The following is a 144,179-nucleotide window of genomic DNA, read 5'->3' on the forward strand; positions in this document are numbered from 1 at the left end:
ATAATGATTATTTTTTCCCAAAACATCAGAGTCATTGCAAAGATATTGAAAAATTGAAAAGGACGTGTACCAAAACTCACAAGATTCAATTTGGATATTTTCGTACAGAATTTATTATAATTTTATTTCCTGGCTTTCGTGGAAGCGAACTCATCGATCATATTTTCAAAATATATTTCTTTGCCAACCTCATTTTTGACAAGAGAATGCCATGTGTGACAAGTGCTCTTCCCAAGTGATGATTCACAATGATTTTTCTTTAGCTTCAGATTACTGAAAGTTCTTTTGCAGGATGCCACTGTCACTGGTCATGCTCAATAAAAATCGCCAGGCTGGGAGTTCCCGTTGTGGTGCAACGGAAATGAATCTGACTAGTATCCGTGGGGATATGGGTTCGATCTCTGGCCTCGCTCAGTGGGTTGGGGATCCGGCATTGCCACGAGCTGTGGTGTAGGTTGCAGATACGGCTCAGATCTGGTGTTGCTGTGGCTGTGGTGTAGGCGGGCAGCTGCAGCTCTTATTCAACCCCTAGCTGGGAACCTCCATATGCCGCAGGTGTGGCCCTAAAAAGCCAAAAAACAAACAAACAAACAAACAAAACAAAACAAAACAAAAAAACCCTCAAGGGCTGCATCTAATTTTGGATAAGACAATCCAAAGGAAAATTTGTGACTCAGTTTTACAATATCCAAACACAATTCTGAACGTGTTACAAGGTATTGATATTGCTTCTTCTTTAAATGAATTATTTTAGGTGAAATTTCTATAGAAATTATATCATCAGCATGTTTTTAAACCATGTCAGTGGCTTCTTTTGTAAATCAGATATATTCATAGAAAGTAACATTTCCCTAAGAAAAAATAAAATGAAATAAAAATTTAAATTTAAAAAAATTAGAAAATAAGATAATAAAAATTACAAAATAAAAATTAAAAATAAAAGAAAAAAATTTTTTAAATTGCCCTGTATATAATTCCAAACCTGAAGACACTTTTTTTTTGTTTTTTTGTTTTAAATTTTATTGGCCTATTGTTGACTTAACAATGTTGTGTTAGTTTCAGGGGTACTGCAAAGTGAATCAGTTATACATATACACATAACCATTCTTTTTCAGATTCTTTTCCTTTATAGGTTATATTACAGAATATTGAGTAGATTTCTCTGTGCTCTATAGTAGGCCCTTGTTAGTTATCTATTTTACATATAGTAGTGTGTATATGTTAATCCCAGACTCCTAATTTATCCCCCATCATTCCCCCTTTGGTAGCCATAAGTTTGGTTTTGAAATCTTTGAGTCTGTTTCTGTTTTATGAATAAGTTCTTTTGTATTATTTTTTATTAGATTCCACATACTAGTGATCCCATATGATATTTGTCTTTCTCTGTGTGACTTATTTCTCTTAGTAGGATAATTTCTAGGTCCATCCATGTTGCTGCAAATGGCATTATTTCATCCTTTTGTATGGCTGAGTAATATTCCATTGTATATCTGCACCACATCTTCTTTATCCATTCCTTTGTCAATGGACATTTAAGTTGCTTCCATGTCTTGGCTATTGAAATAGTGCTGCAATAAATATTGGGGTGCATGTATCTTTTCAAAGTATGATTTTCTCCATATATACGCCCAGGAGTGGGATTGCTGGATCATATGGTAGTTTTATATTTAGTTTTTTAAGGAATCTCCGTACTGTTCTCCATAGTTGCTGCACCAATTCACATTCCCACCAACAATGTAGGAGGGTTCCCTTTTCTCCACACCTTCTCCAGCATTTATTGTTTGTAGGCTTTCTGATGATGGCCATTCTGATTAGTGTGAGGTGACACCTCATTGTAGTTTTGATTTGCATTTCTCTAATAATTAAGGATGTTGAGCATCTTTTCATGTGCCTTTTGGCCATCTGCCTGTCTTCTTTGGAGAAATGTCTGTCTAGATCTGATGCCCATTTTTTTGATTGGGTTGTTTGTTTTTTGATATAAAGCTCCATGAAATGTTTTATATTTTGGAGATTAATCCCTTGTCTGTCGCTTCATTTGCAAATATTTTCTCCCATTCTGTGAGTTGTCTTTTCATTTTGTTTATGGTTTCCTTTGCTGTGCAAAAGATTTTAAGTTTAATTAGGCCTCGTTTGTTTATCTTTGTTTTTATTTTCATTACTCTAGGAAGTTGATGCAAAAATATATTGCTGCAATTTTTGTCAAAAAGTGTTCTGTTTTCCTCTAGGAGTTTTATACTATCTGGCCTTATGTTTAGGTCTTTGATCCATTTTGAATTTATTTTTGTGTATGGTGTTAGAGAATGCTCTAATTTCATTCTTTTACAATTAGCTGTCCAGTTTTCCCTGCACCACTTACTGAAGAGACTGTCTCTTCTCCACTGTATAATCTTGCCTCCTTAGTTGTAGATTAATTGATCATATGTGCGTGAGTTTATTTCTGGGGTATCGATCCTGTTCCACTGATCTATATTAAACCTGAAGACACATTAATTTGTCATATCTCCATTACTAAGAAAATTAGGACCTCTATAAGAGTATTAGTTTCTATTCAAATTGTTCTTTTCACAAAATAATTAATATTCCTATCTGGTGGTTTTATATTTCTAAGTTCTCTATTTTTCTTTTTCTATTTTTCTTTTTCCTACACTTTCAAATTCAGGAAATATATTTAGCTCTCTTGTTAAATCTTCACATTCATCGAACATACTTTCAAAGTTACATTATTTCACTTTTGTAAACAAAGTGAGCTTGGCTTGCTTTATACATAATCATGACTTTTTATTGTAGAATTGTATTAACCTTTTCTGCTTGGTACAAAATGTTATCACACAGATAAGTTGAGTAAAGTTTTGTGATACATTTATGACAAGATGCTTTCAATTTATTGTAGTGTATTATGTCACTTCATATTGTATCTTTTGATGTTTGATAAACAGGATTTCCCATTGTGGCTCAGCAGTAACAAACCCGACTAGAATTCATGAGGATGCGGGTTTGATCCCTGGCTTCACTCAGTGGGTTGGGGATCTGGCATTGCCTTGAGCTGTGGTGTAGGTTGCAGATGCGGCTCGGATCCCACATTGCTGTGGCTGTGGCGTGGGCCTGCAGCCTTGGTTCCAGTTCGACCCCTAGCCTGGGGACCTCCATATGCCACGGGTGCAGCCCTAAAAATTTTTTTTTGATAAACATCTTTCATTTGTTGCGAGGATGTGTTAAGTTTCATCCTGATATGCAGCACATCTGCATATATATTTTAGTTAGAATTTTGAAAAGATACAAAAACTTTGCTCTACTCATTGAATTCACATAAAAATGAACCCAGCAAGGCACAGATTGGGCATGATTATTCTTGCAGAAATTATGGCAAGTATACAGCCTTGTATTGGCCAGAGTTGCTCCATTGTAATATCACTGGATAGGAGTGTTTTTGTGCCAATATCATCTTCTTTTAACTTATTAATAACTTCATAATCTAGACTGTACCCAGGCTTCTTTTTCTTTCAATGAAGTCAATAAAACTTTCTTCTGGTGTTATAACATGATTGCTATTTGATGCAACTTAATAGAGAGTTCCTGTTGTGGTGCAGTGGAAACAAATCTGACTGGTAACCATGAGGACGCAGGTTGGATCCCTGGCCTCACTCAGTGGGTTAAGGATCTGGTGTTGCTGGGAGCTGTGGTATAGGTCACAGACGTGGCTCAGATCCTGCGTTGCTCTGGCTGTGGTGTAGGCCGACAGCTACAGCTCTGATTTGACCCCTAGCCTGGGAACTTCCTTATGCCATAGGTGCAGCCCTAAAAATAAATAAATAAATAAACTTAATAATCTGAAGCATTTGCTCATGATTGGTCACATCTAGTGTATAATCAGATAGTGAGCAAACACATTTTGTTTGGTTGGTGAACCAAAAGGATATTAGATTTAATATGATTTACTAGAAACATTTAAATACTTACTTGAATTTCATAGGACCAATGAGACATATAACCATGTGTATGAGTAGATTTATGATTAGTTATAACAACATTATAATGATATAAATTTGACTAAATTCATAAGTATTAAATCATTTGAGATAATTTGAGATAATTTCTTGTGATCTTATCTTGAGATAATTATCTTGAGGTAATTTCTTGTGATCTTTTAAGAGTTAACTTATTTTCTGCACAAATGTCTACTATCACTCCAATATATTCCACCACTCATTCTCTGCTGCTATCCCCTTATGCAAACCATCATCAATTAAACTAAGAGTTTTAATATATACATAAACATATCGTATACATATGTATACATATATGTATATACACATATAATATGTATATATGTTACATTCTTCCATTTTGGAAAAGCATCGTAATGAAACATTCAGTTCTTGTGGTTCCATATTGTTTCAGTCCTCCCAGCCTTTGAAAACTTTGTGTATTTATAAATATCTGAATCTGTCATGTTACTGCTAAAAAGTATGCAGGGAAAAACAGATAAAGACAAGCCTTCTTTGTAATAAATAATTCAGTCGAGATGAATTAACTCTCCTTTAGATAATTTTCTTATATACCTGTCTTATTTAAAATCTTCAGTTATCATGTGGAATGGATTCTCCAAAATCTGTATGCTGTTCATGGTCTGGTTAATACTCTAAGTAAATCATTTTTGTTTTATTGGAAATTGGCAACAGTGGAATATTTTTACAGATTATTTTATGTGGTACCATCTTACTCTTTTGTTTGTTTTGTTTTGTGTTTTTTAAGGCTGCACTTGTGGCATATGGAAGTTCCCAGGCTAGGGGTCAAGTAAGAGCTGCAGCTGCCAGCCTACACCACAGCCACAGCAGATCCAAGCCACGTTTGCGACCTGCACCACAGCTCATGGCAATGCCGGATCCTTAACCTACTGAGTGGGGCCAGGGATCGAAACCTCATGGATACTAGTTGGGTTCATAACCCGTTGGGCCACAATGTCATACTCTCTTGCACTCAGTAGTTTCTGAAATAGCCAACACTTCCCTTCATTGTTTCTCACAATTCCAAGATTCTTTAGTTTGCTCTGGTTTTGATGGTAACTGTGTTCTAATAATGTCAGTGATAAGAACTCATTTTCAGTAGCTGGAATTTTTTTTTAATTCATAACTGAATGACTTCTGCAATTTTGTTTGACAAGTTTCCACGTGCACGTTCTCTTATGCATAAGAGAAATGCAAATCCAGACCACATTAGATAGCACCTCACAACCATTAGGATGGCCACTGTTAAAAGAACAGAAAATAGCAAGCGTTGGCAAGGACAGGAGAAATTGGAACCCTTGTGCACTGCTGGTGGGAAAGTAAAATGGTGCAGCCGTTGTGGAAAACAGTGTGGAGTTGCCAGAAAAAAAAATAGAATTACCATGTGATCCAGAAATCACATTTCTCTATATACATCAAAAAGAATAAAAAGCAAGACATCGAAGAGATACCTGCACAACCATGTTCATCACAGCATTATTCACAACAGCCAAGACATGCAAACCAGCCACATCTGTCAACAGATGAATGGATAAAGAAAATGGTGTAGACATACAGTGGAATATTTTGGTCCAGATTTATTGAAATATAGTTGACATATAACATTGTACATGTTTAAAGTGTACAGTATGTTGATGTGACCCACATAGATTGCAAAATGATGACCATCATAGAATGAGCCAACACCTCCAGCATGTCACATAATAACTACTGCTTTTTTTGTGGTGAGAGCATTGAAGATATACTCTCTTAGCAACTTTCGAGTAAATAATACGGTTTTATTAACTATGGTCACCATGCTGTACATTAGATCCCCAGAACGGGCTTATCTTATAAGTGAAAATGTGTGCCCTTTGACCAACATCTCCCCATTTCTCCCGCCCCGGCGCCCAGTAACCAAGACTATACTTTCTGTTTCTGTGTGTTCAGCCTTTCGAGTTTCCACATATAAGTGATATCACTCAGTACGTCTTTCTGCATCTGATTTATTTCACTTACCATAATGCCCTCCAGTTTCATCCCTTTTTTGCACACTCGGATGGAGTGGTTTGGGTGGGGTGAAATGGAAGCGAGACCTTTGTGCACTGCCCCCAAAAGGCTGGGGAAGCTGGTCCCTCATCCCACTCTTCCTTTCCTGGTGCGGGGAACTCTTTCTAGCTGGGGAGGTCCCTCTCGGTGCTGAGCAATGTTAGCTTCAGGAATGGAATGATACAGGCACGATGAGCTGTCATTCCTTCTCCTCCTGTGTGGTTAGTCTCAGGTTTGGGTTCCATTGTGTTGCTGAAGTTTCTTAAGTGGACTCCTAGGGTCTATCAAGGTTTTTGTTCATGGATATCTGTCTAACGTCAATCTTTGTGGGGATACAGAGACTGGGATCTCCTATGTCACCAAATTGGCGACATGCCTCTCTAATACGGAATATTACGTACACCTCAAAATGAAAGAAATTGTATCATATGCTACAACATGAATGAACCTTGAGGATCTTAGGCAAAGTTGAATAAGCTTTTCACAATAGGACATTGTATAATTCCACTCATTTGAAGGATCTAAAGTAGCCCAAATCCTAGAAACAGAATGTAGAAAGGTGGTCATCAAGGGTAGGGGCTGGGGGTGGAGAGGTAAAGGGGATTAAATTTAGTGTGTCTAGAGTTTCAGAGTGGCAGAGCAAACGTTCTAGAGATTGGATGCACAATAATGTGAACATACATGATTGAACTGTACACTTAAAAATAGTTACATGGCAAATGTAATGTTACGTATTTGTTGCCTCATTAAAAACAATATGATGAGCTAAGGGACAGATTCATAGCAGCAGATTTACATATCCTGAGAGACATAGGAGCACCTGTCAGGGATAGCAAATGAATAGAGCCAGTGCTGGATCCAGGGTCACGTGACAAGCGGGGACCAACGGGAGACTGTGGGCCAGGGGGAGCCCGAGGCTGCAGAGTCTAGGAACCCGGGCTTCAAGACAGACCTGGCACTGAGTTGTTGCTCCAGGTCTGCCCTGACGTGCTCATGCCCTGAGCCACTTCCCTGACCTCCTAGTGTGTCCACAGCCTCTCCTGTCAACTGAGGGTGGTGACAGCATCGACCTCTTCGGCTTATTGCGAGGATTAAAAAACAGCTCATTCGATATTTATGAGAAACTTTCCACGTGCCAGGGGCTTATGTAGGTGTGAAATCACAGCGAACCAAACACTCTTCCCCTGGACCTTAGCTTCCAGTTGGGAGATCAAGACACCAGACCCGCAGAGCGCCTGTCAGGTGCCACAGGTGTGCTGAAGAAAAGCTGAAGTCAGGTGCAGGGGCGGAAAAGAAGTGGGTGGTGCTGAGAACTGGTCCTCGGGGCAGGCCAGCGGGGCAGGGGAGGAGGGACAGGGAGTGAAGGGGATGGCTACTCCTCCCTATATCAATATGAGGATGCTTTTTTGGCACAGCCCTCATAAATGGGACTAGGGCCCTTCTAAAGGGGGTTCTAGATAGTTCCCTCACCTATTCGGCCATGTGAGGACACAATGAGAAGACATCTATGAACCAGGGAGTAAGTCTTTACCACACACCAAATCTGCTAGTGTCTTGATCTACTTTCTAGCCTTCAGAACTATGAGAAATAAATACCTGTTGTTCATAAGTCACTCTGTGGCGTTTTGGTACAGTAGCCCGCATGCAGCAAGACAGCTCTCTTCTCGCTCTGTCCTCACGTGGTAGAGGGAGAGAGAGTAAGGCTCTGGTTTCTTCTTTGGAGGGCATTAATCCAGTTATGAAGCGCCCCCCCCCCCCCGCATGACCTCATCTAAATCTAATCCCCTCCCAAAGGCCCCGTTTCCATCACATTGGGGGTAAGGGCTTCAACATATGAATTGAGGCAGGGGGCACCAACATTTAGCTCCTCACACTTGCCTACCACACGGGCCAGGAGTGACAGCTGCAGCACTGCGGTCCACTGTGGGACAGCCCGGGAGGACATGGTGAAGGGCAGTCCTCCCAGAGGGAAGAACTCTGAGCAGTCGTCGGGTCGCTCCTCTGCCTGGAGGAGAGACGGCCACAGGTACACGTGTATATCCATGCCTAGGTCATGCCCGAGCCCTCGGCTGGAGGGTCAGGGACCCAGGATACGTGACTGCATATTTGGGACAAGGTGGTCCAGGAGAAAATATGTGTATATATCTGTCCAAATGGATATATGCGGTGAAGATACCTGTGTCTCATGAGCATTCTCAGCAGATACGCTTAGCAGAGCAGCGTTTGAATAATCTGATGGCTAGAGTAGTCATCATCTCCACATCAGTCAGCCTCTTTCCCCAAAAGCTGGGTCCTAACCCAGTGGGCTCAAGAGCCAAGGGGCCAAGTGGCAGGGATGGAGGTTCTGCTCAGCAACGTGGGCTTCCACTCACCCAGGCTGGTCTCACTATAACACACTGCTGAGGGCCCAAACCACAAAAAGCAGAGAGCAACGCTGAGCCCTTGATACGGCCCCAGTCTCCAGGTGGCAGGACCACTTCCCTTAAGGCAGGGGCAGGGCTTTGTCTGCACACAAGTAGGCATTCGAGATATGGATTATCCTTCCACCTAGAGTGCTTTTGAGAAAACAATATTGATTTAATGTCTCATTTACCATCATGGTATTCTAATCAGCATCACTTCTAAACAGGAGCCCATTTCACAGGAAACGAGCACAGCACCAGCACAGTGTCCATGGAAGTCAGTGTTCTTGTTATGTTCCCCTCATCCTGATGCGAAATGACCTGTGGAAAACTTACCTATGTTTCAGCGAGACGTTAATAACTTGAGGGGCTGGGACCAAGGCCTCTAAGAGATGGCAGTGCTTTATCTAAGCATTTATATGCCTAGATATATGGTTCTATTTCTCCCATCGAATGGATTCGTGGGTCCTGCAATCAAGGTGTATAGATTATTGCCCCCAGCGGTACAAAAGAAAACTTCTGTTTCTTGTCCCGACAAGAGCGCTAGCTCTTCTGACCTAGGGGTCTTAGTTCTAAAGAAAGAAGTGCTCTCACCATGGGATAAAACAGTGACTCCACTGAATGGGAAGTTGAAGCTTCCAGCTGACTACTTTGGACTTCCCATCCCTCTCAGTCAACAGGCAAAGAAAGGCTGCACTGTCCTGGCTGGGGGGATTTAACCTGACCACCAAAGGCAAGTTGATTTCCAACTGTGAAAGGGGCCATGGAGGACTGTCTGATATACCTAGAGAGCTTCTTGACACTCCCAAGTTCTGTGATGAAAGTCAGTGGATAGTGTATGTACATCAAATCATCACAATGCTCACTTTAAATATCTCACACTTTTATTTATCAATAAAGCTGAGAGGGGAAGTCAGTGGATAATTATAATAACCTAATTGAGGCAGACTATCTAATGGCCAAAGCATTCAAGAATGAATGTTGCAGAGTTCCCTTGTGGCACAGGGATCCTGCCTTGTCACTGCAATGGCACAGGTCACGGGTTACTACGATGGTGCTGTGGCATGGGTCACTACTGTGGTTCAGTCCCTGGCCTGGGAATTTCCACATGCTGTGGGTGTGGGGGAAAAAATGTTAAGTCATCTTCCCAGGCAAAGAACCATGAAGAGCTGAGTGCTGGCTGAGGACAAGGGTATTGAAGGAAAGTGGTTATAAACATCAGCAATGCGACCTGCTGCAGAAACCAGGGCCGTAATAGTATTTAGCCTGATGAGTTAGTGACACACCCCTCCTCCAAGGGAAAACAAATAAATAAGCAAGCAAACTATTCAAATAAAGTTCTGGAGTTCCCGTCATGGCCCAGCAGAAATGAATCTGACTAGGAACCATGAGGTTGCAGGTTTGATCCCTGGCCTCGCTCAGTGGGTTATGGATCCAGCGTTGCTGTGAGCTGCGGTGTAGGTTGCAGACGCAGCTCGGATCCTGAATTGCTGTGGTGTAGGCTGGCAGTGGTGGCTCCAATTCGCCCCTAGCCTGGGAACCTCCATATGCCGTGGGTACGGCCCTAAAAGTTAAAAAAAAAAAGTTCTTAGGGCCAAAGCCAGATTTTGCTGACAGAGAATCATAACATTAAAAAAGGTTCACTACTTTTTCTTAACCATTGGAAGGCAATTCCTCTGAGTGTCATAGTCTAGGAAACTTCAGCTGTTTCCAGCACCATCCTACAGCACAGCAAACTTGTCTTTGTTTCTCATTGATTGTTCTGATGGGATTATGTTTTGACTTGTAGTTAATTTTGTTGCGATGATGGGAATTTATTTTTATAGTACCTTCTCAAGGTCCTGGATATTCTCTTAAATCTGAAAATAAACAAACATTTCTTTAAGCAAAAGATGCCTAAAACGCCTGTGTTGTACAAGGCATTGTGAGGCATACGAAAAGGAGGTTACAATATACATGGGATTATAAAATGAAACCTCACGGAAAGCTATAGCATGCAAAATCAACACGCAAAAATCAGTTGCATTTCTATATGCTAACAATGAACAATCTGAAATGGAAATTAAGAAAACAATTCTATCTATAATAGCATCAAAAAGAATAAAATACTGAGAAATAAATCTAGCAAGGTGAAGGATTTGTACGCTGAAAACTACAAAATATCACTGAAAGAAATGAGAAGACACAAATAAATGGGAAGACATCTCATGATCCTAGACTGAAAGATTTAATATTGCTAAGATGTCCACACTACCCAAAGTGATGTACAGTGTAATCCCAATCAAAATCCCAATGGCATTTTTTACAGAAACAGAAAAATTAATCATAAGATTCATATCGACTCTCAAGGGATACCAAATAGACAAAAGATTTTGAAAAACAATAAAATTGGAAGACTTACATTCCTCTATTAAAGCTACAGTAATTAAAACAAGTGTGTTACTGGCATAAAGACACACAAATAGACCAATGGAATAGAATAAAGATCCTAGAAATAAACCCTCACATATATGGTCAAATGTTCTTCTCTGTGGGTGTCAAGACTGCTCAATGGAGAAAGGACCATCTTCAAAGAAATGGTGTTTGGAAAACTGTATGTTCACATAAATGAAGAATGAAGTTGCACCCTGATCTTACACCATAAACAAAAATTAACTCGGAGTGGATTAAAGACCTAAATGTAAGACCTAAAACTATAAAACACCTGGAAAAAAAACACAAGGGAAAAAAAGATGCATGACACTGGACTTTCACTGCATTCAAGAACTTGCAATAATTTCTTGAATATGACACTAAAAGCAAAGACAACAAAAGCAAAAACAGAGAAATTCAGAGAAGGGGAGGGAGTTCAGGAGTTCAGTTTAAACACATGAAATGGGTTAAGTTTTAAATGTCTCTTAGACATGCAAGTGGAGATTACATATGTGAGTTTCAATTTGAGTCTAGGGTTCAAGAGTAAGTTATAGTCCAGAGGTGTAAATTTAGAATTGTTGGAATTCACATCATATTTAAAGCCCCGAGACTATGTGGTATCATCTAGGGAGAGAGTATACTCAAGAGAAGAAGGCCCAGTTTCCAGATTTGGGGCCTTCTGATATTTAGTGGTGGAAATGAAAAGACACAACTAGAAAAGAATGAAAAGAAGTATGAGCGAACAGGGAAGAAATCCGGGAAATGTGGTTTCCGGAAACCCAAGAAGGTTTCCACGGAGGAGGGAGCGAGTAACTGTGGCAAACACTGCTGAGATAGTTAAAGGCAACACGTAGCGGACCCTGAGGACTTGACATGGCAGTCTCAGTGGAGTGGAGGATGCAGAAACCAGACTGCACTGGGTTAGAGCACGAGCAGGGTGAGGAGACAGGCAGAATGTGAGCAGACCGAGCTTCCTGTTGAGCCCATCACCTTCTGCCTCAGGAACCCGATCCATCTTTCTAACTCTTGCAACAACTCCGAATGGTTGCACCTTATTAGATTCTTTCACTTCCACTTGCAACCATGGTCATATCTCTCTGTTCCTCAAAGACATAATTACCACTTCCTTCCTATTTCATTAACAGCAAAGCCATACTCTACCTTCTCTTAGATGAGGAAGGACTGTTGGGGTCTCTAGGACTTTTCATTTTGTTCTCAAGGCCAGCAGCAAACTCATCAGCTTCATCAGTCATCATTCACTGAAAAAAAAGCGATCAACATATTCTATTAATGACAAAAATACAACCATGGCAAAATTGGAAAGTCTTCAAGGATGTATACAATCATGTATTTGCACCCTTAATATGATTTTAATAATGGGGCAAAAATTTGCCATCCCCCAAGAAACACTCATGCCAGAAATGTGACTTAATTTTAATCCAGTCTAAGTGGAATAAGGAAGTTACAATACAAAGTATTGTCCAAAGCCAAACATGGTACAGCCATGACTGATCAGAATGTTTGGGGAAAGAGTGGCTCTCATCAATGCAAAGGGACAAATGCACAATTACTCACTGAAGAAGTACAGGTCATTCTGCATCAACCCTTTTTAGGAAAAATCATTCTTTTTTATGTGTCCTTTTAATGCTTTAAACTCATCATTAACAAACGCTGACTACTACTTTACCCAACGCCACACATAGACGGTGAAGGGTAGGGTAGCTTGAGTCCCCCCACCCCCAAACACAAGGAGATTCAAATATGTCCACGAAGGTGCTGGGTAGAGAGAGGTACTTTTCAAATTGGGAGGATAAGGACCAGAATTATAGAAGGTTATCTTTAAGCTGTTCTCATCCAAGGGTAACCAAAGACTATGCCCCCCCATTATTTGAATAAAATCATGGTAAAGAATTTTTCCATATCATTTGCATTTCTTAGAAGAGTACAAAGAGAGTGAAAACAATTGAGCATTTACTACCTGCCAGGTACTGTTCTAAATGCTTTATATTAGCTCATTGAATCCTCTGCAGAGCCATGTGAGTTAGGTGTGATTATCACCCTCATTGTTATAAATGAGGAAACCAAAGTACAGAAAGATTAAGGAAAATTCTAATTAACTGAGGATTGGGGTAAGGTGGAATATAATTATGTCTAGTTTTTGTTAGACAAGGGTCATTGCCTATTCTGTGCTTAATACCAATGAGTGTTCTGTGGGCACATGCTACTCATGTATGTTTCCATGAGGACAGCTATGTCTCTCTCATCCCAGCTAGGACTGAGAGCTCCAAAGAAGAGCCACCCCCCAGGGCTTAGAAAGAACACTCAAGGAAAAGTACCACTCCTAGGACTGAGTTAGAGCACCTAAGGGACTGTCCCCACCAGGGCTGAGATACAGCTCCCAAGGAAAGCCCTCCTACTACACAACTGAGACAGGGCCCCCAGTGGAACTTCGGCCCCCAGGACTGACATCAACACCTAAGAAAGAGTGCCGCACCTTGGCTGAACTTGAGTACCTGATAAGAATTCCTCTCCAGGGCTTAGAGGGAACTTAAGAGGAACCCCTCCCCCCAAAAGAGTTGAAGTCCAGATCTTGTAGGAAAGGCCCAGCTGTGACTCAGTGTGTAGCAGAGAGCTTTTGAGGTGCCACGAATCTATCCTCTGGGATTAGAGACGTAGCAAAGGAATCCCTTTGTCTCTAGGGCTAAGATCAAACACCCCAGGACAAACCCCTCCTCTAACACTGCAGAGATAGAAGGCTCTAAGAAGAGCTTCTCCCTGCCTATATGGAGCTGAGACAGGGCATTCAACAAAAGCACCCCTCACCCATGGCAAAGACAGAACATCAAGGAAGAGCCCCTACTCCAGGGCTAATATAAAGCACCCAAAGTAGAGTTCCTCGTCATAGGACTGAGAAACAATCTAAGAAACAGCGCCAAACTCAAGCCTGAGAAGGTGCATTCAAGGAAAAGACCCCCCACTACATGGCTGATAAGCCAGCAAGCGAAGTCCCTTCCCCCAGCGTGGCTGAGATGGGGAGCACCCCAGGAGAGTCCTCCCTCAGTACTGAGACAATCTCCCAAGGAAGAGATCCTCCTCAATGGACTGAAGTAGAGCCTCCTAGGAAAGCCCCTTCATCAACAGCTGAGAGCGAGCGCCAAGGGAAATTCTCCCCCAGGGCTGAGACAGTCACCCAAGGAAGGGTCCCTACCCCACGGCTGATGTATAGTGACCAAGGAAGTCTTCCTGCTCCCAGGGTCGAGACAGATCACCCAAGGAACAGTACCACCCTCTGGACTGAGAACACCCAAGAAAGAGTCCCCTGGCAGGGTAGTGCTAAAGTACCGAGGAAAAGTATTCCCCCGCCCCACGGGTTGAAATCCTGACCTTCTTAGAGGAGACTAGAAGCGACTCAGAGAACAGTGGTAAAGTTGTTGTGGTACCACACCAGTGGAACTTTCTAGAAATCTGCCTCTGGGGTATCTGAGAATGTTGTACACAGAGATGTTTCACCAGAAGCAGTCTGATGTATATTACTGCCTGGAGAGGGTGTCAGGGGAAGCTGCTGGTCATAGGATGCTGCTGGCCTCTGCCCTGCACCAGCCGGCTCTGGAGAAGCTGTGTGCAGTGCAAAGGCTGGCACTGGAGAAGGGTGCCCAGCAGGAGCCCTCTGTGCCAGCGACCCAGAACCAGGAAGCAAAACTTTCCCCTTGCAGTGTATCTGGTGCCCTCTACAGACAAACTTCTGTAACAATGGTTATAAGAAAAATGAAAGGAACAGACATTTTCACAATTAGGCCAAACAGATACATTTGGAGCTGAGAGGCAAGACGTGGATAACCAGCACACTGTATTAACAAATAAAGGAGGAAAATCATACAGCCTAATCAATGTGGAAAACACAAGTGATATAATGCAGCGACTATTCATGAGGATGAAATTAAAAACATTTGTTAAGAAGTGAATCTACCAGAAATCTAGATTGTACATTCTCCCCAGTGGTGAAAAACTAGAAGTATTCCTTGTAAGATCAAGACCAAGCCAAGGATGTCCACTATCACCACTTCTATTCAAGAGTGCACTACAAGAATCCCTAGCTTGCACCCTAAGATAATAAAAGATAAGTAAGTTAATTGGCTAAACTAAAAACTCAAAGTAGTCTACAAAGAATTTAACAAAGAGAATAGATATAAAATTGACACACAAAAATTAATTTTACTTCTATATAACAGGAACAAGAAATTCGGGAAATGTAAGTTTTTAAACTATTACAAAAACTTGTAAATTTTATGAGATATATATATTAAAAATATAGGAATATATACATATAGTATATTATGAAATAAATATATAGAGAGATAATATGTATGTGGAATGAATATAACTAAATATGTCTAATACCAGTAGGCAATTATAAAATTTTATTGAAAGCTATCAGAGAAGACTTAGAGAGCTGTACCATAAACAGGAAGACTCAGTGTCCACTTCCTCTGCCCCTCAATTTAATGTATAAATCTAGCTAAATTACAGTCAAAATTCCAATGGTTTTTTTCATGGAATTTGACAAGCTGATTTCCAAAGTCTATATGGAAAAGTAAATGCCCAAGAATAGCCAAGACAAACATGAAGAACAAGTTAGGGGGATCTCAAGACTCATTTTTAACCTTTAGTAATTAAGACAGTGTGATACAGATGCAGAGGCACACGGATAGAACAATGAGATAGGATAACAGAGCCCGGAAATAGTTTCACGCATGTATGGGAATGTGATACGTTTCAAAGGTGTCATTGCACATTGTTGGGAAAAGAATACTTCTTTTTGCAGCATATGGTGCTGGCAATCTATGTGAAAAATAATGCAATTCGATATCTTCCTCACACCATATGCAAAAAATTTTTTCAGGTTGATTAAGTACTTAAATGTGAAAGAAAAAAATTAAGACTCTAGAAGAAATTAGAGAAGAATACCTTGAAGACTTTAAACATAGGAAACTATTTCTTAAAGAGGACACATACACAAAAAGCACTAAACATAACAGAAACAGTTGATGCAGTAGTATTGGTAATACTCTCCTTTTTAAATTTGACATAAGTTTACACAAGTCCCTTTTGTTAAGCTTCATCTTACACATATGAACCATACATTTTTGTATGGACCAAACACTACATTATACGATGTTATACTGCAAAAAGAAAGGCATATAAATTATGGCAGAGAAAGAATTCAGTAACCAAAGAAGAAATAAACCAACTTTTAGCAGAATTCTAGTCTTACCAGTGAAGCTGTGGTTTAAAGAAAGGGTTATAAAAGCAGGGTTAACATTAAAGAAAATCATAAAAGCCAAAAATCCTAGCAAGCTATTATCTTTAATGGACACTTGCTTCATCCCATGAACGCAAAGATGGGTCAACATTTGAAGATCTATTCTTATAAATTCACCATTTTAATAGGTAAAAGAAAACAAAAAACATGATTATCTCAATAAATACCAAAAACTCATTTGATAAAATTCAAGATCCATTCCTGAATTTTTAAAATAATGACAACAAGGAGTAAGATACAAGGTTAATATACAAAAGTCAATTGCTTTCTAAAATACCAACAATGACAAACTGGAATCTGAAAATTTAAAGAGTATCATTTACAGTAGCACCAAAAGAATGAAATACATAAAAATAAAAAAAAATATGTACAGGATCTCCATGTGGAAAACTACAAGATCTATGTAAATGTAGAGATATTATTCCGTGTCCACAAAATGGAAGGTTCAATATTAAGATGTAAATTCTTTCCAGTGTGATCTGTAGATTCAAAGCAATCCCAGTCAAAATCCTAGCAAATTATTTTGTAGATATCGACAAACTGATTTTAAAGCATTATAGAAAAAGATGAAAGGTCGTGAATAGCCAATCCAATACTGAAAAACAAGAACAAAGGAGGACTCACACTACCCAATTTCAAGACTTAACACAAATCTACAGTCATCAAGATAGTGTGATATTGGTAAAAGAGTAGATATGTAGATCAACAAAACAGACAGCCCAGAAATAGACCTACACGTATATAGTTGACTGATTTTTGACAAAGGAGCAAAGGCAATTCAATGGAGAAATCATAGTCTTTTCAACAAATGGTGTTGTAACAACTGGATGTCCATATGAAAAAACATGGAGACCTAGACACAGATCTTGTATCTTTCACAAAAAAACAACTCCAAACGGATCATAGACCTAAATGTAAAATTAAAAACAATAAAACTTGTATAAGAAAATGTAAGAGAAAATCTAGATCGCTTTAGAAATGAGTTTTCAAGTTTAAAACCAAAAGCATAATACATGAAAGAGAAAATTGCTAAGTTGGGCTTTACTAAAATTAAAAAACTTCTCTGTGATGGACACTATTATGACAGTGAAAAGACAAGCCACGGACTGGGAGAAAATATTTGTAAAACACACATCTGTAAAGGACTTGTATTCAAAATACACAAAGAATGGGAGTTCCCGTCGTGGCTCAGTGGTTAATGAATCTGACTAGGAACCATGAGGTTGCAGGTTAGATCCCTGGCCTTGCTCAGTGGGTTAAGGATCCGGCGTTGCTGTGAGCTGTGGTATAGGTCAAAGACGCTGCTCGGATCTGGCGTTGCTGTGGCTCTGGCGTAGGCCGGTGGCTACAGCTCCAATTTGACCCCTAGCCTGGGAACCTCCACATGCTGTGGGAGCAGCCCAAGAAATGGCAAAAAGGCAAAAAATAATAAAGAAAAAAAATACACATAGAACTTTCAAAACGCAACAATAAGGAGTTCCCATCATGGCTCAGAGGTAACAAACCTGACTAGTATCCAGGAAGACGAGGGTTTGATCCCTGACCTCGCTCAGTGGGTTAAGGATCCAGCGTTGCCACGAGCTGTGGTGTGGCTCGCAGACACGGCTCAGATCTGACATTGCTATGGCTGTGGCTGTAGGCCGGCAGTTACAGCTCTGATTTGACCTCTAGCCTGGGAACTTCCATGTGCTGTGGGTGCAGCCCTAAAAAAAAAAAAGAAAGGAAAAAAATTATGCAAAACATTTAAACAGATATTTCACCAAAAGAGAAATACAGATGTCAAATCAGCATATGAAAACATGCTCAACATTTGTCATTAGGGAACTATAAATTAAAATGAGATATCACTACATACCTATTACAATAGTTAAAATTCAAAACCTGAAAATTCCAGTTGCTGGAGGGGATGCAGAGGAAGAGGAACTCGTTCATTGTTGATGGAAACGCAAAATGGTACAGCCACTTTGGAAAATGGCTGGCAGTTTCTTATAAAGATGAACGTAATCTTGCCATATGATCCAACACTCATGCACCTTGGTATTGACCCAACTAATTGGAAAAATTATGTCCACACAAAAACCTGCATGCAAGTGTTGTTTCATGATCATCAAAAACTGGAGATGTCTTTCAATAGGTGATGGATGAACAAACTGTGAAATATCCATACAATGAACTATTGTCCAGAGATACCAAAAATGAGTTATCAAGCCACCGAGGGACATGGAGGAGACTTGAATGCATATTGCTAAGGTAAAGAAGCCAGTCTGAAAAGCCTACATACCGTATGATTCCAACTATATGACATTCTGGAAAAGGCAAAACCATGAAGGCAGTAAAAAGATCAGCGGTGAACAGGGGCTCGGGGGAAGGAGAGAGAGGGTTGAACGTGTGAAGCACAAGGGATTTTTAGGGCTGTGAATTTTTTCTATATGATAATGAAATTGTGGACATATAACATTATGATTTGTCAAAATGCACTGGACTTTAGAGCACAAAGAGTGAAAATGATGTATATTGAAAAAAAAACCAAAAAACCCTTTATGTCAGGGGAATCCCAGGATAGAATGCAGAATGTGACAGATGAGCTCTATTACGAACATTTGAAACACATACTGAAGAGAATGGGGAGGGCATGTGCTGACCTAAGTCACTTTGGAAATCAGGCTTCTCAGTGCTGGCGTGGGACTTTACAGATAAGCAAGAGGAGGAGGTTAAAATGATTTATGCGAGGATGGATCAAACATCAGTATGAACTTGTCTCTCACCTAATAGAAATACAGATGTTACATATAGAAATATTTATACATAATGCATATATGCACAGGTTAGTCTACACACATATACCTCCTTGCTTTGTCAGCCTTGAAGCTACAAAACTTCAGCAGCAGCTGAGCACAACTAGGGCCCAGAACTTGGTTTCTAAGACTGTTCCTCAGTAAAAGGAACCAGGTTTCTTGGAGAAAAGGCTGACATAGGACTGGGGAATGAAATATACAAGTAGTGCCAGAAAGAAGTGCTGGGGAAAAAAAATCCACAACAATGGGAATAACGTCAAAGGGATGTAGGAGCCAAATGAAAGAGCTACCAACATCCTAAACAATTTCAACAACAAAATTCAGTAGCATTGCATGATAACCCAGAGTATGAAATAAAGTTAATATCCATGAGCCCAAACTCATAAATAAAAGAGCAAATGAATTAATAAACTGGGGAGAAAGTTTCTTCTCCCCTGTAGAAGAATTCAAAATAATTGATTTAGATACTCCATCCTCAAGGAGGTGGAGCATCACACCTCGCCCCGAAAGTGAGGGCTGTGCATAGTGACTTCCTTCCAAAGAGGACAGCATGGAAGGGGTTAACTCTGCAGTGGAGAAACCTGACAAGCACTGCTTCCGGTGATCACTAACAACATCCAGAGTGATAATACATGTTAATAAATGTGTGTCCTTCGTGTGATCACCATGGCACACATAATCCCAGTCTAACAGTGATAAAAACACTGGACAAACCCCAGTAGAGGAACAGCATACAAAATACCTGACCAGTGTTCCCCAAAAATGTCAAGGTCACCAGAAATAAGGGAGGTCTAAAATTAACTGTCACAGCCAAGAGAAGCCTAAAGACATCACAGCTAAATGTAATTCGGTATCCTGGATGAAATCCTGGAACACAAAAAGGACATTAGGTAAAAACTAAGGAAATCTGATTATTAACTCTGGTTGATAATAATGTATCAATATTGGTTCAAGGATTATTAGTAAATGTATCACGCTAACATAAGATGTTAACCATAGGTGAAACAGAGGCAGGCTATGTGGGAATTTTCTGTACCATCTTCCCAATTTTTCTGTAAATCTAAATGAGTCCTAAAAAATAAAGTTTATTTAGAAAATACCATTTTAAAAAAGGAGGTAGAGGGACTATTAAAAGAGAAACAAAGTATCCAGCGTAATTTGTGAACCTTGGGCAGGGCAGCGATACAAGTCATTCTGGGGACACGTGGGTAGATTTGAACATGAACAGTATTGAATGGCTCATCATTTTCTTAAGTGTGAGAGTGGTATTGTGGTTAAATGGGAGAATGCTTCTCCGCTGACATATTTAGGAATGTCATGATGTCATGAAGCATGATGATGAGGTCTGTAACTCGCCACAAACAATTCAGGAGGGTTTTGAAAAAAGCACATTTGGAGAGAACAAAAGCAAAAGTAACAAAATGTTAGGAATGATGCATCTAAGTGAAAAGTATTTTGACACTCATCAAACTATTCTTTCACACTTTCTGTAAGTTTGAAATTTTTCAAAATAAAATTTTAAGAAAAGTATCAGTAGGATTTTGGAATTGGGTAAAATGATACTAAAGTTCATCTGGAAATATAAACATGCAAGAATAACTGGGAAAAAATCCTGAAATTAATAATAATGTGGTATGGACCAGCAATGCCAAATATGAAAATGTATACTAATTTTAAACAATTAAAAGATTGCAAAAGACTACAGAGTTCAGGGAGTTCCCTGGTGGCCTAGCAGTTAAGGATCCAGCATTGTCACTGCTGTGGCTCAAGGTTTGATCCCTGGCCTGTGAACCTCTGCATGCTGTGGGCGTGACAAAAAAAAAAAAAAAAGACTGCAGAGTTCAGAAACAAATCTAAATACATATGGAAACAATGTATGAGGAACAGTTTTTCAAATCAGTGTGGAAAAAAGCCAATAAATAGGGTTGGGATAACCAGATTGCTCTTTGGAAGAGAAAAATGTTGAAACCTTACCTCACTCCTTTCACCTAAAGAAATTCCAAATGAATCAAAGATTTAAAGGTTACAAAAAAAACTTAAAAGGACTGGAAAAATACATTAAATTTATTCTTAAATGTAAAGAAGGCCTTTCTAAAGGAAGGCACAAATCCCAGAAGCCATAAAGACTGATAAGTTTAACTACATGAATAAATAAAACTCAGGAAAATATTATTAAACATATGACAATGGACCAATTTTCTTAGCTTACAAAGAGCTCATACAAACCAATAGAAAACAAATCATCTACTAGAAAACAGAACATGACCACACAGTTCACAGAAAATGAAATATAAGTAACCAATAAACATGAAAATGTGTTCCATCTCCTTCATTAAAATGCATTATAGCTTCATTAAGATGCAAAATACCATTTATTCACTTTCAGATGATCCAATTTTTAAAAGGGCCTCATAAGTAATTATTCTTATACATTATATGCAGAAGTAACGTCAACAAAGATTTCTGGAGATCAGTTTGGCAATAACTACTGACTTGAAAATGAAAACTATCCTTTGACCCAGCAATTCTATTGCCAGGCGCGAACCCTGTTTAGTTTCATCTCATTATACGTACAAGTGTGCTCACTGCAGTATGGTTTAGCAAGAGTAAAATACTGCCAACAACCTGAAAGTTCATCAGTGCTCAAACATTTATAAACACATCCATATATTAAAATACCACAGTCGTTAAAAAGAATGAGGTATTTCTGTATATATTGATACAGAAAGGTCTTATAAGACACAGGTAGCAAAAAAAGCAACGTACAGAAGAGTCTATACAGTCTGACTCCATTAATGTAAAACCTTTTTAAGTATATATTTGCTGGCAGATATTTTTTCCTGAAAGAATATACAAGACACTTAAAGCTGGTTACCTTTGGAGAGAGGTATTAGGTGCAGGAGGAAAGGGAGCAAGTTTTAATTTCATGCCTTTCTGTACCATCTGATTTTTTTGCCATGTGCATATATTATCTTTCTTTTTTCCTTTTAAAAGAATACTTGATTAGTAGGTTATTCTGAGATATTCCTATGTAGCTTTGATTACTGGTCGTGCTATTTTTCAAAATACTACAGACAAGTACCAAGTTTTGCAAACCAGAACTTCCCCTTGGATTTTCATGAAACTTTAGATTTGCCCCCTGATGCTTTAATCATGATTTCTTGTTAAATATAAGGTGCCACTCTGTAAAGGCAGTTCGGCTATATAACAAACTTGTGATGGAATGATTAGACACTGCTACTCAAGGACCGATATTCTTATACTCCAAAGGGCATTTGATAATTCATAAATATAAATGAGATTACACATTCTACTTTGACTCTAAAAAAACCATAAAATTGCAATTAGACTTTACATGTACAATGAAAAGTAAAGTATCCATTATTAAAACAGCATTACATTGCAAAAAATACAGTCATTAAAATTAGATCTTACATTTTTCTGGGGACAGAGAAGCAGAAGATGAGATTAAAAGTAAAACAAACAAACAAACAAACAAAACAAAAAAAAAAACCACTACCAAAAACAGGGTGAGACAATCATTTATTTATTGGACAGGGCAAGGTCATTTAAAGAGAGGAAACATATCCAAAAGAATGTGTTTAGCTTGGTGTTACAGGCATCGATGCTCACAACAAACAACACTACTCAATACATCATGGAAACAGGCCACATACAACCAGGGAGATGCTGTCATGCCACTCAAAAATAAGCCACAATGCTTAGGAAACAGTCATTAGGGAGTTACAGAGCATTGCAGTCTCCCACTAGCCCACAGCATTGGGCTGGTTCCCTGGTTATCGAGTGAGTCTTCCTATATTCTAGAGCGCCTTCAATAGTACACGCTTCTGAATGTCACTGAAATCACAGTCAACTGCAGGCTTAACCAGCTCACATCACTACATTTTTGGACTACCTTAGTGCTGTCTCATCGTATGATGACTAAAGACCTGAACCTAATCCCTTTAGCACTGTTACGATGTACCCAGATCACCCAAATCCTGTGGTACATACTCGAAAAGGACAGCAGAAATTCACGGAGGAAACTGAAACATTTGGGAAGTTCACCTGACCGGAGGTATACAAGCTCCTTGAATAATTAGACACAACTGAAAACTGCTATGTCAATTAATTGCCCCATTATTTGGCATCGTTACTTAGCAAGACTCTCCCGACCATGCAGGCAAAGATTTCAATATCCATTCTAGAGACCAGACAAAATATTAAAAGCAGTAACGTATCATGAATGCTTGGTTCTGAGGAAGGACTATTCAGCATTAAGACTAAGAAACCTCTTAGGCATCTGCCCTTCGCTCCTTACATCTACTGACCTTTACCAGCCCCTGCCCTTCACAGCAATCCCAGTTCTCAAGATGAGAAGTTCTCCCTCCACATAGAACAGAGCCATCCTTGGGAAGTCAGTCACGAAAGACCAGACACTGTAGGAATCCATTCATAGTAAATGACCAGAACAGACAAATCTATTGAGACAAAAGGCCCTGGGGGGAAATGACAGGTGCCGGCTAAAGGGCCCAGGCTGATGGCAATGTTCTCAAGTTGACTGTGGTCATACGGTCACAGAGTCGCACAACTTGGTGCATATATTACAGAACCACTGAACCGTACCCCTTAAATGGGTGAATGGTAAGGTACGTGAGTTACATTTCAATTAAGTTACCATAAAAACATATTAGGAAAGGAAGACAGGCCCCAAAAGAGAAGAAAACAGGAGGCTCTTGCAAATGAAGTCATACCTGAGGAAACGGTAGACAAGCCTGATGCGAGGAGCTTGTTTCTCACACACATAATTTTGACTTAATTATGACCACTTAGCTCCTGACTTCACATGTTAAAACTTGTTTCTAAATTATTTTAGGTTTTCAACAGATTTCTAAGTTTGTTCTCCATAGAGGGCAGAGGCAGGGTTGCATAGACTGACTGGGTTGGCAAAACAAAACTAAGCAATGATAAAAACTCAATGCCATCAAGGATAAGGGCATCTTATGACTAAAGCATATTTCCTTTTCAAATCTGCATAGTTATTCCCTTTACACCTATACAGTTCAACAAAAGCACGGTGTTCATACCTGCACGATTCAGCAAAAGCAACATTCCCTACAAAGAAATGTTTAGCTTCCTGCAGATCAAAGAGCCAGCCAAATTTCCCTAAAACTAAGATCCCTGTTTCTAAAAAAATTCTATGCTGTACCCTCATCCTCACCTTCCGCACCATACAATGAAGATGGAAAACTCTTAAGCCTGCTGCAAATCAGAAGCTATGAAAATTTCTTAAATGACCTTAATTTTTTAATTAAAAATATTAGTTCCAAATATTTAGAACATATTTGGCCCAATTCCTTTGAAGTCTACCTTTAATGAGAAAGTTTCCTTTATTTTTACTAATTCACTAGTTTAGTATGCAATAAAGTAACAGAGGCTTTGAATAAGTTAAACTGGCTTAATGACAAGTATCAGTTTTCCTCAGTGATTACTATTCTTCTACACAGGCAGGATGATTAATTCATGAATGGTCTTTTTGGTCTATCTTCAGCTATTCTCACACTACATAATCAATTAGGGACTTTTTTTTACAGATAAATGAGAACACAAGTAGCTTTACAGCAAATCGAGTTTGTTAAATATATTTGTTATGACAAAGGATTTCTGACACGAAAGTTGCTCACTGCACACAGAACCCCAGAGAAGTGATGAAACAAGACAGCTGATGTTAGGAGGTATATGGGAGCGGGGTAGGGTGAGAAATCACGGATAAATTAAAAACTGGCGAGTATCTGCTGAAGCAGAGCCACTTTGTAGGGGGCATAAGGAAAGCTGATGAAGTCACCATTTTGGTCTCTTTAGAGAAGTCCGTTGGGTGTTAAGAAATGAAGACCATTTTACCATCATTCATGCTGCAAAATGCAGTAGTCACACTATTTCCAAAAGGATCCTCAAAACTGTAGTGCAAAAGAAAAGAAATCTAAGAAAATAAATAATTACAAAACCATCAACATTTTCCCAAGAAATGTGCTCAAAACAGTGACTTTTACAAAAAAAAAATGTGAATTTGTTTTCAATGAAAAAAAGAATCCTCTCTGAAAGATCAAAGACTCATTTCACAGATCACTTATACTGCATTAATGATTTGATTAACAGTGTACAAACAAGGGTCATAGACTTTTTTTAGTTAGGTCTGAAAGATCAATATAAATACTGATGGGGGGAGTGTTTTGTACCCCAAACTCCAATATTCCAGCTCTGTGTCCTGTCCTGTTGTTATAATTTGTAAAAATCTTAACGACGCAGTGATTCAAGTTTTCGTAACTTCAATGATGTGTTAGAGGACAATGCATCTTGGTTTGAAGCATTGGTTGTATCCGAAGGCCGGAACAGTACTCGACCGCGATGATTAAATACATAAAATGACGGGTGATTCCTTAATGTGTCAAATGTCCTTAAAAGAAAAAAAGCATCAATTTTAGACAAACCTTTATAAAAGCCTATTTGAAAATAAGCAGGCTTCTAATGAATTATGAATCCGCTATGGGTTATATCTTTAACTAAGTTTAAATCCATACAATCGACTATAATTGGTAATCATACTGTGTCTCACTTTTTTCCTGTACTAGAAACCTGGAAAAGCAACATAAAAACTTCAAAATTTTTAAATTCAGGCATTCCTTCCAAGATGCCTATGAAAACAAATAATCGCTCAACTTTCATCACCTCTGTAAATCTAACACGAGCCCATGCCAAACAGGCCTTAAAAAAACCGTACAGAGGTTGTATCTTTGATTAGTCTCATTTGGCCCTCACTATTCAAGCCATCTGATCATTTCGCAGCTCAGTCTTCCAAGAATCTTTCAAGTACAACGAAAAATTCCTTTTGGCCCTTCTTTACCCACTGTTGTCCAAACTCATATATTCTGCTACCACCTACTAAATGCATGTATTTTGCTACCACCTACTTAATGCCATTCTGTTTTACTTCTTTCTTTCCTGGCCCCTTGCCTGTGATTCTTGGTAGACTTTTTGTAAGAACAGTAGTGGGTGGTGATAGTGGAGGATCCTTTCTTCTTTCCAGTGAGATATATGTAGTCTAAAAAAAGTTCACACCTAAGCGTATGGCTTTTGCTGTTGGCTTGTTTTTAAATATTAATTTCCTGGAAACAAAGAGAACTCTTCCTTCGATAAATACTCAAATCTCAGTCAGCCCACCGAAAATCCAAGCATTCCCCCACACAAAATGGGAAGCCTGAGATGTGACTATTTAAAATGTAAACTAAAAAGTAAAAGGGGGTGAATTTCCTCTAACACATAAATGTTTGTTGTGAATCCTTCTAAGGAAACATTGTGTTAAAATTTCTAGGATCAAGGTGGATAAAGGCCAGAGATGGAATTGAACAAAGCTAAAGGATGATTTTTACGAAAGTAAGAAATATGGAAAAGAAAACCAAGCAAAGCTCATGAAAATAGCTTAGACATACAGGAGGAAAAAGGAAAGCAGAAGAGCAAATATACTTTAGTCCAGGAATAGAAAAGGGCCTGAGAGCTGATGCTTATGTCACAGACTAGGTTCAAGTGATAGAGGAAACAGAAAACCCCTTAATCTTCCAAAGACTAAGCTGGGACAAGAATATATAAAGAGAAAGGAAGGGGGTGGGGGGGAAGAAGGTGGGGGAGGGGAGAGGGAGAGAGGGGCAGAAAGAAGGAAGGAGGAGGAATTCCTGTGGGAGTATCGTCCACTATATCTATTTCCATCTATCTATCCATCCAACCTACCAACGAACAAGTAATTTTAAGCAACCATAATATAACATCTTATTCTAATGCCAATATCTGTCACTTCACTATTTTTCCTATTATATCAAACATTGTCTCAAATTTTTTTACCTCATTACTCAAAGTACATAATTAAAATGTAAAAACAAAACCAACTTTTATGTACCAGAAAAACAGATTTTAAGTTATGTAAATGAAGCACCCCCCCCATGAAATTCAATGCCTATGAAAAGCAAGAGACTTACTTATTTTTTAGTTCTGAAGTGGCATCCATGTCTTTAAACTCCCCTGCAATGTGAACTATACCATAACAGGTAACTGCAAAGGCCAGAAGTGTCTGAAGAACTATCTGTGAGTACAAAAATTGACATTACTAACAATACAAATATTATTATAAAAAGTGGCAATTTTCTCTCCATTTCTTTCTAGCCTCTAACAGGTGTTTCTCCCAGAGCCTATAAAGGAGACAACTGCCACTTTATCTTACTTTGTTTTTAATGGCTGCTCCCGCAGCATTCGGAAGTTCCTGGGCCAGGGATTGAGTCCGAGCCATAGCCGCGACCTACACCTCAGCTGCAGCAACCCTGGATCCTTTCACTGGGTTCACTGCATCAGGCCAGGGACTGAACCGCCCCCTCCACAGTGACTCGAGCTGCTGCAGTCAGACATTTAACCCACTGCACCATAGCGGGAACTCCCAATTCTCACTTTACATGATGTGGAATCAGACACAATAAAATCTTCTTTAAGTTCTATGGATCAGCTGCAAAAGTACTTCTGGTGTTTGCTCAAATAGCAAAAACAGGTACCATGTCATTCAGAAATCAGTAAGCAACCACTATCTGCTTCCAAGAGCAACTAAGAATGTTTTAATGTATCACAGAATATAAAAAGGACACCCCTTACCCACTATCCAGCTTAAGAAACAGACCATTACCAAGAGCTCTCAGGGCCCATGTGTCCCCCTCCAACTATATCCTTCACCCTCCCTCCCAATTAACTAGTGTCCCTGGTTGTGTAGTCATCAGTTCCTTGCTTTCATTGATAATTTTACCAGCTCTGTATGTACCTCTAAGACACATATTGCTTATTTTTTTCCCATTTTGAGCTTTTTTGTGTGTGATTCCTCCCTGTTGTACTATATAGTTGTAGTCCATTCATTTTCATTGTATTTCATCATATGAAAATCCCACAATTTATCCCTTCCACTGCTGACGACTGTGTGGGCTGTTTCCTGTCTGTGACTTTTACGGCAGGATGGCTATCTCTGTGGAAGTCTCATGGCACGTGGGCGTGCAATCACTAGTGTACAGTATACCCAAACTCGACGTCATTACCTAATCCCAAACCGTGCTCCAAAGAGGCTGCACAAGTCAAAACGTGCAACATTTGATATTAACCAACATGGGACTGCAAGCATAATTTCTTTTCTTTTTTGGCCACACCTGTGGCATACAGAAGTTCCAAGCCAGGGAGTGAATCTGAGCCGCAGCTGTTACCTACACCACAGCTGCAGCAATACCAGATCCTTAGCCCACTGTGTCACAGCAGGAACTCCTTTCTTGTGATTTTCTATATTTTTTCAAATTTTCCAATTTGTAAACAGAAGAAAGTTATTTTAAATAGATATAAATGAATGTGTATATGTGTGTATATGTGTGCATGCATATACCACAAAACAAAGGTGATAGGCGGGGTTAATAACCACATCATCTACCATTTCTTTAATTATGGACAAAGTCAAAATTAGCCACAAGCTATTTATTCTAACTTCCCAAATTAGAATCTAATGTCATATGTTATACTGGTTTACATACCCACCACCAGTGTACCAAGACCCATTTCACACAATGCAATTATAGGCATCATTAACAAGAATGTGCTGGAGTTCCCATGTGGCCCAGCAGGTTAAGGACTGGGCACTGTCACTGCAGTGGCTTGGGTCACTGCTGTGGCACAAGTTCAATCCCTGGCCCAGGAACTTCTGTGTGCCATAGGCATAGCCACAAAAACAAAACAAAAAACCAAAAAAACCCCAAGGATGTGGTAAATCTATAAGTTGTAGTGAAAATATGTCAAGATAAATTGTTAAGTAATAAAAAGCTATTTATAAAACCACTACATATAATAACCTTTTTTTAAAGAAAACCTCTGTGTGTTTTGATTAGGTAAAATTATATAAATAAAGATAACGTTATTTATTTATAGAAGAAAACTAAATTACTTATACACTCCAAACTGTTGGGAGTAGACATAGAATTGTGAGCAATGGAGTCAGTTTGTCTTTTTTTTTTAATTTATGGGGTCAGTTTTACTTTTGACACTGTTTGATTACTGTAAGTTACAAAGAACTTATGACTTTTATGCTTTAAAATCCAATAAATATTTTTTAAAAAACAGTGAGTAAAGCTCACATATCATTTTTGCTTAAAAAAAAAAAAAAAAAAAGCCCTTCTGGGGTTCCCTTTGTGGCTCAGCAAGCAGGTTAAAAACCTGACTAGTATCCATGAGAATGCAGCTTTGAACCCTGGCCTTGCTCAGTGGATTAAGGATCTGGCGTTGCCACAAGCTGCAGCATAGGTTGCAGATGCAGCTCAAATCTCATGCTGCCATGGCAGTGGTGCAGGCCGGCAGTTTCGGTTCTGATTCAACCCCTAGCTTAGGAACCTCCATATGCCACAGATGAAGTCCTAAAAAGAAAAAAAAAAAGCACTTTTTTGTTTTTCTTTAGTTTTACCATTTATGTATATGTCCCTAAACAATGTTTTGTTAGTTTTTCTTGGGTTTTTTGTTGTTGTTTTGTTTTTGGCTGCACCCACGGCATGTGGAAGTTCCATGGCCAGGACTCAAACCCATGCCACAGCAGTTACCTGAGCACAGCAGTGACAACACCAGGTCTTTTAACCTGCTAAGCCACCAGTGAATTCCAGTTTTGCTTGTTTTTAAAATTTACATAGAAAAGGAACTTTTCTTAAAAAATAAGGTCAAGTAATCAACTTAAGTCTGTCTCAGACTATGGACGGAGCAACTTTAAGAAGACTATTGGAGTTCCTGTCGTGGCTCAGCGGTTAACAAACCTGACTGGCATCCATGAGGATGCAGGTTCAATCCCTGGTCTCATTCAGTGGGTTGGGGATCTGGAGTTGCCGTGTGGTGTGGTGTAGGTCGCAGACATGGCTTGGATCCCACATTACTGTGGCTGTGGTATAGGCCGGCAGCTTCAGCTCTGATTGGACCCCTAGCCTGGGAACCTTCATATGCCGTGGGTGTGGCCCTAAAAAGACAAAAAAAAAAAAAAAAAAAAAAAGAAAAGAAAAGAAAGAAAGAAAGACTATTTTTGGAGCTCCCGTCATGGCTCAGTGGTTAGCGAACCTGACCAGCCTCCATGAGGACATGGGTTCGATCCCTGGCCTCACTCAGTGGGTTAAGGATCCGGCGTTGCTGTGAACTGTGGTGTAGGTCGCAGACATGGCTTGGATCCCACATTGCTGTGGCTCTGGTGTAGGCTGGTAGCTTCAGCTCCGAGTGGACCCCTGGCCTGGGAACCTCCATATGCTGCGGGTGCGGCCTTAAAAAGACAAAAAGACCAAAAAAAAAAAGGAAAGACTACTTTTTTTAAAGAACTATGCATGTATGTATGTATTTTTTTTGGCCACGCCCATGGCATGCACAAGTTCCTAGGCCAGGGATCTGACCCACACCACAGCAGTGACAACACCATATCCTTAACCACTAAGCCACCAGAGGACTCCTAGAAAGACTATTTAAACTAAGTTCTGGAGACCAAATAGAGACATGTTTTGTTTCCAAATCTTTGGGTTTTACAGTAAGGGACAAAAAGTAGATAACAGATGCTACTTCATGTCTGGAAAATTAAGAAAATAAAAAGCAGTAAAAAAAATATTATAAGCTATGTGGTTAATTTTTTTTTTTTTTGTCTGTGCCTGAGGCATGTGGAAATTCCCAGGCCAGGGATTGAACCCACGCCACAGCAGCAACCCAAGCTGCTGCAGTGACAACATCAAATCCTTAACCCACTGCACCACGAGAGAACTCCAGAAACTCCTAATTTTTAAAATATATATATATATATATATATTTTAAAATTGAAGTATAGTTGACGTCACAATATTGTATTCGTTTCAGGTATACAGCAAAGCGATTCGGTTATATATAATTTAATGGAATATAAATGACCAACTTACATCTATTGGCAGTGATTCATCTTCCTTTTCTGTTAATCGCATATAAGAACGATCTATAAACCAGAAGCATACCAGTATATTAAGGAAATTGTACCCCATTTTTCTTAAAATGCAAGCAAATCAATGTACCAAAGAAGCAGCTGATTTATATGCTACAAAAAGGAATGCTAATCCCAGATTCCTCAAAACCCTCTATCTTCTAAGGCGGTCAGTCTGATCTTAAACTACTTTATTCCCATCATGACCTGCTTTGTCACCTCATAAAACAGAAGAGTGAAAAGTGAGCCAATATGAGGAAGAAACACCTAAACATAATTTTTCATGATTCCTACAGGAAAATTAGAATTCTCTGAAATTCTTTCACTAACTGGTCAAAGAAATCACAATTATTTAAAAACTATGTCTTCAGAAAATCTCAACTCTGAAGTAGCACCACCATCACATAATACAAAGTAATACTGGTGTGGACATGTTTTTCCTGCGAGAATATGCGGGGGCAGTGTTGGAAGAGGAGAAATTCCTGGACACCAATTTTTGCTTCCATGATTTTTTTTTTTCCTTTTTAGGGCCGCACCTGCAGCCTGTTGAAGTTCCCAGGCTAGGGGTCAAATCAGAGCTATAGCTGCTGGCCTACACCACAGCTACAACAATGCAGGATCTGAGCCGCATCTGTGACCTATACCACAGCTCATGGTAATGCCAGATCCCCGAGCCACTGAGTGAGGCCAGGGATCGAAGCTGCAACCTCATGGAGACTAGTCGGATTCGTTTCCATTGTGCCACAACAGGAACTCTCTGCTTTCATGATTTAATTATAATTCTGCTACTGCTTTAGCCTTGGGAAGCAGCAAGGTATGAAGGAAATGGATCAGGATTTGGAAGCGAAAAAGCCTGGATCATAACTCCAGCTCTTCAGTTTATCTCATTCAGTGTAAGGCACCCGTGGATTGTAACATGTATCTCAACTTCAGAGTGTTAAAATGTAGGAGGGGGAGTGTGTCTGAGAATGAAACAAATACAGTATCTATCTTTGCACAACCTAAGTCTCTGCAACAGTAAAATGGGAATAATAGGAGGATAAGTGAGATACCCAATAGGCATTTTCACAACGAAGTTCATCAGGCAAAGGTGAGCATGCCACAGCAACACGGGGTGCTGCCTGCTGCCACAATTGGGCATGACAGCCTCAAAGGCAAATACTGGTCCCCTTCCAACATGAGCATTATAAAGATGTCCCACTGCAGTGACACATGCCACAGGGCATTCTCACCTCACATAAAAACGCGAAATCTCAATGCTAGAAGAAACCTGCACAAGCCCTACTTCATAACATGCTTAAAATTGCAAATTGACTCTCAAGAGAGAATGTGTTTAGAGACATTTCTGAAGTTTTATCTCACAGGATTTATCATAAATAAGGACAACTTCCTACTGTCCGTTCAATCCCAAGCTACTTCTCTTCTTTGCAGGAAGCCCAATCTGACTCTAACGTAACTCGACCTTGAGCAAGGCATTTCCTCAGGTGTAAAAGGGGTTGGACCTCAGTCATCTGTCTCCTTGCTCTAGTACTGCACGAATTTACAGCTGAAGTCTATTGTAGGAAATGGCGCAGTACTCCAGCATCCTCAATTCCTCTAGGGCAGCGCTTCTCAAATGAATGTGTGCACAGATCACCTGGGGAGCTTATTAAAACACAGAGTCAGACGCCAAAGATCTGGGGCGGGGTCTGAGTGTCTGCATTTCTGACAAGCTCCCAGGCGAGTCCCAAGATGCTGGTCTACTGACCACACTTGATCGGGGCTCTTGGATACCTTTATTAACCCCTTTGCCACCTGAAAAATGACTTCCCCTGCCTCAATATATCTTTACCTACTTTTAGCCTAGCATCTGTATGACTACTGTGATTGTTTCTTGATCCATTTGTTTCTCCACTTGACTCTGAACTCCCTCAGGGCATCATTGCACCTTCTAGCACCTAAGCACAGTGCAATTTCAACCAATTACTCAAGACTGAATTTTACCAAGCAGTGCAGCACACAGGCTCTAGAATCAAACTGCTTGTTTTGAAGCGCCACCATTTATCATCTCTGTAATTTTTGCACAAGCTTCCTAGCAGTGTGTGTCTCAATTTCTTCATCTTTCAAAGGCAATAATAACAATAATATCTGCCTCACTGGTAGGACTGAATTATATAATACCTGTAAAGTGCTTAGTTCAGCGCCTGGCACACCGTAGGCACTTAATAAATGTTGACTATTATTATCGTTATCATTAAAGGTTGGAGTTTTTGAGAAGCTATCACAGAACAGAGGAGCCTGGGGAACATGACAACTAAATGTAATACAATACCCTGGATTGATTCCTGGAACAGAAAGAAGACATTAATGGGAAAACTGGTGAAATTCAAAGAAAAGCTAGACTTTAGTTACTAGTAATGTGCCACTGGCAGTTTCTTAGTTGTGACATTACACCGCAGTAATGTAAGATGCTACCAGTGGGGGAACCTGGGGGGAGAGGTATACAGTAATTCTCTGTACTATCTTTGCAGCCTTTCTGTAAATCTAAAATTTCACAACAAAAATTTAATAAAGCTGAATTTCTGTCAGACAAATGTCATAATACACATATGTAAAAAGTAATTTTAATAATTGGATCCTTTTAATTATATATAATAAATAGGACAAAAGGTTTTGTCTTGAAAACAATTGGCGCTTTGAAGGAAGTCACATTTCGTTTTCTACTTTAGTCCTGAAGATGGAAAGTAATCTAGCAAAGAAAGGAATAAAGGTCAACTCTGAATTTGTTCCCTTCATTCAAGTTCTTAAATACCTACAGTGGAGAACACTGTGCTAGGCATGAAATTACAGAAATAAACAAAATATACATTGTCTCTGTCCTCATGGGTTCTATAGGTTAGGAAAGAGGTCAGCAAACTGTTCCTGTAAAGGACCAGATATTATTATCTGTTGCAACTACTCAACTTTGCCCTTAGTGAGCGGCCAGACAATACCCAAATGAATGGGTGTGGCTGTGTGCCCATAAAACTTCACTGATGGACAGTGAAACCTGGATTTTATATAACTGTCATGGATCATAAAATGATATTCCTTTGTTTTTTCCAAAACAAATTAAAAGTCTAAAAGCATTCTTAGCTCCCTGCAAAAACAGGAGGGAGGCCGCATTTGGCCCACATGCCAGAGATGGCTAGCTCCTGGTCTAGGAGAGAAGACCTCAAAACAGATCAACCGTCTCAAGACTGCACTGCATCCTCTGCTGGACTCCAGGTTTCTTCTTGACCTCACAATTGTATGCGTATGATAAAGTACTTTTACTTTTTTTTTTTTTCACTTAAACTTCCCTATCGCTCTTTGACATAGACAGGGCACGAATTAAAATCCACCTCAATGAAACTTCAGGGAAGGGATATGATGTGCCCAAGGTCACGGATTTAGTGGTAAAGCAAGTTTTTAAGAACCAGCCTTCCAATCCCCCAGTTCAGTGCTCTTCGCCCTGGATCACAGTGCCTCCCTGAGGCAAATGGTCACCTAACTTCTCAGTGTGCCTGGACAGCCCAGGAGTGCCCAAGATGTTGTCCATCTAGTTGTCATGGGGCCGTGAGCATCCGAGATCCTCAGTCTGACACTTTGTCTGATCAGCCCCACGCTGGATCTGACATCACTTGTTTCGAATTCTCGGATAGACTTCCTCTCTGCCCATCCTGCAGCCCGCCGGTCCCGTGCTGAGCCCTCTCCCCAACACCCCCTTCCAATCCTGCTGCAATCCCAGGTGCCCCACTCTCCTCTAACTCACACTGAAAGCCTTGCACCGGGGAGCCCTGTACTGCTTCTCACACTCACCCCAAAGTCTAAGGTCTCAAATGACCGTTCCCGGGACACTCGGTCCGACACTCCCTTCAGGGGTGCGCCCACACGTTGCCCCCGGAGTCCCGCACGGGAGCGGTCCCCGTCCCCCAGGCACTTACGCTGCGCAGCGGAAAACGCCGCGTGGGCTAGGGCGAAGAGGCCGATGCCCACCAGCCCCTTCCAGAGCGACGGCGCCATGACTCCGAAGGAGCAGCAGCCCAACAAAGAAGCGAAGGGCGGCGGAGCCGTTCCTTCCTCCACCGGCGGGTGTCCGCGCAGCGCGGAGAGATGACGTCACTGAACCCCTGGGCGCGAAGTGCCTGAGAGGTGGGAAAAGCTAAGAGCCATGAGAAAGCGGAAACAGGAATGCCGGGAAGAAGGAGAAAGCGACACGGAAAAAGGTCCGCGAGTGGCGAGGAGCCGGGCCTGCGCCGGGCTGCCGCTCTGCGAGGGGCGGAGCTGAGCAGAGGGCATCAAAGAGGAGGCGAGAGCGAATCAATGGGGAAGCGGAGAAGATGGGCGCCAGCAAATGAGCGCGCGCCGTGGGGCAGGGGGCGGGGCCTGCGGGGAGTTCCGGGCTGGGCAAAGGAATTGGGGCACTGGGGGCTGGTGTTAAAGGTGGTCTGTGCTGGCTCCCTACCCCTGGGCAGGGGGAGGTTGTTTGTTTGTTTTGCTTTTCCCTTGTCAAGCTGCGTTCTTTGTTTTCTGTCGACCTTTCCTGTATTTCAGCCTTCTGGCAACCGGCACTGCGGAAGGAGGCAAGGGTGTGAAAGCGAGGTGGCGGGTGGGATGTAGAGGAAAACCACCCTGGATTTGGAGCCCCAAATAAGTGGTAGGCCGGGGGGAGGGTAAAAGTTAGTTTCCTTCTAAGTGTCCGTACCTTCCCGCCCAAAGTGTAGCCCAGCGGGACGTTCTGTCATGAAGAGAACCAGTTTACATAAGGGAGAAATGAAATGGGAAGAATAAAAGGATGCTAACAACACAGGCCAATCTTCTGCCTCTGTGATCAGAATAAAATATACTCTCCTTTCTCGATATGTGTGTGTGTGTGTATTTGGTCTTCAGCCCATAAAATACAGACAATTTGATATCGGAACTTCATACACCTAAGAGAAAAGTTATATTCCTTATGCTTCTTTAGAAATGACTAGTTTAAAATTGAATAGCTTAGAGCCCTTCCTGTGCTTCTCCCTGGCTTAATTGCACTCTTTTTTTTTTTTTTGTCTTTTTGCTATTTCTTTGGGCCGCTCTCACGGCATATGGAGGTTCCCAGGCTAGGGGTCGAATCGGAGCTGTAGCCACTGGCCTACGCCAGAGCCACAGCAACGCGGGATCCGAGCCGCGTCTGAAACCTACACCACAGCTCATGGCAACGCCGGATCCTTAACCCACTGAGCAAGGGCAGGGACCGAACCCTCAACCTCATGGTTCCTAGTCGGATTCGTTAACCACTGCGCCACGACGGGAACTCCTAATTGCACTCTTAACACAATCACCCCTGAGCTTCAGATTAGGCACCCTGAGCACAATTGCCTGTGGGTCAAAGATTAAGCACATGATGTTTTGGGGGGGGACTTTCCTAGATTACCCTAATATCTGAACAATATGCTCTTTTCAAAAGTTTTTTTTGTTTGTTTGTTTTTTGTCTTTTCTAGGGCCGCACCCACAGCATATGGAGGTTCCCAGGCTAGGGGTTGAATCGGAGCTGTAACCACCGGCCTGCGCCAGAGCCACAGCAATGCCAGATCCGAGCCGCGTCTGCAACCTACACCACAGCTCACAGCCACACCGGATCCTTAACCCACTGAGCAAGGCCAGGGACCGAACCTGCAACCTCATGGTTCCCAGCTGGATCCACCAACCACCAAGCCATGACAGGAACTCCCGAAAGTATTTTTATTTTGGGAAAAATCGAGATACGACGACCCAGAAGACCACCAGGATCTTGCGGAGACCTCATGACACCAACCTCAATTCCACCAACTAAGGAGTCCCACAAAGAAAGAAGAATGCATATTTGTCCTCAACCCCAGTTCTTATCCCGAACCTTGTTTTTCTCCTTTTTACTATAAAACTCCCTGCAATTCTTCCCAATGGAGAACAGTCTTCAAGGCAGTAGCCCACTGTGGCCTCCTTTGCCTGGCAAAGCAATAAAAGCTATTTTTTTCTCCTTTACCCAAAACTTTCTCCTTGTTTCTATTCTGCATCAATGAACAGAGGCTGAGTTTCGGCAACAATTTTATGTTGACCTCTTTACACCCTGCTGTCCTTTGGCCTGCTTGCCTATTTATTCCCACTGCTTTCAGCCGTTGTCAATATTAGTGATTCCAAATCGACATCTGTCTCCCAAATGTCTCTCCTTAGTTCCAGACTTGTATTTCCAACTACCTGCTGATCATTTCTTTCTATCATGTGGCACTCCATTTTTTTTTTTTTTTTTGGCCACACCTGTGGCATATGTAAGTTCCCAGGCCATGGCTCAAATCTGTGCTGGATCCTTAACCCATCCCACTGCATCCAGCCAGGGATGGAAGCAGCACCAGAGCCACTGCAGAGACAACGTCAGATCCTTAACCTGCTGTGCCACAGCGGGAAATCCTGGCACTTCAAATTTAATATGGCTGAAATAGAATTTGTCTCTTTTAACAAACTCCACCACCTCTCATGGTGCCCCCTGACTGGTTGGCATAACGTTGTAAACTGCATATCACAGGGTAAATGCAAAGTATGAGCACCGTCCTTTCCCCTCAACCCCGTCAGAATTCTGCATTTGAGCTGCATCCATTTGCTCCCTCTCACTTGCTGCTAGACACCACTCCTGACCACCCTTTCAAATTTGCACTCTTCCCATTCCTGATCCCCCTCATCTGCTCTATTTTCTTATCACCTTCTCATATACTCTGTAATTTAATTTATCATGTTTGTATGTTATGGTTTACTGTCTCTCTTCCCCTAGAAATGTAAGTTCCAAGAGGACAGAGATTTCTGTCTATACCGAGAACATTGCCTATCACATGGTAGGTATTTAATAAATGTTTGCTAATGAATGAATGAATTATGGGAGAGAAGTGGGGAGGGATGTACCATCATTTGAAAAGATCTCAGAGTTCCCGTTGTGGCTCAGTGGTAATAAACCCGACTAGAATCCATGAGTACACAGGTTCGATCTCTGGCCTTGCTCAGTGGGTTAATGATCTGGCATTGCTACGAACTGTGGTGTAGGTCGCAGACACAGCTTGAATCCTGTGTTGCTATGGCTGTAGTGTAGGCTGACAGCTGCAGCTCTGATTCGACCCCTAGCCTGGGAACATCCATATGCCATAGGTGTTGTCCTAAAAAGACCAAAAAAAAAAAAAAAAAAAAAAAACAGATCTCTAGGAGTTCTCATTGTGGCTCAGTGGGTTAAGAACCCCGACTAGTATCCATGAGGACTTGGGTTTGACTTCTGGCCTCACTCAGCAGGTTAAGGATCCAGCATTGCCATGAGCTGAGGTGTAGGTCGCAGACGCAGCTCGGATTTCATTGCTGTGGCTGTGGTGTAGTTTGGCAGCTGCAGCTCCGATTCAGCGCCTAGCCTAGAAACTTCCATATGCTGCAGGTACAGCCCTTAAAAAAAAAAAATCTCTACAGAGAGTCCTTCATTTTGAATCGGGTTCAAAAATTCCAGTGGACTTGTACACACCCCTAAATTTTGATAACATTTTGATTGATGATAAATATTTTCTGATATACTTGGGTTTCCTCAAAGCTGAAAAAAATTTAGAAAATAAAGAAGGCATCCAAAAGTCATCAGATTTCTTCGACTTTACCTGTATAGTTCTTGTCCTGGATCCCATTTTCCAAACCTTTCATTACGGTCATTGTTTTTCTCTGGGCCCTCTGCAATTTCTTCACCTCTAATCCAAGAGTTGACATGGTACTTGATCAATGTCAAGTACAGCATATTGTATTCCTTACAAATATAGCCCAATTATAACCCTAACAATCAGGAAGAACCAGGAAATAATCTCTACACTTGACAGGAAAGTGTTTCCTTCTCCACTCCTGGGAGGTGGCCAGATAAAAAAGATAGTTTTTGGTTTTTTTTTTTTTTTTTTTTTTTTTGGTCTTTTTGCCATTTCTTGGGCCACTATCGCAGCATATGGAGGTTCCCAGGCTAGGGGTCTAATCGGAGTTGTAGCCACTGGCCTATATCACAGCCACAGCCACGCGGGATCCGAGCCGCACCTGCAACCTACACCAGAGCTCACGGCAATGCCAGATTCTTAACCCACTGAGCACGGCCAGGGATCGAACCCGAAACTTCATGGTTTCTAGTCGGAGTCGTTAACCACTGTGCCGCCACGGGAATTCCCAAGAAAAGATAGTTGATACAAAATTAAAAAATCTTAAACTTTGTTTTGGCTCTGATGATGGTCATGTTGAAATTAATCTTTTCAGGTACTCTATTAAATCACCTGAATATTTGCTAATAATATTTGTTAATGTTAATTTATCTGAAACAGAAAATGATTAAAAGGTTTCTCAAGGGAGCTGAGATCGGGTGATTTTCCTTTAAAAAGATGAGGTTATGTGCTGGGGCACATGTTCAATCCCCTGTCTGGTGCAGTGGGTTCGGGATCCAATGTTGCCACAGCTCTGGTGTAGGTTGCAGCTGCGGCTCAGATTCAATCTTTGGCTAGGAACTTCCACATGCTGTGGATGCAGCCCCCAAAAATGAGGTTATAGAAAAAAAGAGTCAGTGAGGATTCTGGTATTTGTATAAACCACCAATACATGACCCTACTCGTCAAGGAAGTAACCTGTATCCAGGTATTGAATTTTGTTTTCTCCATTACACACTCAAAATGCATTCTGCACTGTGTCTTCTTTTGAATATCTTACCAATATACTGAGTGCAAAAGAAACTAGGCTAGTTTTACATTTTCTAGAAATAAATGGTTAATTCATATTCATGGCGTGAAATTGTCTTATCTATAGATTCCACCCTGAAAGAAGCCAAGATCGTCATAGTCACAGTTACCAAGGACTGTATTTTTCAAGTAAGTACCTTGGGTCCGCTCACACGATGTTCTCGACATTGAGTCAATCCCACAGGTGCAAGGCACAGCTCATGGAAACACTGTTTTCATTAGCTCTTAGAACAAAAGTCAAACCTCATGAGAAGGAACATTTAAATACCTAGGTGACCCCCAAAGTGCCTTTAGTTTTCCCCAAGAAAGAGGCATTGTCCATATGCACAGTGGATTAATGATGCAGACGTTAGTAAAAGTGGGAATAACCATCTCTAAAGTGTTTGCTATGGAGACGGAGATGTTGTTTCTGAAGATTCCTAACAGTTTCCTCAGGATAGTTGGGTGAGTAGAGAAGGCACCGCAGTCCCAGAATTGTCTTCAAGTTAACCAACTTTTTTACTGCTACCCAACTAGAGGAGTAACTTCATACACTACATCCCGGTATCCATTCCCCACACAGATTGTCCCTCTACCTAGCATGCTGTCCTTTCCTACCTAGGTCAAAAGCCAACTTTCCCTAGAAATCCATTCCTGACTCTTAGAGGTATCTGTATGAGGCATCTATCTACTGTAGGTACTAAACCTTTCTTTGAGCTATTTATTACTACCTCTCTGGATAAAAATTCTAGAAGTTTACTTCCTGCTAGGTAAACTAGTGTTTTCAATATATACATATTGAAATTGTATCCTCTGATTTTTTTTTTTTTTTTTTTACAAAAGTGATGTGTGCTCAGTCTAAGAAATTCAAGCAGCAAAGCAGTATATTCCTCTTAAAGCATACTCTGGTGCCTTGGTATTTTGAGTTTTGAATCTTGGTAAAAAGACTGTGCTTACTTGATTCATAGCTTTAAGATTATTTTGCTGGAAGGTTTATACTACCACGGTTAAGAGCAAATGCTAAAGAATCAGATTGGGTTTATTTTTTATTTTATTATTTATGTTTTTCTTCCAGTTTTATGGAAATAGAATTGACATACAGCGCTGTATAAGTTTAAGGTATACAGCATGATGATTTAACTTACATACATCATGAAATGACTATCACAATAGGTTTAGTGAACATCCATCATCTCATATAGATACAAAATTTAAAAAATAGAAAAAAAGCTTTTCTCATGATGAGAACATCTTAGGGTGCTCTCAACAATTTTTGTATATAACATACAGCAGGGTTATTATATTTGTTTCGTTGCACATTACATTCCTAGCACATCGTATAACTGGAACTCTGTACCTTTTGTCTGCCTCCATCCAATTCCCCCTCCTGCTAACCCCTGCCTCTGGTGACCACAAATCTGATCTTTTTCTATGAGCGTGTTCGTTTGTTTTTAAAGTATAATTGACCTACAACACTATGTTAGTTCCTGGTACACAACGTAGTGATTCGATATTTCTATACATTTCAAAATGATCACCACAATAAGTCTAGTTATGATATATTACCATTCAAAGAAATTATATCATTATTGACTATATTCCCCACACTGTACATTTCATACCCATGACTCATTTATTTTGTAACTGCAAGTTTGTATCTCTTAATCTATATATGTGATTATTTTAGGTGTCTGACCTCTTATGTTCAAAGACATTTTAACAACCCTGCATTTTTACTCCCTTCCCCCCACATTTACTGTTTTGACATCATATGTTATATCTTTTTGATTTGTGTATCCCTTAAATACTTATTGCAAGTGTAGGTGATTTCACTGCTTTTGTCTTTCAGCCATCCTACTGGCATTATACTTGGTTGAATTACTACTGTTAGTGTATATTTGCTTTTACCAATTAGATTTTTCCATTCATAATTTTCAGGTTTCTAGTTCTAGCCTTTTCATTTTCACCTAGAGAAGTTCCTTTAGTATTTGTTGTAAAGCTGCTTTAGTGGTGCTGAACTGCTAGCTTTTGCTTGTCTATAAAACTTTTGATCTGGAGTTCCCGTCGTGGCGCAGTGGTTAACGAATCCGACTAGGAACCATGAGGTTGCGGGTTCGGTCCCTGCCCCTTGCTCAGTGGGTTAAGGATCCGGCGTTGCCGTGAGCTGTGGTGTAGGTTGCAGACGCGGCTCGGATCCCGCGTTGCTGTGGCTCTGGCGTAGGCCGGTGGCTACAGCTCCGATTCAACCCCTAGCCTGGGAACCTCCATATGCCTCGGGAGCGGCCCAAGAAATAGCAACAACAACAACAAAAAGACAAAAAAACAAACAAACAAACAAACAAACAAAAAAAAACTTTTGATCTCACCAGCAAATCTGAATGAAAGCCTTGCCAGGTAGAATATTCTTGGTTGTAGGTTTTTCCCTTTCATCACTTTAAATATATTGTACCTCTCCCTTCCGGCCTGCAGAGTTTCTGCTGAAAAAACTAGATGATAACAGATGGCCAACAAGCATATGAAAAAATGCTCACCATCAGTGATTATTAGAAAAAAGCAAATCAAAACTACCATGAGATATCACCTCACACCAGTCAGAATGGCCATCATTAATAAGTCCACAAATAATAAATGCTGGAGGGGATGTGGAGAAAAGGGAACCTTCTTGCACTGTTGGTGGGAATGTAAGCTGGTACAACCACCATGGAGAACAGTATAGAGGTACCTTAGAAAACTATACATAGAACTACCATATGACCCAGCAACCCCACTCTTGGGCACATATCCAGACAAAACTTTCCTTAAAAAAGACACATGCCTCCACATGTTCATTGCAGCATGAATGAACACAATAGCCAAGACACGGAAACAACCCAAAAGTCCATCGACAGATGATTGGATTAGGAAGATGTGGTATATATACACAAAGGAATACTACTCAGCCATAAAAGAGAACAAAATAATGCCATCTGCGGCAACATGGATGGAACTAGAGACTCTCATCCTGAGTGAAGTAAGTCAGAGAGAGAGAGACAAATACCATATGATATCACTTATATTTGGAATCTAATATACAGCACAAATGAACCTTTCCACAGAAAAGAAAATCATGGACTTGGAGAATAGACCTGTGATTGCCAAGGGGGAGGGGGAGGGAGTGGGGTGGATTGGGAGCTTGGGGTTAATAGATGCGGACTTTTGCCTTTGGAATGGATTGGCAATGAGATCCTGCTGTGCAGCACTGGGAACTAAGCCTAGTCACTTATGATGGAGCATGATAAGGTGAGAAAAAAAGAATATATACATGTATGTGTAACTGGATCACCATGCTGTACAGTAGAAAAATAATAATGTATTGGGGAAATAACAATTGATTACAATTAAGACTACTCAATAAGAAAAAAAAATTTAAAAACTAGATGATAATCTTATGGGAGTTTCTCTGTACATAACTTGTTGCTTTTATCTTGCTGCTTTTAATATTCTCTCCTTATCATGATTTTTGCCAAACTCTTCCAAGGGGTACTTGTTTGTGCATGACCAGAGAAACAGGGATTCTCTCAGGGAAGGTGGGTGTTCTGTGAAAGAGAGAACTGAGGGGGTGAAGGGAGGAGCAGGGAGAATTCAGAGATGGGGTCTTATACCCCTGGTGTGAAACCGAAGCAATGTTACCAACCTATAACATCACTAATGTCGGGGAAATCTAATTAAGCACCACATTGCCACATGGATTTGTGATTTTTTGAGTGAAAAATCTTTGTATTAATAACCAGTAAATAGTCTGGCTTATTGAGGATTTTGCAAAAGTTACAAATTTCTAGTTATAAGATGAATAAGCATTTTAGGGATGTAATGTGCAACTTGATAAACATAATTAACACTACTGTATGTTATGTATGAAAACTGTCAAGAGGAGTTCCTGCTGTGGTGCAGTGGGTTAAGGATCTGGCATTGTTGCAGCTGTGGCTGTAGGTTGCAGCTGTGGCTTGGATTTAATCCCTGGCCTGGGAACATCTCTATGCTGTGGGTATGGCCAAAAACGGGGGTGGGGAAAATAGAGAGAATAAATCCTAAGAGTGCTCATCACAAAGAATAAAATTTTCCTATTTAATTTTGTATGTTTATGAGATGATGGACGTTCACTGAACTTAGGTGATAGTCATTTCATGATGTATGTCAGTCAAATCATTATGATGTATGCCTTAAACTTAAATAGAGCTGTTTGTTGATTATATCTCAATGAAATTGGAAGAAAAAAATGAAATTAAAATAAAGAAAAAAAGAAAAGAAAAAAAAAAACTAGGTGATAACCTTATGGAAGTTCCCCTGTACGTAGCCTGTTGCTTTTCTCTTGCTGCTTTTAATATTCTCTCTTTATCATAATTTTTGCCATTCAAATTACAGGGTATCTTGGTGTGGTCCTCTTTGTGTTGGTCATGTTTGGGACTCTCCATGCTTTCTGGACCTAGATGTCTATTTCCTTTTTCAGGTCAGGGAAGTTTTCAGCTATTGCATCTTCAAGTATGTTTGCAGCACCCTCCCCATCTCTCTTCTCCTTCTGGGACCCCTTTAATGCAAATAGTAGTATTTTGATATTGGTCCAGAGGTCTCTTAATCTGTCCTCACTTCTTTTCATTCTTTTTAATTTTTTCTTTTGAACTTTTTCTTTTGAACTTCAATGATTTCCACTACTCTTTTTCCAGGTCACTGATCTGTTCCTCAGTATCAGCTAATTTACTGTTGATTCCTTCTAGTGTATTTTTCATTTCATTTGTCATATTCTTCACCTCTGTTGGTTCTTCTTTATATTTTCTAACCATTAAAAATTTCTAACTTCTCACTGTGTTCATCTAATCTTCTCCCAAGTTTTTTGAATATCTTTACAATTATTACCTTGAACTCTTTATCAGGTAGATTGCTTAGCTCCACTTCACTTAGTTCTTCAGGGTTTTATTTTGTTACTTCAGTTGGAACATATTTCTTTGTCACCTCATTTTGCCTAATTTGCTAATTTTTTTTTTTTTTTGTCTTTTTGCCATTTCTAGGGCCGCTCCCGTGGCATATGGAGGTTCCCAGGCTAGGGGTCTAATTGGAGCTGTAGCTGCCAGCCTACACCACAGCCATGACAACACCAGATCCGAGCCATGTCTGCAACCTACACCACAGCTCATGGCAATGTTGGATCCTTAACCCACTGAGCAAGGCCAGGGATCAAACCCGCAACCTCGTGGTTCCTAGTCGGATTCTTTAACCACTAAGACACGACAGGAACTCCCTAATTTGCTAATTTTTATGTACCTGGGAGGTCGGTTACATTCCTGACCTTGGATAAGTGGCCTTTTGTAGGAGATGTCCTGTGCATCCCAGCAACACACTCCCCTCTGGTCACCAGAAATATATGCTCTATTTCCCGCAGCCCTCTGGCTCTCTCCAAAGTAAGGCTGCCAGCCTTCAAAGCCAAGCATTCCTGGGCCTTGTCTTCCCAGGGCCGGGCGCCCAGGCTGGGGAGTCTGATGTGGGGCTCAGACCCATTGCTCCTCGGGGAGGACCTCTGCAGTTGTAATTATCCTTCTGTTTGTGGCTTGTCCACCCTGGGGCACGGGTCTCGACTCTACTGCATATCTGTCCCTTCTACCTGTCTCGTTGTGGTTCATTATATCTTCAGTTGTAGAAGATCTTTTCTGCTAGCGTCTTGGCCTTTCTTATCAATAGTTGCCCCATAAATAGCTGCAATTTTGGTGCGTCTTTAGGAGGAAGTGAGCTCAGGGGTCTTCCTACTCTACCATCTTGGCCGCAAGCTCTAGAATCAGATTGAGGTTTTGTGTTTTTGTTGTTGTTGAGTTTTTTTTGTTTCTCTCTTTTTTTTGGCTGTGCCCATGGCATGTGGAAGTTCCTGGGCCAGGGATCAAACTCATGCCACAGCAGTGATCCAAGCTATTACAGTGACAATGCCAGATCCTTAACCCGCTATGCCACGAGAGAACTTCCAGATTGTTTTAGTCCTGGCTTCTCCTTTACTACCTTTGGGAGATTGGACAAGTTACTTTACTTCACTGCGCATCATTTTCCTCACCTGTAAAGTGGGAGTAGTAATAGTACTTAACTGATAATATTGTTGTCAGGATTGAGTGAGATGATGTGGACAAGTTGTTTAAAATAATCTCACACAGGAGTTCCCATTGTGGCTCAGCAGGTTAAGAACCCAACTAGTATCCATAAGGATTCAGGTTTGATCCTTGGCCTTGCTCAGTGGGTTAAGGAATTGGCATTGCTGCAAGCTGCGGCATAGGTTGTAGATGAGGCTTGGATTTGGCGTGACTGTGGCTGTAGTGTAGGCTGGTGGCTACGGTTTCATTTTGACCCCTAGCCTAGGAACTTCCATATGCCTAAAACGACAAAAAAAAAAAAAAAAAAAAAAACACTCACACAGAGGAAGCACTCAATAAATGTTAGCCATTATTATGACTGTTCTTGCTGCTGTTGTTGACACGTCTAGCTATTTTTCCAGACTGAAGAGGTTCTTTATTCCTTTAGTCTTCCCTAAAACATTAGTTGCTTCTCCCTTTTGATCATTTTAATTGCTATTCTCTGGCCTGTTTCCAGATCCACTGATATTTCCCGTGGGATTTCATTAACGCCTCTGCACAAAGTATCCTAGGTTACCTGTCTGAGGTTAATATGATCATGCATTTCAAATAGCCATGACATTGAAAATAACACCCAAAGCCTTAGTAGATTTTTTAGCACATTGGGCTGGGTTCAGGAAATAACCTGAAAACTCCAGCATAATTATATGGGATCTAACTGCTGGGTGTGACCTATTCCTTCTTCTACTCTGTGAATATAAGCATTCCCTCTACTACTGCCCCAGGATTGGCTCTCTTTCTACCCCCTCTTCGTTGGAGAACACATGAGTCCTATAGCTTCTATATTGTTCAGATAGCGCCCAAGTTCATCGCCGGTCCTGACTTCACTCCTGAACTCCAGACCCAAGCTTTTAACCGCCCATTTTGATACTTCCCCTTGGCTATCCCACCAGTCCCTTAATCCAACCTGTCTAGAGCTAAGCTCTATTTTCTGACTCTAATTTTAATGCAATTAGAAGTTCTGTGCTGAAATTCCCATCGTGGCCGTGGCTGAGTGGTAACAAACCCAACTAGTATCCATGAAGATGTGGGTTCAGGAATTCCCGTTGTGGCGCAGCAGAAACAATTCTGACTAGGAACCATGAGATTGCGGGTTTGATCCCTGGCCTCTCAGTAGGTTGACAATATGGTGTTGCCATGAGCTGTGGTGTAGGTCACAGACGTGGCTCGGATCTGGCATTGCTGTGGCTCTGGCATAGGCCGGTGGCTATAGCTCCCATTCGACTCCTAGCCTGGGAACCTCCATATGCTGCAGCTGCAGCCCTAAAAAAACAAACAAACAAAAAAGACAAAAAATAAAAAATGACAAGATGTGGGTTCAATCCCTGGCCTTGCTTAGTGGGTTAAGGATCCGGCATTGCCATGAGCTGCAGTGTAGGTCAAAGATGTGGCTCAGATCTGGCATAGCTGTGGCTCTGGCGTAGGCTGCCAGCTGTAGCTCTGATTCAACTCTTAGCCCGGGAACCTCCAAATGCCTCAGGTGCGGCTGTAAAAACTGTAAAAAAAAAAAAAAAAAAAAAAAAAAAAAAATCCCACTATGCAGGTTCAAAACCTTGAAGTCATCTTTCAATCCTTCTTCCTCAAGCACATCCCATCCACCCACCCAATGGGTTGCCAAAATAGGTTAATCCTACCTCTGCATTGGCCTTTGCATCCAGCCCCCAGTTTCCATTCCTACCGCATCTGACAAATGAACGCCTCATTGGTTTTCAGCAAGACTACTTTTCAATTTCTTTACTGGCCTCTCTTATTGCCCATCTTTCTGTGTTTCTTTCATCCCCTTTTCTGCTGCCAAATTAATATTGGAGAGGCTTTTTGGAAATAAAGAGCCAACATTATTTATTGCCAATTAAGCATATTATACAAACAAGTGTATAGCTTTGCTGGATTTATTTATTTTTATTAGCGTTTAGTTGATTTACAGGGTTGGGTCAATTTCTGCAGTGAGGCATAGTGACTTAGTCATACATATATATACAGTCTTTTTATCATATTATCTTCCATCACCAAGAGATTGGTCACATTTCCCTGTGCTGCACAGTAGGATTTTTTTTTTTTTTATGGCCATACCCGTTCCCAGGCCATGGATTGAATCTGAGCCGCAGCTGCAAGCTACACCAAATCTGTGGCAACGCTGGATCTTTTAACCCACTATGCCTGGCCAGGGATTGAACCTGAGCCTCCTCAGCGATCTGAGCCTCTGAAGTTGGATTCTTAACCCACTGTCCACAGCGGGAACTCCAATATTGGAGAGGTTTTGATCAAAGAAATGAATGAGTTAAAATTTTCTGTGGCATTAAGACCTTCCACAATATGGCCTCAACTTAGCTGTTCAGCCTTTCCCATGACACATGAATTAATTCCATGTTTATCACACACCTCCAAAGAACCAAGGACTGCAGTAAACTCTGGACTTCTTATGTACGCTTTTCAATTATCAAGTCATTCCTGGGCACGTACTATGTACCCAGTACTGTAATGTCCTCTTTCTGTTTATCCTTGGACTGAATCTATGAACCTAGGGGAATTAATGTCATTTTCAAACATAAGAGATCTCCCTGAGCCTCAGATATGTTTTTTTTTTTTTTTGGTCTTTTTAGGGCTGCACCTGAGGCATATGGAAGTTCCCAGGCTAGGGGTCAAATTGGAGCTGCAGCTGCCAGCCTACGCCATAGCAACTTGGCATCTGAGCCGCATCTGTGACCTATAGCACAGCTCACAGCAACGCCGGATCCTTAACGCACTGAGTGAGGCCAGGGATCCAGTCCGAGTCCTCATGGATTCTTGCTGGGTTTGTTACCACCAAGCCGAGGTTCGGATGTGTTTTATTGAGAACCTCTTTTGGCTAGGCCTTGGGCTAGATGCTATCAGTAGAGAACTAAGTAACATCTGGTTCTTGCCTTCAATCTACTCACAACCTGGAGGGCTGAAAGAAAGATTTGCCTGGGGTGAGAGTGGGCTGGGCTGTGGAAACCTTACAGGGAGCCCCTAACTCAGCCTGAGGACTTCCCAGAAAGCTTGGTGACCTTTAAACTGGGTGTTGACAGATAAGAAGCTAGTTAGATGAGGAATGGGCTGCAGATCTATTCAAACAGAGGGAGCACGTGACAGGGCGCAGAGACACATGAGCGCTGGAGGAGCATTCAGGCAACGACAAGGAGTTCAGAAAGGCTGAAGCACAGTGTAGTTGGGGGAGAAGGGCAGGACAGGGAGTGAAGAAGCTGCCTGGAGACAGGACCTGAGGAGCGTCCGGTCCCAAGCTCAGGAGCCAGAGCTGAGGGCCATGGGCTCCTTGGAGGCTTGGCAGCAGGCCTGAGATACATTCCCAAAGAGCCCTCCGGGAGAAGTGGAGAAGAATGATTGACAGAGGTCGAGGCAGAGGTGGCAAACCTTCCCTGCAAAGGCCCGGGCAGTACAGCCTGCAGGCTTTGCAAGGCTGTGCAGTCTCCTTTGCGACCACTCGACTCTGCCTGGCGGTGCCAAAACCGCCACAGACAATCGGTAAACAAATGGGCAGGGCCGTATCCAGGCCCTTTTACTGGTGGATGCTGCAGCGTGAACGGCACAGGGTTTTCCCGTGTCACGAAGCAAACCTCTCTTCACGGCAGAAATTGGCACATTGCAACTCAACTATACTTTAATAAAAAAATTTCAAAAAATGCAGTATCTGGGAGCACCATAAAATGAAGTACGATTTTAAAAAAAAAGACAAGACAATCGTCTTCTTTCGGTTTTGTTTCTCAACCGCTGAAAATGTCAAAAGCATCCTTAGTTGCAGGCCCTGCAAAGCAGGCAGCAGGCCGGGTGCGGCCGGCTGACTCGCGCACAGGAGGCAGAGCCGGCAGCAGGGAGTCCTGCGAAGCGGGGTCTCCAGGCGCGGAGTGAGGAGGAGGGGTTGTGAGCGACCCAAAGTGGTTTGAGAGACCAGAAAGCGAGAGACGGTGGAGGCAGCAGACGGTTGGGGCCGCTCCTGGAGGAGGCGGGAAGGAGATGGGGGAGAGCCGAGGGTATAAGTGGAGGCCCGAGTGTCCCGAGGGCGGGGGACGCCCTTGCCCCGAGGCCGGAGGGCAGGAGGAGCTGGTAGCCACTGATGGCATATCGGAGGAGACTGCAGCGTGAGACAGCGAGGGCTATTTTCTGAGGATCTTGATTTCCCCAGGAAAAAAAGGAGGCGCTGCTCAAAATCCCTGTGACCTCCCTGTAGGAGCAGCGCAGGCGGCCTGAGGTGGGGAAGCTGGCGGGGGCGGGGGAAGGACGCTGTGAACCCGATACCCAAGTTCCCCGTGAGTGTGTGAGAGTGACCAGGAAGTCCGAGGGTGGAGCAGTAAGGAGCCTGGAACCACAATGGGGAGTGATACAGGGCAAGAGGGGTGTGTGTGTGTGTGTGTGTGTGTGTGTGTGTGTATGTGTGTGTACACACACGCGGGCGCCTAGGACAGTCGGGGGGGGGGGGGGAGTAAATAGCTTCAGAGCATGTGATATCCTGGTCACGATTTGGGTACCAGGAAAAGGAGAATGGAGGGGGCCTCACTGCAGCAACTGAGAGGGTTGAGGGTTGGGTAATTTGTTCATAAGGGAGGGCCTTCCAGAAAGCACCAGACAGGACTGGCAGGGGAAGCAGGAGTGAGAAGAGAAACTGGAGGATGAGAGTCACCCAAGAGAGTGCTGGGTTGAGAGAAAAGTATTTTCTACGGGGAGCAAAGACTCATGGGGCTTGGCCTGCTTGATGGAGGCTTGATGAATCTGCTTGATGAATCTTGCTGTCTCAAGATTCCCCCCGGAACTCTGGAACTCTGCTCTAAAGGCGTTGCTGGAGAGGGGGCGGGGGGCAGCCGAAGATGCTGGGTCTGTAGACAGAGGTAGAGTCTGAAGCTTGAAGACATTTGCTAACTGTGGCCAGGAAAGCCATCTCTGACTCGGGATTTTTTGAGTTCCAAACACTAGGAGAATGAACAATGGTTTTGTGCAGGGGCGAAACAGCCTCGGATTTGGTGGTTAGGCCTAAAAAAGCCGGAATAGGCATTCCTAGGTCTTCTGGGGTGACAGAGACAACTCTGGGGAGGGGGCAGTATGGAGACTGGGAAGGCTCATCACTGTGCTCCTTGCCTCTCCCCACACAGCCCTATGGGAACAGGGCAGTATGATTAGGCTGGAGAGAGGGTAGAGGGGACAGGCGGCCACGAGGTTTCTTGGGAAGGCACAGGCCAACCCAGATACTGAGAGCAGAGAATGGGCCCACAGTCACTAGGACAGCTCCTGACCCGGCAGGGGGACAGAACTCAAGAGTTGAACACCATTCCAGCACTTTCTATTTCTTAAGCTCAGCATCCTCACAGAATTTAATGAACTGGTGAGCAGGAGTGAATCCACACTGGGACAGCTAGGAGCTGCCTGGATGTGGTTTGTCTTAGCAAAGAGGATATATGGCCATGAGATGAAAACGTTTGAGAATCATGACTTCTGGGCAGAATGATAGGAATTGGACTGATACCTAGTGTCATCGAAGGTATGAAAAAATAGAAGGAAAAAATGTGTTGGTGGGATGAAATGAGCTCATTTAAAAATGAGATTGGTGGGAACCTCAACAGGATGTGCTCAGTAGCCACCAGGCAGAGGCCTGAAGGGAGGGTGGCAGCTCAAGGCTTGGGATCTGGAGTTCATTTCTGCGGAGGGAGAAATAAAACATTCTAGGGAGAGTCCGGAGAAAACAAAAAGCCCACAAAGACTGAATGATCTAAGAACAGAGAAAATAGGAACCCACTGTTCTCAAAGAGGTGAAAATTCTGGTTCGAGAGGTAGGGAGGCTTGAGGACAGGGAAAATATTCTTTGAGGAAGACAAATGAGAGATGGTGTCAAAGGTGACTTCTGAGCTAGAGAAATCTGCTTAACTAGACATTTCACCAAAGAAGACATACCGATGGCCAGCAGGCACATGAAAAATGCTCAACATCACTAATTATTAGAGACATGCAAATCAAAACTACAATGAGGTACCACCTGACACCAGTTAGAGTGGCCATCATTAATAAGTCTACAAATGACAAATGCTGGAGAGGATGTGGAGAAAAGGGAACCCTCCTGCACTGTTGGTGGGAATGTGACTTAGTACAACCACTATGGAAAACAGGACGGAAATACCTCAGAAAACTAAATATAGAACTACCACATGACCCAGCAATCCCACTCTTGGGCATATATCCAGACAAAACTTTCATTGAAAAAGATACATGCACCTGTATGTTCATTGCAGCACTATTCACAAAAGCAGAGACATGGAAACAACCTACATGCCCATGGACAGATGAACAGATTAGGAAGATGTAGTACATATATACAATGGAATACTACTCAGCCATAAAAAAGGACAAAATAATGCCATTTGCAGCACCATGGATGGAACTAGACTTTCATACTGAGTAAAGTCAGAAAGAGAAAGACACACCATATGATGTCACTTATATGTGGAGCCTAAAATATGGCACAAATGATTTATCTACAAAGCAAAAGACCATGGACATGTAGGACAGACTCCTGTTTGCCAGGGGGCAGGGGGAGGGAGTGGGATGGATTGGGAATCTGGGATTAGTAGATGAAAATTCTTGCATTTGTAGTAGATGGGCAATGAGATCCTGCTATATAGCACATAATCACTTGTAATGGAACATGATGGAAGATAATGTGAGAAGAAGAATATATATATATATGTATGTTTGGGTCACTTTGCTGTACAACAGAAATTGACAGAATGCTAAATCAATCATAATAAAAATTAGAAAAAAAGATGAGGAGCAAGAGGAGAAACCCTCCACTTCACAAAAGATTTCTTCTTGGGGAGGGAGGGGAGTATTTGGAGAATGGGTAAATTTGAGCACAAATCGATCAAATCTTTGTGAGATGGAGGAGTTTATCTCTAAGAGATAACTTACATCAGGTAAACGTTTACGTGTAAAGACAACTGAACATACATACACATAATCCTTGCCTTTAAGTCAATTATTGATGAACTACTACAGTGCTGCTGTTTTTTTCCGAACGAGGACAGAACAAGGAGAATCCGATTTAAATTAGAGATGGAGATGTAGGCCCCTCCCAAGAGGACAACGTCTCATCCTGTTAAGAGACACTGGGGGACAATATTCAGATGGGTTATGAAAGATCGATTCCCCTGCGAGCACTAAGAATAGGATCAAAGTAGACAGAGCACAATCTGCCTCTGCTTTGATTACGCTGAGCCCAGGCTTCGTTTCCAGAAGGGACTGTACTGGATTCGACGGCCTTGCGTTGCGGCGCAGCGGGGCCTGGGGGGAGCTGGTGCGGCGGGGGGGGGGACGAAAGGCCAAAAGGATGGGGCCCAGCGAACTGGGAGTGTCGCGTCCCCTTTAAGGGCGGTGGCGGCGGCGGAGGCGGCGGAGGCGCGCGCTCCGAAGGCTTCCTGAGGCCCCGCCCCTTTCCCGTGAGCCCTCGGGGCGTGGTCCGACCGCGGGCGGCTGCGGGTGAGGAGCGGGGCGGGGGGTGGGGGGAGAGTCATGGCTCGGCGCGGCTGGCTGCGGGCGCCGCTCCGCCGCGGCGTCGGCGGCGCCAGCCCCCGGGCCCGTGGGCTCACGCGGCCGCTCTGGTTGCTCCTCGCAGTGGGCGTCTTCGGCTGGGCCGGGGCTTCGGACGGCGCTGGGGGAGCGGCGAGAGCCATGGACGAGGAGATCGTGTCAGAGAAGCAAGCCGAGGAGAGCCACCGGCAGGACAGCGCCAACCTGCTCATCTTCATCCTGCTGCTCACGCTCACCATTCTCACGATATGGCTCTTCAAGCACCGCCGGGCCCGCTTCCTGCACGAAACCGGCCTGGCTATGATTTACGGCAAGTGCCTCAACCCCGTGTCCCCCGCTGGCGCTCCCCCTTTCTCTGCCCGCCGGCTGCCTCACCTCCGCTCCCGGCCCTGCTCGGCCTGCGTTCGGCTCCCCTTCCAAGTCCTTCCATTTTCCCCGTCGCCTCTCCCCCCCCCCCCCGGTTCGTCTTCCTCGCCCCCTTTTTCTGCTACGCCCCTCCTTTCTCAGCCTCACCCCCGTTTTCACCCCCGCGCCCCCCTTTTCTCTGCCAGTCCACACCTTTTTTCCTCCGACCCCACCCCCTTTTTTCTTCCGCACCCCCCTCCGCCCCCCGCCTCTGCCTGAGGATGGAAGGGAGTGGGTGCGGTGTCTCGGATTGGGCTGGGGACTGGGGGAGGGGAAGCCAGCCTAGCGATCCATTTCTCCGGGGGTGTCAGTTTGCTTAAGGGCCGTTGAGGCTGCAGTAGTCTGTCTGCTGCTCTGAATCTGGCGTTCTTCTGAAGCCAGAGTCCACCTTTCCCCATCACCCAGGTCTTGCTTGCTACGCCCTGTCCTTTGGAGGTTGAGAATGCAAAGTAGACTGTTGCCCAAGTAAAAACCTGAACACGAAAGAAGCTGAGGAAGGCTTAGGGCTTTTGAAATGACGTCCTGATTTATTGTACTATGCTTGCAATATCTGATATGGATACAGATGATTGAACCTGATCATTCAGGCCGTGCCCTGGTGAAGAATAGGTGAAGATCTTCCAGCAGCATGTTGTACTATGGCATGAGCAGGACAGTTCAGCCAAAAAGTAAATAGGAACACCATGCATATGCAGTATTATGGGTGACTCGCTGGTGGCATAGGTTATGGACAGATCATTGAGTAAAGGGCTTCAGTTCTTGTGACCTAGTGTGCTTTCTTTTTGATGTTTCTTATTTATCTTTATTTTTTGGTCATGAGGAGAGAAAGGCAAATCAAGCCATGGACTCCGAGGCATTTTGGCCTGTGCTGGGGCTTCATGGGAGGAAAAGATGAATATTGCTGACTGTCTTAATCTAAGATGACCGCGAGGCCATACATGGCTGGAGAGATGAGGGCAAACAATCCTTTCTGGGCAGTGCATGAGTGAAGATTATCTTCATTTGGAACAGGCTTAAAGGGATGAGATTGCTCAGCTTTGTGTCTCAGACTTGCAGATAGGTGGGAGAAGCCTTGGCACAGAAAGACATTTCTCCATGCGCCCCCCCCACCCCCACCCCTTTCCAGTAAATACAGACTTCTGGAATGTGCAGCTCAAGGGTAGCATAGCAGGGGAAAGTTGTTGTGTGCATCAGGAAAATGCATGAACTCCAGCTTATTTTTCATTTGTGGGGTAATGAAATTCTAAGTATGTATGCTTCCTAAGATTCTTAGTTTTTAGATGTATTGGGTGGTTTTCATATTTCATGTTTTTTTGCATTTTCTATACAGCATTCCTTAAGCTAAATTGGCCAGATAAGCTATACATCTCTGTATAACTGTGTGATTTATTTACTGTCCTCCACAAACATTTGCTACTCAGCCTGCTATGTTATGCACAGAAAATGTGAAGAAATATATGATTCCTGCCTTCAAGGAACTTATCCTTCTTCGGTAGACAGGTTATATAAAGAAAATAAAGGCATCTTAAATGCCATTAAATGCCAAGTGATTATTATGGTGTGAAAATAAGGAACTGATCGCAGAAACCTCTTTCCTGTCCAGAGAGATAGTATGATGAAGTGGTTAAAGATATAAGGCTGTAGACCAGAGGTCTGCACATTTTTTCTGTAAAGGGCCAGAGAGTAATTATTGTTGGCTTTTGGATCACATCAATCTATGTGCTGTGAAAATGTGTTGCGTTTTCTTCTTTGTTTGTTTTTTTTTTCTTTTTACAAACCTTTAAAAAGATAAAAGCCATTCTTAGTTCTTGCGCCCTACAAAAACAGGCCACCACTGTGATTTTCAACCCCTGCTTTAGAGTCAGGCCTGGGTTCCTGTCCCACTGTGCCAGTAGCTCTGTGTGATCTTAGGTAAGTCCCTTACCCTCTTATACTGTCAGCTATAAATTAAGGACAATGATAGTAGCTTTGTTGTGAGGGAGAAATGTTTTAGCTTAGTACTTGACCCCTAAGTAAGTGCTCATTAAATGAGTGCTGTGATACTATTATTATTGCTATAACTGCATTTTCTCAGGTTAGGCTCAGAATAGTTTGTTTAATTGCTTAATCTTTAAGTTTAGAGGCAGACGTCATATTTTTGAAAAATCAAATAGGGTCTTAGAATTGCCCTGAAGCTATTTGCTCTTTGGTAGTTGATATCATTAACCTTCTCTAAGTCTTGGGCTAGGGGAGAAAATTGGGATAACTGATTTGCATTCCCTGGTGTTTCTAAGTTAATGAAAAGTGATGGCGTACCTTAGTGTCAGTATTTTGTGAAGGAAAAACAAGGCTATCTTTTGTGGAATATAAAGTGAAAGAGTGTTATCTGGGAGTCACATCGGGTTGATTTCCCACGACTTGGCATTCTTGAGCCTGTCCCATTTTCTCAATATGGGTGATGGGGGCTGCGGATGCACAGCCTCCTGACTAACTCCCAAGTCCAGTTTGAGAATAGATGGGGTTGGGTCAAAGTATTGTCAATGCTACGGAAACGGACATTTTCTAATTACCACCTGTCATTTATCTTTTCTTACAGCTCTTGTACCATTATTGCTATTATGTTAATATATTATTTTAAGGACTTTATTTTTCAGCTTGACTTCCAGATGAAAATGTCTAGACCTCCAAAATTCAGCCCACTGATGATTGAGTTACCTAAATCCTGGAAAAATGCTACTCAGAATAAGCTTCTCCTTTATTTTTTTGAGAAGCAAGAGTTAAAAAAAAGAGAGATTAAATTGCCAATGTGGTCAGTTTCTAGATTGTAATAATAGCCTAATTGCTCCAGTTACAAACACAATGTCGAAGCACCCAAGCGTTCTGTTCATTGGGCTAGCTTACTTAAGAAGCTTAAAAGTGAGTCACTGTTAGTAAGTCTGAAAAGTGATCACTCACTGCAGTGTTCTTACGGATAGTGTAAAAGGCTAAAGACAGGGAAGCAGTATTTATTATGCCTTAAACTATAGCATCCACAGTCCCAGCTTTAACTAATGTGACTCATCAATAAATATTTATTAAGTGTCTTTGATGGGTGAGATACCATAGGAAACACCGATGTGAGTCATCATCCCTGCCCTCAAAACACTTACAGTCTGGTGCCCGAATAGGTGGTGTTTATTGAGCATCAGGATCTTTAGACACTGCTAGGCGCTTCACAAATATCAGCTCACTTAAATCTCATGAAGACCCTGTGAGATAGGTGCCACTATCGTTCCCTTTTTACAGGTGAGGAAATGGGGCACAGAGAGGGTAAGTGACCTGCCTGAAGTCATAACTTGTAAGTATTAAGGCAGGATTCAGATACAGTCAGTCTGCTTCAGGAGCCACATTCTGTTAGCCCCTTAAATAGTGCCTTACGTTAAAGAGATAAAACTTATCTTTGAAGACAAAACAGGTTAGAACTATCATCACTAATGAGGTTCATTGAGAGGTTATCTTTCCTGGGATCACAGACTAGAACTTGATGGAGCCAGAATTCACACCTCTAGCTGACTTCCAGACTTGTGCTTTTTCTCATGTAGTCCACTGTATTGACTTGCATGAGATCAGATATGAAGGAAGTTAACACTTAAAGTTATAGGGGTTTTGGGGGAGTTCCCATTGTGGCTCAGCAGTAACAAGTCCGACTAGTATCCATGAGGATGCAGGTTCAATCCCTAGCCTCGCTCAGTGGGTTAAGGATCCAGTGTTGCCATGAGCTGTGGTGTAGGTCGCAGACACGGCTCAGATTCTGCATTGCTGTGGCTGTGGTGTAGGCCGTCAGCTGCAGCTCGGATTTGACCCCTAGCCTGGGAACTTCAGATGCTGCAGGTGCAGCCCTAAAAAAAATAAAAGTTATAGGGGTTTTGGAGGTGAGTTGTGAGGGATGGCTGTGAGAGAATGGAGACCTAAACCGCCAGAGAACAGGTTAGTGGTGACGTGAGAGCAAGGAAGTAACCAGAAAATTATAGAGGCTTTGGAATAGAAAACCCAGATTTCAGTTCTGGTTTTGTCACTCGATGCCAAATAATGTTGGGCAAGTCACCTATCCCCATTTTATAAATGAGAAAATAATGACTGAGAGATTTATAATAGTTGAATTAGCTTTTAAGACAATCTAATAGCATTCTTCAAGAAGTAGATAAATGTTATGTATGTACATACCCACATTCACATATATATACTTATATAAAAAATACATATATACGTATATACACTTTTTAATCTGTAGAAATATCATTTTTGGCCACACTTAATACACCTCATGTTCCTTCCATGTTTTTGACTCTCAGAAGCTTCTAGTGTGAAAAGCTTGAAGAATGTGCTGAACTCCATTGGAAAACTAGTTTCCACTGTGGATTCATGCAGCGGTGGGGCCTTGGGTGATACTAGTTCTGCATCCCTGGGAGGGTCTCCAGCACACGAGGGTCAGGGATGCAGGGCAGGGGGTGGAACTTCCCTGGCTTGTGAAAGTTGTCTCTTTGTGGTTGTACTCTTTGTTGCCTGTTGGTGGTAAGTTTAAATTTCATGCTATCAATACTTTTTGTGCCTCTGTCTATGTAGGAGGCTAGACGTTTCTGCCTTATCCCCTGAACAGGGCACTCCCCTTGTGTATTTTCTCTTTACTGAGAATTGCTTTGACTCCCTGGTTAGGATTTGACCTTTCACAGAACCCAAGTTAACTTTTTTTTTTTTTTTTTGCTATTTCTTGGGCATATGGAGGTTCCCAGGCTAGGGGTTGAATCGGAGCTGTAGCCACCGGCCTATGCCAGAGCCACAGCAACGTGGGATCCGAGCCGCGTCTGCAACCTACACCGCAGCTCACGGCAATGCCGGATCGTTTAACCCACTAAGCAAGGCCAGGGACCGAACCCACAACCTCATGGTTCCTAGTCGGATTCGTTAACCACTGTGCCACGACGGGAACTCCCACAGAACCCAAGTTAACTTGACCTGTCAACTTTATTCAAAGACATTCCAATTTTTCAGCTGTCTGATGCTGTGGTCAAGAATCTTCATTTTTTTCCCCCAGCCTAAGTGATTATTCTCCTTGCAGATGTTTGAACTGCCAAGGTGCGTGTTTCAAATTTGTCCAAGGGCTGAGCCCTGCTCAGGGCACCCAGTGGCCTTTCAGCATCAGGATGGAGTGCTGTCACCAGTGGGCACTCTTCCTTCCACAGTCAGGCTTGGGGATATGGAAAGAATTTATGCTGTTATTATTACTATTTGTAGTAGCTTAACTGTGATTTTTACACGTAAACATAAGGGGACGACTTAGTACTACTGAGCCTCTCAATTAGGAGGTCTTGTTGGATAGTGAGGAGCTGTGTGTATATCACATACACAGAATGACTGTGGATCTAACTTTTTCTCTCCTGGGTTATGTTTATCAAACACAGTTGATACCCAGTCATCACTATTTTTTTTTTTTTGGCTTTTTAAGGCTGCACCTGTGGCATATGGAGGTTCCCAGGCTAGGGGTCGAATCAGAGATGCAGCTGCCAGCCTACAACACAGCCACAGCAATGTGGGATCTGAGCCGCACCTGCCACCTACACCACAGCTCATGGCGACGCCGGATCCTTGACCCACTGAGCAAGGTCAGGGATTGAGCCTGCAGCCTCATGGATACTAGTTGGGTCCTTAACCTGCTGAGCCACAATGGGAACTCCCCAAGTCATCACTTTTTAATTTTGTTTTTCAGAAGTGAGATTTTCAGAGTGTATCTTTTGTTTATTTTTAAAAATTTAAATAAATTTATACCCCCTTCACATCTGTTCTCTGTATCTATTGAGTTTGGTTTTTGTTTTTTAGTTTTTTTTTAACGGGGGAAGTGGTTTGGCTGTGCCTGCATCATGCAGAAGTTCCTGAGCCAGGGATCAAACCTGCACCATAGCAGTGACTCGAGCCACAGCAGTGACAATGCTGGATCCTTAACCTTTTGAGCCACCAGGGAACTCCATTTTTTATTTTGTTTTGTTTTTTTTTAGATTCCACATATAAGAGAGAATATGGTATTTGTCTTTCTCTGGTTGACTTATTTCACTTAGTAACACCCTCTAGGTCCATACATGTTTCAAATGACTAGATTTCATTATTTTTTATGGCTAAAGAATATTCTGTTGTGTATATATGTACCATATCTTCTTATCTATTCATCCATCGATTGACACTTAGGTTGGTTCCATATCTTGGCTCTTGTAAATAATGCTGTAGTGAACATAGGGGTCCAAATATCTTTTTGATTTAATGTTTTCATTTTCCTTGGATAAATACCCCAAAGTGAAATTGATGGATCATATAGTAGTTCTAGTTTTAGTTTCTTAAGGAACTTGTGTACTGTTTTCCACAGTGGCTGCAGCAATTTACATTCCCACCGATAGTGCTCATGGGTTACCTTTTCGCCATATCCCCGCCACTTGCTATTTTTTGTCTTTTTGATAATTGCCATTCAAACATGTGTGAAGTACTATCTCATTGTGGTTTTGATTTGTATTTCCCTGATCATGAGGAATGCTGAGCATCTTTTTAGGTACCTTTGTTTTCTTGGGAAAAATGTCTATTCAGATGCTCTGCCCAGTTTTTAAAATCAGATCGTTTGTTATTTTGCCATTGAGTTGTATGAGTTCTTTATATATTTTGGATATTAGTCCCTTATGAGGCATGAGATCTGTCAATATTTTACCTTTATTTTTTTTTTGTCTCTCTCTCTCTTTTTTTTTTTTTAGAGCTGCACCCACAGCATATGGAAGTTCCCAGGCTAGGGGTCGAATTAGAGCTGTAGCTGCTGGCCTACACCACAGCCACAGCAATGCCAGATCCAAGCCACTTCTGTGACCTACACCATAGCTCACAGCAATGCCGGATCCTCAACCCACTGAGCAAGGCCAGGGATTGAACCCATGTCCTCATGGATACTAGTTGGGTTCATTACCACTAAGCCACAATGGGAAGTCCCCCTTTTTTCTTTTTTTGTCTTTTTAGGGCCACACCTGTGGCATGTGGAAGTTCTCAGGCTAGGGGTCAGATCAGAGCTGTAGCTGCTGGCCTACTCATTTATTTTAAATATGAACCTTTGCTAAAATGTTTTTAGAGTTGATGTCATTGTACTGTTTTTACCATTTACTCATTGCCGCTCACTTTTAAAAAATATGTGTGGGAGTTCCCATTGTGACTCAATGGGTTAAGGACCTGACCTTGTTTCTGTGGGGATGTGGGTTCCATCCCTGGCTTTACTCGGTGGGTTAAGGATCCGGCATTGCCACAAGCTGCAGCACGGGTTGCAGTTGGGACTCGGATCCAGAGTTGCTGTGGCTGTGGCGTAGGCTGGCAGCCGTAGCTCTGATTCGACCCCTAGCCTAGGAACCTCCATATGCATCAGATGGGCCCATAAAATATATAGGGAGAAGGGTGGGGGCAGGAGAGTCCTTCATCTCTGCTTCCTCCTCTCTTCCCAGCTGACTGCTCTTACAGTCCCCGTTTCTGCTTTATCACTTCCCACTCTCACCCCCACTGCTCCACTGAAACTGCTTTTACCAAGGTCACCTATGACCTCCTTGTTGCCAAACCCGATGGACACTTTTTGAAAGCAAAGTATAGTTGATTTACAATGTTGTGCTAATTTCTCTTGCATAACACAGTGGCTTAGTTATACACATATATACATTCATTTTTAAAAATATTCCTTTCCATTATAATTTATCCAGGAGATTGGATATGGTTTTCTGTGCCATACAGGGGGACCTAGTTGTCTATCCATTCTAAATGTAATAGTTTGCATCTACTAACCCCAAATTCCCAGTCCATCCCTCTCCCTTTCCCTTTCCCCCGTGGCAACCACAGGTCTTTTCTCCTTGTCTCAAGGTCTGTTTCTGTTTTGTAGATAGATTCATTTGTGCCATATCTTAGATTTCACATATAAGTGATATCATATGGTGTTTGTCTTTCAGACTCACTTCACTTAGTATGATAATCTCTAGGTCTATCCATGTTGCTGAAAATGGCATTATTTTATTCTTTTTTATGGCCAAGTAATATTCCATTATGTACTTGTACCACATCTTCTTAATCCATTCATCTGCCAGTGGACACTTCTTAATGTCTGTCTCCCTTGACTTTGCTGCAGCATTTGCTAGTTTTCATCACTTCCTCCTCCTGTAGCTTTTCTTTCTTAAACTTCTTCATGGTCTCCTCCTCCTTTACCAGCCCCTTAATTTTGGCATAAAACTCTGGGCATATATCCATAGTCCTCTCCCCATTTTATTTGCTTCCTGGGAAATGCCATGTGCACCTAACTTCAACCATCTTATGATGGCCGAGTGTGTATCTCCAGTTGAGCCCCCTCTTCCTTGAGCTCCAGATCCCACGTACTCAGCTATGCATGTGTCACAAGTACATAAAACTCAGCATGTCTAAAACGGAACTGTGCATTTTCCCCTGTAAACCTGTTCCCTGTCTCACTGACTGGCCTTGTTACCTACCAGATGGGCCAGGCCAGCTTACCCACCTAGTTGCCAAGTCAGTTTAGGTTCCTCTTAGTTTTTCATCTCCCTTCCTCCCAGCCTACTCAGTCATCAGATCCTTCTACAAGATAATACTGTAAAAAATCTCCCCCTCTCCCTATCTCTGCTCTCTTAGATTAGGCCTGTACTCAGTGCCTGAATGTCAGCAGTGGCTTTCTAGCTGGCCCTTCTGAACCTCTGTATTCTAAACCAGTCTTGCTAAAATAGAAATCTGATGTCAAGCCTCTGCTTAAAACTGTTCTGTGGCTTCCTTTTGCTTTCAGGATGAAGTCTAAACACCCTTTCCCAATATGCCAGGTCCTTTATGATTCAGCTCGTGCCAATCTTTCACACCTCGGCTCTTGCTGCTTTATATCCCAGCCATACTGAACTATGTATGATTCCCTGAACAGACTATGCTTCCTCACTCTTCCATAACTGGATGTGTCCTGCTCTTCTTCCTACTTGGAAAATCACTTTCTTTTACTTTGTGACTTGCTTAGCTGACACCTCTGGAAAGACTTTCCTAATGCCCCACTCTTTCGGACTTGCTTAGGTACATCTTTTCTGTTTTACAATACCTTGCACACACACACACACACACATGCACACACGTATGTATGTATGTATGCATATGTCATGTTCTAATTGTTTATTCAGTCTGTTTTTGCTAACCAGATTAAGAGCTCCTTGAAGGAGGGATCTTGTTTTCATCTGTGAACCTGCTTGGCACATATTCCATTCACATATATTAAAAGAAAGGCTGACTGGTTAGAATGAAAAGAGATAGGTAAAAAAAAAAAAAGAATGAAAAGAGATAGGAAGGTGAAAGGCTACTAATAGTGGAGTTCAGGAAAGTTCCTGACATTTGAATTCAATATGCAGTTGAGGTATATTTATACAATGGAATATTATTTGACCATAAAAAGGAATGGATTTCTGATACATGCTATGACATGGATGAACCCTGAAAACATGCTGAGTAAGAGAAGCCAGGCATAAAAGGTCACATGTTGTAAGATTCCGTTTATATCAAATGTCCAGAATAGGTAAATCTGGGTAGAGAAAAAGTAGAATAGCGGTTGCCAGGGGAATGGGAGTTGAGGTGGGAAGAAATGGAGAGTAACTGCTAATAGGTTTAGGATTTCTTTTTGGAGCAGTGAAAATGTTTTGGAATTGGATAGTAGTGATCCAAGTGGTGAATATACAACTTTGTGAATATACTGAAAGCCATGGAATTGTACAGCTTAAAAGTGTAAAATTTGTGCTATGTGAATTATATCTCCATAAGATCATTATTAAACCTATTGGTCAGTATAGTTTTATAGTACCTAGAACATTGTGCATCTTTGAATATCAATGTGATGATCCAGGTAAAATTCTAGTAATACATTGATATCATAGTGTCAGAGTCAGGACTTCTATTCCATGTTTTGATTTTACAACATCTATTTTAAAATTAAATTCTGGCGTTCCCGTCGTGGCTCAGTGGTTAACGAATCTGACTAGGAACCATGAGGTTGCGGGTTCGATCCCTGCCCTTGCTCAGTGGGTTGAGGATCCGGCGTTGCCGTGAGCTGTGGTGTAGGTCGCAGACGTGGCTTGGATCCCGCATTGCTGTGGCTGTGGTGTAGGCCGGAGGCTACAGCTCCGATTCGAACCCTAGCTGAGGGAGCGGCCGAAGAAATGGCAAAAAGACAAAAAAAAAAAAATCTGACCTTTTAATATTAGAAGAACTCAATCAATCTACAAACGTCATTGACTTTCCAGTTTGTAAAGTTTGTATTGTTTGGCCAGCCATGTGCTTTAGGAGTAACTTGAGAAGTGCATGTGTTTACGTCTTGTGAATTGACGGATGGAGGTGGTCAACACATTTCTAACATGATTACATTGTCAGGTTGGGATACCTTGGAGCATATTCTCTGTACAGGTGATTTGAATGTATTTTCTCATTTTGTTTCTATCCTAATCAGTTATTTATATCTTGATCTAGGAATACAGTGACATGTGTTGTTACCCTAGGGAATTTTGTCCCCTTCTGTATCACTGGATGATTAGAATAGCACACTCTTAGATTTGTGAATTCATTAATGCTTTAAAATGTCACTGCAGGAGTTCCTTTCGTGGCTCGGTGGTTAATGAACCCAACCAGTATCCATGAGGAGGCGGGTTCAATCCCTGGCCTTGCTCAGTGGGTTAAGGATCTGGCGTGGCCATGAGCTGTGGTGTAGGTCGCAGACGTGACTCAGATCCCATTGCTGTGGCTGTGGTATAGGCCAGCAGCTGCGGCTCCGATTTGACCCCTAGCCTGGGAACTTCCACATGCTGCAGGTGTGGCCCTAAGAAGCAAAGAAATAAAAATTAAAAATGTAACTGCATTTGGTCTAAAAATGAGGTTTGAACTCAGGGGACTACCATAAAAGAGTTCCTATTATCAATCCAAAGGTATGTGTGGGGTGCAGAAGAAGTAGTCTTTGTCTAAAAGAAGAGCTTATGTTATCCTTTTATTATTTCCAGGTCTTTTGGTGGGCCTTGTGCTTCGATATGGCATTCATGTTCCAAGTGATGTAAATAACGTGACCCTGAGCTGTGAAGTGCAGTCAAGCCCAACGACCTTATTGGTAAACGTTAGTGGAAAATTTTATGAGTATACGCTGAAAGGAGAGATTAGTTCCCATGAACTCAATAACGTTCAAGATAATGAAATGCTTAGGAAGGTAAGTTTGTCGTTAAAGGGAGTCTTTGAATTTTTACAAAAGTATAATAGCAGCAAAGTCATTCAGGAGAAAAATAATGAATTTTTAATGATATTTAGAATAATCAGTCTTTTAAAGTGGAGCAGACCTCAATGAATGTAATGCGGTGCTAAGGAAATTGACATGTCTGTAGCCTCATTTTTCTGATTGAGGCTAAGTAGCATAACCTTTTTTGTTTTACTCTGTAAATGTTTACAGTTGTAATAAATGGTGACCAGTATTGAGTTAAGCAGAATTTATAAGTGTTTCTTTCAAATTGCTTATGGCCCTTGAGGTTTTATAGTACTTCAGCACAGTGAGTTTGTTTGATAGTACCTAAAATTTTACATTTTTTATTTTTGGCCTTGCCCAAGGCATGTGGAAGTTCCCGGGCCAGGGATCAAACCCAAGCCACAGCAGCGACCCAGGCTGCAGCAGTGACAATGCCGGATCCTTAGCCCACTGCCTCACAATAGAACTCCCTCCATTAAAATATTTTGTATTCTTTCTTGCCTTGATTATGGTTTTTTTTTTGAATTTTTATGGCCACACTCGTGGCACATGGATGTTCCTTGGCCAGGGATTGAATCCAAGCCATGGCTGAAGCAAGGCCGGTTCCTTTAACCCACTGTGCCAGGGCAACGAGCAAACCTGAGCCTTCGCAGCAACCCAAGCTGCTGCAGTTGGGTTCTTAACCTACTGTGCCACAGCAGGAACTCCTTGATTATACTCTAATATTAAGCACAACTTAATCTTTCTTTAATTAATAATCTGGTGTAACTTCAGGGGCCTCAGTCTGAGTAGCAGTTAGTGTACCATGCTGTGCATGAAGCTTGATGTAGGTTGGGTTGCCTTTTCCCGGCTCCCAGACATTCCTGGAGCTGCATTCTCCTGTCCCTCTCATAGTTTCTATCCTGAAGCTTCTCAGGGCCTCTTTGCTCGTGTCTCTGTTTTTACCCACCCTTGGCCATTTGCCTCTGCTTCCGCCTTCTACATTGGCAGGACTTGGCTTTTATAGCTACTTGGTTGTGTTCCTGACCATCTTTAATGGTTTTTAAAATTGCATACAAACTTCAAGTTTACTTTGCAGCAAGGGTTTTTCCACCTGTGGAAAATTCCAGTTCCTTAAAAGTTCTAGGGAATGAAGTTTTAGCATGGGTATGTGTGTAGCTGCTTTGTGTTCATGTCAAATCCTACTACAGCCTTATGAACAGAAGGGGGTGTCTGTATTATTATAGGGAAGAGGTATTAAAAGGTATGGGCTATCAGGACTAGAAATTTGAGTTGTACAGAAACTTTTTACCATAATATGTTGTATACCTTTAGAAATGTTACCTATGCAAAAAGTCTGTTTTCCTCTTGCTGATAATAATGCTATACCCCTAGATTGTATATTACCAGTTTGGGGTCTCTTTTTTTTCCTTTTTTGACCTACCTGCAGCATATGGAGTTCCTGGGCCAGTGATCGGATCCCAGCCACAGGTGCAGCAGTGCCGGATCCTTAACCCACTGTGCCAGGCCAGGGATCGAACCTGCATCCCAGCGTTGATGCTGCTGATCCTGTTGCACCACAGAGGGAATTCTATTGGGTCTCTTTTATTTATAGCAAAGATATGTTCATGCTTTCTCTTATTTTAAAGATTTTTACTATAATAGTACTTTATTTTTTTTTTTAATTTTTATTTTTGCTTTTTAGGGCTGCACCTGCAGCACATGGGAGTTCCCAGGCTAGGGGTCCAATTGGAACTGTAGCTGCTGGCCTACACCACAGCCACAGCAGAGCAGAATCTGAGCAGTGTCTGCAGCCTACCCCACAGCTCATGGCAACACCAGATCCTTAACCCACTGAGCAAGGCCAGGGATAGAACCTGCCTCCTCATGGATTCGGGTTCGTTACTACTGAGCCATGATGGGAACGCCTATAATATATTTAAACATACCTCACACAGATAAGACTGAACTGACTGTTCCAACGTGATCTCCTTGTCATTTGGTTGAGAAGTGGAACAACGATTGTCCTATGTGAAGTATTTTTCATTTACCACAGTAGTAATATTCTTGCCTTTTGCCAATTTAACATTTACTCTTTTTTCGTTTTGCTCATTTGATGATGTAATATGAAATCTTCTGAGGGAATTCATTTAAAAAAATCTCTTTATTTTAACAGGTTACTTTTGATCCGGAAGTATTTTTCAACATATTACTTCCTCCTATCATATTTTATGCGGGATATAGTCTGAAAAGAGTAAGTGCCTTTGTATTTTATATGCTTTGAACAACCTTAAATTCCAGGGCTTTATCATCCTTGACACTTCAGAAACAGGCAGTTCTTTCCAGGTCCCCCACTCTCCTCTCTTTTGAGATGCCAAAATTTACGCCTATCCAAAAATTCTTTCTCTTATCTCCTTTAATGAATAATGCATTTGATATTAGCATAGCATACTAGAAGAGAAAACCTTTTCTTTTTTAAATAATTGGTGCGTATTCTTACACAGTGTAACTTTTTTTTTTGTCAGAGACACTTCTTTCGAAACCTTGGGTCTATCCTAGCATACGCTTTTCTTGGAACTGCAATTTCTTGTTTTGTAATTGGGTAAGTACTTGAGGCTTAAAACACTTTTAGCCTTCAAATTATAATTTTAAAATAATACATATTTGATTTATGCAGTGTTCTTGAATGTGTTTAAGGACTTTTGCAGTAAAATGTATTCACATAGATAGTAAGTTGTTTGAGTTTTCCTTAAGGCTAAGGCATTACCTTATTTAAATGGCATAAGGTAAATTTGGGATTAGTCACAAAGCACTGCAGTAGACCTATCTTCTTGTGCTTACTATGTTCTGACTTCTTTAACAGTTGATGTTTTTTTCTAAAGTAGAAATATGTTTATTGAACAGATCGATAATGTACGGCTGTGTAACACTGATGAAAGTAACCGGACAACTTGCAGGAGATTTTTACTTTACAGATTGCCTGCTCTTTGGTGCCATTGTATCGGCAACTGATCCAGGTATGTTGTACATGGGAGTGGGGCCCAAGTACTTAAGCTGTACAGTGTTTGGTCATCAGTGCACGTGTGTGGGTATTTCTTCCTTCGAGGTGTAGAATTTAGGATTAGGTACTCCCCATATTACTATATTTTCCAGTTGTAGAGGAAAAAAAGCAAAATTCATGGTTCCTTTTGGCTTAAGCAGACATTTTTTTCTCTTTCTTCTATTTCCTATTACTGATCCACAATTTGATGCAGTTTAGACTGGGCTATAAGGTATTTTCTCCAGAATTTCAGGTTGGTCTCTCTCCCAAGTGACTGGCTGTAGAAGATGAACTATAGGAGTTAAGATGGGTAATAATTTCCTTTCAAACTTCTAGATCCCTAAAAATCTGTTTACATTCAACTTTCTGCATTTAAGAGTAAGAAAAAGTTTTTAAATGATTGTTGGAAGGCCGTTGTGCAAGAACAAGAATGATTTTGGGTCATTGATGGGCTATAATACACATTGAAGAATTGTTTTTTTATAAAATTGCCTTTCTGATTATAAAATAGTTTTGATAGTGGCATGACTAGAGAATGAATTTAATTGTACTGAGGTGGATGAATTAGATTGTAGTTTTCCTAATATAATATTGGTGAGCTTCACAGCCACATTCGTATTAAGAATTTAGAGAATATGTGGGCTGAAGATGTAGGGATAAGAGCAGAGACTGCGTTTTTTTTGCACTAAGATGAATGCATTCTTTCACTAGACTTTAGATCCTTAGTAGAGATTTGTTCTGTTTTACCCTTTGACCTTGTAAGTTAATAATCTTCTTTAATTATCATCCAGCATAATTAAAGGTAGGATCCTAAGGTTATCTCTGAATTGCTATGTTAATGCTGATAACAGAGGGCCTTCTAGAAAGTAGGAAATGTGCTCTATATGAGATGATTTTTTAAAATTTTTATTTATTTTAATTAATGATTTTTATTTTTTTCCATTATAGCTGGTTTATAGTGTTCTGTCACTTTTTTTACCATACAGCAAGGTGACCCAGTCTCTCTCTCTCACACACACACACACACACACACACACATTGTTTTTTCTCACATTATCATGCTCTGTCATAAGTGACTAGATATAGTTCCCAGTTATATAAGATATAATTTTTAAAGCTCAGAGGACATTTTGGAGAGGTATTTGTGTAGTTTGGCATTTTTAAAACTGAAAATCATATCCCTCCTTGGAGATAGTCAAGGCTACTCCCTTACGGTTTGTAGCTGTTCCCATTATCAATATGAAGATGAGATGGTTTTTGCAAGGAGCCAGTGGTCTGTTTTCTGTGTTCTCTCACTAGAAGCAAGGTCCTTGATTTTTCAGAGTCAGTGAGAAATCTGAGTCAGTTGGACTGGCTACATTACTTAAAACTTCTGATTTTGTTTGCTAGGAGTATTGCCTGAATGGTTCAAGCAAAACCGTTTTGGTTATATAAAGTTGGATAGTTATATTTCTTCTGAATTATATAGGTATTTGCCCCTATGATAATTCTTTAATTTTGCAGTTGTTTGCTCAAGAGAAGAGTAAGCCAGAGGTTCTCTCTTTAAAATTCTACAGCCTTTTCTCCTGCCCTCCTTTTCTCCTTCTCTTGGTTAGCTTTGGTATCAGCATATGCCAGATGAAGTGCTTTGCACTAGAAACTGTGTCTGTTTAAATACAAGCTTCCTGTTTTTTGGTTGACATTTGAAAAGGCCCTCCCAACCCTGCTTATAACAATCTTTTGCGTTTGCTTGGGTTTATTTAGCAAGTGAGTTGTATGTAACTCAGCAATTAAAGTTAGAATGCAACTTTACTCTCTTTTGATTTTTCAAGAATTCTCATGTAATTGTTTCCTAAAAACAGGTTTTTTTCTCTCAAGCTGTAATGGCATGATAGTTGGCTTCTTATTAAGTTAAATATAGCACCTGTAATTCTGGTCATAAATTTTATCCCAACTGAAAACCAAACTTGTGTTTTCATTTTCTACTGTCTTTGCTGAACTGGTATGCTTGAAATTAGTGAGTCAAATAGAAGTGAGTTGTACGGCTCCAAGGAAAAAATGAAGTTTGTGTCAGGAAATGCTTTTCATAATAGTCTTCTTCATCAAAGATTAATGATCACCTGGTCTGTAAGGAATCCTGAATGTATTCTTTATGGAAAAGAGATGGACAAGATTATTAGCATTTGCATGAAGAATGTAGGCCAAGTCAGTCCTCCAAGATGATTTTCAGTTCTTTATAAGAGAGAGGAAGTAGACACTATAGGTACACGGTCAGGGAAAAGAAAAATATTGACATAAAGTTGCTGAGTCTTTAATATAGTAAGAGAATATTTGTTAAGATCGAATCTGAGATGAATAAATGAATTTCTAGTTAGGTTCATGTGTGCCATATATTAGATTCCAGATATAAGTGATATCATATGGTATTTGTCTTTCTATTTCTGACTTATTTCACTTAGTGTGAGAATTCTCTAGTTGCATCTATGTTGCTACAAATGACATTACCATGATGGAAGATAGTATGAGAAAAAGAATGTATATGTATGTATGATTGGGTCAATTTGCTGTACAGCAGAAGTTGGCACAAGATTGTAAATTATACTTTAATTAAAGTTTTAGATGGAAAAAATGAATTTCTAAATAACTTATGATCATCTATGGAAGGGAAATATTATATTTGTAACATCTTAATATTCCTCTGACTCCTTCTACTTGCTAGTGACTGTTCTTGCCATATTCCACGAGCTTCAAGTTGATGTTGAACTCTATGCACTTCTTTTTGGTGAAAGTGTCCTCAATGATGCTGTTGCCATAGTGCTATCTTCGTAAGTGTTTGTTTTCTTATTATATTTCGTATATTGAATGTTAGGCTGCTAAGAACCAAAAATCACTTATTAAGCGAAGTATATTATGAATGGAAACATTTGAAAAACAGAAGCATTTTTTTCCTCTTGAAGAAATACATGCTTATAGATAACATGGGAAGTGCAAAGAAGAAAAGGAAGAAAAAAATATGTACTCCCCAAACCTGAAGACTATTACTGTAAACATTCTAGGACATTTTTTAAATTCTTTTTTTTCAATGTGTAGTATTTTTACATTGTTGTGATTATAGTGTATATATAATTTTGTATTTTGTTTAACATTATAACATGGACATTTTATTTTTTCACTAAATTAAGTTTTGGGCACATATTCACGTGTTTCAAACATCAAAACTATATAGAAGGATGTACACTGAAAAGTCATGTTCTTACTCGGGTCCTCATCTACCTATTTCCCCAGCCCCTTATAGTTAGTCATTTTTATTAGTTTCTAGGGTATCCTAGTATTTCTTAATTCAAATCAAGCATGCATATGAATAAATATTCTTATTTTAAAAGTAATGTGCTGGGGAGTTCCCGTCGTGGCTCAGCGGTTAACGAATCCGACTGGGAACCATGAGGTGGCAGGTTTGATCCCTGGCCTCGCTCAGTGGGTTAAGGATCTGGCATTGCTGTGGCTGTGGTGTAGGCCTGCGGCTACAGCTCCGATTAGACCCCTAGCCTGGGAACCTCCTTATGCCGCAGGAGCGGCCCTAGAAAAGGCAAAAAGACAAAAAAAAAAAAAAAAAAAAAGTAATGTGCTATATATGTTCTATATCGGACTTTGGCATAACTGTATTCTGGAGATCTTTCTATATCAAAACAAGGAATTTCTCATTCTTTGTTTGTAGCCACATAGTATTCTATGTACAATATCATGAACTGTACTATAGTGTATTTAATCAGTCTTCTGTCGCTGAAGTATAAAGGATTTTCAGTCCTTTGCTATCTCAAGTAATGCCGTATTGATTAACCTTGAACTTAACTGTTTTATACATACATAGGTGTATTGGTACAATAAATTTCCAGAAGTAAGATTAGTGGGTTAATGGGTAAATACAGTTGTAATTTCGTTACACTGCTAAATTGCCTGTGAAAAAGCATTATGCTGTTTTGCATTTAAATCACCAAATTATGGGAGTGCCTGTTTTCTTATGGCTTCACCAAGAGAATATTTGTCAGACTTTTGAATTTTTGCCAATTTGATAATTGAGAAATACCTCATAAGTTTAATTTGTATTTCTCTTATTTAACATAATCATTTCAGAAACTTTAGGAAGTGTTAAAGAGTACCCTTTTTAAAGATGGTTAATGAAAATGTCTTAATCTAGCTATAGAAATTACTGTGCATGCTATTAGAAGGTATTTTCAGGTAAAAGTGGGTCTGAACTTCTGAGGAACTCAGTCCTGCCAACTCACTCCTACTCCTATTAAGCAAATATTTAACCCTACAGATAGTTGCTTTTATTCCATACCAGAACTTTCTATGATAGAGCAGTAAAAGCCCTTCACATTTCCTTCTTATTACTTTTCTTTCTTTCCTTCATTTCCACTTCATTAACGATGAAAGTAATCTGTCACCGACTCTGGTTCACATAGCTTGATTGCCCTATTGTCTGACTACAAAGTGGAAAATTAGCCTTTCTGAGAGGTAACACTAATCCGTTAAATGTTGTGTATGAACATGTGCAAAAGATCAGCTCTCTTTCTTGACTGTAAATGTATGTTAATTTTACCTCCTCCACCATATTTATTGCCAGATTTTTTTGTGCCGTCTACCACTAATGTAAATTTAATTTAAGAAATAAAGCCTAGGAGTTCCTGCTGTGGTGCAACAGGGTCGGGTCGACAGCATCCCTGCAGCACTGGGACACAGGTTTGATCCCCAGCCTGGCACAGTGGGTTAAGGATCCGGTGTTGCCACAGCTGGGTGCAGGTCGTCACTGTGCTTCTGATCTGCTCCCTGGCTTTTCTATGATTCAAAGGGAGGAAGAAATGGATAATATGCTTATAACTTATATGTTACAAAAACTGAAGCTACAAAGATTGTTGAAGTTTTCAGTAATAGGAACATGTGAGCTCTCCAGTGCTACCCGACAGAGAATAGGGAACAGGCAGTTATTTTTAGCATCAGTTCACCCTCCTGAATAACTATTCTGCTCCTTAATCATCTTACTATATGTAATAAGTGTTCATGGCCCTAACAGAGGAAGAGTCAGAAAAATCTCTCTTCCAGTCTTGTTTTAAACTAATGTGTCCTGTGCCTCAGCTTTTCCATTAATAAAGCAACTTATTCCCTGCAACTTTATTTATTTATTTATTTATTTTGTCTTTTGAGGGCCACACTCACGGCATCTGGAGGTTCCCAGGCTGGGAGTCTAATTGGAGCTGTAGCCGCCAGCCTACACCACAGCCACAGCAATGCCAGATCTGAGCCACGTCTGCGACCTACACCACAGTTCACGGCAACACTGGATCCTTAACCCACTGAGCAAGGCTGGGGATTGAACCCGCGTCCTCATGGATGCTGGTCGGGTTTGTTGACCAGTGAGCCATGACAGGAACTCCATGTCCTGCAATTTTAAGAACAGTTAGTGTTAAAAGAAAAAACTCATTGGAAAATTCAGAGCTTGGGGGTTTGTGTATCAGTGTTGGTGAAGAACAAATGTGTTAGAAAGAGAATGCCCTTTCCATAACGCTTCTCCCAAAGGGAGCAGGACTTCTCCTGCTGCAGCTTTCTCACATTGGGCCCTGTGAGAGGATTCAGCCTTGTAGAGAACGATTCAAGTGATAGTTTTCTCACTTTTCCTAAGGATGGTCCTTAGCTAGTACTAGTCGAAATTCGTAGGAGAGAAGTTGACTCATTGCATAGTCTGGTGGAACTGCGGTGGGGAGGGCTGTTGTACAGGGCAATTGTTAGCTGTGTGAGTGTCTTCACAGAGGTGATCCAGTAAGTTGCTGCCGCAGAGAAGAAGGGAAGGCAGTTATGCTGCAGCCTATGGGAGCTTACGAGCTGGAGTGCTCAGCGATACGTTCGGCATCATCTTTCATTTGTCTTTAAAAGTACATTAGGTAGAAGTAGTCTTCTTTGTGTTGACTTCTGTTAGGTCGATGAGTTTCTAGTGTGTGTATTCTATAGAAACAGCCTTGTACAAAGAGGGGGACCCCTTTCCGAAGGGCTTCTGTTTGGCAGTTAACAAGTTAAGATATCCCTTCTTGAAATTTATGTCCAAAGTTGTTTTTGTTTGTTTTTTGACCCAACAGGTTAGCAGTACTTTTTTTTTTTTTTTTTGCCACCCCCGTGGCACTTGTGGAGGTTCCTGAGCCAGGGATGGAACCTTCTTCACAGCAGTGACCTGAGCTATAGCAGTGACAGTGCCATATCCTTAACCTGCTGAGCTACAAGGGAACTCCTAAATATATTAATTTTTAGACAAAAAGAGGCATATATATACTTTTCTGTAACTTGCTTTTTGCACTTGGACGTTCTACTATGTCAGTACCTCCATTGTTCCATTGTACAGATACACGACAAATTCACCCCTCCGATACCCTATTGATTAGTATTTGGTGGTTTCTAATATTGTATTATTGTGAATAGCACTAGCGTGAACATGTTTATGTGAAAATGTCTGAATCCTTGAGAGTATTTCTGTGGATAATTTTTAGAAGGAGTATTTCTAGGTCGATGGATATGATCACTAAAAAATTGAGGGATAAAGTCATATTTCCCTCCTAGAATGTCATCCAGATCTGTTGAGAAGCCATTGCTCAACATGTGAAAGGAGCCATAGGTAGAGTAATACCCTATTTTAGGAGTGTAGCACAGGGAAACCGTCCAAAATTTTTAAAAAGTACAAATAGGTTCTTTCACACTGTTATTTATAGTAGCAAAAATATTAGAAGTGACTTTTAAATGCTCCACAACGAGGAAATGGTTAAGTAAATTATGTTCCATTCATTTGGACCATTTTTGAAGTCTTAAAAAACCATGGTTAGGGAGATTGTAATAATTCTTATGTCATTGTCAGTTGAAGAAGCAGAATTCAAAACCATCGGTTCACTCTGATTACAACTAAACATGAAATGGCATGCATGTAACAAAAAGAAGGGAAAGAAATACAGAAGGAAAGTAAGAGATTTGTCAGGGAAGTGGAATGATGGGGTGATTTTCTGTCCTGAATAGTATATTGTGTTACTCTCAGGATTTTAAAAGATGTATTCATCAAAATGTTGTTGCTTCAAGATAAAATGTTGACTGATGTAGAAAAGATGAGTTAATATTTCAGTCCAGAGGCCTGCATTTGCCTGAAAAGGAAGAAAACAAACCTCTTATCTGTTTTTAGCCCCCCACGCTTTTCCTGTGTTCTTGTACACTTTAGTGATTAAAGAATGGAGTAATGATTAGTGTGAATCTTGAGTTTCTGTGAACTAATCCAGGGAAAGCAGTCTCGGGAGGCATGGCATTGATTTTTTTTGTTCCTGCCAGCATTTTGAAAACTATCGCCAGGGAGAAAGAAGGTTGCTGTAGCACTATCTTTTCTTTTCTCTAGCTGGCTGCCGTCTTTTCATGTTATAATGTAATCAAACCTCATTTATAGTGGTGGGGCTCTTTATGTGTAGTAAGACAGCATGACATTAAAGGCCATTTCACAGTTCCTAAAACAACATCACATCCACTGGTCTCAAAATGATCAGGTCACTTTGAAGGTTTAAATGCAGATGTTTCAATTTTTCAATTCAGATTGAGTCTCAGAAACTTCTGGATACCATTACCAGAAATTTGTGTTAGAGCCATACTTCAGTGAAATAGATAAAATTAGGAAAATTTAGATTGGTCGAAGATTTTGTTTTGTTTTGTTTTTTAACTTAACTAGGGAGGTACAAAGAGAACTTGGTGTACACGGTATAGCAAGGCCACATGTTAGCCTTGAACCAGAAAAAATACTGCAGTAACCACAGGGAGAATTCATTATATTCTTAGGAATGTGGTTTTTCTCCTTTTCTTTGATATGACTTGTGTGATATCTTTGAATCTGGTCTTATTATAAAAACACTGGCACCTCAGTTAACTGAGATGAGGATTGATTCAGTAATGGTAGGTGCTTTTGCCAGAGACCTGCTGGCAGCAGTGATTTTCTCAGCTGCATTTATTTCCTGGGGCAACTGTTTTAAAAGAAGTACTTTTAGACCAGGTTTGGACTATGAGTTCAAGATGGAGAATGTCCCTTGTAATTGCCTGTCTAGCCTCTTAGGGAGTGACTTTCTTTCAGAAGTTTGAGGTGGAGGATCCAGCTGGTATGCTAAAAGTACTGTTGAGTGCATTCTCATTCCTTGGAAGGCCTTTCAAACCCCTTGTCCAATAAAAGTCCATTTCAGTGAGTGAAGAGGTCAGAGGCATTGGGCCCATTCTGGTATTCTAAGGATTGAAAGGGTACTTCAGTCATCTTTTTTTTTTTTTCCATGGAAACGCAGGTTAAGTATTGACTAGTATTCCTTATATCCTTCTGCCTCGGTTGGAAATACGGGAGATTTTCTTTAGTTTTGTTCGCATTGGTATGTTAGGGCTTTCAGTCACTCAGTACCAGTAAGTTGTAAACAGATTCATAAAAGAATAGTACTGCCCAGTGTCTTGGGGCTGGAATAAAAGGCTTGGTACAACAGCCTTCATAGAGAGGATCTGAAAATGTTCTACCTTTTGAAATTGTCGTTTAAGAAAGGCTGGTTTTTCTTGCTAGCTGGATCTACTGTGATGTGGTAACCTTTGGTTCTTATTTTGGCAATTCAAATCCAAAGTGTTTGGTTTTTGCCCCTCCTCTGATTTCGTCTTTCAGGCTCTACACTAGGTAATTTTTTTAGCATTTATTTATTATTTTTAGATAATGTTTTAAAAGTAAAAGTTGCTTCCAGAAGTAAGAACAGTCTCTCTCTTGTAGCTCCATAGTAGCATACCAGCCAGCTGGAGACAACAGCCACACCTTTGATGTCACAGCCATGTTCAAGTCTATCGGGATTTTCCTTGGAATCTTCAGTGGATCTTTTGCAATGGGTGCTGCTACTGGAGTGGTGACAGCTTTAATATCCTTTTACTACGTTTATCTTTGCTTGTTAACTTCACAGAGTAATCATATACTGTGTTTTGTGGTCTCTCCTAGTTCCATAATTGACATTGTGTTATAATTATTAACCTTACAACCCAGTACTTAGTTTGAAAACATTAGGCAATCATCTGTACCAATAATTAAATAAAATAATTTCATTGTTTTGCATAGGGCTCCATGCCCTCAAACACGCACTACCAAAGTCGAATTAGACACAGTGACCCTTTAGGGTGAAATGTAAGGTTGTAGATGGAATTGATACCAAGGTAAATACAGTCCAAAGAGCCTCTGGGTGTCCCGTGCTGCTGTTCAGCCTAGCAGTCTTCTGCTCTTTGTTTAATAGGACAAATAGGACAGTATAGCCTTGATGCCAGCTGAACAGAATAGGGTTCCTGGGTTAGGACAGATGGGAGTTCATCTCAGCTCTCACTGATTTTCACCTCCTGCTCTTGAGTCCTCTGCACTGCCACTAGTTTGCTGTCAGAAACACTGAGCACGTCATTCTTGTATTCAGTCAAAAAAATTCTTGATTGTCTGCTAGATGCCACGTGCTCTGCCCTCTGTATCAAAGATAAACAAGACAGCTGTGGCCTCTGCCTTCGGAGCTTCTGATAGGGAGGCGTTGACACTTCACCTCATGGGACCTCAGTGTAGGGGGGTAGAGGGCAGGGACCGGAAAAGGAGTGGGACTTGAGGATCTCTGAAGGACTTCCAGCTCTAAAACTTCTAAGGTACTTTCCTATAAAACAAATACTTTTTCCAAGAATCTGTTCTTTTGCTCTACTTCAGCCTTGTGCTGGAAGAGGCTTCCCTACTGTGGTATGCGGAAGATTGAAAGGGTACGTTTTACAGACAAACTGAGGCATAAAGGGACAGCGAAAAGAGATCTGAAGGAGGACCCAGAACAGATAGCATCTCTTCCCCCAAAGAGGTTCCTTGAGGAACTGACCCTTTGCGTTGTCGTGCACGGTGGTTGGAGTGAGTGTAGATTCCCACCTGAGGTCTCCCGCAGCTTGACTCAGGCCCTTCCATGGCCACGAACATGGTATAAGTGAGTGGCAGGCCTCAGTGTCTTCCTCGTGGAATACTCTACATCACAGAGGAGCCGGAGGAGGAAATAAACATGAAATCTCCTGGAAATGACATTTTTTGTTTGTTTGTTTTTTAGGGCCGCACCCATGGCATATGGAGGTTCCCAGGCTAGGGGTTGAATCGGAGCTGCAGCTGTGGGCCTACACCACAGCCACAGCAACGCAGGATCCGAGCTGCGTCCGTGACCTAGACCACAGTACATGGCAACGCCGGATCCTTAACCCACGGAGCGAGGCCAGGGATCGAACCCACACCTCATGGATACTGGTCGGGTTCATTACATCTGAGCCATGACAGGAACTTCTGACTCATTTTTAATAAATGTGAATCGCTGTAATTATGGAAGCTGTCCAGCTTTGGGTCACAAATTAATTGGGTTGGCATATTGTATATCTAGTCTGTCGCTCTTGTCCCTTACTGTTCTATCTGCTTTTTACTCCATGGTTTCCTGCAAGGCATGTGATAGCCATAAAACAATTGCATAGGCTGAGCTGTAGAACTTGCTCACACAAGGGCAGCTGCTGACTGCGTAGTACAGCGCTTCAGTTCAGAGCTGCCTCACTTTGGTGCCACCTTACACTGAGACTTGGGTGTTGGGCGGGAGAAGCCTCCATTTGCCTTCATGTTGGCCTTGCTTTCACTACTGATTTTTTCTAGTCACATGTCTGTGTTATAAGATCTTCTCAACCTTGACAGTCTTACGTGACAAAGTTCACCAAACTACGGGAGTTCCAGTTGTTAGAGACAGGCCTGTTCTTCCTGATGTCCTGGAGCACCTTCCTCTTGGCTGAAGCTTGGGGTTTCACAGGTAGGTTACCTTGTCCTTTAGTTGTCAACCTTTGTAGAGAGTGACTTAGCCAGTCTTTTTTTTTTTTTTCTACAAGTGAACCAACTCCTATAGTATTTGAACAATCTTGTTAGGGTTGGGATTTATACTGTCACTATAGAATGTTACAAAAAATTCTCAATGGAAGTTAAGTTACAACTGAAAGTTTTGACACTCAGTATGTAATTTAGTCCTTTAAAATAAGAGCCTCAGGAATTTCGTGGTGGCTTGGCAGGGTAAGGATCCAGTGGTGTCACCACTGTGGCTCAAGTCACTGCTATGGCATGGGTTTGATTCCTGGCCTGGGAACTTCCACATGCCATGGGTGCAGCCACAAAAAAACCAACCAGCCAAACAAACAAAAAAACCAAGAGCTTCAGTTTAAAAATTGGGAACTCTCCTTTGATAAGAACTTGGAACTCATTGTCTTTATAGGTGTGGTCGCAGTGTTGTTTTGTGGCATCACACAGGCCCATTATACGTATAATAACTTGTCCACGGAGTCTCAGCATAGAACTAAACAGGTAAGAGAGTTTATAGGTTATGAATAAACTTTCCCTCCTTGCAGTGAAACAGAAGTTGTTTTGTGCTAAGAAAAAATAATCTTTGATGTGTTGAAAGTGATGTCTGCTTATTTCAGCTCCTCTTCCATTGACTCCAGCAAATAGATGGGATGGGCAGACTGAAGGGTGACAGCTTTTAGGGTAGAGATAGGTCAGCAGAATAGCCAGGGGCTATTCCTGCTCTGGCTCCAGGGGTCAGTCATTTAGCTTCGTTTCCTTGTTTTCCTCACCTAATGGCTTTTTGTTCCTTGCACTTTGATGGAAGTATAACTGACATACAGCACTGTGTAGGTGTAAGGTGTACAGTGTCATGATTTGACTTACATGACATGATGGCTAAAGTAAGTTTAGTGAACATCCATCATCTCATGTAGATACAAAATTAAGGAAATAGAAAAAAATTTTTCTCGTGATGACTCTTAGGATATTCTCAACAACTTTCATATATAACATACAGCAGTGTTAATTATATTTTTCATGTAATGTACAACAATATAATTTGTCATGTTGTACATTATATCTCTAGTACTTACTTATCTTGTAACTAGAAGTTTGTACCTTTTGATTACCTTTGTCTAATTCCCCCCAACCCCTGCCCGATTTCTTTTTCTCTGAGTTTGTTTGTTTGTTTGTTTTCGAAGTATAATTGATCTACACTATGTTAGTTGCAGTTATACAACATAGGGATTTGATTTTTCTATACATTTCAAAATGATCACCAAGATAAGTGTGGTTATGATACGTCACCACTCAAAGATATTTCATAGTTACTGACTGTATTCCCCACACTGTGCATGTCATCCCGTGACTCATTTATTATACAACTTGGAATTTTGTACCTGTCGGTCTTCATCACCTGTGTCTTTCCCTCCTGACCCCTCTCCCCTCTGCAAACTACCTGTTTGTTCTCTGTATATATGACTCTGTTTCTGTTTTGTTATATTTCATTTATGTAGGTTTTTAGATTCTACCTTTAAGTGAAATCATACAGTATTTGTCCTTCTCTGACTTAATAGGATCATCTCTAGGTCCATCCAAATTGTTGCAAATGGCAATACTTCATTGTTTTTATGGCTGAGTAATATTCCATTACACACACACACACACACACACACACACACACACACACACACCCCACATCCGTTCTTCTACTGATAGGCAGTTAGGTTGCTTCTATATCTTGGCCATTGTAAATAATGCTACAGTGAACATTGGGGTGCATATATTTGCTGATGTCTTAAGTTTAAATGCATTCTCCCTCCCCCATGTTTACCGGCTTTGACATCACATTTTATATCCTTTAGTTTTGTGTATCCCTTCACTACTTACTGCAGCTATCAATGATTTTACTACTTTTATATTTTAACCTTCCTACTAGCTTGGTACATGGTATACAACCTTTACTGTATGTTTGCCTTTACCAGTGAGATGTCTTCTTTTGTGATTATCATGCTTCTGGTTGTGACCTTTTCATCCCAGTGATGTGAACGGGTAGAGGCGGCCAGGCGGCAGGGGCATTCAGAGCATAAGAGTGTAACGTGTGGGCCCTTACTCCCTCAACGAGGGCTGAGACCTATGTAAAACAGGAAGTCACGTGGCACGGGGGCATGGTGAGAGTTGTCACGAAGCACTCTCTGCCAGGATAAAGGAATCGGAAGTGGACCTCACAGCCTGTACAGAGAGCAGTGCCTTTAGCTGCTATATGTAGAGAGCTGCGTAGGGTGGGGGCATAGAAGAAGATGCCGGTGGCAGAGATACCCTTAGGCTCATTGCAGCAGCGTTGTGGATGGGACATGATGAAAGTTAGACTAAGGCAGCGGCAGGGACAGCAAAGCACATTCCAAAAGAAAAATTGGCGGGGTTTGGAGGAGGAGGATAGGAATGACTGAATATGGGGATTGGAGAAGGGAAGCTGATTGGGGAAGCGAAGGGGTGATGCTTCTGGCTTTTTCTGTGGAGCAGGAATGACGTCTCTGCATTTGCTCCCCTCTGAATCACGTATTTTGGGGGATATACATGAATGTTACATGTTTGAAATATGTTTCATTATCATAGTAATGCTCATGTTTTCAAGTTATATAACTATTTACTGGACTAACCTTTTAAAATTTCCTTTCAGTTGTTTGAGCTTCTCAATTTCTTGGCAGAGAATTTCATCTTCTCCTACATGGGACTGACACTCTTCACCTTCCAGAACCATGTCTTTAACCCAACATTTGTAGTAGGAGCATTTGTATCCTTTATTATGTGTTCTGTTTTGGAAACTTTTTTTTTTTTTTTGGTCTTTTTGCTATTTCTTTGGGCCGCTCCCGCGGCAAATGGAAGTTTCCAGGCTAGGGGTCTAATCGGAGCTGTAGCCACAGGCCTACGCCAGAACCACAGCCACGCGGGATCTGAGCCGAGTCTGCAACCTACACCACAGCTCATGGCAACGCCGGATCCTTAACCCACTGAGCAAGGGCAGGGACCGAACCCGCACCCTCATGGTTCCTAGTCGGATTCGTTAACCACTGCGCCACGACGGGAACTCCCTTGGAAACTTTTTAATTGAGATTTGCATGTGTTTTCTGGAGGGGTGGTTGTTAAGAATACATTAAATACATGAAATTTTCCTGAGTAAAGCAAATAAGGGTTTCAACACTTTATTCAGTTGCCATTTTTGTTTATTGCACAGATAATACTGACAGATTGAAATGAGAGAAAAAAGATTCCTACCCTTCTGCCAACTCCAAAACATAAATCTGTTTGTCCTGTGTTGCTGCAGGAAGAAAGAGATTGGATGGAGGGGAGCAGTGCGCAGTCTGTGCCACGGGCGGTGGGTGAAAGATGGTGAAAGCTGGAAGGGGGCTCGCCCGCCTCCCTCCCTCTGCCCTCCCCATTCCCCTCCTCCCCCCGCTTCTCTAGTTGAGTTTTAAAAACCCAGCTGATGACAGGAGAGAGAGCCATCAGTAAAGCCAGCCTCATGGGACTGCGGGAGGAGCTGGAATCCCGGAGCCTGTGGGGTGGGCCTGGCCTTCAGTGGGAGGAAGCGCAGCCCCACTGCTGTTCCAGGAGAGGGTAGGGTATGTAGAGATGGAGGTGCATTCGCAGGATGGCTTTCCTGTCTGATAACTTCTATTTTTATCTGTAAAGTAGGAGGTGAGATCAGCTGCTGAAAGTGAGATAGGAGCAGGTGGCCTATCAGCTATCTATTATATAACAAATTACCCTGAAATTTAGCAGCTTCACAACAAACACGTATTATTTCACACGGTTTCTGAGAGTCCAGAGGCCAGGAGCAGCATGGCCGGCGGGTTCCCGCTCCAGGATCCCTCGTGGGGTTGCAGTGGTGCTCTGGGCTGGGACTGCACGCTCTCGAGACTGGCGAGGGCTGCAGGAGCCCCCCAGGGCTCACTCACGCGGCTGTTAGCTGGAGGCTGCAGTTCTCCACACAGACCTCTCCAGCTCCCAGCAGAGCTTCCTCCCGAGGGGAAGAGCTGAGAGGGCACCAGCGTGGAGGCCCGAGTGCCTTTTATAACTCACCTTGGGGGTGACATACCGTCATCCTTTCTGCCACTTGCTGTTGGTCACACAGACATCTCTGGTACCGTGTGAGTGGAGACGACACAAGGCTTGTACATGCGAGGGACCCTCTGGGCGGCTGGCTTCCATAGGTGATAGGAGTTTTGAGGAGAGGGTTCGGAAATAGTTGTCGCACAGAGTGGGAGAGTGAGTTGACCAAAGAACTGCAGTCGGGTCACTGAGCGGTGTTAGGGATCCATTTGCGTTTGAGGAATAGGTATTAACAGTAGAATCATTCTGCCCTGCTGTGTGACTTTGTCCAGGAGTATTTAGCTATAAGCATGGAGGAAATAGATGGTCGGGCCCATCCTAGTTTGGAGTTTCGTCAAGTTGGTGCAGTAAAAGCAGAGGGGAAACAGGGGAAGGTGGATGTAGGGTATTGGCAAGAGTGCTGGTGAAATGTGCCTGAGAAAGGAAATGAAGGTGGGAGAGGATGGACAGAAACACAGTGGGGACTTTGGCCTGAAGGTCTCGGTGAGGTGGAAGAATTATCCAGGATGAACGTGAGATGTGGAAAGAGAGATTGTGGTCAGAGAGAGGAATGTTTGAGTTAGTGATTGTCAATAGAAGCATTTTTAAAAAAACTACCTCAGGGAGTTCCCGTTGTGTTGCAGTGGAAACGAATCCGACTAGGAACCATGAGGTTGCAGGTTCGATCCCTGGCCTCACTCAGTGGGTTGAGGATCCGGTGTTGCCGTGAGCTGAGCTGTGGTGTGTAGGTCGTGGATGCAGCTCACGCCTGGAGTTACTGTGGCTGTGGCGTAGGTCGTCACAGATGCGACTCGGATTCCATGTTGCTGTGGCTGTGGTGTAGGCTGGCAGCTGTAGCTCCTATTTGACCTTGAGCCTGGGAACCTCCACATGCTGTGGGTGTGGCCCTAAAAAGACAGAGGCAACACTGGATCCTTAACCCATTGAGCGAGGCCAGGGATCGAACCTGAAACCTCATGGTTACCAGTTGGATTTGTTTCCACTGAGCCACAATGGGAACTTTTTTTTTTTTTTTTTAAAGGGCTGCTCCTTTAGCTTATGGAGGTTCCAGGCTAGGGGTCGAATTGGAGCTGCAGCTGCCAGCCCACACCACAGCCACAGAAAAGGGGGATCCAAGCTGTGTCTTCGACCTACACCACAGCTTGCCACAATACCAGATCCTTAACCCCTTGAGCGAGGCTGGGGATTGAACCTGTGTCCTCATGAATACTACTTGAGTTCGTTACTGCTGAGACATGATGGGAACTCCAAGAAATACTTTTTTAATTAAAACTTTAAGTAGGATCTGTATTTGAAAGTGAAGTACTGAAATGCCATTCTGCAGAGTCTTAGCCTTTAGAAAATGAATCCCAGGCAAAAAAAATGATAGATCCTTATTCATAAGAGAAGAAGCTTAGCTGGAGTTCAGTAACTTCAGTAACTTCAATCCTGCTAGTCTTTGAGAAATTTCTGAGCAATCAAGTGGTTTGATCCACTACACTGATCTAGAAACGAGGCTTAATATTCTCTATAGGTTTCTGAGTTTGTTAGGAATTGAATCTTCCTCCATACAGAGTCCTACCATGGAAATTGACTCTTACTCGGAGCTCGTTCTCTTGCTGGCTACGTTAGTTAGGATATAGATTTGGTTTCATGTGGCAATGACCAAAATTAACCAAGGTTTAATCAAGATAGAAGTTTCTTTCTCATGCAGAGGTCTGGACTGGTGTGGCAAGCTCAGCTCCACAGAGTCATCAGGGACCCAGGCAGCCTTCTTGTACCCATCCTTAGGGAGGTGCCCTTGTTCTTAGGACCCACTATGGCTCACCCCCATGTCTGCCAATTCCCTTTAAGTTCTTGAGCCAGAATATGGGCACATCACTTCCACTTAATATCCATTGGTTAGACCTACCTGGGAGGGGGCTGGAATTACATTCTTTTTATCTAGGTGGCTACTTACTCAGATGAAAATTGGACATGAGAGGGAGGAAGCTACTATCAAGGGAAGAAAAATAGATGTTGGGGATATAACTAGCAGTCGCCGTCACATTGGCCCACATGTTTTGTTGTTATTGTTTCATTTTCTTGGTGTGTGTGTGTGTTTTTCCAGAGAATCCCTGTTTTTAATGACCTTTGTATTCTAAAAGAGTTTTGAATTTACAGAAAAATCGTGACTACAGAAAACTCTCATATATCCCATACCCAGTTTCCCCTGCTATTGCCATCTTACATTAGCGTGGTGTACTCGTCACAGTGAATAAACCAATATTGATAGATCATTGTTAACTGAAGCTCATCCCTTATTCAGATCCCCAGAGTTTTTCGCTAATGTCCTTGTTCCGGTCCGAGGTACTGTCTGGGCTGCCACATGTCACTGAGTTGTCACACTTAAGGAGGTTCCAGTTGACTGCGACAGTTTCTCAGACATTCCTTGTCTTTCATTTTCAAAGTCAGACATTCCTTGACTTTGAGGGGGTCCTGGTCAGACATTTTGCAAAATGTCCCGCACTTGGAATTGCCCTGATATTTTCCCCATGATTGGACCAAGGTTGTGCATTCTTCAGGGGGAAGACTACAGAAGTAACGTGCTGTCTTATCAAGGGTACCTACTATTAGCGTGTTAATAACCTCAGCGTTAGTCTTAATCGCTTGGCCTAGCTAGTGTTTGTCTGCTGGCTCCACTGTAAAGGTACTCATTCAGCCCCTCTCTCTGTTGTACTGCTTAGAGGGGAGTCACTGCAGGGAGCTGCACGTAGGGACTGAGGAGTTCAGTTCCACCTCCTCGAAGACAGAGTACCGACAAAATTATTTGAAATTCTTTCCATGGGAGATTTATCTATTCTCCCCATGTTACTGTTGTAAGCCATTGCTTATTTATCAGTATGGACTCATTGATATTTATTTTATACTTTGGGTTATAATACAGTACTGCTTTAATATTTTGTTGCTCAGACTGTTGACAACTTTGGCCATTAGAAGCTCTTTCCATGTGCTCCTGTGTCACTTGTGTGTGGTTTTTTGTTGGTTGGTTTGTTTTTGTGAATGCTTCCTCACTTTCTTAGAACTGCAAGATAGTTCATACTCACCTTGTATATTTGCTGCCCCAGCCCTAGACTCGGCCGTTTCTCCAAGGAGCACTGGTTGGAATGGTATTAGAAACCAAGATCAGGGCTCTAGGTGTGCTCAGTGCTACTGAGTGTGCTGGCTTCTAAGCCTTTCCAGCTGACAGAGGAGAAATATATATGTGTGTATATTAACTCCTCTATCTAAGTGTACCTATAAATATTCACACAGGTAACCATCAGTATTTCTCTTAAGCCAAAGATGGCTGTGTCTCCAGCTCTAATCCATTACCACATGGGTCCCTCGAGCCTACTCCCCTTGCTGATCTGTGACTTCCCATTCCAACAGTGGGAACCCTGGCTCCCGCTTTCCACCATCCGTTACTTAATTGTTCCAGCGTGCATAGCAGTATCAGGATTGTCTCCTGTGCTCCCATGGAAATGGCTTTATCAATGAGCATGCAATGCTTCTGTGCAGTTCCTTTTTTTTTTTTTTTTGTCTTTTTGTCCTTTTTAGGGCCGTACCCGTGGCATGTGGAGGTTCCCAGGCTAGGGGTCGAATTGGAGCTGTTGCTGCCGACCTACACCACAGCCACAGCAACGCAGGATCCGAGCCACATCTGCGACCTACACCACAGCTGAAGGCAGTGCTGGATCCTTAACCCACTGAGCGAGGCCAGGGATCAAACCCGCAACCTCATGGTTCCTAGTCGGAGTCGTTTCCGCTGTGCCACGACGGGAACTCCGAGTTCCTTTTGCCTTTAACCCATTTCCAAGGTTACTTAGGTCAGCACTCTTTGCCCAGCACACCTTCTTTTGTTTTTAATCTTAGATTTTCCTTTGTGTTCCTTTCAGAAAATGAGGTGGAGACTGTATTGTAACCCCTGAAAGAAAAATTGTGTGTGTCAAGCAAGAGTCTCTGTGGACAGCAGACTGGAGAAAAAGGCACTAAAACCGGTTTCGAGTTAAAACCATTCTTAGTTCCCAGTAAGCCTTGGCTTTGAAGCAGGGTGGAAGTATAAACTCAGGAATACTTCAAGGCTGGCAGGAATTTCGGTGTCTGTGGTGTTTGAGCTGCCCTTTGTTCTGAGGAAGCCAGGGCAAGTTTAGCCAGTATCACTCTTCCCGCCACCAGCATTGACAAATAGGGTGAACTAACCTGTTCTATTAGTAATTTAAGATTATGCCAAAGAGGACTTCCCTGGGAGTCCAGCAGTTAAGGATCCAGCGTGGTCACTGCTGTGGCACAGGTTTGATCCCTGGACCAAGAACTTCCCTGTGCTTCAGGCGCTGAAGAGGCTCTGTTTTTAAACATGTTTCTGTTCATCTAGTGAATTTCTTATATATTAGACCTGTACTATCCAATTTGGTAACAACTAACCACATGTAATTATTTAAATTTAAGTTAATTAAAGTGAAATTAAATGAAACTTTCATTTCTTCAGTCACACTAGCCACACTTCAGGCACTCACCACCTTGGACAGTGCAAACATAGAACTGTCATGGCAGAAGGTTCCATTGGATGGTGCTGTGTCACGTAGCGGAATCCAAAGACTGTGTGTGAGAAACTGAACTTTTTAAGGTGATCTTTTACTGTCTTGAATGTAAAGTTTTAAATAATAGTAAAAGGAAGTATCCTTAACCTATTAATAATTTTAGATTGCTATTTTCTTGGGAAGAGCTGCCAATATTTACCCCTTGTCTCTCTTACTTAATTTGGGGAGAAGAAGTAAGATTGGATCAAATTTTCAACACATGATGATGTTTGCTGGTAAGTTATAACCCCCTCTCTTACCTAGTCTAAGAAACAACTCATACTGCGTATGGCAGCTTGATTTTCGGTGGAAACGATTTGTTGGTAATATAAGACTCCCTTAACCTTGAAGTTGCAACCTCTAGTAAAAAATTCTTTTAAAAAGTGTCCCATTCCCTGGCGTTCCCTGGTGGTGCAGCGGATCAAGGATCCAGCGTTGTCTATGCTGTGGCGCAGGTTCGCTCCCTGGCCCAGGGCCTTTGGCATGCTGCGGGCGCAGCAAAAAAATACTAAGTGTCTCGTTCCCTTCGGTGGGAACTTGTTCATGTTCTGGTTCCAAATTCTCAGTTCATAGCTATGTCCCGTATAGTGGAGAAGATAAAGATGAACACACTTTCACATAGAAACCTGTACATGCATGTTCGTGGCAGTCATGTTCATAACTGCCAACGCCTGGAAATAGCTCCGTGAGGGAAGGAATAAGCAAAGTGTGGCACATCCATGCCACGGAATACCGCGCGGCACTGAGAAGAGCAAACTTGGTACACACAGTGTGGGCGGACCTCAGAGGCATTGTGCTGGGTGAAAGCAGCCCGTCTCAAATGGTTGCACGCTCCATGTTCCATCTACACGACGACGTTGGCAAAAAGACAAAAGCGTTGCGATGGGAAACAGACCAGTGGTTGCTGGGAGTTTAGTAGGGTGACGAGAGGCTACACTCCAAAGAGAAAGCTGGAAGGAATTTGGGAGGGGGCAAGGAAACTGCTCTGTGTCTCAGCTGTGGTAGCGGTCACCTGCCTCTTAGACATTTGTCAAAACTCACGGAGCTGTACACCCCAAAGAGTGAACTTTACTGTGAGTCAGTTTTAAAATAGATTTCACAAAAGTTGTTAAATGACCGATGCTTCTGAGTATCAGCTTCTAATTCTTTTTTCTATTTGTATATACTTAGGCGGGTTAATATAGATGATGTACTTGTTCACGCTCTTCTCAGAACGTGCCTTATTTCTCTGAATTGATTTCACTCACACTGTGCTCCTTCCATGCCCCTGTAGGTCTTCGTGGCGCCATGGCATTTGCCTTGGCCATTCGAGATACTGCCACTTATGCCCGGCAAATGATGTTTAGCACCACCCTTCTGATTGTGTTTTTTACTGTGTGGGTGTTTGGTGGTGGCACCACGGCCATGCTGTCATGCTTGCATATAAGGTAAGTAATGACAGGGGACCTCATTTTAATGCTAAATTATAATTCAGGGTTTTTTTCTTTTAATCATGAGAAAAATTTAAGCTTTGACAAGTCCCTCATATTTCATTTCTTCCTTTAAAAAAGTATATAACATGTAGTACAGGAAAAAAAGGAAAATATGCAAAAGAAATATAAAAGCTTTGTTAACAGTTTGAGAGATGTCTTTCCAGACCTCTTGCTATGCATTATGTATTTTAATAGAAAGGAGCAACATTACAGGTACTCTTGTAAGCTGATTTTTAAGTGTACTATAGATTGGACATTTATGTTAGTGTATATCATTAGTTTAATGGCCGCATATGGTATGATTTATTAGCTATATCCCTACCATATTGGATTTTTCTGTTGTTGCTAGGATTTTGCTATTGGGGCTAACAATTGAGAATTTTGCTCTTACAATTACCATTAATAATGTGAACCTTTGTAAATGCATACATCATTGTACACTTGTTTATTTCCTTAGAATCCGTTCCTGGAAGTGGAATTGCTTGGTCAAGGCTTATGCTTATACAGAAGGCTTTTGATCTGTATCACCAGACCAGATCAAAAATTCTGTCTACAGCATATGAGATAGTCTGGTTTATCCCAACCCCAGTCAATACTAGATAGTGTCATTCTTTCTCATCTTCACGATCAGCACTGTTTCTGACCTAACAATCCAAGGCCAAGGTTGTAGGGTCTTAGTCTTGAATGCGTACTAGTTAATGTATTCAGTGGGAAAGCTCCCTCCTATCTCAGGAGTTTAGCGTTGGTTTCCATGGGTACAGCAGTCTATGTTGTTAAAGCCTTTGTAGATTTCACTTCTGTGTTTGGCTGAAACTTCTTGGACCTTAAGAGCTACTAGGCTTCCAGAATATGTAAGGTTCATTAGAGAAAATAGTATTTTACATTTTATAGAATCTGTTCTCCATTTTTTCCATTCTATTATGCTTTTCTTTAAACACTCTAAATAGCAACCAGCCCTAAATCAGACTTTCATTGTTGTTATTTGTCTTATCTCTCTTTACTGTTCAAATCCCTTTCTTACAATTTCTGTGTTGTTATTGTAGGTAATTGAAAATACACCGAGATAATGTAATAATGATTATTCCTTCAGAGAGGACCTGGCATTTGTTGAGCAGCTACTATGTGCTGGGCATTGTGCTAAGTGCATTTTACATATTCATCTAATCACAGTTGCTCCATTTTACAAGTGAGGAAATAGAGGCTTAAAAGGTTTCTAAGTTATTCAAGGACTTAAAAACCATTGGTGGACAGAGGAGCTTCCAGTCTCACCTAATTTCTCGTAGACGGCTGCATCAAGAAGTGAGGGTGGTCCATTTTGGAAGGATTAAACTCCTTTTTTTTTCCTCAAGAGCTTGTAAATGAAGACTCTTCTTTATTTTACTAAGAACAAAACTAAATGTAAGATAATTTAGGAAAATAAGACTCTTAGGTGGAATCTCGATATTTAAGTAGAATCAGTTCTCTTCCCTGGTTGCCTGCCACACAAACCAAACGAAATACCCATTGTTGCTACCCTCCCCCCATAAAACCCCACACAAACCTACCTACTAACATCAAGTCCAATCCACCTCACCAGCTTTGCAAGCTCTTTGGCCCCATCTTGCCTGTCCTGTAGCATAGTTTGACATCTAATTGTATATATTACTTATGAGACTTAGGTTAACTCTTGTCACTGTTACTGTTTTTCGGTGCAGGGGGGCCTCTTTGCAAACAGAGACTGGAATTAAGTTTCTCTTAACTCCCCCCAATTTTGAGGATACTAATACAGTCCTTTAGGTTTAAGATTCATGATTCATACAGGATTAGACTTGACTTTGAGTTCTTGCGCCATCGTTCAGTAATTCTGTGATCTTCAGCAAGTTCCTTAACCTTTCTAAGCCTCAGTTTCCTCATTTGTAACCTGTGTGATAGAATGTACCTCCCAAGGTTGTTGTAAGGATTCAGGGAGCTAATATGTGTAAAGCTCTAGGCACAGCATTTCATACGTACCTTTTACTCATTCATTCGATAACTACTGATTGAGCACCAACCATATGCCAGGTGCTGTGTTAAGCTCTAACTTAGTGTTTCTCAACTGGGGGTGATCTCCCCCCGACTCAGGAACATTTGGCAATGTCTGGAGACATTTTTGATGGTCACAAAATCAAGAGAGGGTGCTACTACTGGCATCTCGTTGGCAGAGTCCAAGGGTGCTGCTAGACACCCTAGAGTGCACAGCACAGCCCCCACGACAGAGAATGATCTAGGCCAAAATGTTGATAATGTGAAGGTTAAGAGACCCTGGTCTGGAGAGGTATGGTGGTGGTAATTAGATAGAAAAAGTCCCTGGTCTCATAAAGTCTATACGTTAGTGGGAAAAGACAGATAGTAAACTCATAAGCAAATAAATGATGATGACAATTTTAGATCGTATTAAATGCTTTGATGGCAAACAAGGTACTATGATGGTAGCTGAGGATAGAGTGTATTTTATAGGTAGAGATCAAGAAAGGTTGGATTTGAGCTCAGTCTACCTGAATGACGCGACAGTGCTAGTTAAACAGTGAGCAGGAAGAAGAGTGGTCCACAGAGGAATGAGCAAGTGCAAAGGCCCTGAGGCAGGAATCGGCTTAGCCTGTTAAATGGAAAAGGAAAGAAAGCCCACCTAGCTGGAATATCGTGATCAACAGGTAGGTGGGAAATGAGGTGGGCAGGGGTTGGCAAACATCTCCCGCAAAGGGCCAGAGAGTAGAAATTGTAGGCTTGGAAGGCCACGTGGTCTCTGCCTCAGCTACTCACCTCTAGCATGGAAGCTCCCATAGACAGTACACCAATTGGCTGCCATGACTGTGTTCCCACAAGACTATTCACAGAAGCAGGAGGTTCACTGGTTGTGGCCTGTGGGGCTGTGGGTTGTGTACCCCCTGCTGTTGGGTCTTGTAGGATGCGGTGAGGAGTTTGGGTTTTTATTTATTTATTTGATAATGATATTTTGTAATTTTTTCCATTATAGCTGGCATATGGAGGTTCCCAGGCTAGGAGTCTAATCAGAGCTACAGCTGCCGGCCTACACCACAGCTCACGGCAACACCGGATCCTTAACCCACTGAGCGAGGCCAGGTGATCGAACCCACAACCTCATGGTTCTTAGTCGGATTCACTTCCACTGAGCCACGACAGGAACTCTGAGTTTGGATTTTTAAATCCAGCCGCAATCTTGAAGGATTTGAAAGCATGAGAGTGACATGATCTGTTGTGGGGACAGTGGCTCCTCCGTGAGTCAGAGCCAGCCAGCTCTTCCTACATCCTTTCGCATGGTTTGTGACAGTCGCATTTGGCTCTGGGTCGTTTACCACACATACTTTACATTTCTCTCATCTCTGAGCCTTTGCTCATACTGTTGCCTCTGTCTGGAATTCTCTTTCACTCCCATGAAATGACACAGCTCAAAGGCCTTCCTTCTCCCCACTTCTATCGGAACCACTCTTCCACTTGCGTAACACAGGGTCTCACTGTTGCGGCACTTATCTCAGCCTTGTAAGGATTTAGCGAGTGGTAACGAGGTGTCAGACACTCTTTTTGAATCTTTGGACACCTTTTCTGGGTTAATCCTTGCAGCACCTCTGTGTGGTGGACATCACTCCCAGTTTCCAGGTTCATAGGGCTGCATAACTGAGTTCACACAGCTTGAAAGGAGCTGAGGTCAGACTGGAAGCCAGCTCTCCCTGATGGCAGAGCCCTGGGGGATCACAGTCCCGTTGTGTCTGTCTCCCCACTGGTCCGTGAGCTCGTTGAGGGCAGGGCTGTGTCTAAGTCACGTCTATGCCGTGTGCTTAGCACAGTGCCTGGCGGGTAGTGACTGCTCTGCTACACATCCACTGCGCTGCCTCGGCCTCCAGCCGTGTTCCCCCTGAGACTCACCAAGTTGCTGCCTGCCAGACCACTAGGTGTCACTTTAGATACACGAATGTGGTTAGAGTTTCCCATGGCTAAGAAGCTATTAGAGACCTTTTGGCCATTTTAACGAAGAAATGAGTGTGTGTGTATTTGGGGGGGGGGGATTCTGAATCTAGTCATGGCCATGTGTTTTCACATATTGGATTGTGATTCACTTGCCTTCCAGATGAGGTCTTGCAGCGCTTCCTTCCCTTCGGTGGTATTCATATTCTGGGATGCTCCTGCTACAGCTTCCCATCCTGCTGTGTGTTCTGTGTTGTCTGTAGTAGTGACCTTAATTGATAAACGTTTGAGCGCCTCTTGTGTGTCAGGTACTGTGCTAGACTCTGGGGAGACAGAGCTGAGCTGGGACCTGGCCTTTACCCTCAAGGAGCTCACAGTCTGTTTGGGGAGACTGACCGGTAAATAATTATACTCTACTGTGCTCAGTAGTATGATGAAGGGACCTAGGAGGTGCTGTAAAAGCACAGAGGAAAAATGATTCTGCCTGAAAGGGTCATAGTATGGCTCATTGGGAACTCGACAAAGGAAGAGAACGAGATAAGTGCCAGTGCATTTCACGTAGAGGGCACAGCATGAGCAAAGGCAAGGAGGCTCCGGAGAGGACAGGACCTGGGGAGAGCCTCGGTCGAGGCTGGCTGACACGGGGTGTGTGGTAGAGAAGGGGGGTGGGGGCAGGCTGGAGCGGCGGGGCTTGCTCGTTTGAATGCCACGCAGAGGACTTGAGCCTTGGTCCTGTGAGTGGCAAGCCCCTCTCGAGGCTTTTGTCAAGGCAATAAGCTGGTGAGTCCTGTGCTTCAGACGCCCACCTCGAGGTTAGAGGCAGTTGCTCCAGTTGCTCCAGACCCCATCTGTCAGAAGGAGGCTCGGGCCTGAGCAGCTGGAATGGACAGGAGAGAAGATCTGAGGAGCAGTTTAGAGAAAGAATGAATAGAGTTGCCGAGCGCTCGCATCGAGGTGACAGAGGAGTCAAAATGAGCTTCTTCATGATGAAGTTGTTCCCTGGGTAGAGAAAGCAGGAATTTGAAGCAGATAAAGAGAAATTATGAAGAACCAAGGCTGATGTCTACCCATTAGTTTCTGGAAAAAAAGCCCTGGAATTGAACCCTCTCTTCAGTCATAACAGAATGTTGCCAGGAGAGCTGAGGGGCCTGCAGACAGGCAGCTCCCTCCTGGCACTGCGGTGGGCCAGTCTTGTCTTGGGACCTACCCCATAGTTGCTCCTCAGCAGCGAGGGCAGTGCTGCTGTCCCTAACACTTGCTCGCAGTGGGCTGAGAGTCAGAGACGACAAGGAGGTCTTTCTGAAACTGGTAAGTGGGGTTGGATTGCAGGAGGAGAACGTTAGCAGAGCCTGCTTGCCTTAGGATCCAAGCTGTTGCTAAGGAAAGTGGCAGGAGCCAAAGCACCAGCCGCCATGTAGCAGCACGGAAACCTTAACCGTTCTGGAGCTTCTGCGTTGAGAAAACGGGCTGCCTGACAGTGTGTGAATAGACCCTTTTTTTGGCTTTGAGATCTCATTTGCTTTCTGTGTTTCTCCCTCAGGGTTGGTGTTGATTCAGACCAAGAACATTTGGTAAATATGCGTTTGTGTTGTCTCTGGCGTTTCTGTTGAATGTGCAGTCGCTGGGAGAGAAAACTCATCTACTGTAGACTGCGTGCCACTATTATTTAGATCCTGTCTTGTTTGCATCAGCTTTTCACTGACATCATTCCTGGCTTTTCTCACTGCTCAGCAGAGACAAAACTGAATTTTAGGCAACATGTGGTGATCCAGGGTGACAGCTCTCCTATCTGTGGGCCAACCTGGGCTTTGGGCACAGCCGAGAGCAGTTCCTTCAGTGCTCCTGGGTTTTCAAGTGCCTGCCCTGGCACAGGCAGCCTTTTTCCACTTTGGTTTGCGCATAAAGGCTTGTCTCTGATGTCAGCCCCACTCCAGCTGCTCTTCCTGTGGAACTTTCAAATTGGATGACCAGCAGCTGCCCTTGAGAACTGCCTGGAAGCTTTGGAGTCTTCAGCCAGTCTTCCCGCCTGTTCAGCTTTCTTAGCCTGAGCCTCAGCCCTGCCCACGTTTCCTGGCTTATTTACCTCCATGTGTCACTTTCTCGGTTGGTCCTCTGAGCTTGAGCCTGTAGACGAATGCAGTGTAACCCAGTGCCTTCCCTCAACTGACCACCCTTTTCTGGTTTTTCCCTCTGCTTTATTTTGTGGGGGTGGCACTCGCGGCATATGGGAGTTCCTCTGCCAGGGATCCAACCCGAGCCCGAAGTTGTGACCTGCACCACAGCTGCAGCGATGCCGGGTTCTCAACCCACTGTGCCTCAGGGGAGCATCTGCCCTCGGCTTCTTAATGCTTTCTGAGCAGCATCACTGAATATGTCCCTCTGCCCCAGACGTGAGGTGGGAAATCACAGAAATTAGGGTTTTGAAGATGAAAAGCATCACTTTCAAAAGACAGTTCTTTTTCTTGTCTGAAACAAGCCCTAGTCTGTTTTTTTGTTTTTTGGGTTTTTTTTTGTCTTTTTGTCTTTTTTAGGGCCACACCTCGGCATATGGAAGTTCCCAGGATAGGGGTCGAATGGGAGCTACAGCTGCTGGCCTACACCACAGCCACAGCAATGCCAGATCCTCAACCCACTGAGCGAGGCCGGGGATCAAACCCACGTCTTCATGGATACTAGTCCAGTTCGTTAACTACTGAGCCATGATGGGAACTCCCAGCCCTAGTCTATTTGTCTTCAGGGTGTAGTTCAGGAAAAAACCCATTTAGCAGATTCATTTCCTATATGTTCATTTTGCCAGCTGTTTAGTCATGAGTATGTATGTGACATAGTACTTGCCTCTTCTGTGGTCAGAACCTGAAAGTATAATTTCATGGGCTTGAAATACTTGTGCAAACCAGGCTTAGATAAATTCCATAAGGCTGAGCTGCTGGGATAGCTTCCAAGGGGTAATAGCCCCTCAGCGCCTCCACCCTCACGTCCAAACAAGAAGAGCTATCAAATGGCTCACCAGACAGATGCTTGATCACCATCTGCATGGGTCTCCACCTGCTCTGTCACCCCTGTCACCACAGGGGAGAAATGGAAATGGAGTGAGAGGGGGACAGTCAGGTGCTGAGTACTGGCTGTAACATCCAGAAAAAAAAAATACCATTTTTACTTTGCCCTCAAAGCTGTATGGATGCCCTCGCTGAGCATATTGTTTACTCAGTACTTCAGGTGTCCATCCGAGAAGCGCAGAGGAGGATTATAATAGGTATGGAGTTGAGGAGGGGGGGGAACAGGTGTTCTTGTGGTGAGAAGATCGAGGGATTTATAGATTCATTGCTCTTCAGAAAGCGGAGACGTACCAGCCAACACCTCCTGGTGTGAGAGGAAAATTGGGTGCTTCTTGGCTCTTATAAGCCCACCCGGTGCTCTTAAACGTTGCGTGTGGGCCTGTGTGCTGCTGCATGTTGAGAGGAAGATTCATTTATTTCAAGAATCAGGAAGAGCAGGAACCCAAACCCAGAATCAGAACTCTGCACTCTTCGAAATTCATGGAACCATAGACCATTCATGCTGGAAAGAGCCTTTAAGTCACGTTGCATCCATGAAAAAACTCAGGCCCGGAGAGGGAAGGGCCCAGCCAGGTCGTGTCAGAGCCAGACGGGCCAGACTGACCACACCGTATTACACATAGGGACCCACTTTAGGCTTTTGGAAGCTGTCTATGCAGAGGCCTGCTTGCTCTGCATGTTTTCCCTTCGGCCAGTCCAGCTCACCATGGACTTTCCCTGTTTGCTTGCCTTTTGTTAGTGTCTAAGAATAATAGCGGCAGCTTTGAAAATGCCAGTTACTTTTGGGGCCCATGACAGCTCTTAAAGACTGGGATGTCGATGTGATGTTTTCTACTTAAGGTATAGTTCACATTGTGGGTGTAAACCTTTCAGATTTAGGGGTGAATTATCCCACATGGGTTTTTTTAAATCCCTCAGTGGGCTCATAAATCAGCAAGCAGCCTGAGTAACGGAAGTGTTTGGAAAAACACTTCAGTTTCTTATTCCCAAGCTGCAGTATACAAGCTAGTACATTTCTTTTTTTGTCTTTTGTTTTGTTTTGTTTTTAGGGCCACACCCGCGGCATATGGAGGTTCCCAGGCTAGAGGTCAAATCAGAGGTACAGCTGTCGGCCTACGCTAGAGCCACAGCCATGCCAGATCTGGGCTGTGTCTGTGACCTACACCCCAGCTCACGGCAACGCTGGATCCTTAACCCACTGAGCAAGGCCAGGGATCAAACGCACAACCTCATGGTTCCTAGTCGGATTTGTTTCTGCTGTGCCACGACAGGAACTGCAGCTAGTACATTTCTGATGTTACCCGTGTGGGAGAGGATCTCAGATGTGGTAGGCGATATTTCTGAGTCTACAGAGAAGTGATTCTTAAATGTGTTTTTATCTTTGTGTATGTATTGATTTATTATCTGTTTGCAGGGTATTCCTGAAAGTGAAAGAAGAACCACCAAAGCAGAGAGTGCCTGGCTTTTCCGGATATGGTACAACTTTGATCATAAGTATCCTTGAGAAAAAAATTGGTAGTGTGGACACGGACAATTACAGTTTTTTTGTTTGTTTCCTTGTCTTTTTAGGGCTATACCTGAGACATATGGAAGTTTCCAGGCTAGGGGTTGAATTGGAGCTACAGCTGCCAGCCCACACCACAGCCACTGCACTGTGGGATTCGAGCCTCGTCTATGACCTATGCCAGATCCTTAACCCACGGAGCAAGGCTAGGGATCAAACCCGCATCCTCATGGATACTGGTTGGATTCGTTTCCACTGCGCCACAGCGGGAACTCCAACAATTACAAGTTAATGGAACAACTGTTTTGACTACCCTCGTCCTGAGCTGAGACGTAAAAGCGGTCATTGTTCCTCCCTTTCCTCTGCAGTGCAGCGGAGAAGGTTACTAACGGAAACCCACGAAACCAGTAGGGACTGCTTCCTGCAGATGCTGGCTGCGTGCAGGGCCTCGGGAGACCTTGTGAGAGCCTTGCTTTGATATATAGGTTTATTTATCAAGCACACTCTAATATTTATTGTCCTTCAGCTAATTCAATGAATGCCACAAAAAGTATTTGTTGGTTCTTGTCAGTGTTCTTGCTAGGGCAAAAGAGGAAGGGCTGCCTTAGGAAAAAACCATGAGAAAGAAATGCAGCAGTGCTGGAGACCACAGTGAGCCCTTTTTCTGTGGCCTTTCCAGAGACTGGGAGATTCTGCTCTCCACTCGGAGTGCCAGTGCTTCCTTATTTTTACCGGATTCCTTTCTGGTCCTATTGCAACAGTCTTCTTCAGAGCGCTCCTTTAGGTGGGGTTACAGATAGTAACCTGTTTAAATCATGCCTTTTGAAAAGCATTTTATCACTCGCCGTTTATTAATTTCCTCTTTGAAAATTGAAGTAGAAAAAGGGACCATGGAGTTCTTTCTAGCTGAGACCTGTCAGTAAATGAATCAAACCCTGGTTTATGTTCCATTGAAGCAGATTTGGGACAACCGTGTAAAATGTTTTTTCCTTGCTTTTGACTTTCTCATCAAAACCTTCTATGTTTAAGAAAAATACATGTGACACTTATCATTAGAAACTACTACTTTATTCTCTTTGCTAGAATTTTACATTCGCTTTTTGCAAGAACTCAAGATTAGATTAATATATGAAAACATGAATGCCGCATATCTCTGGTATTAAGACTCCCATTAGAGAGAGAGAGATGCTGCCTCTTTAAAATTGTTGAAAAATTATGTCATTATTTTTGGCTCCATTATCAGCATTTTGGGTATAAGCCACTCCCATATCTCTTGGGGCTTTTTCATCCCTCTGGTTTAACAAAATTGTTCAGTTTTTCCTGCCTAAAATGTTTTGTGCATTTTCTGCATAATATACAAAGTAACTAAATGATACGAATGTAGCAAAAGAGTAGAATAATTTTTTCTATGTATTCTTACAGAAGTAAACACCAAGAATTGTTTGACTCAGTATTATTAGCCTCAGACTTGGTAAATTTGATTCCTAGTGCCCTGGTAGAACTAAGCATTCATCATTCCAGATTTCAGTTCCTTTGTGCAGCCAGATTGTTCTAATTGAAATGTAACTTGACTACAGTAATGTATACAAATCTTAAGCTTACAACTTGATGAATTTTGTCTTACGTATACTCCTGTGTGCCTGCCACCAATATAGAGAGAGCATTTCAAGCACCCTAGAAGACACCACCTTCCCTGCAGTCAGTACTGCCTTCCTGAAGGCCTGCCCCATCCCAGCCAAAAAGGCAGCCCTATTCTGATTTCTAGCGGCATGGATTAGTTTCACCTGTTTTTTTATCTTCATATAAATGGAATCATATATCATGTATTACTTTGTTTTCCTTCTTTCTTGTTTGCCTTGTGGGTTTTTTTGTTTGTTTGCTTTTTAGGGCCGCACATGCAGCATACGGACAATCCCAGGCTAGGGGTTGAATTGGAGCTGCAGCTGCAACCTATGCCACAGCCACAGCAACACTAGATCTGAGCCGCATCTGCGACCTACACCACAGCTCATGGCAACACCGGATTCTTAACCCACTGAGTGAGGCTGGGGATTGAACCTGCGTCCTTGTGGATACTAGTCAGGTTCGTTACCGCTGAGCCACGACAGGAACTCCCTCTTTTGGCTTCTTTCGCTTAGCACTGTGCTAAGTGCTGCCTATACAAGAAACTCATTCTCTCTTTTTTTTTTTCCCTCTTTTATTTTTTTCTTTTTAGGGCCACACCTGCAGGATATGGAAGTTCCCAGGCTAGAAGTCCATTCGGAGCTGCAACTGCCGGCCTACGCCACAGCTACAGCAACACCAGATCCAAGCCTTATCTGTGACCTACACCACAGCTCAAGGCAACACTGAATCCTTAACTCATTGAGCGAGGCCAGGGATCAATCCCACGTCCTCATGGATACTGGTCAGGTTCATTACCATTGAGCTACAACAGGAACTCTCAGAAATTCATTCTTTTATCATTGCTGTGTAGTGTTCCATAGTATGACTATACTACAGGATTTGGGGGGGTTTGTTTTTTTGTATTGTTTGGGGGTTTGGGTTTTTTTGGTTTTTTGGGTTTTTTTGGTCAACCATTCTATTGTTGATAAACGTTGAGGTTGTCTCCAGCCTTTGACGATTACAAGTAAAGCCGAACATTCATATGTGCATCTTTTGATGAACATAGGCACTCATTTCTCTTGGGTGTATACCTAGGAGTGGAATTTGGAATAAGCATATGTTTAGCTGTAATAAACGGTGCCATCCAGTTTTCGAAGGTGGTTGTGACCAGTTTACACCCCACCAGCAAGTTAAGTTGTCCCACATCTCCTCCAAAACTTGCTGTTTGTCAGCCTTTTAAATTTTAGCCATTTCAGTGGGTGTGTGGGGATGTGATTTAATTTGCGGTTCTCTGATGAGCAGTGAGGTTGAGCATCCTTCCATGTGTTTATTGGCCATTTGGATATCCTCCTTTATGAAGTGTATCTAGTCAGTTCTTTTTCTCGTTATTTAATTGCGCTGCCTTTTCTTTTTTCTTACTGACTTGTAGTTCTTTCTGTATTCCTGAATTGAGTTCTTTGTGGGTTATATGTATTGTGAATATCTCCTTCCAATTTGTAGCAGATCTTTTCAATTTCTTAATCCTGTCTTTTGAGGAACAGAAATTCTTCATTTTAATGAAGTTTATTTTATTAATCTTTTCCTTTGTGGTTAGTGCTTTTTGTGTCTTAGGAAACCTTTTGTATCCCAAGGTCACGAAGATATTTTCCTATATCTTTTTTTTTCCTTCTATATATTTCTTATTTCCTACTTTTCTCGAAAAGTGTGATTGTTTTAGCTATCACATTTAAGTCCTCAGTCCTTTACAAATTAATCTTTGCACATGGTGTGAGATATGGGTCAAGACCTACTTTTTTTATTTGAGTATTCAGTTGACCCAGCACCATTTATTGGAACTGCCATCCTTACCTCACTGTATTGCAGTAGAACTTTTATTGTAAATTACTTGGCCATGTCAGTCGGGAGGAGGGGGTCTCTTTCTGGACTCTCTTTTCTATTTGTCTGTTTCTACATCAATACCACACTCTTGTAATGACTGTACGTTGTATGTAATAAGTCTTGCTATCCAGTAGGGAGCGTCTATAATTTTGTTGTTCTTTAGTATTACCTTGGCTATTTTAAGGTCAAGGGCATTTTCATCTAAATTTTAGAAACAACTTGTCATTTTCCATATACATGTACACACCCGCACACACAACCCCCCGCCCTGGCACTTTTATTGAGTTTGTATTAAGTCTATAGGTGAATTTGGAGACTACTGACATTTTAACAGCCTTGAGTTTTCCAGTCCATGACTACAGTATATCCCTCCATTTATTTAGATTATCTTTAATTTCTCTCATTAATGTTTTATAGTTTTCAGTGATAGGTCTTGAACATGTTTCATTATATTTTTCTCTATTTCATATTTTTGATGCTATTGTAAATGGTATGTATTTCATTTTGTTTTCTACATTTTTGCTCTTAATATATAGATGTACAATTGGATTTTATATATAGACCTTGTATCCAGCAATCTTAAGTTCACTTACTATTTCTAATAGTTTTTGATTCTTTTGATTTTCTGTACAATCAAGTGAATGATAATGTTTTATTTTTTCTTTTCCAGTATCTCGTATTTCTTTTTTATGTCTCATTATACTGGCTGGACCTTTCCAGTACAATGTCGAATGTAAGTGATGGTAGTGGACATTCTTGTCTTATTCCTGACCTCAGAGGGAAATTTTTCAATTTTTTTTGTATTTTTGTCTTTTTAGGGCTGCCCTTGGCATATGGAGGTTCATAGGCTAGGGGTCCAATTGGAGCTGCAGTTGTTGGCCTACACCACAGCCACAGCAACGCAGGATCCGAGCCGCGTCTGCAACCTACACCACAGCTCATGGCATCACCAGATCCTTAACCCACTGAGTGAGGCCAGGGATCAAACCCGAAACCTCATGGTTCCTAGTCAGATTCGTTTCTACTATGCCATGACGGGAACTCCAAATTTTTCAATAGGTGCAGGAAAAAAAAGTAGGATGTTAGCTGTAGGTTTTTGAGATATCTTTGATCAGTTTGAGAATATTCCCTTCTATTTCTAGTCTGCTGAGACATTTTTATCATGAATAGGTAGGTATTGAATAGTATCAGATGCTTTTCCTGCATCAGTCGAGGTCATATGCTTACTTTTTTCTCCTTTAGTGTGTTATTTCGCTGGTTTTCATCAATTATTTGAACGTTAAACCAGTCTTACATTGCTGGAACAAATCCTTCTTTACCATGATACGCTTGTTTCTCACTGTGTATGTCACTGGATTTATTTTGCTAATGTTTTGTATCTGATTTTTGTGTCTGTTTTCTTGAGGGGTACTGACAGATGATTTTTTTTTCTTGTAATATCCTTGTCAAGTCTCTGTAACGAGATTGTGCTAGTTTTATAAAATGAGTAGGGAATAATTTTTCTCTTTTTCTGTTTTCTGGAGGCGTTTGTATAAGATTGGTGTTATTTCTTCCTAAGTGCTAGGAAGATTGTTACCAGTGAAGCTATCTGGACCTGGAGCTTTTTGTATGAGGTTTTCAGTTTCTTTAATAGATGTAGGACTATTCAGATTTTCTTTTGTCAGTATTTGGTAAGTTTTGTTTTTTTAAGAACTTTGTTCTTATAGAGTTATTTAGATTATACTACCCCCATTAAGTACCACTCAATTAAGATCTTGTAGTTTCTGTACTTGATGCACTAGTAGAATGCACCATTCCAGATTTTCAGTGGTTTTGTGTGGCAAGATTTTTTATGAACTATGTAAGTGTGTTTATACTGAGTACTTTAATCTTGGGGTGTGTAAATACCGGAATGTATGTAAATGTCTCTGACCTCCTCATTTTCAGTTGGGACTGACCTTCAGGTTGCAGTTTTAGAAAGTAGGGAATGTGCATATGTGTCTTTCTCCCTGTCACTGCTTTTTCTTTTGAGTCCCTCTTTTTTTTCTTCTAAGTATCATATATTATTGCATCTGTTTTTATTTTTATTTTTGGAGAATAAAGGAATACTGAAATGAGATTTTGATACATAATTTAAAAAATGTTTTTAGAATTGAATTTCCTTTGATACTAAAGTTTCAACTCATTGAAGAGACCAGCTGCATCCACAATAGGTAATTAAAACCATTTGTAGTACTGTATTCTACCGCTGGAGTCCTCCTTCGGTCTCTTTTCAGACTCTTCCCCTGCTTTACGTTCTTCGGCATCGCCTCCTTCAGTGCTGAATTGAGAGCGATTTCGTCTTCCTCTTGGCTTTAGTGAAATCGGAAAGGCAGTAGGATGTAGTGGAAAGGGCACAGGATTTGGAATCAGACCAATCGGGGTTTGAGTGTTGGCCCTCTGTTTGCTTAATCGTGTAGCCAAGTCTGGCTTCGGTGAGCCTGAGTTTCCCTGTTTGTGCAATAGAGATAATAGTGAAACCTCCTCCCGTTGCTGTCTCACTGACATGATGCGGACAGCGTTTGCTCTCTGAAGTCGTAGGTACACTGTGAACGGTGATTGGTATTACAGGAGTTGTTCTTTTCAATTGGTGAAGAAAGGGCCGCAGCCTTTCCTTAACCAGCACAGCTATCTGAAGCCTCTGCTGACGCACAGCGGGCCTCCTCTTACGACAACCCTTCCTGCCTGCTGTGGACCGATTGCGAGATGCCTAACCAGCCCCCAGGCTTATGAAGTAAGTTGGTTTTATTCAGAACTTAAGTTCTTCATTACGTTAAATTTATCTGCTCTCTGGATGGGTTACTGGTTTTTTGTTTTGTTTTGCTTTGCTTGTTTTTAACATATAAAATCTGGAATTTCTGTTGTGGCTCAGTGGTTAACGAATCCAACAAGGAACCATGATGTTGTGGGTTCCATCCCTGGCCTCGCTCAGTGGGTTAAGGATCCAGTGTTGCCATGAGCTATGGTGTAGGTCGCAGATGTGGCTTGGATCTGGCGTTGCTGTGGCTGTGGCGTAGGCCGGTGGCTACAGCTCCAATTAGACCCTAGCCTGGGAACCTCCATATGCCGTGGGTGTGGCCCTAGAAAAGACAAAAAGACAAAAAAGATACAAAAATCCATGAATGGAAACGTAAGCATATTTTGTTCTGCTGGTAAGTGGACTGAAATCTGTAATTATATACCACAGCTTTTGAAACATCATTTGAAAACGGATATAAAATAGTACCTCATCTTTTTTTTTTTTTTTTTTTGCTTTTTAGGCGTATGGAAGTTCCTAGGTTAGGGATCAGATCAAAGCTGTAGCTGCTCGGCGGGCTACACCACAGCCACAGCAACACGGGCTCTGAGCTGCATCTGTGACCTGCACCACAGCTCACGGCCACTCTGGATCCTTAACCCTCTGAGCAAGGCCAGGGATCAAACCTGTGTCCTCCCGCGTTGCCCAGGCTCCCCTGTCGGACCCAGTGCCCATGCCCTCTTTACCCTATTAGCCCCCATGGCTCTGGGCAGAGGGGTCAGCCAGCTTTGTCAGTTAAGTCAGTGAGACCTGGCTCGTGGATTCCAGAGAGCCACTCGCTCTCCCCCAAAACCAGAAGAGCTCCGTGATGCCTGTGGGTCCTGTGCAGTATAGCACGATACAACACTGTCGTATGGGCCGCCGTAACAGCACCACAATCTGAACGGCTTAGCAATGGAAATGCCCCGTTTCACAGCCTGGAGGCTGGAAGGCTGAGGTCAGGCGCCAGCGCCAGCAGGCTTGCTTCCTGCCCAGGGCTTTCAGGGAGAACCGGTCGCAGACCTCTGCCCAGTTCCGGGGGTTCGCTGACAGTCCTTGGCTTGTAGATGCAGCCCACAGATCTCCGTCTTCATCCGCATGTGGCATTCTCCCTGCGTGCGGGTGTGTGCTTGTGTCTGTGTCTCCAAATTTCCCCTTTTTAGAAGGACACCCACCAGTCGTACTTGATCAGGGCCCAACCAAGGGCCTCATCCTAACTTGATCATCTGCAAAGACCGGATCAGCTCCATTCACAGGTCCTGGGAGTTAGGAATTCAACATCTCTTGGGGGGAGGGGGTTACAATATAACCTGTAAAAACCATAAAACTTAATTTTTAATGTTACTTTTTGTTAGCTACTTTTTAAATTATAAAAGTAGAATGCTTGTGGCCAGATGTACAAATATTTTGGAATGGACAGAGTGAAAAATAAAAGTTGCGCTCGTTCTCTCACCTATATCCCCCAGAGACAAGTCTTTATAAGGGTTTAATGTGGATTCCCCTGATAGAGTTTATCTACACGAACTCACATGTGTATAGAGAGCTTTGTTATTGTTTTGCACAGATGGGATCATAACAAGAGTATCGTCCTGCTACTTGCTTTTTTCCCTCAATGATATATTGTGGATGCCTTCCTTTTTGTTGTTGTACAGCGATCATCACAACCCAATTTTATAGCATTTCCATCCCAAACCCCCGGCGCAACCTCCCACCCCCCCAGTGGATGCCTTTCTAAGAGTCCCCGAGGTCCCTTACCGTCTCTGTTGGTGGCTGCATAGTGTGGCTTTACCAAGCTTGATGTAATCAGCCTCCTGTGGCTAGACCTTCAAGTTGTTTCCTTTTCTGTTTTTGTTATTATGAACCATGTTTACAGTGAATATTCTTGTATATATAAATTTACCCAAGTATATCAAGTTAGAATAGATTTTAAAGATTAAATTGTTGCATCAAAAGGCATATGCATTTTAAAATTTGATAGATAATGCCCCAAACCTCAAACTTATTAAAGATGTTAGAAGGTGCCGAAGAGCCCCTGCCGATGTGTGAAGGCGCCACAGAGCTTTGTGAGTGTTGTTGAATTAGGCGATAGACACACACTCCAGACTTACTCTTATAACTAGAGTGAGCAGGAAGGGATTATGACTGGTTGGTGGCATGGGTTTTTTTGCTTTTTCATTCATGTCTTTGAGTATTTAGGCAAATACCTAGCAACAGCAACTTTAAAATTATTAAAAAATTTTTCGTCCAAGTGTCCTTACTCTATTTGACTATTTTAGACAAATTTGAGATTTTCAAGCATACACAGGATAGGAGAGCTGGGTGTAGGATGTTTCTGTCAGTTCTAATTCCCTCTAGGAGTAGTCACAGACTTTTTTTTTGCTAAATCAATATGAGTGTTTAGAGTGATTGTTATTCTTTACATTAAAAAAAATGACTTTCTGATTTTCCAAACAAATATGTTTTCATTCTGATAAAATTTCAGATAGTACAGAAGCATAAAGAAAAAATAGCCCACTAGCAATCCTATCATGCAGAGCTCACTATCCTCATTGTGTTGAATACCCTTCTAGGTTTTTCTCTGTACACATACATTTTTTAATTTACCAAAATAACACTGTATATGCTGGACTATTTAATCCTTTTGTGGAACTTTATTAATTGTACTCTTTTGGCCCAAAGTTTCCATTAGAACCGAGGTTTATTGAGCTGGGTGACCAGTATGTAGTGAGGGTTCAGTCTATGCGGAGAAGGACACTGATTTCTAGGCGTTGTTGATAGAGAAGTGAAAGCTTCATTTATATAAATCCACCCAACAATCGGTTGAACTTACATTTAGTGCGCACTTTCTGTGTGTGCCAGCCTGTGAGGTGATGGAAGGACAGCGACAAGGTACCTAGGGCCTGGGGGGTGGGGGAGCAGACCACTGCTTGTGCAGTTATGAGAGAGGCTAAGTGCCCCTCTAGGGAGAGGGCTGAGGACAGGAGGACGCCTAAGCTAGCTCCGGGAGAAAGTGACTTTTAAGCCCAGACCTCAGCAGTAAGTAGGCTCTACTTAACAGGAAGTGGGGACAGGGGACAGGAGGTGAGAGGACGCGGTCGCCTGCAGTTCAGCCTGGGGGCGGCCGGGGTGAGGGAATCAGACTGTAGTGGCAGATGGAGCTGCAGGGCCCAAGCCACACAGGGTCTTTGAAACCGAGGTCAGGACTGTAGACTTTGTACTAAGGGCAGGGTAGTGGAGGGGGCAGCTCCTGCTGCGTTTAAATAGAACATCCTTGAAAATTCTACCGCTGGAAATGTTTCCTGACTTGGATAACAATTCTTAAAACTTACTTCCATTTAGAACCAGGAACAGTTGAAAGATGATGACTCCGATCTTATTCTCAATGATGGTGACATTAGTTTGACGTATGGGGATTCTACCGTCAACACCGAATCGGCAACGTCCGGAGCCCCGAGGAGGTTTGTAGGAAACAGCTCTGAAGACGCCTTGGATCGGGAGCTCGCACTTGGAGACCACGAACTGGTCATTCGGGGAACGCGCCTGGTTCTTCCTATGGATGATTCTGAACCCCCGTTAAATTTGTTAGATAATACGAGACATGGTCCAGCCTAGGCTCACTAATTACTCACTTAAGTGATCTGTAAACTTTGCACATGTGATTATGAAGAAATTCGTACTACCTAAAAAGTCCCAGTGCATGTCTCTGAATGTTTAAGCTATATAAATGCTATTTATATGGCCTCGAAAGACTATAAATACCCTGTACCAGGCAGATTGTGAACAAAATATTCTTTTACGTCTTCTTGGCTGCACTATGTAGACCGGAGCTATTTTAGAAAGTTAATTTCACAGTGATGTCATGTGTTCTTTTAGCTTTATGTCTCAGTTCAAGTGTGCAAGGTGACAGATTGACTCTTTCTTATATTTACCTGACACTTAACCAGAGTACCAAGTTCTTGTGATGTGAATTCATTTTGTTTTGTGGGAGGGGAGGGGGAGGGAAGAGGGAGTGTTATTTCTGGGGGAGCCCAGGCTGGAGGAGCTCCTGTGTCGGGGAAACTTGGGTTGATTGCTGCTGCCTTCTTCAGTCGTCACTTCTTTCTTTCCTGTTTGTCTGTTGTGGTGCGAGAGGCGGATCTTGCCCCATTCGGGTTGGGGAGTGAAGTGCAGGGCCCTCTCCCCCTCGCAGTGAAAGAGCAGGTTTGGGGGCTTCAGTGCAGTGCTCTTCGGAAAAGCAGGCTGCAGATGACCTCCAAGACTCGGTTTCTTTTCTTGCAGACCAAGACCTTGGAAGGAGTTGCATGGCGCAGCGCTCTTAGCCAAAGCACAGCTCTTTGGTTCAGAGCCCTTGATTTCCATCTGGAGGGGCAGCGAGGGGCAGAGGCCTGGAGGGGAGGGAGGAGAGTGGCGGTTTCAGAGAGCTCTCTTCCCAACTGTGTAAATATTCTGTACCAGATCAGTTGAAGTAAGAAATTCAGTTGCTGCTTACTTTTTGATTGTGTACTTTATCTGTATAGCAAGCTTTGTGGTCAGAAGTTTTTTTTTATATCAATTTAAATTGCTGCTCTTTAGCAGCCAAACAGGAGCAAAATGTAAAATTTTTGAACTTACTGTGTCTAATCGTCCTTCGTTAGTCTGTCGTTGATGTGAAAAGTTAATTTATAAACTCATGAGCGCTCCACACTACACCCAAGCCAGTCCTGGGAGAAACAGAAGGCTCCGCGTCGAGCTTACCGCACGGGCCTGGCCTCGCTCCTCTGTGTGCACCGTGTGTCGTTGTCGTTATTTGCGTGTAACTTTTTCATAGGAGATACCTGAGCTGCCATGTTTGTTTTGTTGTCGTCTTTCACAGTTTTCAAGCAAGAGTGCATAACAATTTCCCATTGCATGTTGAGAGTATGAAAGCGAGTTCTATTTTGTAAGGCTGAAAATACCCAAAGGTGCATTGAATGCTTAGCGGGGGGGATCCTTTCTGATGTCGATTCTGACCTGTAAATGTTTCAGAAGAAAAATAGAAACTCTTGTGGGCTTGCCCCCCTCAGGCCTGAATAGCATTGCCTTAAATCTTACCCAATTTGAAAAATGGATTTGTTTACATGATGGTCAAATTGTCCCAAACAAAATATGTATGTATGTTCCCGAAGGTTTCCTTGCCGTGATGCAAACACTCCTTCTGATTTTAAGGGAATTCTAGTGTTGGACCCTTGAGTGGCAGCTCTAACTGTTGGCATTGCCATTTGTCATGTAGTGGTAGCGACTTTCCTGCCATGCAGGAACCCCGTGAAGTGTGCATTTTCTATGATGTGTGCCTCTTCATGCAGTAATAATTTCTTGTCAATGTGTGTTTGAGGGACTTTGAACTTCAGCGTCACTTACCCGTTAAGTCATTCACGTTGTAAAATGTTATACAAGAAATTAACAACTACCTTTTTTTATCCTATCAAGTTACCGAGCTCACTTTGTGAAAATGGCTGTAAATATTTAGCATGACAAATTCAGTAACTCTTCTGTTTCAGCATGCATGAGACTTTCTAGGGAAACCGGTAAAGCTTGAGTCAACTAAATCTGCCTTCGTACTCTATCAAAGGGGAACCAAGTCTGCTGTGCTCAGCTCAGCATCTGGAAGGTTCTCCTCTCCTCTAATCTGTGTGCACATCTCCAAGCAAAGAAGAAAAAAAGAGAAAAAACCACCTCTGCTCACACACATCTCTTGGTTTGAGACACCTGGATGAACTTGGATGAGGGACAGTCTGAGTTCCCATCATGCACAAGTACAACTGTTCTTGGACTTGTTTTTCTGTTCTTTGTGGACCCTACATGTTTGAATGACTTGAACGTTGCATCTTTTCAAGTTATTTTCTAAGGTTCCTTGGCGTTTGATCCTAGTTGTCCGTGTTTGGCAGTGTGCTGTTAAAGTAATAGACTTTTAATCTTTATGTATTTTTTTGTTTTCCCTTGGAGTATTTGGACAGATGTTATAGTGGTTTCTTTTAGGAAAATCTGTCATTAAAAAAATTATAGCCTTGCAAAGAACTGCTCACCGTGCTTGAGTAACAGTTTATTCTAGTGAGAAGTCAAGAGGGCCGACTTCATTCGTTTGGGTACCTGTATACCCCCTGGGCAAGGGGAAAGAGTGAGGTTTCGGAAAACAACAGACCGAAACCTAGCAGAACATAACCTATGGGGCGGCACATTTTTGGTGCTTATGTGTAAGGCTGGATGCATTTGCTTCTAGTCACAATCGGACCATTTAAGAAATATGACTCTGGAGTTCCCATCATGGCACAGTGGAAACGAATCCAACTAGGAACCATGAGATTGCGGGTTCGATCCCTGGCCTTGCTCAGTGGGTTAAGGATCCAGTGTTGCCGTGAGCTGTGGTGTAGGTCGCAGACACAGCTTGGATCCCGCGTTGCTGTGGCTGTGGTGTAGGCCGGTGGCTACAGCTCCGATTCGACCCCTAGCCTGGGAACCGCCATATGCCGCAGGTGTGGCCCTAAAAAGACAAAAAAAAAGAAAAAAAAGAAATATGACTCAAAGCAGTTGAATTCTGTTACACTGATTTGTAGCCTGTTAGCTCAGTGGTGGATAATGTCATGAAAATGTTAGTTCCATTCTATGGGGAGAGTAAGTTCTCTGTCCAGTTAGGTAGAAAGGCAGTTCTAAGTTGGGTCTCATGATCACCCAAATAGTCCTTTTTGCCAAATTAAAGACAGGTCTTTCTTTTTGTAGGTAAGAAGGTTCGTAGGTTAGACTCTGCTGACAGTGACTTTGCTTAGTCTGGTAATGGCACCGACCTCGCCATTATTGTCTTTCATTGCCAGCCACGCCAGCTTCCTTGCTTATGGTCCAGTGGGAGACCCAGGTGGTGGCCTCCGCCACACAGGCTCATTTCTTGAACAGACTCATGTTTCCTGATTCACAAGCAAGTACATGTGTTTACCTGACTCAGCGCACGCGTGTAAGGAAATGAAAGTGTACGTGCCTCGACTTAATCAGAAACTCCTTGATGGGAAGTCCTCCGCACAGGTGATGCAGCACTGAGGCAGGAGGCTTGAAATAAATCGGGAATGATAAAAATAGTAGTTCCCATATTTTGAGCCCCCTTAGATCCAGGCGATGTGTAAGTAGTAGGAGGTATTTTTTCATCCACATTCTAATTTAATCTTTATCATGCTGTGAGGGTTTATTCTCTTATTCTCCTTTCACAGATCAGGAGACTGAGGTGGAGCGAAGTTGTCACATTTCCAGGAAGTGACAGACCCAGGACTCCAATCCAGTCTTGGCCCCAAAGTCTAGATTTCTTAACTGCTGCTCCACTGGCTCCAGTGGCAGGCGACATGCTGGTCCACTTTAGTATAACCAGAAGGATGCTGAAGGGGGTGGCAGGCATCTGTCCTGCTGGCCACCATCTGCTTGTCACCAGGGTAGGGTAGGGTAGGGCATGGAGCTGCAGCCCTGTCGCTCCATTTGCAGCACTGTTGGCTGTCCCGCACGAGTTCCCCTGGTTGGAAAGTTTCTCGAGTCAAATTCTTAGTGCAGTGCCTGCCTGTATCTCTTTGAGCCGGTGGACAAAGCCTTCACACTCTGCCTTCTGCCATTTCACCAGGGAGCCCACCTTTTAGGGCAGTGCATGCGGTCTTGAACAGCGGCTCTGTGCCCGCCGAGTTTGGTGTAGTAGGGAAAAAAAACCAGGCTTTGGAGTTTCACAAACCTGGGTTCGAATCCAGACTCTACTGCCTGCTTATCGTGAAACGTCAACCACTTATGAGATGTTGCCGAGCCTTTCTGATTTCTCAGCTATGAGGTTATTAGATCACTCAGGAAATATTTGAGCACTTAATGGGTGGCCTGCACGGTGGCTGTAGCAGCCAACAACTCAACAGCGGTCCTGCTCTCACAGAGCGTATTCTGCAGCGGGTGCCAAGGGCCACCTCGAAGTCTTGCTGGGACCCACTCATGCAGAAAGACCGGCCGCCTGCTGGTGAGACTAGTCAGCAGGTGACATCAAGTGCCGTCATCACAAGGGCTGTGGTGGCACTGTGTGGGAGCGTCTGGGAGCGGACTGTCATTTGGGGATAGGACAGGAAAGCTTTTCCTGACCGCATGGTAGTTCAGGTTCACCCACAAGAGGAAGCGGAGGTCACACAGGTGACGGGCAGGTGCGGAAGGGACCATTCGAGTCCTGTGAACAGTGACAGCTCTCCTGTAGCTGTCCCTCCGCACAGCGTTCGTGCAATCAAATAGTCACTGAGTGCCAGGCCAACCGGTGCCACGCTAGTTCCTTCCCATGAGGAATAAAATAGATGCGGGCGACCCTCTTAGCATGGCCGCGCTGGTGTGCAGGACGGTCCTTGCAAGGAGCACTTAAACCCAAATCTGCCCCTGCAGCTTCCTCCCCCTCGGCCTCCCCCACCACCCCTCTGAGGCAGGGTCCCAGCCCCCTTCTGGGTGCAGCTTTCAGACCTCGGAGAGGAGGAGCTGGCGCCTGTCCCCCATCCAGCCACATCCAGCCGCCCGCAGACCAGCAGCCCCGCCCCTTCGCATCTTCCGCTCTCGCCCCAAGTCCCAAGTCCATTGTCCCTGCCAGTTTCATGAGTGCGCCTTGCGTTCCCGTGGCCTTGTGTCCCTCATCCACGGTGTCTGCACAAAGTCTGAGCCGGCCCCCGGCATCACAGAGCTTCCACTCGCGGGTAGGGGGAGGGGTCCATCATAAACCAGTAAGTAATGTAATAAAATTCATTAAGTAATTTAAAAAGTAAATAAACCAGTAACTCCAGAGATCGGGCTACGTGGCAAGGAGAGGGGCCGGCTGTGACAAGGCCCCGCTCAGGAGGTCACACTGGAACTAGGACCTGCAGGAAGCAGCCAGGCAGAGCACAGCTGGGCAGCGGGGTGGGAAGGCTGGTTTAGGGTAGATGCGCCATGAACATTCGCTGACGCGGAGGGAAGGCAGTTGGATTTGGGAGGACAGCACAGGGAAGGCAGGACAACACCAAGGCCAAAGTCCCAGCCCGCCTGCCTCTGGGCGGGATCAGGAAGCCGCTTGAACCTCTCCGAGCCTGTTTCTTCCTCTCAAAAATGATGGCAGGTCACGGATCCAGTAAGCATTTATTGAGCTACTGTCATGTGCCAGCGCTGCGGTAGGTACTGGATTATGATCTTGGCCCCAAGCAGCCGCCAGGCCTGTTTGGGCCATCAGCTGAAGTGATGGACATTGAAACATTTTGACCGGAATACAGAAGGCTCTTGAAACGGAGCCTGCGTGTTCCGTAAGCTCTTCCTGATGAGGTGCTATATGAATAAAATATAGCAAACCCTTTGCAGACCCCGCTTCTGCTGTGGGCTCTTTGCCTTCAGAATCTCCAGTTCAGCAAGTTGGAGGTTTCCCAAGCGGTTGCCACGGTGAAGGCCGAGCTCTGAGAACGGGCTCAGCTGGGGCTGCCATGCCTGCAGCCTGAGCTCCATGAGACCTGACTGTGTCTGGACAATTCTGTCCGCCGAGTGAAAGAGCCCTTCTCCTTTACCAGGGCACCCCGGCTGCACTTGCACTCGCGGCCTGGGAGTCCCACCCTTGGTGTCCCGCGTATTTTCCCCTGGGTGCTGATGGTCACGGGGTCTCGGGAGAGACCCGCAGCTTCGCTGTGCGAGTTATTTCTTTTGCAGTGATGGAAAAACACATTGGAAGCTCTGAGAGCACTTCTTGGACGCAAGGTTTAATTTCTCCAGATTTGTTGGAACTGAAGTGGTTCGCTGTGTGTTTAAAGACTAATCCCACCAAAATTGCTTGAGAAGTATTCAATTCTCGGTTGCTCTGGGAGTCACAAGGCTTTATGGCTTGATTTTTTTTCTTTTGTTAATTTGAATTTCCTATACAGCTGTGTTCCCATGTGGACGAAGCAAAAAGCATGTGCGCTGTTTTTGTCATCCAAAGAGTCTGGAAGACTTCTGTCAGATAATGGAAGATTTGCCTGTTTTTTCCAATGTGAGAGCTACTTTAGTGCGAGAAAGCCAGATAATGGCCAACGGACCCCCTGACTGTGCTACAAAATTGGGTTTTTAACACTTTCTTGAGACCAACCATCACAGTTCCATTTTCTAAGGGGAAACAAGAAGTTGCTATTCAAACATTCCACCAACCAGTATTTTACTTCCTGGCTTCCAGTCAGCAAACACTGGGCACCTCATTCGGGCTGAGCCCTGGGCCAGGCCCGAGGGAGGCAGAGGTGACTAAATCATGGTTTTGATCTAAAGGCAGCTGCAGCCAATTAGGTAAAAGCCTTGCAATCATGTGACAAGCATTAGAAAGGGGCCCTCGCCATCGCTGCTGATGGTGGGCAGAATAACGACCCCTCAGGGTGTCCACACACGGCAGAGAGAATTATGGTTACAGATGGAATTAAGGTGGCTAATCAGCTGACTTTGAAATGGGGACATTATCCTGGATCATCCAGATGGGCCTGCAAAATCAGAGAACATCTCCTGACTGTGGTCAGAAAAAGAGATGTGACAACGGAAGCAGGGATGGACAGACGCTAGGTTGCTGGTTTTGAAGACAGAGGAATGCGGTCTCAAGCTGGAAAAGGCAAGGGGAGAGAGTCTCCCCTGGAGCCACGAGAAGGCAGGCAGCCGTGCTGACACCCGGGTTTTAACCCAGTGATGTTCCACCAGACTCCTGACCTGCAGAACCATGGCAAGGGTGTGTTGTTTTAAGGCCCTATGTTTTCGGTCACTTTAAAAAATTTTTTCAGGGAGTTCCCGTCGTGGCGCAGTGGTTAACGAATCCGACTAGGAACCATGAGGTTGCGGGTTTGATCCCTGCTCTTGCTCAGTGGGTTAACGATCTGGCGTTGCCGTGAGCTGTGGTGTAGGTTGCAGACGCGGCTCGGATCCCGCGTTGCTGTGGCTCTGGCGTAGGCCGGCGGCTACAGCTCCGATTCGACCCCTAGCCTGGGAACCTCCATATGCCGTGGGAGCGGCCCAAGAAATAGCAACAACAACAACAACAAAAGACAAAAAAAAAAAAAAAATTTTTTTTCAGGGCCACACCCGCAGCATATGGAAGTTCCCACAGCAACGCCAGATCTGAGCCTCAACTGCAATCTCCACCACAGCTCATGGCAATGCCGGATCCTCAACCCACTGAGCGAAGCCAGGGATCAAACTTGCAAGCTCACGGTTCCTAGTCGGATTCATTTCTGCTGCATCACGACAGGAACTCCCTGTGGTCATTTGGTATGGCAGCAGTAGGTAACTAACACATTGCCTTTGCGGGAGAGGGTATCGTCTCTTATTATTTAGTTTTGAATGTCTGCTCTGTGTCAGGCACTGTGCAGGATGCTGTGGATACAGAACTGAACAAGGAGTTCTCACTGTGGTTCACTGGGTTAAGAAGCCGACATAGGAAGAGGTGGGCTTTTCCAAGCCCCACTCCCCTTGGATTATAAAACTGTAGCTCACCGGATCCTTGGGGCAGAGATTCCATGTCTGCCTACTTGCATCTCTCACACGTGTCCTATGGTAATTAATCTATTTTTTGCCTATCAAAAAAAAAAAGAACCCGATACAGTGTTCGTGAGGCCTGGCCTCCCTAAGTGGGTTAAGGATCTGGCATTGCCTCAAGTGGCTGGGATCAAATAAAGATAGATAATAGAAACATAGACAGATAAAAATTTGGTTTTTTGGTTTTTGTTTTTTAAGAGCCGAACAAAATCCAGGGTCCACGATCCAGTGGGAGAGACTAGCAAGGATACAGACAACATGGAGGAAAGTCCGGACGATGGATGCGCAGCTGGGACAGCGGTCAGAGGCCGAGGAAGGCCCTGCCATTTCTGTGACTTTCGCCTAGCTTTAGCCAACACCTCCACATTTACTCGCCGGTGTAAGGAATCTTCCCGGGCCACCATGCCCCCTAGATTACCAGGCGGTGGCAGAGTATGGAAGACGTGACCACATTTGGGTCTGAGAAAGATCACTCTCGTTGTGGCTGCAGTAGGAAGGATGACTGACCCGGACGGAGCAGCAGCGGACGCAGGGATGGTGGTGGGTCTGGACCTGGCCGGGTGAAAGTAAGGTGTGGCCTGGACCCTAGAAAGGTCAGTGGGAAAGGAGAGGAGGGAGCAAACGCAGATGTGTAGTCAGTAGACTCAACAGGCCCCGGAGACTGCAGGTACCGAGTAAGTGTCTGTGCAGGGTTATGATGCCCAGGATGGGTGGGACGGCAGAGCTACCGTTTTAGAAACTCCCTTTTATGACAGTTCAGAGACGCAGGCAGGAAAGGTGTGAACCGACATTTGCTTCTGGAAGGTAAGGGAAGGTGGAGCCCCATCAGGAAAAGAGGGGAATGGAAGGGAACTGAGGGTCCCAGGCGAGAAAGCTGGGAGCGGATGCCAGCTCGGGAAACACGCTCCCGTCGTGACCGAGGAACATCGGGAGCTTTTCTGCTCTGGGTGGTGTCTGGGGAAAATAATTGCTTTAACCAAAGTACAATAGATGCAGGAAAAAATAAACGAGTTCCCCTCCTCACAAAAAACCAGAAAACCTCTGAAGTTCCCAGGGAAGGATGGCTGGTCGTGGTGTCCTCCTGCACTGGTCTGGCCAGAGGAGCAGAAGTGCATGCTGTGGGTGCTCTAAAATGCACGCATTTTCCGGGAGGGTCAAGGGCCAAGGATGAATCCCGGACCTGGAAAGGAAGCCACTTGGCTACTTGGCCAGACCCTTGCTGGCTCTGGGGAGGTTTACGAGCTTTTCCCCAAAGGCTGTTGCAAGAGTTCTCTAGCTCGTCCAGCCCAGCATCCGGAGGCCTGCGGTCTGCTGTCTGCAGAGACCGTGGCGCGAGCTTGCTCCGCCAGTCGGGGCCGGAGCTGCAGGCCCGGTGGAAGTTTGAGCCCCGTAGCCACGGTTGGGATGGAGCTCAGCAAATATGCAGAGCTGCAAACTTTTTGAAAATTGAGGATTTGTTTTACTTCAAGAGAAGGAAATCAGCAGTGGACAGTATAACTGACAAAAGAAAGCAGAGAGGTCTGCATCGAGATGAAGGAAACGTCTGGTTTTTGTTTTCCTAACTTTATTAATTCATCTGAGGTGTGAGTCACCAGCTCACCCAGCCAATGTTTCCAAAATGAAGTCTTCGTTGCCTCCGGAGTCGGTGGGAAAAGTCATCTCAGAGCTACCTTGAGAGAAAGATGATCCACGGGAGCGATCATTAAAAACAGATGGACGAGTTCCTGTTGTGGCTCAGTGGTAACGAACCCGACCAGTATGCATGAGGACATGGGTTCGATCCCTGGTCTCCCTCAGTGGGTTAAGGATCCTGCATTGCTGTGGCTGTGGTGTAGGCTGGTGGCTGTAGCTCTGATTCGACCCCTCGCCTGGGAACCTCCATATGCGGTGGGGGCGGCCCTAAAGAGACACAAAAAAATGTAATGTTGGTCCTGATAGGTATTTCCTTAAATTGTGTGCATTGGGTTTTTTTTTTGTTTTTGGGTTTTTTTTTTTTGTGTGTGTGTGTGTGTGTGTGTGTGTGTCTTTTTAGGGCCACGCCCGAAGCATGTGGAGGTTCCCAGGCCAGGGGTCGAATCGGAGCTGTAGCTGCTGACCTACACCACAGCCACAGCAACTCGGGGTCCGAGTCGCGTCTGCGACCTACACCACAGCTCACAGCAACACTGGATCCTTAACCCACTGAACGAGGCCAGGGATCGAACCTGCAACCTCATAGTTCCTAGTCGGATTCATTTCCTCTGCACCACGACGGGAACTCCAAATTGCTTGTATTGTTACCGCACGATTATATTCCTTCCTCGGCAGGATTTTATTCCTCCACCCAGGAATCGTAGGACTGATGCACTGACCTAAGCTTGTATATGAAATTCAGAGCCTCGCCATGTGTGCCTTCCACCTACACAGAGCACTTCGCTGGCTTCCCTGCGTCGTTCCCAGCAGCGGGCGGGGTGGGATGTGTCACCCCTGAGGGCCCTAAGGAAGGAGAAAACGCTCCTCTCCCTCCCTGCAAGGCTTTCATGAGCCAACACCAAATCCCACCCCAAAGGAGGCTCAGATGGAGCCAGGGATGAGAGAATATGACTTGCTGGGGTGAGAGCCTAACAACACTTGGGTTAGTGATTCTCTGTTCTCAGCTCTCCTCCCGATGACCGCTACGCTTTCAAGGTGGCTGCTCAGAGCTCACAGTTGGCTCAGCGTGACCGTCCAGGACCGATCTGGCTGGTCTGGGCAATAATGGAGCCAGCGACTCTGCACACATCACACTATGCTCTACCCAGCTGAGCCCTACTCTTCTTGAGCTGTTGGCAGGGATGTCGCCCGGGGGATTCAGACCTCTGCCTTTCATGCAAGACCAATATTTGAGTCCAGTAACCATTCATTTGTTCATCCATAAAAATTTGAGCACCCACCCACCCAGGGGACTGGGAATTCAAAGGTGAATAAGGCATAGTTGCTGCCCTCAAGGAGCGCACAGTCTAGAAGTAGAGACGGACGTGTCATTAGATGAATTATGAGTCTGTGGTTCCTGAGGAAGGCGGTATTGAATTGAGGCTTAAAGGAGAAGGTAGGTGTATAAGCCCGAAGCACCAGAGAGAGATCGAGATGCTGGGGGTGGATGGATCACCAAGAGAATGTCTATAACGGAAAGAGTCCTAGAAAAAATACTGAACAACGACAGCAAACAAGCAAAATCAGTGATGTTGAAAGGGACTGGAGAGATTGGTGGAAACTAAGAAGACACTAACAAGGACCTACTGCCCAGTGTTGTCTAATAATAACCCGGGGGGCCAGGGAAAGAAAGGCTGTCTGTATCCCCGAGATCCATTTTGCTGTAAATGTGACGCTAGCACAACAATGTAAATCGACTCTACCCCAACACATTTTTTTAAAAAAGAAAAGAAGAGGGTGGTGTAACAGATATGAAAGAAGAAAACGAATTTTCACCAAGAAGGGATGGTCAGTAACATCAGAATCAGTAAAGAGATCAAGTCATACGAAGACAAGGGCATCCATCGGGTCCAGGAATGTGGAGACCAATGGTAACAGTAAGGGAATGACGAAAGCAGGTTTAGGGGAGACCTTTTTTTTTTTTTTTTTTTTTTTGCTATTTCTTGGGCCGCTCCCACGGCATATGGAGGTTCCCAGGCTAGGGGTCCAATCGGAGCTGTAGCCGCCGGCCTACGCCAGAGATACAGCAACGCGGGATCCGAGCCGCGTCTGCAACCTACACCACAGCTCACGGTAACGCCGGATCTTTAACCCACTGAGCAAGGGCAGGGACCGAACCCCCAACCTCATGGTTCCTCCTCGGATTCGTTAACCACTGCGCCACGACGGGAACTCCAGGAGAGACCTTTTGACTTCTTGCTTGTGGAAGGCGAGGAAAGGTGGAATCCTAAGGATGACGGCCAGGTTTCTGGACTGAGGGGCTGGTGAGCGGTGGTTCCATTCACCAAGATGTGGACCCCAGAAAGAGCAGATGGGGGGGGGCAGGGAAAGGGGAGGAGTTCGGGTTCAGACACACTGAGCATGATGGGATATTCAAGTGGAGACATCCAGCGGGCCATTGGCTTTATGGGTCTAAAGCTCTAATTCCCTAGTTTGTAAATAAAATAGACCAACCAGATTTTTTTTTTCCCTGTAGAAAACATGACATCTTTTCATTATGCCCTTAACCAGGATCAATCACTTAGCTATTTTCTACTTTTCGATATTTCTCTGTGATTTCTCAACTGAGTTTATTTGAACCAGGAGCATCTGTGCATGCAGTTTCTGTGTCATGCATTGGGAGCCACTTCTAAAGAGAAATGGGATTTCCAGGTCAATTAAAAGGTACCTGGATCAGCTCTTCCCTGTGTACTGAGCCAGTCGCTCACCTCCTTTCCCTAACCCTGATCTGTGGTGGAGCCTTTTCTTGCTGTTGTTCACCTACGGAAGAAACGAAAGAGGAGCTTCGGATCTGCCTCCATTAGAAAGCACCGAATGTCAGGATTTATGGACCATGATCTGATTAGATATTCAGTATGAGACAAAGCAGTCTCAAAATTTTAAACGACATGAGTGGATTTGAAAACCAGTGTCTACCGTGGTCATTCGGGATCTGTGTCTCGGCATATTTCCTTCCTACAGCTGATCTTAAGTTCTTGCCAGCTTCTGGCTCATGGAGTCACCTACTCTAAGATAGCCTTTATGATGTGCCCCTGGCGGTAAATGAAGACCCCAATCTTCATAAAGAAAATGATGTCACCGGCTTGCCCTTTTTTCCATTCTCTATCAGATTGAATTTAAATCTCTGTGTGTGTGTGCGCGTGCACGTGTGTGCATTTTTGGGGGGCGGGGGCATTCCCACAACATGCTGAAGTTCCCAGGCCAGGGATGGAACCTCAGCCACAGCAGCGACAACGCTGGATCCTTAACCCGCTGAGCCACCAGGGAGCTCCCAGATTGAATTTCGATATGACACTGGCAAGAGCAACGGGATTAGTGATCAATTTGTGATGTGTCTGGTCCAAGGGGGATGATTTTGACAGTCTGTTCTAACCATACAAGCAATGTTTCTAATAATAATAAAAAGTTTTATTAGGTATTGTCACAGATGTGTTTCATAAAGATATCACTCCCATTTGTAAACCATATACTTGAATTCATACTCAAGTCACCTCATTAAAGACCAAGAAAAATTCTGTCTTTCACATAAACCCTGGCCTCAAGTGACTTTTTAAAAAGGAGCAAAGAGCAAAACACCAAACTCAAGCCCCAGTCATGTAAGGCTGAACTTGAAGAGACTGAGGAATATGAAATTTTCCTCTATCTCTTTCTTTAATCTTCCTTCTGAGATCCTATCTTCCAAATGTCGCATTAGCTTCCTAGGTCCATTGGAGTCTCCAGAAATAATAGAACTGAAGAAATGATCCAGACTCTAACTTTAAAACTCTGATTTATTGGAGTTCCTGTCGTGGTGCAGTGGTTAACGAATCCGACTAGGAACCATGAGGTTGCGGGTTCGGTCCCTGCCCTTGCTCAGTGGGTTAATGATCCGGCGTTGCCGTGAGCTGTGGTGTAGGTTGCAGACGCGGCTCGGATCCCGCGTTGCTGTGGCTCTGGCGTAGGCCGGCGGCTACAGCTCCGATTGGACCCCTAGCCTGGGAACCTCCATATGCCAAGGAAGCGGCCCAAGAAATAGCAAAAAAAAAAAAAAAAAAAAAAAAGACAAAAAAAAATCTGATTTATTGAGGAATGCTTTATATAAAATAAAATGTGTCCTTTCAGGGCCGCACCTGAAGCATATGGAGGTTCCCAGGCTAGGGGTCTAATTGGAGCTGCAGCTGTCAGCCTATGCCACAGCCACAGCCCTGCCAGATCTGAGCCGCATCAGCGACCTACACCACACCTCACAGCAACACTGGATCCTTAACCCACTGGACGAGGCCAGGGATCGAACCCACGTCCTCATGGATACTAGTCGGGTTCTTAACCTGGTTAGCCACAATGGGAACTCCAAATTTATCCTTTTCAGTGCGCAGTTCTTTAAGTTTGAAAGACATACAGTCACCACAATTAAGTGACTGAATATCTTTATCTCTCCAAAAAATCCCCCTGCGTCCCTTTGTCGTCAGGCGCTTCCCCACCCCAGGCTCCTGGCAACCACAGGCCTATTTTCTGTTCCCATAGTTTTGCCTTTTCCAGAATGTCATATAAACAGAATCATGCAGTAACGCAGCCTTTTGCAGCCTCTTCACTTTTAAAATTAACATTGTTTTTCAGATTATAAAGATTGGTGCATGTTCATTGTGGAGAAATGAAAATAAGAAACAAGAGAGAAAAATACTTCCCCAAGTATTTTTCCTTAATGTTTTGATGTGTTTCCTTCCAATCTTTTTTCTGTTATGTGCTTGTGGACTCCCACACACAGAAACAAATAAGTACAAAATTGGAACCCTACTTTCTACAGGATGTGGGATTTTTATTTGGGGTTTTGCAATTTAACATTGTAAGCTGATCCAGTAAGCTCACTCCTGGGCATATACCAGGGGCAGATGAAAACCCTAATTTGAAAAGATAATGCACCCCTATATTCATTGCAGCACTATTCACCATAGCCAAGACATGGAAGCAAACTCAGTGTCCATCAACAAATGGATGGATAAAGAAGGTGTGGTATATAGGCACAATGGAATGCTACTCAGCCATTAAAAAGAATGAAATAATGCCACTTGCAGCAACATGGGTGGACCTAGAGATTCTCATACTAAGTGAAGCTAGACAGTGAAAGACAAACATCATATGATATCCCTTATATGTGGAATCTTAAAAAAGGATACAAATGAACTTATTTATACAACAGAAATAGACTCACAGACATGGAAAACAAACTTCTGGTTACCAAAGAGGAAGGGGGAGGGATAAATGAGGAGTTTGGGATTAACAGGTACACAGCACTATATATAAAATAGATAACCAACAAGGACCTACCTAATAGCACAGGGAACTCTACTCAATAGTCTGTAATAAACTATATAGGAAAAGAATCTGAGAAAGAATGGGCATATGTCTATGGATAACTGAATCACTTTGCTGTGCACCAGAAACTAACACAACATTGTAAATCAATTATACTTCAATTAAAAAAAATTGTGGAGTTCCCATTGTTGCTCAGTGGGTTAAGGACCTGATGTCTCCATGAGGATGTGGGTCTGATCCCTGGCCTCACTCATTGGGTTAAAGATCTGGCGTTGCCACAATCTGCAGCGTTGGTGGCAGATGCAGCTCAGATCTGGCATTGCTGTGGCTGCGGTATAGGCTGGCAGCTACAGCGCTGATTCGACCCCTAGCCTGGGAACTCCATCTACCGCAGGTGCGGCCATAGAAAAAAATCTATATTTATTGTGAGCATTTTCTTAGCGATTAACTCTTTCTTGAGGGTTGGAGGCAAGAGCCCAGTCAGTGGGCTCGGGCATGGACAAGAAACAGCAGCAGAATCACTGTGACCCAGAGGAGTAAGACCCAGAGCGGCCTTTGCTGGCTCTGGGCTCTGTGCATTTGGTTTCCTGGGCTGCTGAGCTCCATTTGTTTCCAACAAAGCCTATTTTTTGTTGTTGTTGCTGGCTTTTTCTCCGACTAAAACAAACACACTCCCAGGATGGGTTCAGTGCCCGTTCTTCTGGGGCCCAACAGCACGGCGGGCTCCTCTCCCGCAGAGAAGTTGGCACAGCACGCTAGAATTGCTCACTGACTTTGTCCTCCCCCAGGTCGTGGTGCGCCCCCCCCCGGGCCCAGGCACCCTTGTATTATTCGCCTCATTGTCTCCCACGCCAGGGGCGTATTACTCAGCGAAGAGCAGCTTCTTCCTAAGAATGCTGCGAATGGACGAATGCGCAAACCAAGATGTAACGTCCTCTTCCCAGGACTGGACGCTGCCACTCCTTTATTCTCTTCTGCTTTATACTCAGAAGCAGGAGATAAAAATACCTTTGGGAACATTCCTTTTTTTTGTCTTTTGTCTTTTGTGTTTTTTTAGGGCTGCACCCGCAGCATATGGAGGTTCCCAGGCTAGGGGTCGAATTGGAGCTACAGCTGCCGGCCTACACCACAGCCATAGCCACACCAGATGTGAGCTGCGTCTGTGATCTACACCACAGCTCACGGCAACACCGGATCCTTAACCCATTGAGCGAGGCCAGGGATCGAACCTGCAACCTCATGGTTCCTAGTCGGATTCATTTCTGCTGAGCCAGGACGGGAACTCCGGAAACATTCTTTTTGATGGCCATCACAGAAGGGGCAGCTTTTGGGAGTTCTTGCTGTGGCTCAGTGGTAATGAACCTGACTAGTATCCATGAGGACGTGGGTTCAATCCCTGGCCTCGCTCAGTGTGTTAAGGATCCGGTGTTGCCCTGAGCTGTGGTGTGGGTGGCAGACACAGTTCGGATCTGGCGTTGCTGTGGCTGTGGTGTAGGCCGGCAGCTGCAGCTCCGATTGGACCCCTAGCCTGGGAACCTCCATGTGCCGCGAGTGCGGCCTTAAAAGAAGGCCCCCCCCGGGGGGGGGGCTTTTGCCTTCAAATGCTCTGGTATTTCTGCCTCTGCGCAGCCTGGTGAGCTGGCCAACAAACGGCTTCGCAGTTGCTGTGGCCGGCCTCCTGCGCTGCCCGCGGTGCCAGGCCAAGGGGCCTTGTCGAGGAGATGCCAACTGCAGAAAACGGACCTGGCGGGGGGCGGGAGCGGGGAGGGGAGAGAGGCAGCCGCTCAGAGTTGCTGTTGACCCGCACGCAGGCCGCGAGGGATCCGGGATCCGCATGCTTTTCCACCGCCGGGTCAGCCCTGCCCCGCCTCCCCCTTCTGGGGCTTGGGAGGAAATTGAAAGGGTCTGCGTGCAAAGGCCGCGCCGGGGGAGGAGCGTGGGGCAGGCTGTTCTCGGTTTTCCCTCCGCGCCTAATCACTCGATGCTTTGCACGTGGAGCAGCAATGACCCCAGTTGCCACTTACTGAGCTCCTCATCTGGGCCCCTGGCGCCGTTACCCTCCTCAGCCCGACGGCCTGGCCGACTCTTCACACCCTTCCTCTGAGGTAGGCGCTATGATCATGTCTCTTTGACAGATACGCAAGAAATGAGGCTCGGAGAGGTTCGCGGACTGGTGAAAGCCACCGGGCTGCCTAGTTGCAGTGCCCGGGCGCCGGTGAACACTCCCCTCTGTCCCCGGCGGCTCGTGCCCGGCTGATCACTCTTATTAATTGGAAGAGACGGGGGGGTGCCCGGGGCTCAAAGGCCCAAAGTGGGCTCTGAGATGCAGCCTCCCGCAGGCGTCCCGGAGCTCCCCGGGGCCTGCTGGCCGCGCGCGCCCCCCGCCCCCTTCCCTTTCTGTCCCTTCAGGACGGGAAGGTGGCTCCTTGGGTGGTGGGAAAAATGATGCCGTGCTTGCGTCTGGCTCCTTCTTGGTTCCCACAAATACCCTGAACATTTTCCATTTTCTGAGCGCTTTTGTGCAACAGCTCTGATGTGGTTGACAGTATTTGTAGTCGGAGCCAAGTCAAGCCTTCCTCTGGAGGAAAGCTGGAAGCCTTTAAGGGTCTGGTCGGTGCTCACGGGGCCCGCAGGCCCCTGCTCGGTGGCGCCCGAGGCCGCGCTTTCCCGGCAGCCGCGCGAGCACAGGGCGCGCATTGGTTCCCGCGCAGCGCATCGCGGCGGCGGCGCGGCCTCGCCTCCTCGGGGCCCTGCTCCAGCGAGGCCTGTGCTGGAGCCACTGGTCCGCCTGTGAGGCTCTTCGTGGTTTAGGGACGGCTGCGGACGGCTCGAGATCATTTCCCTTTCCGTCTTTTCCGCAGCCCCCCCGCCCCGCCCCGCCCCGGGACCCAGGAGATTCCCTGCAACTTAAAAATCGCCCGCGTGCCAGGAATCCCCACGGCCTGGGGGTGGGGGCAGACGAGCGCCGTATGCTGTTTATATAAAACGAAATGGCTTCTCCCATGAAGCACCGGCCTGACTCCCTGGCCAACCCCTCTTTTACCTTAGCAGCTGGAGCAAGGGCCCTTTGGGTGAGGATGTGTATGCAGGGAGCAGCTTGGCTTAGAAAAAGCCCCAGGTTTGTGTGCCAGCCACGTCTCCTAGGGAGGCGGGGTGCAGACCGGTGGCCCCCAGTGGGGCCAACTGAGGAAGGCAGGGGAAGGCAGACAGGTAGTGCCGTTCCATGACCTTCTGCCTCCCCGAGCAGGCTTCCAGAGGGGTCTTCCTCTGCCTCCGGACCCCTCCCAACGTCAGGAGCCCTAGGGATGGTGGGGGCGGGGAAAGGGTCTCTCTTGGGCTTCAGACGCCATTGGCTTGGCTTAGGCAATAGCTGTTGATTCATTCACTCATTTGGCACATAATTATTGAACAGCTACCGCGTGTACATCTTGACATGGCACAAAGTCCAGCCCCAGCCGTTTGTCCCCAGTGATGACCTGACCAGGACACTGGGCCAAAACTAAAAGTCTGAAAGTGAGGCAGCTAATGAGCAAAGGCATCAATTGCTACATTTCAGTGGGGTTCTCTTCATCTGTCCATCCATCCATCCATCCATTCGGCAAACCATTCCTGAGTACCTACTGTGTGTCAGATACTGTGCTAGGCACTCGGGTCACCCAAAGGGAGAACCCCAACTCTAATTAAAGGGAATTTCAGATAACAGTAGCTAATGTTTACTGAGAGCTTGTTATGTGTGCCAAGAACTATGCTAAGTGCTTCCCAGCCTATCTCTTCTTCCTTTTAAAAGAAAATTTGGCTGCGCACATGGCATGCGGAAGTTTCTAGGTTGGGGTCAAACCATGTCACAGCAGCGACCCTGAACTACAGCAGTGGCCACGTGGATCCTAAACCCATTGATCTACCGAAGAAGCCCTAGGCTTATCTCTTCAATCTTCATTCCAGAGCTGGCAGGGAAGGCTGCACAGATGGGGAAACTGAGGCTCAGATTCCCCTGACTTGCCCCGGGTCACCTAGCCAGAACGCGGCAGAAGTAGGCTTGAAAAATCCAAGTGCGGCCTGATGCCTAGGGCTGTGTTTCTTGTGCGAGCCTGCCTGCTGCAGGGGCCAGTCTGCTGCAGCCCGCAGTCCAAATCTGGCCCGCCTCCTGTGTGTTTTTATATTGCCTGAGTGCTGAGAATGGCTTTTACATGTTTTAGTGGTTGGAAAAAATCAAAACAGACTATTTTATGACATGTGAAAATTGTATGAGATTCTAGCACTTTCCTGGTGGTCTAGTGGTTAGGATTCATCACTTTCACGGCTGCAGCCCCGGTTCAATCCCTGGTCTGGGAGCGGAGATCCCACTGAAAGCCGCTGTGCTCTGTGCCTCCTTGCCCCCCACAAATTCTATGGGATTCAAATTCCAGTGTCCATCAATAAAATTTTACTGACACACAGGCACACTCATTCATTTACATACAGGTGTTTCCATTCTAATGGCAGAGTCGAGACGTTGTGACAGAGGCCTTGCTGCCTACAGAGTCAAAAATGCTGCCTAGCTCTTTACAGCAGGAGTTTGCCAACCGCCTGGACTTACAGGTCGCTGGCAGGAGAGGAAGCACCTCTCAGCCCATGTCTGGACTCAGGTGGCTTCTAGAGCCCCATCTTCCCATCCCAGCCTCTTAGCAGCTCAGGGTGTCTCGAGCGTGTGTGTGTGTGTGTGTGTGTGTGTGTGTGTGTGTGTGTGTGTGTGTCTACAACGGCCGCCTTGGAGTTATTTTCAGCACTTCTTCCAAACGTCTATAAGGCCTGCAATGTTTAGGGTGGTATCAGGTTTTTCCTCAAATGTTTAGATGAAAATGTAGACAGCAGATCCAGGGTTATTGGGGAACAAAGCCCTGAGAGCAGTCCTGTTGGTCTTTGCTCGGAGGTGCCAAATTATGTCAGGCTCCACTGGGAGCGGCCTGCAGCGCCTTATATGGGCATAATCTCCCAAGCTGGGCTTGTCTCCCTCTGCAGTATGGTCAGATCCACTTTTAAGGTTATGTGTGAAGATTTCTGGTCTTCCCGGTTGCTCAAGCCGTGGGGAATTTAACTTCTGCTGCCCTTGAGGGAAACGTGAATGCTGTTGACTTCTGCACACGCCTTCTTTGTACATGAAAGATGACAACCGCCTTCTTTTTTGGCGGTTATCCGCCTTCTCATTAGTCTGTAGACAGAGGGAAGCATTTTTGTAAGGGCCGGAGCGGGAGGAACGTGGCTTCGTTATCCTAACTGTTTCCTGGGCTCAGAGCGTTTGAAGAGATGTCGAGGAGGGAACAGTTACGGTTTGCCCGGAGGCAGCGGTTCCTGTGTGAGGCATTCCAGGTCCCTTACGTTACTCAGCCCTCACGGCCTTTGTGCATTCAACAGATACGTATTCAAGGCCAAGCAAATGCCAAGTCGTGTTCCAGGCCAGGGCTCCAGCCGTGGGTGAGATGGCCCCTGTCCTCATGAAACGAACCCTCGAGTGGGAGAGGCAGATGATAAACAGGGCAAGAGAGACAACAAGTCATTACGGACTGTGATGAGAAACAAAGCCAAAGAGCGGTGTGCCAAGACACAGTGATGCGGAGACCTCCCCGAGGCCGGGGAGCCAAGGAAAGTTTCTCAGTAGAGGAGACGGTGAAGATAAGACCCGAACGATAAGAAGGAGCTGGCTGGGAGAGTCCCAAGAATGGGGCTGGAAGGCTTGCTGTCGGAGAGTTGGGTTTCCGTTCATGAAAGAGCTATGCCAGTGACTCAGTTGACTGGAGCTTCATGCCGAGGAACCCAGGGCCAAAGGTGCTTGTGTTCTAAAGACCACAACCCGGAGGCCCAACTTAAGCCCTGGGAAATACAGCTCTGGGTCAGAGGGGGACACCTGGGCAATATGGCGCCCCTGCTGTTGGACGTCCCATCCCACAAATGCCTGTGGAGCTCTTCCCGTGAGCTCGGCACCGTCTAGGCTCTCGAGAGCCAGTGAGGTATCCAACAGCGAGGAGCTCATGTCTGGTGGAGGAAATCCATCATGTAATCAAACTACTCAACAGTGCGGGGAACACCATGCAAGAAATATGTGCAAGAGCCCTAGGTAGCACAGAAGAGGGGGTGCTGGACACATTTGGGAGGGTCAGGGAACAGCCAAGGGAGGCTGAATTTTGATTTTTTTTAATTGAAGTATAGTCGATTTACAATATAATATTAGTTTCAGGTGTATACCAGTGATTCAATCTTTTTATAGATTATACTCCATTTAAAGTTACTCTAAAGTATTGGCTCCATTCCCTGTGCTGTATGATCTACACCTCTGGCTTATTTATTTGATACCTATACAGAGTCTGAATTGTGACGGGGCAAGAAGGGCCTTCCAGAACGAGGGACCCCGTGAGCAAAGGCCCCAGAAGCACAGAAGCCACATGGCCCTGGGCCTTTGGGGAGTTAGAAGTCGTTGTGTTATGTAGTTTTGAGCCTGGAGTAAAAGCCAGAGCATGGTGGGCGTTGAGGTTGGAGATTCAGCAGAAGCGGGTCACGGGAAGGCTTTGCAAATAAGTGTGGGGGATTTGGGCTGCCCTAAAGGTATGTAAACACCAGAAACAGATCCCCCCTTCCATTTGCCTTGATAATGCCCCTCTTGTTACCTAATCCACTGGTTTAGACTCGATTTTCTGGGAAGCTATGGTATTTCAAAGAAACTGCCTGATCCTTTTCTAGACACATTTCATGCTTTTGGAAGGAGCTTTTTCACCCAGGTCATGTATGCTTTTCTTACAGTTTTTCAAAGCATCTACCATATGGTATTTCTCCCAAGTGAGAGATTATTACCCCTTGATTTTGGTGGTGGGGGGAGCTGAAATGAAGTCATCTGTCCACGGGAGTGACAGCTGCGCGGCGCGATGTCCTCTCCGGGGCAGCCCGGCCCGGGCCCCTCCTCCGTGCGGGCCTGGCTCCGCTGCGCACCGCTCCCTTCCCCTTCTCCCTTGCTTCCCATTATGTAAGAGCATTTTTGCAGCGCTGAGCTCTGGGCTTGTTCTGAATATTTTAGGTGTCGAACATCCTGTTTTTCTCTGAGTAACGTGACCCTGTCAATGACCCACTGCGTTGCAGAAATGACATCATGGGATTAAACTGAGAACGGCTGAAGAGACGTGATTATGGGCGTCTAGGGACCTCCGCTTGTCCCTTTACCTTTCAGCAAGTTTGGAGATGCTGAACAAGAAGAAGTCTGCACATAAACGTTCGCTTCGCAGGGGGCGGGGGTCACACCTGAGGGACCACAGGCCCGGTGCCAGCGTGGGGAGCCCATCTGGTCCGGGCTGCTTTTGCAAATAAAGTTTTATTGGCACTGAGCCACACTCCCTGGTTTGCACGTTCTCTGCTCTTGTCTATGGCCGTGTTGGAGCCTCCGCGGCGGGGTCGAGCCTGTGTGACAGAGCCCACGCGGCCCGCGAAGCTGAAAATACCTAGGTTGGGGCCCTGACAGGGCGAACGGAGTGCCGCCCTTCCAAGAAGCTCCCCTGGGAGCTTGCACACTCCTTCCCCGGCCGCTGCCAGCCAGCGCGACATCGCAGGGGCTGCCCCTCACCGCCAAGTGACACCTGAGAATATCCCCCTCACCTTCTTTTCGGGGACCCAAGGTAGTGCAGCCTGGTTGGAAGAGCTGCCTCATGGCCATGGATCAAATGTTGACCGATTGTTTAAAAAATTCAGTCCAGAGAGTTCCCGTCATGGCTCTGAGGTAACAAACCCGACTAGGAGCCATGAGGTTTCAAGTTCGATCCCTGGCCTTGCTCAGTGGGTTAAGGACCCGGCATTGCCGTGAGCTGCAGTGTAGGTTGCAGACACGGCTCACATCTGGCCGTAGTGTAGGCCGGCAGGTGCAGCTCCAATTCGACCCCTGGTCTGGGAACTTCCATATGCCACGGGTGTGGCCCTAAAAAGAATATATATATCTCTCAATGCAGTACTCGGGTTATCCCAAGAAATGAGCTACAGGGTCTGAAGCCAGTTTCCTAAAAGGTGCTCCAGGTGTGATCTCCTCACAGGCCAGCTCACCTCACCCAGGGACCTGGGAGTCAAAGTTCTATTTGGCAAACACCCTTGGAGATTTTGCTGCGTCTTTTCCAAACTGGGGCCATTCGGTTTCTCAGAAAAATGACCCCTCAGCATGTGACTTTCCCCTCCCTCTTCAGGGACCACTTCTTTACTTCAAACGCCCTTCCCATCTGTCCCGCAAGTCCCCATCTTTTTCTCTGGGCTGGTGGCAGTGGATTCTGCTGTGTCTGGTGCACTGGGCCCATTCGGCTAAGAACAGCCTGGGCTAAGGGCTAAGGGAGCCCTTTGCTCAGTTGCATTTCTCACAGCCAAGTTTGGATGGGCAAGCGTCCCTTGGGGCGGGGATGTGGTCTGCTGCGGGCCGGCCTGGGATTGGCGGGAGAGGGCCAGGCGGTGGGCGTGGCAGCCCCGTGGCCCCGCCCCGTGCTGACCGCTGGGCTTGGGGGGTCTAGTCTGGTGGTTTCTGAGACCCGTGAAATGCCTACTTATTGCTCCACATTTCTGCTGTCTCATTTTCCTTTAAACTTAACTCTGTGACAGGACAGGGATATTGTGAAGCAAAAAGATAACCAGTTCAGCAAAATGCTCGTCCTGTCATTGTCCTTTCTTTCTTTTCTCTCTCTCCACCCGCCAAGGGCCACTGCCATCCCCACAACGTGTCTCCTGAGCTCACAGTTGTTCTGTGCTCTTAAGAGTCCCAGGCGCAGCCAGAGTTCCTCGGATCCACGTTTGTGGCTCTACTTCCCATTAAAGTAAATGTGCTTGCGTGATGGAGTGTGATCAAGCGGATTACTAAGAAGGGAGCGGGATGAGGCTGGAGCTGCAAGTATAAACTCCTCTGGTGCTTCTGGCTTCCCATCCTGCCCTGGCCGCGGTGGTCAGGCTGGCCGTTTCCAGGGACTCTTGGTTAACCAGCACTCCACTAGGTGGCCAGTTTGGGTGGGAGGCTCTGTGGGTCTTCTGAGATGTTCTTGTTCCAGGCACCAGATGGCAATTTTTTTTCTTTTTACAGCCGCACCCTCGGCATGTGGAGGTTCCCAGGCTAGAGGTCAAATCGGAGCTGCGGCGGCCAGCCTACACCACAGCCACAGCCACAGCAACACGGGATCCACGCCGCATCTGCCACATCTGCAACCTATGCCACAGATTGTGGCAACTGGATCCTTAACCCACTGAGCGAGGCCAGGGACCGAACCCACATCCTCATGGACACTAGTTGGGTTCTTAACCCAGTGAGCCACAACGGGAACTCCAGGGACCAGAATTTAAACTCGAGCTGTCATCACTAGCCCTGAGTCAGAGACGCTGTCTGGTCCTGATGTTCCGGAGTCAGGTCTTCCGTGTCTCAGCCCAAAGGAAAGCTGAGAGCTCTGCCCACTCATCAGGCCAATGCTGGTCACGCCGTATGTGTCTGTACTACAAGTTCCATGACAAACATGTGTGTCCTTGGCACATATGAAGATCTGGCCTCATTGGACCCTTTCGAGGGTAGGAATGACGTCTTCTATTGTTTGGGCAACGCCACAGAGGGTCCCTTAGACCAGAGGGCACATCATGCGCTGAATTGCCTCCAGCAAATGGGACCCGGGGGCATCGGGTTTTATATTTCGGGCTTGGTTCTATTCTGACGGTACTCAATAATCAAGTGGCTTTCAGGCGTGAATCCTCCCAGGGCTGACTCCCAGAGGACTGCCATCCATCAGGCAGCATTTGAGGGAACTTGTGCTTTGTTCATAAAAAGTCTGGCACAAGAAGTCTGGTTTTTGGGAGATGTCCAAACTGGCATATGGCTCGCCACCAAGGCGGGGAGGAGGGCTCTTTGCGAGAGAGCCCTTTAGTTTGCAGTTTTAAAAAAAGAAAGACGGTGGCGCCAGAAATGTTTGTTGGAAAGCTCTGAACCTTGGTTTTTGATGCTGAGCGAGGGAGAAGTTCTGTGGGCCAGCCCTTAGTATTCATAGAGTGAAGGGCCCGATTTAGTAGATTTAGCAGATGGGACCTGGTCCTGTGGCCAGAGCTTCTGGAGGTGGAAAGATGGCTTTCTGCTCCTGCTGTTGGCCGTCTGGGGTGGAGGACGTGAGGGTGGGGAGGTGGGAGGCTTGGTGACAATTAGGGGCTGGGTGGCCATGGAATGCGGGGACCGGGGGCCAGTCTTCCTCTTCACTGCCCTCTGGAAAAGCTGAGACCGTCCCAAAGGGCCATGAGACACGCGGGCAGCTCCGTGCTGCCCGGGGTCTTGTTGCTAGCCACTGGGAAACTGGGCTTTATGAGTAGTCGTGTGACATCGGTGTCCCAGCTCTTCCTTGTCACCAATTAATATCTCCAACACCCACCAGAGGTTCTGAAAAGCTGCCCTCTGCCAGCCCCTCCCTCTCACAGGCCACGAAGGGCCATGTGGGGCTATTTTTCTCCTTTCCATACCAAAGGTCTGCCCTATTTGGACATTTTTTTTCTTTGTGGTCTTTTTAGGGCTGCACCTGCGGCGTATGGACACTCCCAGGCTAGGGGTCGAATCAGAGCTGTAGCCCCTGGTCTATGCCACAGCCACAGCAACACCAGATCCGAGCCACATCTGTGACCTACACCACAGCTCACGGCAACGCTGGAACCCACTGAAGGAGGCCAGGGATCGACCCCGTGTCCTCACGGATGCTAGTCAGATTCGTTTCCGCTGAGCCACAATAGGAACTCCTTATTTGGATATATATATTTTTTTTTTTTTTAAAAAGAGCCTTCCCAGTGTCCTTCTCTCCTGCCTGCAGGAGGCAGCTCTTTCTGCGATCACGTTGGCCACGGTCCTTAGGGAACCACTGACGACCTACGTTGGGCCCCAGCTTGTGAAGGAGGCTTCCGCAGCGCCTCCCTTCATTTACAGCCTCCACGGGAGGACACCCAGCTGTCCTCTGAGGGTTACATTTGCTTCATTCATTCATTGGTTTATTCACTCAACATATATTCATCCAACATTCATCCTACTACTGTGCACCAAGCTTTGTCCTGGGTGCCGTGTGACAATGTGGGGCGAGGCAGGACAAGGCCCATGGAACCTCCGTTCCTGCTGGGGAAGCCAGGCCGGGAACAGACCGAAAAGAAATGCACAGGCACGGAAAATATCCACGAGTGGCAAGTGCGGTGCAGAGAATGGAAGTAGAGTGACGTGACAGAGTGGCTGGGTGGCCAGCTCTGATGGGGTGCTCAGGGACCGCATCCTGGGATGACCTTTAACCTGAGATCAGAAGGATGAGCAGCCAGACTTTTAAAGATGTGGGCGAAGAATATTTGGCATAAGGATGAGCTGGTGCCAAGTACCTCCTATGAGCTAGACCCATGGCATACAGAGAAGAGCAAGTGACAAGAGCTCCCTGCCCTGCAGAGCCTCCACTCCAGATGGAGGGACGAAAGCCTGGCAGCCACAACGCAGTTACTCCAGTGCTGTGACAGGAAGAGGATGTAGAATGTTCTGGAAACACAGAGCAAGGACCTCGAGGGCTGCAGGCGAGAATCAGAGTGGGCTTCCTGGAGGAAGTGGCATTTGAGCTGTGATGGGAAGGACGAGGAGAGGTTGGCCAGGTCAACACAGTGAAGGTGAGGTGGGGAGGCGAGGGGACAGCATGTGCAGGGCCCGAGCTCACAGTGCAGTGTCAGCTCCTCTGAGGGACCAAGAAACTTCACCGAGTTGAGGGAGGGGAGGAGTCCTGCGGGGAAAACCAGGGAGATGAGCGAGGCACATCGTGGATTTGGGCTTTGTATTTGATGACAATGGGAGAGCCATGCAACAGTATTGAGTGGGAGAGAAACATACTCCAATTTATGTTCTGAGGGGACTGTGGCCAGGCGACAGTGGGGGGGCAAGAACCGCGGCAGGAAGACTGGTTGGGACCTGAGTCCTGCCATCCAGGCGGGAGAGGAGGCTGCCTTGGCCTAAAGTGATGGATGGAGGTGAGATGGTCGGAGGCCTGAGCTGCGTAGAAGGTCAGACTGACAGCGCTCCATGAGGGATTTATAAATGGAGGTGAGCGAAGGAGAGAGAGGAATTGATGCTGCCGCGTAGGTTTCTGGCTCCAGCGATGGGATCTCTGCCAGAGCCATTTAGAGAGACGGGCAAGACAGAGCTTGAGATCTGGGGGGCGGGGGGCGGAGGCAGGATGAACAGCTCGGTTCTGGACCTTTGAGTTTGAGACGATGTCTGGTCGGCAGATGGAAACGCCGAAGCCTGGAACCCAGAGCCTGGCGTTGGGCGGAGAGGCCAGGCCGAGGGAAGTCGCCAGAAGCAGGATGAAGGCAGAGAGAGGAGAGGACCAGAGACAGAGCCCTGAGGCCAAGTGGCGGGGGGTGGGGTGGGGGAAGCTAGGGAGATGGGGGAAAGCCGAGGTATCTGCCCAGCAGCTGGGAGAAGATGCTTCATTCAGGGAGGCAGGAGCTGTCGCTGCCCTGAGCTGGTGACAGCGGCGTGACAGTGGACTGGGGTGCAGGAGGTCACTGGCGACCTTGACGAGGGGCTGCGGAGCGTGACCGCAGCCAGTGGAGAGGGAGATATGGGGGGGGGGATGTGAAAAGGTGGAGATAGAGCCTCAGGGAAAGGCAGCATCTTGTGGCTTGGAGGGCGGCCCAAATCGTGTCACTCCACGCTGGCTGGGAACTAAGATCAAACCCCCACTGGGCTGTGCGGGGGCGGGGGGAGAGCGGAGCCCCTCGGGTGAATTCTATACTCATTCAACATGTAGCCCCCAACACTCTCCCGAAGAGAAAAATAAGTGGCCACACTCTACGTAAATTGAGGACTCACAACTGGATCCGCGAAAACCCCCTTCCCAGAAACCTTGTTCACCCACGGACACAGGCTCACCCTCCCCTAAATGCACCATGTTCCCCCAGCTTTCCCAAGGCTCCCGAGGGGCCCTCCTCTAGGCTGGGAAGGCAGCGCTCTGGTGATAAAATTCTTTCTTCTTTTCTTTTCTTTTCGTTTTTTTTCCGGGTGGGGGGGGCGCACCGACGGCATAGGGGTTGAATCGGAGCTGTAGCCACTGGCCTACACCACAGCCGCAGCCACGCAGGATCCAAGCCATGCCTGCAACCTACACCGCAGTTCAGGGCAACACCGGATCCTTAACCCACTGAGCAAGGCCAGGGATCGAACCTGTGTCCTCATGGATACTAGTCGGGGTCACTACCACTGAGCCATGATGGGAACTCCCTTATTTTTTTTTTTTCAGTATTTCCTCACTGCTTGCTACTAACGCATTGTAGGGGCCCTGAGAACAACGCATTGGAGGAGACCAGTTCATGGAGTCTGGATTCTAAATGATATTTTCAGACAGTGAGAAGTACATTAAGGAAAGCAAAAGAGAGAATGGGATGCACGGTGATGGGAAGGGAAGCACACAGATATGAGAGGCTCGGGAGAGTCAAGGAGGATACACTGGAACTCCCTACAGAGCTGCCTGCCCTCGTCTCCTTCCTCCCACTGGTGATGACACTTTCTGGGGCCGCCACCACCACGAAAACCTCTTCTCCTAACAGCGCTACAGCCACTTCAGTGTCCACAGGCAAGGGCCTTCCAGCCCAGCCTCTCAGTTCCTTGACCTTCTTTCCGCCAATGACCTTGTCTGCTTTCACCCTCCGCTCCCCCTCAGCCACTCAATTTCATGATCGTCCCCTCAACCTGGTCATTACCAATTTTTCCACCCAAACTTTCAATGTCTCATTGCAAGGCTAGATGGGAGGCTAGCATCTCCTATCCGTCCGGCTGGCTCTCAGCTATCTTTTGACCCCATGAGGCTTCCCATCCATTGAGCCTACTACGTTTCTTCCCTCCTTGCTGATCCTGTGCTTCATGCTCCATCACGGTAATCACTCCCTCGCCCGCCCTCCAGCTTACTGCCCTCTCACTGCTGCATACTCACTTGGCAAAACCCCAAACTGGTTACGTCCCCCTCTCTCCCTGCTCTGCACCTGTCGCTGAACTGCTGCTGAAGGCAAACACAAAAGCACGCTATCTGGTCTCACTTTAAATTCATGACCATTCACCGCAAGTGGGGTCCTTGGAGTTGCCGGGGCAACCAAACCATTTTCCTCAACATCCACTCCCCAACTCCTGTGGAAGATCATGGCACATCTACTCTCTCTCCCCAAACCTTCGGGTGATCGAGTTTGCTAGTTTATTGAGAAAATAGAAGCCAGCAGAAGATAAAAAGAACTTCTCAAAGCTCCCGCAACCAAATCTGTTACATTGGAAGAGGTGTGTTTTCTATCGAAGGGCAACCCTTGCAGCTCTTCATTAGGTTTCCACCCTGTATCACCCACTCAAGGACTGAGCTGCAGCCATCCCTCCAATTCCTTCCACCTCCTCCAAGTCAGGCCTTTCTCCTGCTCAGGTGGATCATTCCCCTCAGTGAACCCCATGTCTCTTGACTCACTTTCTTCTCTAACAACTGCCCCGTCTTTCATTGTTCTCTTTCCTTTCACACTAAATCTCCTTAAAAGAGTTGTCTATACTTGTTGCCTCCACATTCCCTTCTCCATTCATATCCTCTCTCTCTCTCATTAATTTATCACACACACATGGAAAAGGTGCACAAAGATGGTTAATGAGGAATGCACAGGGCTCTAGAGGGCAGCGGAAGGGGAAACTCTACAAAGTTGAGACCGAAGGAGTCTTCCTTTAAACAGTGGATCCGTTGTAGGGTCTAAGGGGAATATAAAAACAATGGAATAAAAATTGAATTTTGAGAATTCCTTACAAATGTAATTCCATGAAAGCGACAAGACTTCCTGAGATGAACAATCAGAATTCCAGTAGTACCAGCAAAAATTTCTAGACATCATAGGTACAAAAAAGTATAAAGCAATGCAGTAAGGCTCTTCTATTGGATTTTTTTTAAATTTTTATTTTATTTTATTTTATTTTATTTTTTCATTTTTTTATTACTGGATTTTTAAAGACTATTGTTTACAGCAGTTTTGGGTTCACAGAAAATTAAATAAGAGGACGAGACAGAGGTTTCCCCCATATCTCCTGCCCCCACACATGCCTGGCCTCCCCCCATCATCGACGTCCCGCGCCAGAGCGGTGTATTCGTTACAATTCATTACAACTGATGAATGTACATTGACACATCATTATCACCCACAATCCAGTGTTTACATTAAGGATTCACACTTGGTGTGGTATATTCTATGAGCTTGGACAAATTTATGACCTGTATCCCTCATTACAGTATCATAAAGAGTATTTTCACTGCCCTAAAAATTTTGTATTCTCCCTATCCATCACCCCCCCCGGAAGCCACTGATATTTTTATGGTTTTGCTTTTTCCAGAATGTCATATAGTTGGAATGAGACAGTATATAGCCTTTCAAAGATTGTCTTCTCGTCTGTATAATATGCACTTAAGCTTCCTCCATGGCTTTCATGGCTTGATAGGGCATGTCTTTTTTAGCGGTGAATAATATTCCATTTTCTGGTTGTACCACAGTTTATTTATCCACTCACCTACTGAAGGACACCTTGGTTGCTTCCAAGTTTTGACAGTTATGAATAAAGCTGCTATAAATATCCATGTGCATATTTATGTGAGATACTTTTTCAGCTCCTTTGGGTAAAATACCAAGGGCTGTGATCGCTGGATCATGTGGGAGGACTACGTTTAGTTTTGTAAGAAACCACCAAACTCTTTGGAAGTGGCTGTACCATTTTAGATTCCCACCAGCACTGCAGGAGAGTCCTGCTTCTCCAAATCCTCGTCAGCATTTGGTGTTGGCAGTTTTCCACCTCCAGCTCTTCTTGGCCCTTAGAATTTCTTTGTTGGAAAGAACTGGTTGTTTACCCTGTTGAATGCTGCACATTCCCTAGTTTACTGACCGCGTCCCTGTAGTTTCATGGAACATGCTGCTTTGTCTTTTGTGTTCTGTGTACATTGGTTGTCAAATCTAGAGGTTTAAGCAGATTTAGTTTAGGTTTTTTTTTTTTTTTTTTAAAGCAAGACCACTTCATTGGGGGTGACATGGGCTTCCATTCAGCCCCGAAAAGGGTGATTCTTTAAATATTTGAGTCTGACGATGATGCCGGCTTTATATAAGAATACCTATTCCAGGAGCTTCTACTGAGGCGAAACAGGATTGGCAGTGGCTTGGGAGCACTAGAACATGGGTTCAATCCCCAGTCCTGCACAGCGGATCCAGTGTTCCTGCAGCTTGGTTTGTGGCTTCAGATCTGATCCCTGGCCTGGGTGGTCCACATGCTGTGGGGCGGCCAAAAACCCCAAAAAACCCCAAAACCTATTCCACATGTAGCATCTGCTGCCTGCCAGGCAGGACGTGGCCTTGTGTGATCTTGTCCCCATCACTTTTCCTACTACTCTTCCCGTCATCTATACCACTCTGCACTGGCCTCTCTGTCATTCTGAACACCCCACACATGCTTCTGTTTCAGGGCATTTGTTGCTGTTCCCTCTGCCTGAAACACCCTTCCCCCAGGTAGCCTCACGCATGCACTTCCTTCAGGTCTTGGCTTAGTTGTCACCATCTTGGGTGACCACCCATCGAAAACCACAACCCAGAGTTCCCATTGTGGTGCAGCGGAAACGAATCCAACCAGGAAACATGAGGTTGTGGGTTCGATCCCTGGCCTTGCTCAGTGGCTTAAGGATCCGGCATTGCCGTGAGCTGTGGTGTAGGTCACAGACACGGCTCGGATCTGGTGTGGCTGTGGCTGTGGTGGAGGCTGGCGGCTACAGCGCTGATTAGACCCCTAGCCTGGGAACCTCCATATGCTGCAGGTGTGGCCCTAAAAAGACAAAAAACAAAACAAACAAAACCCCGCAACCCTACACTCAATCCCAGCTCTCCCTAATTCTGTTTTACTGCTACATTCTTCTTTTCCTTTTAAAAATTTTATTTTTATTAAAGTTGATTTACAGTGTTGTGTCAGTTTCTGCTGTACAGCATAGTGACCCAGTCATACGTATATATATATATATATATATATATATATATATATATATATATATGCATTCTTTTTCTCATTTTATCTTCCATCACGGTATATCCCAAGAGATTGGATAGAGTTCCCTGTGCTATGCAGCAGGACCTCATTGCTTATCCATTCTAAATGGAATAGTTTGCATCTACCAAGCCCAAAGTTTCTTAAATTTCTTTTTAAAATTATAGTTGATTTACGATCTTGTGCCAATTTCTGCTGTACAGCAAAGAGACCCAGTCACACACACACACACACACACACACACACACACACACACACACACACATATTTATCTTTCTTATCCTATCTTCCATCATGGTCTATCCCAAGAGACTGGATCAAGTTCCCTGTGCTACCCGGTGCAACCTCATTGCTTGTCCATTCTAAATGGAATAGTTTTCCTGCTACATTTTTCTCCTCAGTACTTATCATTTTCTGACAAGCTACGCATTTGACTTATTTATTTTGCTTATTGTTTGGTCCCCTTCAGTTGATTTCAGATCTCTTCATGGAGGGACTTTGGTTTCCTTAGTCACTACTCTATTTCCAGCACCTAGAACAGGGCTGGGCAAATAGGTGCTCAATAAACATTTGTCAAATGACTCAAAGATTTTTCGGATGACTCAATCATAATACCAAGTAGCTCTTAACAGACTCCAATTGTGTGGCTAGACATCTTACATTCGTGACGTCCCCTGGTTTTTCCTAACCACCCCAGGAAGTTGTATTATATCCATGGTACATGGATGAGGAGATTGAAGCGTTAATTGATTGCTCAAACTCACACATGGCTCAGTGCTGGAGCTCTGTGTCCCGCTCCCACAGGGTCACAGTGTGGCTGCGTTTGCCTTTTCTCAAGCTGCCTCGCCTCAAAAGAGTATGATTCCAGGGGTATCTCTGGAAACATGTAAATGGGATCCCAGTCGTGCCATTTACATCTTAAAAATTGTCCCAAGGCAGGTTGCGCTTTGTGGGTCTATTTTCCTTTCATGGTTTTGCATCTTTGGAGTTGTGGACACAAAGGGCAGACTTGGTCCTGCTCAGATCCAGAGATGGCAGGGTTGACGTACGCATCTGTGGGAAAGAACAACGTGATGGGAGTAGGAGCTGCGTTCTTTCTGGAGTGACGAGTGTGTCCAGCAGAGGCAATTCATCATTTCACGTCATTGCTGAAATGATCTCCCTCCTGCCTGCTAGCCCTTCAGATGCTTTGCCTCAGTGGCTTCCTCAGCGCTATTTAAGCCAGTGAAATATGCTTACTCCTCGTTTGGTTTGTTTAGGTAATATTTGGTACTGTTTCGGTAAGAGAGTGTGTTTTAATAACTTTATGTACTTTAGAGATAGTCACAGATACTTGTGACAATATTTTTGCAGCCGTGTCATAAAATAAGCACTGCATTCTGGACCGGGTCAGACTGACCAACACTTGCTGGCGTCATCCTTCATTTTCGATGCCAATTCTACTAAGTTAAACACAGTTGGAGCCGAATCACTTCATTGAGAGGAGAAAGATCTGATGGATTTTCTACCCAGGTGGACTTGAGTTTTGGAGTCGCATGGTCTCCAAAAGTGTCATAATAAGGTGTCCTCTATGCTGCTTCACAGAGGTGAGCTTTTTAAATGAGTGGCCCTGTAAATGGACCGGAGAGTCTAGGTGGCATTTGAAACTGCCCTCCCTCCTCTGAAAACATAATGCCGGGGGTTGGTATTAGCTCCGTTTTGCAGAGGCACCTCCAGGAAGTTGCAACAACCTTACTTTCTACTTCTGGTCCATTTCTGGTTCAAGATGTGTGATGCTTCCCCCTGACAGACATCCCCACAGTCCACGTTTAAGGGATTGCAAATGGATGGTGATGGTGGAACAGGGGTGTTGGCGTTTCTCATTCTCGTTACCTTTGAGATTTCATCTTCCTTTTCCTTCATGCCATTCTTCGCTTCTGCACATCTGGAAAGAGGCAGTATGCACCAGGAGTCGTCTGAGCACTGTCCAGCCCGAGGTCATTCAGCGACTGCTTGAACTCTTCCGTGACAGCCGGCTCTTTCCTTTGCAGAGCCCCAGGCGTAAGCTTCCTTCTTAGAGTTCCCTGGTGGTATAGTGGATAGCCTGCATTGTCACTGTAGCAGCTGGGGTTGTCACTGTGGCGTGGGTTTGATCCCTGCCCTGGGAAACTTCCGCATGCTGTGGACACCCTCCCTCAAAAAAAATAAAAAATAAAAAAAGATGCTTCCTTCTTAATAAGGAACCTGAGTCAGTTTCTCTATCACACTTACCACAGGTTTAGCTCTGCCCTCAGGCATGAACGGATATGCCCTCTTCCATATGCCAGCCCTTCCAACATTAAAATAGGAGTTCCCATTGTTCCTCAGCAGGTTATGAACCCGACTAGTATCCATGAGGATGTATGGTTCGATCCCTGGCCCTGTTCGGAGGGTTAAGAATCTAGCGTTGCCGTGAGCTGCGGTGTAGTCACAGACACGGCTTGGATCTGGCGTGGCTGTGGCTGTGGTGTAGGCCAGCAGCTGTATCTCCGATTGGACCCCTAACCTGGGAATCTCCATATGCCACGGGTGTGGCCCTAAAAAGCAAAAAACAAAACAAAACACATTCAAGACAAAAAGCCTTCCATGTCCCTCCTTAGTCGTCTGTCTCAAGCTCTCCTATATATGGCAGGGTTATTACTTCTCGTTACCATCCTACCTCTTGGGCCTCTGGTTCCTCTTAAGTTTGTAAACAACCTTTAAAAAGTGTTGCGTCTGGTCTCTAAATCTGAGTCCAGTTACAAAGAAAACAACTCATTGGACATTTGCTCAACTCTAGATTGTTGTCTTAGATAATTCCAAGACTTTACTTTCCTAGTTAAGAGTTCTTTCTACACTCCCATTTTGTCCCACATGACAGAATTAAGATTCAAAGAGATTTGCAAATGATGGGCTGGAACCAAGAAGATCAAATATAACAGAGACTTTGCATCTGCTAAAGCGGCTTGGATTGCTTGCAGTTTTAAAATTGCCATGTCACTTGGCTGACTCATACAGAACTTGTGGTCAGCTGAAGCCCCCAAGGCTTTCTCCCCACTACCAAAGTGGGTCTCCCTCAAGCTCCACTTTAAAGTTATTAGACATTCAAGATCATTTTGTTGGTTTCAACTCATTCTCCTAGCTTGTCTGGATCTTTTTATTATTTTAATATTTTTTTGTCTTTTTAGGGCCATACCTGCAACATATGGAAGTTCCCAGGCTAGGGGTCTAATCGGAGCTACAGCCGCTGGCCTATGCCACAGCCACAGCAACATGAGATCTGAGCTGCATCTGTGACCTACACCACAGCTCAGGGCAACGCCGGATTCTTAAGCCACTGAGCAAGGCCAGGGATCAAACCTGCATCCTCATGGTTCCTAGTCAGATTCATTTCTGCTGAGCCACGTTGGGAACTCCTATTATTTTAATCTTTTAATGAAGGTATAAAGTTAAGTGCATAAGTCTTAATTGCACAGCTTGATTGATCTTCACGCATGCACACACACACACACACACACGTCCCTGTAACTGCCATTCAGATCAAGAAACAGAAATTTACCAGCACCCAGGAGGCTCCCTTGGGCCTTTTTCTAGTCAACAACTCCCACCCCAAGGTGACTACTATTCTGATTTCTAACACTCTAGATTAGTTTTGCCTGTTTTTCATTTTCTTTTCATGTGGAAGTTCCCAGGCTATGGGTTGAATTGGAGCTACAGCTGCCAGCCTACACCACAGCCACAGCCATGCCAGATCTGAGTCGCATCTGTGACCTATGCTGCAGCTTGTGGCAACGGTGGATCCTTAACCTATTCAGCAAGGCCAGGGCTTGAACCTGCATCCTCATGAATCCTATGTTGGGTTCTTAACCCACTGAGGCACAATGGCAATTGCTAGTTTTGCCTGTGTTTGAACCTCATATAAATGGAGTCATACAGAATGTGGTCATTTTTGATTGGCTTTTTTTGTTCGTCATGTCTGTGTGAGTCATCTGAACCGTTGCCCAGGGTAATAGGTTGTTCTTTCTCATTGCTAAGTAGTAGTTCATTGAATGGATGGGCCACAATTTGTTCATTTATTCTCCTATGGATGGACACTTGAGTTGTTTCCAATTTCAGTCTCATACAAATAAATGCTGTTGGGAACATTCCTGTACATGACTTTTGGTGGATACATGGATTTATATTAGGTCCAAACCTGGAAGGATACTTGCTGGGTCATAAAGGACATACACAGCTAGCTTTAGTATAGGCTGTCAAGCAGTTTTAAAAGGTGAATGTGGCAATTTACAGTCTGTGATGGCCAGTTTTATGTGTCCTTGGCTAGGCTACAGTTATGCAATCAAACTTTGATCTGGGACTTGCTCTGAAAGTAATTTGTAGACGTGGTCAAAGTGCATACTTAGTGGCCTTCAGGGAAGAGACATTATCCTAGATAAATTGAGTGGGCCTGGTTTAATCAGGTGAAAAGTTTTGAAAGCAGAGCTGAGGCTTCCCTGAAGAAGAAATTTTGCCTCTGGACAGCAGCTTGAGCTCATGACTGAGAGCCCCAGACGGCCCTTCCTGTTGGTCTACTCTGTGGATTTCAGGCTTGCCAAGGCAGCTACCCCCCGCCCCATTGCATGAGCCAATTTCTTATAATAAACCTTGTATATATTTCATACTGGTTCTGTTCGCCTGATTGAAACCTTACTGGTGTTCCGGGAGAGTGCCACTGTAACACGTACCTAACAGGTTGAAGTGACTGTGGCGGTAGATAATGAGTGGAGGCTGGAAACTTTTGGAAA

At 44.1% G+C, this 144,179-nt stretch overlaps 2 protein-coding genes across 4 annotated transcripts; one reads left to right on the plus strand and one right to left on the minus strand.

Moving 5' to 3' along the window:
• Positions 1 to 22,485: 22,485 nt before the first annotated feature.
• Positions 22,486 to 35,073, minus strand: MMGT1 (membrane magnesium transporter 1). The gene is given in 4 exon segments (NM_001243208.1): positions 22,486 to 25,415; positions 26,989 to 27,092; positions 30,949 to 31,001; positions 34,931 to 35,073. Coding segments are annotated over 4 exon segments (396 nt in total). The 5' UTR covers positions 35,010 to 35,073; the 3' UTR covers positions 22,486 to 25,255.
• An 18,208-nt stretch (positions 35,074 to 53,281) lies between these two features.
• SLC9A6 (solute carrier family 9 member A6) lies at positions 53,282 to 109,913 on the plus strand. Of its 3 annotated transcripts, XM_085006712.1 has the most exons (18): positions 53,282 to 53,340; positions 53,477 to 53,701; positions 64,833 to 65,032; positions 67,218 to 67,295; positions 67,567 to 67,643; positions 67,946 to 68,058; positions 70,780 to 70,885; positions 76,861 to 76,996; positions 78,814 to 78,925; positions 79,379 to 79,467; positions 81,626 to 81,739; positions 87,760 to 87,871; positions 88,909 to 89,062; positions 94,587 to 94,617; positions 97,517 to 97,596; positions 103,736 to 103,841; positions 107,223 to 107,341; positions 108,162 to 109,913. In XM_085006712.1, the coding sequence occupies exons 2-18, from the start codon at positions 53,533 to 53,535 to the stop codon at positions 108,322 to 108,324; spliced, it is 1,959 nt and encodes a 652-aa protein (XP_084862838.1). In that variant the 5' UTR covers positions 53,282 to 53,340; positions 53,477 to 53,532; the 3' UTR covers positions 108,325 to 109,913. The 3 variants fall into 3 exon arrangements, with proteins under 3 accessions (XP_084862838.1, XP_084862836.1, XP_084862837.1); XM_085006710.1 differs by lacking the exon at positions 53,282 to 53,340 and having other exon boundaries at positions 53,367 to 53,701; XM_085006711.1 differs by lacking the exon at positions 53,282 to 53,340 and having other exon boundaries at positions 53,367 to 53,701; positions 107,223 to 109,913.
• The last annotated feature ends 34,266 nt before the right edge of the window (positions 109,914 to 144,179 follow it).

The sequence above is a fragment of the Sus scrofa genome, chromosome X (genome assembly GCF_054392235.1).
Source record: "Sus scrofa isolate SSC_HxYL_T2T_F1_AM1 chromosome X, Sscrofa_HxYL_maternal_Yorkshire_Landrace_v2.0, whole genome shotgun sequence".
Classification (NCBI taxonomy): domain Eukaryota; kingdom Metazoa; phylum Chordata; class Mammalia; order Artiodactyla; family Suidae; genus Sus; species Sus scrofa.

Bases quoted from the DNA above. Each gene is read 5' to 3' on its own strand.
- SLC9A6 (XM_085006710.1), top strand. From the start codon at position 53,374: ATGGCTCGGCGCGGCTGGCTGCGGGCGCCGCTCCGCCGCGGCGTCGGC. The intron at 67,644-67,945 runs GTAAGTACTTGA...TTTATTGAACAG, and splicing joins ATTTCTTGTTTTGTAATTGG to ATCGATAATGTACGGCTGTG. The intron at 68,059-70,779 runs GTATGTTGTACA...TCTACTTGCTAG, and splicing joins TGTATCGGCAACTGATCCAG to TGACTGTTCTTGCCATATTC.